We start from the raw sequence: 144,179 nt of genomic DNA, 5'->3' as shown, positions 1-144,179 counted from the left end.
AGTCAATGACTCTCCACAGACCTGGATTTAACAAGGCCTGACAATCATCCTGCTTCCTATACTCCCACATGCATATTCAGTCCTGGAATGCATTTCCAGAGTGGCTTGATGTGTTTGCACCTGCTTGGAAGGATCAGAGTTTCTAGAAGACTGCAACCAAAGAGCTAGGAAAAATTCCACCTTCATCTTGCATGACCCTACCTCTAAACCTAATTTATTCTCCACAGGATGATCTATCTTACCAACTGCAAATTTGATCACATTCTTTTGCTTTTTAGCAGCTTTCAAAGCTAAAATTTTAAACCTTAAAGTTCTTCAGGGCACCTGGGTGGCTCAGTTGGTTGGGAATCTGACTCTTGATTTCAGCTCAGGTCATGATCTCAGGGTTGTGCCCCTCATCAAACTCCATGCTCAGCGGGAAGTCTGCTTCAGATTCTCTCTCTCCCTCTGCCTCTGCCCTTCCCTCTATTCTCCCTTCCCCCTCCCTATCTCTCTCTCAAAATTAATTAATAAAATCTTTTTTTAGAAATGAAAAATTTGTCTCAGCCAACCTTTCCATCTTTTCCAGGTAGATGGACTAAGGTGCTCTGCATACACCCTATAAATATTAGTTACAATGTGTTTATAATTGTTAATATTGCTATTAGTATTATCATGATTAATACTATCTTCCTCTGTTAAACTATCAACTTTATAAAGATGCTACTTGTTCAGGGGTGCCTGGGTGGCTCAGTTAGTTAAGGGTCTAACTTGTGACTTCAGCTCAGGTCATGATCTCAGGGGCACGAGTTTGAGCCCCACGTCAGACTCTATGCTCAGTGGTAATCTGCTTGAGATTCTCTCTCTCTTTCTCTCTCTCAAATCAATAAATAACTCTAAAAAAAAAAAAAAAGATACTGCTTGTTCAATGCTACTTCCCTAGTATAGAATTTAGCATGTAGTAGCCACTCAAAAATAGTTGCATGAATGAAACATGCAGCCCTTGGCTACTCTTGCTCATTTCTGTACTGTAAAAATTGTATTTTAAGAGGAATATTTACCCTGGAAAATTCAGGAATAATACTTTAAAGACTATTTTCTTTCATATTTATACATAATACAGATAATAAGTTATATTACATATAAGTACATACATATACTTAGATCCAAGATTGCTGGGGCTTTTGCCATCTGTACATACGTAAGAAACCAGAGCCTTCCCCTTCTTGCCTTTGCGACTTCATGAACTTAGCACAGTAACATAACCTTGATATCACGTTAATTAGGCAAATGAAGCTGCTAGGATTGCTACAAATTACCCCTGGTGAGTGAATGTTCACATCAGTGAGGTCTTTATACCAACAAGAAATAAAGTGCATTAGAAGAACAGCATAAAAATACCCTTGTTTAGATCATTCTTCAAAAGACTGCAAGGTTCAAAACATCGACCTAGAGACAAATGCAAATTATTATTGGTATTTGCTAGCTTTGTATTTCTGCTTTCCCCTTTCTCATTATAGTTTCGAACTAAATTTGTTCATAATCTTTGGGTCTCTCCCTATACCACTCCCCTTTTTGTAGTACAAATCAGTTTCCATGTGGTACATGCAGCCAGGACAGGAAGACCTTCGGCTTCCCTCAGCTTTCTGTGTTCTCCTGATTGTTACAAACTACCCCAGTGAACTGGATTCCCTTGACCTTTAACTTCTCTCTTCCTGGTCTCCGAAACAGAATCACTTACAGATGAAGCGAGGCTGAAAAATTGCAAACATTTGGGTGCTAGGATGGCTGAGACTCCTTCCACAATAGTTCAGTATATTGTGTTTTCTTGTCATCCATTTGATTTCCAGCCCCTGATCTGGCCCAAAAATCACAAAAGGAAGCCAAGTAACTTAACAAGGAAAGCTGATTTCATTTTTAGGAAAGAAAAAGATGCTATTACATCACAGTGTTTTATTTTTGAAAATTAATTCACAAGCACTTTAGATCTCAGGTCTCAATAAAGCTTATTCTTACAAAAAGAACCTCAATAGGGCAGCCCCGGTGGCGCAGCGGTTTAGTGCCGCCTGCAGCCCGGGGCGTGATCCTGGAGACCCTGGATCAAGTCCCACGTCAGGCTCTCTGCATGGAGCCTGCTTCTCCCTCTGCCTGTGTCTCTGCCTGTGTCTCTGCCTCTCATTCTCTCTCTCTGTCACTATGAATAAATAAATAAAATCTTTAAAAAAATATTAAAAAAAAACAAAAACAAAAAGAACCTCAATAATTAAATGTAACAAACATTTAAAGGGTACCTAATTTGTGCAAATCACTACACTGAGTATTGTGGGAAGACTGTCAAATAAATAATACATAATTAATGCTATTTTCAAATTAGACTCCAGTGGTAGAGACAAATGCACACATGGAAAAAAATTCACATATTACGCTGAACAAATTCATCTTTTATAGAGTCCTGTGTGTTGTAAACACAAGTACATACACACATGCATACACACAGCTGCACATATATGTGTATGCACTAGTGCACGATTGAAATTTTCTGTAATTATCATAAATTCCTTGCAATACTCCATGTTATTATTAAACAAGAAGCTTAAGAATAATTTGCCCAAGGTCACACAATAAGTAAGCTAGTATGTGTCAGGGATAGACTTTGAAGTTCAACCTCCCTAATACCAAAGTCCATGCTCTTTCCACACAGCATCCAATCATAAGCAGTGTGCATTATAAAAGCCCAAGCAAAGTCAGATGAAATTGTAGGGGGAAAAAAAAATACAAAGCAGAAACAAACTACTATTACATAAAGATAAGGAAATAATTGATGTTTATGATGAATCAAAAACACACACAAAAATCCATTCATTCCCAAGTTCTTAACCTTTACCAAGCCAAGTAGAAAACTAAAGAAACAAGAAATTAGAAGACTAATTAATTTATTATTCTCACCTCACACATTTCAATTCACACTAAACATAAACTATCCCCTCAGAATTGTGGTGCTGGTCACTGGCTCATTCTTAATAAATTATTTGAAACTTTACCATAATTAAATATCCCTGACATAATATATAACCTGGAGCCAATATAAATTATAATGGATTCTTATGTGATATTATTTTGTGGACTAAAGTACTAATATTCCAACAAATATGATGTTACTCATCGTTCTCCTAGGTGAACTGAGGACTCCAAAGTTAAACAGCATCTTTTTTGACATTTTAAATAGGCCCACCCTAAATAAGAGGCCATAACTATCTCCTACCTCAAAAATCAGGTCTCCACTAACACAGAAAAATTAGGCATCGGAGCACTTACTGGAAAATTCAGGAGAGTCTGGAGAAGAATACATCCCAGAAACTAGGTTCAAGCCGATCTCAACCACGTATGTATGTGGGTCAGACATTCGATGCCTTCAGTGTTCACATGGATCCTCGAGAGAGAAATCTCCATGTGGCCATTTTCCTAGTCACCACCAATTATTCCAAATGAACAACTATCTATACCTACCTCTTTCCAAGTAACCACAACCACCTGATCAACTTAAGGACAGAACAAAAAGCCAGAACATTTAAGAAGTTTAAAAATAATCTTCTAAGACCAAAGACCATGGCTATTTGGATCCCTTATGGCTAAAGCTTTAAATGTTGATTCTCTCAAGATCAATAGGGTAGAAATATATACTTATCTCTATATATATATAGGAGCTTCAATGGCTCAGAACGCTATGGAGCCATTTGAAGAACACAATAGCTTCACGGAGCCTCAGTGGATGTTCCCAAAGTACTCATTTAGACACAAAGAATGACAAGGCAAAGGGAATGAAAAATTAGTTTGTCCAGTCCCAAAAATTCACTTTGAAAGCAAGGATTCCCTTCAGAGATGCACCAATAAACATAACAGCAAATCTGTGTTGTAACCTTAACCATATGGCATTGCCTCATGCTTAAGCTTCCCCAAAATATGAGTTTCATGTTAGTGCTGGTTTTCCCTCAATGCAAAGCCTCCTCAGAGGACATGCAGCAGGGCAGTCACCCAGTCTTACAGGAAGATCCCGTAGTGGAGAAACTCTATGAGATTGTTGCCTGACATGTCTTGTAGCAGAGGTTGGAGGGCAGGACATATTTCAGAAGGACCTGTTTTGTCACTCTCTGGGCTTCCACCAGGTTGAGTTGCCAATACATGCATCTACCGATAACAAGAAGGACCTACAGCTTTGGTGAAAGGGACAATTTTGTCCCTTTGAACTGAGCAGGGAAATGGAAAGTGCAAAGATAAACTTCCATGGAGACATCATAGCCTATTGCCAGAACCAGTGTTTCAGGAAAAGGAGAGGATTTATTTTGATAAAGGCTGAACAGTTACCTTCCCAATCCAAGGCATGTCCCCTTAGCCAAGTTACCAATCTGGTGTAGATCCTTTCAAAGTTTTTCCTATACATTTGCATACAAATATGAAATCACCAAGTATATATGCATTTTAATCAAATATCATATAATTTATTCTTACTTAAATATCCTCACTTGATCATATATCATGGATGGATTTACACGGCTAGAGTACATTATAGTTCCTTTATGTTTAGACACTCCCCTACTGATAAAATAGTTTCAGTCTTTCAATTAACTGCTCAGTGAACATCTTTGCAAATGTTTCCTTGTTCAAATCTCTCTGATGTCTACTGAGAAGTAAAACTGGTGGCTCAAAGGTTATGTGCAATTAAATGTTAATAAATGGAGCCACATTGCTCTCTCGGCTGTGAGTGTCCATTTCCCCACACTCTTCTTAAAATATGCTATTAGCAAATATTTAAAGACTGCCCATCTGGCAATTTAAAAGTAGCAGCTAGTTTCTGTTTTGTGTTTTCTTGACTATTAATGAAGTAAAAATATTTCTATGTCTTTATTACCTTTCTATACTTCCTTTTCTATACATTGACTGCTTATATATGTGTCCATTTTTCTACCAGCTAGTCTTCTAGTGAAATTTGGGCGTTCTTAAAATTTAAAATATAGACACCACAGCTCTTTGCTATGTGTTACATGTATTTATCCCATCTTTCACTTTTTTAACTTTATTTATTATTTATTTTTTAAATTGATTTTCAACTTCTTTATGAAAGCCTTCACTAGCCTGAGGCACTGATACTATTCTGTATCTTTTTCTTGAAATTTTTAATACATTGTATTTTTATTAAGTGTGGGAAATAGAAACACAGTTTCTATTTTCAAAGTAGAGTTATTCCATAATACTTGAAATGCCACATTTATCATATATCAAATCTGAATATACATATTATCGATTTTGGTGATTCTTTGTATCTCCCTGATTCATCTGTCTAGCCCCACACTGTTTTAGTTACTATTAACTCTTTGTATAGGTTTCAGTATATGGTAGAGCAAGTGTTTCTTTAGTCTTCTTTAAAAAAAAATGTCAATTCTTAGACATTTTCTTTTCTATATAAGACCTGGCTTGTGATTTCAATGAAAAAACAACTGTGAAATTGTAATATAAATAGTATTTATTTTAGAAATTAATTTAGGAAAAATTCACAACTGTTTCATGATTAAGACTCTATATCTATGATCATTATATGTCTCTGTATATTTAGATCTACCTCTCTAAGCCTTTATAACATTTAATTAATTAATTGAATCATTAATTTTCCATTATTAATATCTGATAGCACTGGGCTATTTCCTACTACTGCTCCATTGCTATTCTTCTTCAAAATTTTTCTACCGGTTCTTGTTCACCTATTTTACTAAATAATATTTAGCATACTTTCATTCTAAAATAAAAACTGTACTTTACCTTTCTCATTATGAAAAGGCACACATATTTCAAACAGAAGTGAGACATTGGGAGGAGTACATTCCAGTAAAGAGAAAAGCTTGTGCAGAAAGAATAGAATGTGACACATTGGTGATTAAGTGTGATGTTGGGAGCACAGGTTTGGGGAGTGGGAGATAACAACAGGAGGTCAGACTACAAATGTAAGAGTGTGTCAGCTCATGAACGACTTGCAAGTTCCACAGGATTTCACCAAACACTATTTCCTTAACTATGTGATGGCACAAATGTAAAGCTAGAATTCTATCACTAGCATAAAGTCACTATATGTTGAGATGTGATTTAGAGATTCCTAGCATAGATGTGGGTGGGATGCACACTCTCTGCAAATTAGGAGTGTGCTGGGTTAAAAGATCCATCTCAGGAAGGATGTGTAAAATTGGTAAATGACCATCATCAGAGAATGGAGAATGAATCAAGTCAGATGGATGGGCTTTTTTCTTTAATTATAGAAATTAGAGAAATAAATGCCCTAAAGATTAGCAAATAAGTTTATCCTGAACAGCAAAAGCAAATAAATTTTGAAGAAAGGCAAAGGTGAAGAACAGGAAGATCAGGGAATTGGGGTAAGACCAGAAGTTTCTGAGAACTACGGGGCAGTCAGAAAACTCAAGGGTGCACAGGTAGCCTCTTGCTTTTTCCACTTCCCTTGCCCTCCCGTAGGTGATTACTTCCACTTGTATCTAGGTTTTCTCTTGCCTCATGTTGCTGTTTGCCCTGACGCTGCTCAAGCAAAGTACCTTTCTTTACTTCACCCTTCTAGAGAAAAAACTCCTGGTCCTTTGTTATGGATTGTGTTCTCTGCTAGATGGCAATAAGTGGTAATCTATCCAGTAGATGAAGAGATCTTACTAGTGAATGATTTAGTTCTCTATGGCTGCTTCTTGAGACTTTTACAGTTTATATCAGATCAAATGTCCATGTTCAAGGACTCCAGAAGACAATTTTGGTCAGGGAGGCTTTTAGCATTGCTGTAATCAAAATAAGCCACTCAGCAGACTGGCCCTGATAGGAATGTTTGTACAGAAATATTGTCATGAGGAAAAAAAAAAAAAACCCTGAAATCTAAGACACTGTCTTGCCTAATGCAGGACATCTGGTTACCTTATACTAATGTAGTCAGTACATAAGAAGAATAAAAAATGCAGCATACTGGTGGCCCAGTTAACTTTGCCATATGAAGCTTAACCCTGGAATTTCCTGTATTTGTATTTCGATTATAATTCATTTTCTAGGTTTATCCTTCTCATTCTCTGAAAAGAGGTGATGGAGGGGCAGGGAGGGAGGACAGAAAGGAGTGGGGAAGAAAGAAACAGGAGAAAATCTTTAAAAGATTTGTGAAGCAGGGGGACTTAGGTGGCTCCTTTGGTCAAGCTTCTGAGTCTTGCTTTTGGCTCAGGTCATGACCTCATGGGTTGTGGGATAGAGCCCTGCCTCAGGCTCTTCACTCAGGGGACAGTCTGCTAGAAAGATTCTCTCCTTCTGCTCCTCCCCACATTCTCTCTCTCTCTCAACATAAATAAATAAATCTTTAAAAAAAATTCATGAAACTAACACTTAAGGCTCATTCCCTCTCACAAATGAGAAAAAAAAAAAAAAAACCCTTGGCCTGAAGAAGAGGTATTTTAAGCAGACACTTAAGGAATACCAGCAATCCAAACAGGTTTCTATGTGTTTTGATTATAGCAAACACCATAAAACACTGAAATGAAAACTCTCATAAATAAGACTACCAAGTCACCATTATCAGTTCTGTCTTCAGGGTGTTTCCTATCAAATGTCAGGATAGTGGTTTTAGCTCCTCTTTGGTTACACACATAGAAATAAGGCTTAATTGGACCAAGAGTAAGAGAGGGGATCAGACTATGTTAAAACATTACCTCAAAAGGCACCCAAGTCACCTTGCATGGCCCATAGGAGCAATGTCCTGGCTCCCAAATTTATTTTCTTCACAGTTATAAGAAGCTGAACTGGCTAAGATTTACAGAGTTGTGTTCATTCAGAGTTTGAACAACAGAACACTCATTATTCACTTGTGGTTTCTCCGGTTTGGTATGCCAAATAGCCTAGGAATACTCTAACTTCTTATAGGGAAGCCCCTTACACACATAATTTTGATCAAAAACACACAATTCTTTTTTTTTAACACACAATTCTTAAGAATCCGATTTATAAAAAAGTGGTAAAAAGCCTTTATCAAAAAAAAGAATTACATCTTGATCTTAATCTTCTTTTATAAAGAAAGTTTTTCTCAATTTTCTGAAGTACATACACAAGGATGTCTGTGAAATTCCTGCACTTCTCTGACTGAACCTGGGAAACATGCATTTTCTTCTCTGTTCATTAATCCGTGGCCCTAACTTTGCCCCTTGTTCTTCCTTGTTCCCCATTCATGTCACAGGCTTCATCAGTGTTGGGATAAAGCTTGCTTGTACTGGCTCGGGAGAGCTGACCTTGCCACAGCTCTTCCCAATTCCATATACGTAACCTTTGTAGTTTGACATCGGCCATGGTGGAAATATTTACACCACAGACATGGACAAACACTACAAAAATCAGAGTTTTTCTCTGGAGAGCCAGCTGTTAAATTTTTATCACACAACTGACAATGAAGTATGGTATCTGTATTCACTGTGTGCTGACAAGTTTCAAATATACTGTTGAAAATGTCTGACTTTGCTATTTCCTATATAGTTTGCAACCATTCTGACTTTGAAAGTGATCACCAAAGCAATCCACATGTTTATTTTATTTTGTTTATTATAAACCATTAAGACCATTATGGAAAACCACTAATGAAGAACTTGATTCCCCATTATTTTTTAAAACAATTTATTTTATTTTTTTAAAGAGTTTATTTGACAGAGAGAGCACAAGCAGGGGGAGTGGCAGGCAGAGGGAGAAGGAGGAGCAGGTTCCCCACTGAACAGGGAGCCCAATGCAGGGTTCAGTCCCTGGACCCTGGGATCATGACCTGAGCTGAAGGCAGACACTTAACCAACTGAGCCACCCAGGAGCCCCTAAAGCAATTAACTTTAAAATTGGGATTGATCTCAGACTAGGATTTAATGTGAAGTGACATGTGTACTTATTATCCATCTGGCCCACCATAAAACCCATTTACTTCTCAGTGTAATGGGGGATTTACTGATGGTGTCATTAAAGATCCTTAAAATGTATCTCACCCTATGCCTTTAAGGGTTAGTTAAACCTGGCAAAAGTCCCAGAAGGAGAAGCTAGGAAGTTTGTAGTATAGTTTTGAGTTTGGCTGGGTAATCTGCTTCTCTCTCTTTGGTCAGCAAGGATAACAGAATGGAACAGACCACTGTGGAATGACCCCACCTTTGTGCAGAGCTACAGGATATTCCTATGATCAGGACAAAAAGAGGGCCTCCTGAAAGGAATTGTGTACTTGCAAAACCACAAACCATGAACTTGAGTCTGTTTATATTAGAGAATTCTCTTCCAGACATTATGTCATTTTATTTTTCTTTTAATGTTGTTTATGAACAGGTCTGTAACTATAGTACAGGAAATGTGTTGATTATACTTATCACAATGAAACTGTTTTCCAAACACTTAACCATTTTCTTGCCAATAAAATAACTTAGAAGATCCTGGGTAGATAGACAATTTACTCATTAAACTGTTTATATATTATGTATAAGGTTATTTCCTATGTCAAATATTCAAATCTCATAATTAAACTATTCTCTCCCTTGGGATTAAAGCAGTCATTTTATCTAGTTTAGAAACACAAAAATGAAAATATATCAATTTTTCAAAGAAATGATCAAACTGTGTGAGGATACTTACAAATTACTTTTTCAAGCTGAAAAACTGAATCATGAAGTATTTCCTGAATATTAAAGGAATTTAAGTATATTTACATATGGTATAATAGCAATACAGAATCAATGGCTTCATCAATATAAAGAATGAAGCCTCAAAAAAAAAATCAAAGAACTACAGAATTCAGAAACTGGACCTTAGAAATCACGTCTGATTTCTTAATGTAACAGATGAAAGAGCCAAATGGTAAGATTCGTTGGGCACACACATCTGATTGGTGGCTGTACCCTTGGTACTAAATCAGGCATTCTCATTTTCAAGAGCATTTACCTTGGCACCACAGTCTTTCCAAGATATGCACTAAACACTTCAACGTAGCATTTGCAGTGTCACAGCTGCCCTCCATTTCTTCAAAGGAACTTTAGTAGATTTCAAATAAATCAGTTTACTTGGTCTCTTCATTCTTTTTTTTTTCTCAAGATTTTATTTATTCATTCATTCATTCATTCATTTATGAGAGAGAACTTTCAAGAGAGTGAGAGAGCAGAGGGCGGGGCAAAGGGAGAGGGAGGAGGATAATCAGACTTCACCCTGAGCGTGGGGCCCTTCTTGGGTCTGGATCCCATAGCCCTAAGATCACAATCTGAGCTGAAATCAAAAGTCCTATGTTTAACTGACTGAGCTACCCAGGTGCCCCTGGTGTCTTCGCTCTTGAAATTATACTTTACAATGAAGCATCTTTATATAATACATATGCTGAAATATGAAATTAACTCTTTTAATTTAGCCATGTTACATCCCATTTCCCAGGGGTAGGCATTATATTTCTGGAGATATGTTTTATTTTGTTCTGTTTTCCATGCTACCGTATTTATCTTCCACAGTTGCCCTGCAAGAGCTAATAACTCCATTCACTTCTGGCAAACCAAGAACAGAAACATTGGTTTTAAAAAGAATGAATGCATCTAGAGGGTGCTTATGTATCCTGAAGGCATGACAATAAAGCTCCTTATGGTTGGTCACAACCTCAGCCCAGAAGGTACTTCTACACCTTCAAATATCAACATTTCTGGAAAATTCTGAGGAAATTTCTCCTGATAGCAGTTCTTTACCCTATGCCTTCAAGGGCTAGTTAGATCTGGCATACGTTCCAGAAGGAAGGAAATAGGAAGTTTGCACCATTGTACACAAACCTTCGCCTTCCCAATCCTGGGCCTATCAAACAACTAGAAAGTAGCTTCTCTTCACTGAGCAGTGCAAAGGAACTTCCAAGCTCAAGTTGGAAAAGAGACAGGAAAGTGTGTGCTTATAGGTTAAATCCCAAGCATCACTTTCAGAGCCTCTGCTATTGGGGATACATTCTGAGTCAAGTATAGGACAATAAGTTTCAGTAAGAATTAGGATTCACAGTTAGAGAAATTATGCAAAAAAGGTAACTTAACATAGCCGAACCACAGTCATAGAATCAGATCATTGCTTTCTTTCAAATTAGATTGCTTTCCACTAAAGTGCACATCAATTTAATTTTTAGTAACACAGAGGAAAACCACAAGATCAACTCAGTGGCTTTAATTACACACAGCAAAGATGTACTTACAGATGCCTCTTCAAGGGCTCTAATATAGGCTTTATACGGGGGGAAGCCCCCAGTATAATGGAGATATCACATTCTGAATTCAGTCCTCATGTAGGAAAAAACCCTATTACTCTCTAAGATGGAGGTTACTCTTTGAAGAGCTGACCTTTTCCAGTCTTTGAACTCTGTCCAAATCCCATATTCATCTCTTATGTGTGATTATTTTACTTGTGATGTTCACTTATTAGTTTTAGACTTTTAGAGTTGGAAAATGTCTCAAAGATCCTGCCTAATGCAGGATTGTTTGAGCACTGCAAATAGTCATGTGGTATCTTCTTAAATATATATATTGAGAGAAAATAACATTGTCCAAAATCTTACAAAGGTCCCATTGCAATGGAATAAGAAGGGTGTGTGTGTCACCTCTGCGGTATACTTTTCCCAAATTCATAACACCAGTCTACTTATAAGAAAACATCAGATAAATCCAAAATGGGGGATATCCTACAAAATACCTGACCACTATTTTTTTTTAAATGGCAACATCATGAAAGACAAGGAAAGACTGAGAAACTACCACAGATTGGAAGAGACATGGTGACTAAATGCAATGTGGTATTGTGAGCTGGGTAATGGAACAAAAAGTACATTACTATGAGTGACATCATCAAGACGTCATAGGCTGTTTCTGACTTCACTCTTCCCTCACAAGAAGAACTAGTAACAACTATTCAAGAACAGGACACCAGTGAGGGAATCCCAGAACATGGCACTGAGGCTGAAGTACCTCCTGCACCATAAAGACCAAAACTAACTGCATTAAAAGTGTCAGAGAAGCAGCTACGTCTTGACTGCATTCTCCCTCCCCCAGAGCACCACACAGGGAGTCTCCCCTGGGCCTCCAATTTCTCCAATGGGAAAAAAAAAAACCTGCTTGGACAACCAACTCCCTCCCTGCAGCACGGTGGGCTGATTCATGAGAGCCCCATTCTGATCTCATACCACAGGAATGCAGGGGAATCTGAGGGACCCAACCACAGGGAATCTGACTACGATGGAGAAGAGGGTAAGAGTTTGCAACAATCAGCACATACATCTTGTAGACCAAATTCATACCTGCAGTGCTCAAGGGGTAATGCCAACTAGTGCCTTTGCTCATCTATAAAACTAATTGGGGGCACAATTCAACCAGGGAACTCAGTAAGGTGAAGATCTGCCTGATTTAGATCCTCAAATGAGGTTTTCTGACAGCACCAGAGCCTGATGCGCCAATACCAAGGCAAAAAAACTGAATCACAGGCCCACCTGCTGTGGAAAGTATCACTGGACTCCAATCTGACAAGAAGGACTGTGACAACTGGAAGCAAAGCAGCCCAGTGGCACTTAAGCTGAGATGGGGATCCCTGGGTGGCTCAGTGGTTGAGTGTCTGCTTTGGCTCAGGCATGATCCTGGAGTCCCGGGATCGAGTTCCACATTGGGCTCCCTACATGGAGCCTGCTTCTCCTTCTGCCTGTGTCTCTGCCTCTCTCTCTTTCTCTCTATCTCTCTCTGTGTATGTCATGAATAAATAAATAAAATCTTAAAAAAAAAAAAAAGCTGAGAGACAGGTGGGCAGAAGTGATTGCCCCCAGAGCAAAGCCTTGCTACACACAGGTGGGGGGATTAATTCATAACCAAGGCTGAGGGTAGCTCCCAGCCCTTTCTAACCTGAAAGCTTGTTTGGGAAATTGATAGTAAGTCTAGAATAACTCCTTCCTCTCCTGCCCTGGCAAAAAAAGCTAAGACACAGCTCCATCCCCTGTGGAGAGTGTCTTCCCACCCCATCTGACCAGAAGAGCTGGTGACAACTCCTGGAAGCTACACAGCCCAGTGGTACTTGAGCTAAGGGGTGGGTAGGCAGAGCTGATAGTTTGCAGAACAAAGCCAGTGGCCTTGTTCAGTCAGAACACTTGTGGTACAGGTCAGCTTGAGTTAACATGGCAGGGTTTTTTGTTTTGTTTTGTTTTGTTTTGTTTTTAAAGATTTTATTTATTTATTCATGAGAGACTCAGAGAGAGAGAGAGAGAGAGAGAGAGGCAGAAACACAGGCAGAGGGTGAAGCAGGCTCCATGCAGGGAGCCCAACATGGGACTCGATCCCAAGTTTCCAGGATCATGCCCTGGGCTGAAGGTGGCGCTAAACCACTGAACCACCGGGGCTGCCCAACACGGCAGTTTTACCAGCTATAGAGCTGGTTCTCCCACTGCACCTGGGCAAGGAATACAATTCATAGCCCCACTCATTGTTGAATAAAGCCTTCAGCCTTTCCAATTAGGGAACCTGACCAGAGTACATGGGAAGCTATGTAGCACATCCAAAAGCCCTACATACATACATACATACATACATACATACATATGTACATACATACATAATGGCACTTGAACAAAGAGTACAGCTCACAGGCTTCCTCCATCTTCAAAGCAAAACTAGTGGCCTCATCTGACCAAGGAATTCAGTGCACACTTTGGCCTGATTTGGATCCCCTAACAATGAGCTGTATAGACCCTGAGTACTGAACTGCTGACTTGCCAAGTCAAGGAAGCTAATTCATAGCCCCATGTACTACCGAATATAGTACCCAGTCCCATCTAGTGAGCCTGATCAGAGAATCCAGGCAACCTTAGAGCCTATCCTACAGATTCACTTGGGTTGGGAACAAAGCTACCAATCTTAACCAACTATTCTCAGCCAGTGGCACACCCTCCATCTCTATCCTCAACCTTGCACAGTTGCCTTGACCAAAAATAGACCACAATAGGAAGCCCAACCTGACCAAAGACATTACCAACAGACACAACCAGAAACCCAAACTGAGCAAACTGGTGAAGAACTGTCCCTGCCAAAGCAAACCTGCTAGGACTGGAAGAGGAGACCAATTATTCAAATGTATAGATGCCAATATAAGGATCATAAAAAGTCAGGTAAATATGACACCACCAAAGGAAACTAATAAAACTCCAAAAAGTGACCTTAAAGAAATGGAGACCTATGAACTGTCAAAGAATTCAGAATAATTCCCTTAAGGAAGTTTAGTGAACTACAAGAAAATACAGACAACCAAACAAAATTAAGAAAAAAAAAAACAAAAAAAAACATGTGAACAAAATGGAAGTTTGACAATGAAATAGCAACCAAAAAAACAAAAAACAAAACAAAACAAAAAAACTCAGAAATCCTAGACGTGAAAAATAAAATGAAGGATTCAATAGAATTTCAAAAGTAGACTCAACCATGCAGAAAAAAAATCAGCACCATGGAAGATAGGACACTACAAAGGAGCTAATTAGAGGAGCAAAAAGAATAGAAAAGAGTGTAGAAGACCTATGGGAGTTGTGGAGCACAGTAAAATAAAACAAAACAAAACAAAACAAAACAAAACAAACAAACAAAAAAAACCAATATTCATATCATGGGAATTTCAGATGGGGAAAAAAAGCAAGAGAAAGGGACAGAATGTATATTTAAAGCAATAATGACTGAACCTAGGGGGAGAACTGGACATCCGAATCCATGAGGTCCAAAGGATCCCAAAGAGGTTGAATCCAAATAGGGCTTACAATGGGACATAGTATAATTAAACAGTCAAAAGTCAAAGACAAAACATAGAATTTTAAAAGCAGCTAGAGAAAAGAGAGTAGGCATGCACAAGAGAAGCCTCATAAGATTATAGGCAGATTTCTCAACAGAAACTTTTTAGGCCAGGAGAGAATGGGATGACATAGTCAAAATATTGAAAGAAAAGAATTCTTAACTAAGAATTCTATATCCAGCAAAGCTGTCCTTCAGAAACAAAGGAGAGATAAAAACTTTCCTGAACAAACAAAAGCTGAAGGAGTTCATTACCACCAGACTTGCCTTACATAAATGCTACAGGGAGTTCTTTGAGTGGAAGTAAACAAATGCTAATTAGCATTATAAAAACATAAAAGATGGTGTAAACCTTACCAGTAATGGTAAATACATAATCATAGTTAGATTCTGTAATATGGTAATAGTGGTACATAATTAATTTACAAATCTAGTTTAAAATTAAGAGAAAAAATGTAGTATAAATAACCATAATATATTATTAGTTATATAACATAAAACATGTAAATTATAATAGCAATAACTTAAAATGTGAGAGGGAGAAGTAAAAATGTAAAGTTTGAAAATTATGTTGAAATTATTATCAGCTATTATCGGTTATTATCAGTTATTATTATAAGGTGTTATAAGTTTAAGGCATTTTTTGTAAGTCTCATGGGCACCACAAGGAAAAATCCTATAGCAATTATACAAAAAACCATGACAAAGAAGTCAAAACAAACAAACACCAAAACATCAAAATATTAAAAAAATAATAGGATAAGAAACCAGGATTGATGGTCCTACAATAATCAGTAAACAATTAGCAAAATGGCAATAGAAAGTCCTTACCTACCAAGAATTACTTTAAACATTAGGGGATTGAATTCTCTAATTAAAAGACATAGAATAACTGAATGAATTTAAAAAAAAAAAAAAACAAGATCCAACAATATGGTTGGAGCCTCGAAGACACACATTTTAGCATTTTAGCCTTGAAAACACACATAGACTGAGAGTGACGAGATGGAAAAAGACATTTCAAGCAAAAGGTAACCAAAAAGCAAGGACAGGTGTAGCTATACTTATACACAATAGACTACAAATGGTTAAAAAAAAAAAAGGCAAAGGTCATTATACAATGAAAAAGGGGCAATATATCAAGTTGTAACAAATGTAAATATTTATGCACCTAACATAAGAGCTCCTAAATATATAAAGCAACAACTAACAGAACTAAAAGGAGATATTAACAGTAACACAATAAAGATGGAAACTTTAATACCCTACTTTCAACAGTGGATAGATCATTCAAACAGAGAATCAATAAGGAAACTTTGGCTATGAACAACACTATACACCAAATGGATCCAATAGACATATATAGAACATTCTATGCAACAAAAGCAGAATAAAAATCTTTCTCTAGTATACATGGAATATTTTTTCAGATAGATCTTATGATAGACAACAAAACAAGTTTTAGCAAATTCAAGAAGATTTAAATCATACCAAGTATCTTCTCCCACTATAATGGCATGAAACTAGTAATCAATAATAAGAGGAAAACTGGAAAATTCACAAACACATAGTAATTAAACAATACTCTTCCAAACAACCAATGAATCAAAGAAGAAATTAAAGGAGAACTAAAAAGGTTTTTTGAGACAAACAAATATAAAAACATAACATACAAGAACTCCTGGGGTGTAGAAAAAGCAATTCTAAGAGAGAAGTTCATAGCAATAAACATCTACATGAAGAATCAAGAAAGATCACTAAAGAGTCATCACTAAAGATAACTACACCTAAGGAACTAGAACTAGAACTGGACAATCTAGAAGGAATGCAAAAATTCTTAGAAATATACAACTTATCAAGAATGGATTAGGAAGAAATAGAAAATCTGAATAGACCAATTACTAGTAAGGAGATTGAATCAGTAATCAAAAATCTCCCACCAAAGAAAAGTCCAGGACTAGACAGCTTCACTTGTGAGCTTTACCAAACATTTAAAGAATTAACACCAATTCCCCTCAAACTTTTCCAAACAATCAAAGAGAAGGGAATACTCCCAAATTCATTTTATGAAGCCAACATTATCCTGATACCAAGACCAGATAAGTACACTGTTAGGAAAGAAAACTATAGGCCAATATCTCTGATGAATACACAAAAATTCTCAATAAAACACTAGCAAACTAAATTCAGCAGCACATTAAAAGGACCATGAAATGCATCCCTGAAATCCAAGGATGATTCAATATAAGCAAATCAATCAATGTGATACATCACATTAATAAAACAAAAGAAAAGAATCCTAAGATCATATCAGTAGATGCAGGAAAATCACTTGATAAAATTCAAAATCCATTTAGGATAAAAAATCTTAACAAATTAGGCATGAAAAGAACATATCTCAACATAATAAAGGCCATATATGACAAACCCACAGCCAACAAAAGACTTGTTATAGTTGACAGTGAAAGGTTGAAAACTTTTCCTCTAAGATCAGGAACAAGACAAGGGGGCCCATTCTTACCACTTCTATTTAACACAGCAGTAGAAATCCTAGTTAACCCAACATGCGAGAAAGAAAAGGTATAAGGATTAGAAGAAAGAAATAAAATTGTCTCTATTTTCAGATAATATGGTTTTATATATAGAAAATCCTAAATAAAGACTTGGCCAAAAAAGGTGATCTAATCCATAAATTCAATAAAGTAGCAGGATAGAAAACTAACATACAAAAATCAGTAGCATTTCTATATACTCACAATGAATTTTCTGAAAAAGAAATAAATCAATTCTGTTTAAAATAGCATTGAAGACAATAAAAGACCTTGAATAACCAAAGAAATCCTAAGAAAAAAATAGGAGGTATCACATTTCCTGATTTTAAGCCATACTATACAGCTATGGTTATCAAAACAGTATGGTATTGGTAAAAAAAAAAAAAAAAAAAAAAAAAAAAAAAAAACGATAAATAGACCAATGGAATAGAATCTAGAGCCCAGGAATAAACCGAAGCATACACAGTCAACAAATATTAAACAAGGGAGCCAAGAATACTCAATGGAGAAAAGATAGTCTTTTTCAATAAATGGTACTTGAGATAATTGGATAATCACATGTAAAATAATGAAAATGAACCCTGACATGGGCCTTGGAAATGATTTTTTGAATATGACACCTAAAACACAAGCCACAGAATAAAAAATAAACAAGTGAGACTACTTCAAGCAAAAGCTTATGCACAGCCAAAGAAACCATCAACAAAGTGAAGGAAAAGACAACCTAAGGAATGGGAAAAAATACTTGCAAACCATATATCTCATAAGCAGTTAATATCCAAACTTTATAAGAACTCACACAACTCAAAAATAAACAAAAAAACCCAAATAACCCAATTTAAAAAATGGGCAAACGACCTGAATAGACATTTTTCCAAAGAAGATATACAAAAGATCAACAGGTACATGAAAAGATGCTCAATACTACTAGTCATTAGAGAAATATAAACTAAAATCATAATAACATATCACCTCACCCCTGTCAGAATGGACATCATAAAAAAGATAAGAGATAATAAATGCTGGTGTGGATGTGGAGAAAAGGTAACCCTTGTGCACATTTGGTGGGATTGTGAATTGGTAGAGCCACTGTGAAAACAGTATGGAGGATCTTCAAAAACACAGAACTGCCATGCGATCTAGAAATTTACTTCAGGGAATACATCCAAAGGAAATAAAAACACCCCAAAAGGTATCTGTATCCCTATGTTCAGAGTAGCATTATTTTCAATAGCCAAGATAGAGAAACAACCTACGCATCCATCAGTGGATAAAAAGATAGAGAAGTTGTGGCAATTATGAAATATTATTTAGCCGTAAAATATAACAAGGAAGTCATCATTTTAACAGTACTGCTGTACCTTGAAGGTAATATGCTAAGTGAAATAAGCCAGAGAGGCAAATACAATACGATCTTGCTTATATGCAGAATCTAAACAAAATGCATAAAACTCATAGAAAAAGAGATACAGGAAAATTTTTAAGAGTGTCGATCCTGTAAGATCTCATGACAAGGAGATTTTTTTTCCTTTTTTTTTTTCATTTTTTACTTTTAATTGTATCTATATGAGAAGATGGATGTCAGCTGAACCGACTGTGGTAATCATATCACAATATATGTAATTCAAGCCACCATGCTGTATGCCTTCAACTTATATAATGATATATTTTAATTATTTCCCAATAAAATTGAGAAAAAATACATTAATGGAAAACCTGGGGAAATCCAAATGGCAATTTCTTAGCTTTTGTGAATATACCAAGGTTATATACAATATTTCCACTAGGTATTATATTACATAAGCTGTTAACATCAGAGGAAGCTGGGTAAAGGGTATATAGGAGGACTGTCCTGGCTTTGGAAAACTTCTCAAAGTATTAAATTATGTTAGAATAAAGATAAGTAAGTAGTATCCTACAAAGATATTATTTCCATTTTATGGTGAAGACACTGATTGACTAAGATGAGAATTAAAGAGTGAATTTTTAACTTCAGCCTTCCCTTATCTTTTTGTGTCTTAGTCATCAAATTCTGTTGACAGGCTACATAAGAACGAGTGTGCAGAGGCTTGCTTCGACCTCTTTGACCAGTTTCTGCTACTTACGAACTTAGGCAGATTTCCTGGGATATAAAGTGTCAGGGTGATTGGCACAACATGTGAGCTCAATAACTTAGCCACCTACTGCATACCCACTGAAGGCCCAGAAGCTGACTTAGCTAATATCCAAGCAGCCACTTTAAACAGCAGTTCCCAAACCTGGCTAAGCATCAAAATCAGCTGGAGAACTTTTGAAAAATATAAATTCCCAGGCCCCACTGCATTTTTATAAATCTCCCCCAGGTGATTCAAATGTGTAGCCAAATTCAGGAGTCATTGCTCTTTAGTATTTAGTGACTCACCGAAGGGAGTTCTTTACACAGAGTTCCTTAAAAGTCAAGAATTTAAATAGAAAGCTTCTGAATAAAGAACCAATAGATCCTTCATAATAGGTAACATTATACATAGTTCTACCTTCCCTGAGGGAGCATTGGAAAAGGGGCATTTGTGTGTTATTTAAGGAAAGGTATAACTGCAGGAACTTAATCTCCTAGCCAGTCCTAAGTGCTATTACATATTGATGTATTCTCATTGTAATCATTTTGTATTTAATCCTCTCGCTTTCATTTTTTTTTTCAGTTTACCAGAGCCAGGAACATGTCCTTTCATTTAGCTTGAATTACTTAGCTGTCATCTTTCAGAAAATAGTCGTGACAAATTTGGGTCCAGGGGGGAAAACTTGCCTGGGACACAGGACAGTAAGAAAACACTGAATGAGGGAAGAGAGGGAATAAAGACAGGACACTGAGTAATGATTATATTTTCAGCTGGAGGTCAGGACTATTGGTTAATAAAGACAGCATATATTTAAATATCTGCAAATATGTATGTGTGTGCACATGTATGGTTTATATGTATAGACACACATCCATACACATGTGTACGTTTATATGTAAATGTATACAGGTATATAAAAACCTACATAGAACCAAATAAATGGCTTTCTAGCTTTTAGAGTCCAGGGAAGGATAGCCAGATAGAAAATATAAGAGAAGGCAAAGAAGAGAGCAGCATGGTGGTTTAGTAAGATTGGAGTCAGGGGGTGGGCCTGATAAAGCCAGGATGAACAACAGAAGTGAATCCCTGAGCAAGAATACAACAAGGAGCAGGTGAGTTACCAAAGGAAGCAGACCACATTTTGAGCTACTAAGTCACAACAACACAACATTAGACCTACTCACTTTAGTGGAACTGGCTTCTGCTGTGAAAATGCAGATGTTTGTAGAGAGCTCATTGTGCCTTTACTTCATAATGTATCTTCAAATTCCCTTATTCATACTAAACGCTACTTTAGAACAGAGTTCTATTTTTTGTTATTTTACTTTCATGTTACCAAGAGGTCTTTGTGAATTGTGATTAAAAACATTACATGTTGTGATTTTAAAGCATCTATATAGGTTTCGCAATCTCTGGCCTAATTTCTTTTCTTTCTGCTTGCCCCTAAAAAGCTGCTCTGAGAAGACAGCTTATTCAAAATCAATGGGCAATCCATGTGTGGATTAGCTCCAGGGGTTTCTTACAAAGATAAGGCAGTGGCTTAATAATGAGCAAAGGTCAGCCTGGAGTTAGAGAATGGCTTCCCATTGCTTGGACCCCTGCCTTCTCTCATCACATCATAAAAGCTTCTAAGATGTAGGTACTACCATTAATTAACTTTTAAAGAAGACTTGGAGTTTATTTGTAGATGTAATTTTTCTCCAAAATTGACTTGTACTCATTGTAATTTTAAAAAGTGTGACATTAAAATGTCTTTGTAGCAAGCTACTTCTGGAAATCTATCCTAAGAAAATGATAAGAAATCCTAGTATTTATGTAAATACTTAATATTTATGTAAGTAACTTAATCATAGCATTATTTTTAATATCAAAAAATCTGTAAATAACCTAAATGCTTCTCTTAAAAGGATATAGTCACATAACGATGCATTAGGTGACTAAATTATGTTTATGAAGAAATTGTTAACATGGGAAATCCTTGTGATTATACATTTGTGGAAAAAAACAGATGTTACATTGCTTCTACAGTATAATTTTAATTAAATATAAATGAACATATATATGAGATAGCAAAGGATAATGCTTAAATGTTCTGACTCTGGGGTAAGGCTGCTTAAATTTGAATTCAAATACTCCACCACTTGTACTCTGTATGCTCTTATGTGAGTTACTTAGCCTCTCTGTATTTTAGTTCTCTGTAATATGGGAACAGCAATATTACCTACCCTATAATATGCTTGTGAGGATCAAATAAAGAAATTTATACAAAGCACCTAGAATGTATAAAGCACTACTTTATGGGCTTATATTAATTTCTTCACTTGAAAAAGTCAATAAGCAAACTATGAATTTATTGGTTCATAATTCTCAATAAATGTTATTATAACTATTGGCATTGTATTATTATATTACGATGATGATTAACTTTTTTAAAAATCTAGGAGAAAAGAAGACCCAAATGGTTACAGTGGTTACTTCTCCACAGTAGGTTTAATATGGGACTATTAGTTTCTGTTAGTATTTTTCTGTTTTTTATAAATTTGGGACAAGATACATGCAAGTCTTTTGAAACCAAAGAATAAAAGCACCTGATATAAACATGAAAAAAATATCTCTGTGACAATTTTCAGGCCTTGAAATGCCAAAGTCCATGCACTATAGTGATACCCATTGCAAGTAAGGATCACATGTCAGAACTTCTAACACAATAGTGTTATTTCTAAGTGATGGACTTCAGCTTCTTAAAGTAAGAAGGGTTTTCCCAGCTGCTGCTGAGCTATAATTTAAGCCTGCTCCTGCCCACATAATTGTTAAAGTTAGACCAGCCCATTCCTAATTGATAAACTTTATATCTTCTCTTTGAAGGAATACCCTTAAATGTAACATAGGAATGAGTATTGATGGGTTTTACTTAGTTGTTGCTCTCCCTCTAGCATCAAAAAATATCATTAAAATGAAAGACAAAGGTCCAAGGAATAGAAAAGAACTTCCAATTCTGAAACAAAATGCCGTCAACCCAAACTAAGTAAGATTATTACCACAGGAAAGCGTCAAAAAACTATCCTGGGATTTAGATACCCATAGTGACATATCTTAATTTGTTTTACACGCTGCCACCCTCAGGAGTGTAAATAAGATGTGATAAGACCTATAAGCTTTCCAAGTCTGATTTATTTGTCCCTTCAGTCCAACCGCCTGGCAGTCTGTGAAAGGCTCAAATTTCCACTCTGGGAATCCCATGTCATGTTTAATTCAATTGACACATGCAGAACCTCCTCCTCTAAGAAAATCTTAAAGGCTCAATTTTCAAAAAGAATCTTTTCACATGTTTTATATTTAAACCTATAAAACTAGAACCAACCAAATTCTGGTGACAAATCATATCAATTCTAAGGTAGAATCTTTCTTTTCTTTTTTAAAGATTTTATTTTCTAAGTAATCTCTACACCCAATGTGGGGTTTGAACTTATAACTCTGAGATCAAGAGTCATATGCTCTACCAACTGAGTCAGCCAGGCACCCCTCATTTTAATTTATGTGTTACTCAGGATATAGCACATTGTACCATGCAAATGGTAAAGCTGAAGACGTCCTTCAAATCAATCCTCCCAGCAGAGAATTGGGATAACTACAAAATAAAGCACTCACAGCTGGCTTATGAGATCACCAGGAAGGCAGGCCGAAATGGTTTTTCATTTATTTGGCAGCCACATCCTGTCACACACACAGGTAACAGAACTTTCAAGCAGACCTAAATCAGATTACCCAGAGCCATAAGAGGACGTGCCGGGATCCCTGGGTGGCGCGGCGGTTTGGCGCCTGCCTTTGGCCCAGGGCGCGATCCTGGAGACCCGGGATCGAATCCCACGTCAGGCTCCCGGTGCAGGGAGCCTGCTTCTCCCTCTGCCTATGTCTCTCTGCCTCTCTCTCTCTCTGTGTGACTATCATAAGTAAGTAAGTAAGTAAGTAAATAAATAAATAAATAAATAAAGAGGACGTGCCTACTGTTGGCCACGATACAATAAAGTATGGATATACTCTTAGAGGAAAGGGTGAAAGAACAAAAAAAAGCATCCACATGTTTCATATAAAGTGCTGTGTGCCACAGGATAAAGCACTAGAATTCAGGGCAGGAAGCCTCATCCAGAGCTCCTGTTGCATCATTAACCAGCTCTAGGACCTCAAACAAGTTACCTCATGCCTCCAGATCTCTCAGATTTTTCTTCATTCTGAAAATGAAGGTTTGGGGCAATAGATGGAAAATATGCAATATATGCTTAAAATACACAGAAGTGAAATTGATTTTTTTTTTTCTCTATTGCTGCCTCGTGGATTTTCACTAAATTTGCAGGACACTTTGGGGTGATCTGACTTAAGATATAAGCTCCATGGAATATACATTGAAGGCCCAGTGACATCTCAAAAGGAAGGCAGTCTGCACTGCCAAAGGATTGAGCGGAAACAGACTGTGATTTCAAAGTCAAAAGGACAGACGATCTGAATATCAGGAGCTGATTATTAATAGAGCTACTTCTTACTTGGGTAATTCCAATCGCTAGCTCAAGGGTGAAGAGTGGTAGGAACTTATTAGTTTGAAGATTGCTAATTATTTTTCTGGAACAATGCCAGTCTAGTTGTAACACAGATTTAAGTTGGCACGGAGAGAGAGGGAGAGAACTATTGTTTTAACGTGTGTTTGCAAAGCACTTCAGGGTGGTCTCCTCAGAGCATCACGTATCACTATTCCCTCCATGGCAACTCCATCCCCAGTCCACACACCGTCTCTAGAACCTACTACTATTCTCCATATTGAAGTACTTTCAACCATTCTTTCTTCTCTGACTCCTTTTTAACATCCTAAAAACATGCCATTCATCTCTCCCTCCGTCTAAATGACTTAACACCTTACCTCTACCAACATTCTTAAGGGAGTAGTCTGTCTTTGCTTTTGCTACTCCCACACCCCCACTCACTACTCAACCTAACACAACTGACTTTTGATCTTCTACCCTGACCAAAGCACCAATGACTCTTCCCACAGTCAAATCAATGGTCACCTCTCAGCCCTTATCCTGGTCCTTTCGGCAGCATTTGATGCTGTTTGACCTATTCTTTCTGGGATATCGTACCCACTGCCATGATTTTCACCATCTCCACATTGGCCTTCATCGTCCGCCCTGACCTCACTCGTGTCAGATCTATCTGCTGACTGGCTAATTCCCCCTGGTTGGACCATAGACATTTAAGACTCAAAATCTAGATCCATGAATTTTTGCTAAATCTGCTCAGCCACTTTATTCCATTAATCATTTGGCAACACCAGCATTCATTCAGTTACTCAAACCAGTAGGTACTTTGAAGTTATCCTCATTTCCATTCTTCATCACCTAACACAATTCTACACCTAAATCATTTTTACTTTCTGTGTCAACCTCCATTCTCAATGTTCTCAGTAACTCACAGAAGAAATATAGGACCAGCCTCTGAAATGGACTCCATGCCCCCAGTCTTACCCGTTCAAATCCATTCCTTACACCTGAGTCTCTCAAGGTTCTGTTGTTGGCTCCTTTTTCTCCCTGAAACCTTTTTCCTAGAAGACTCCACTCTCAGAATTGCAGTCATTGTGTATCAGCAGGTAGCTCTCTCTTTTTTTTTTCAAAGATTTTATTTATTTATTCATGAGAGACACAGAAAGAGAGAGGCAGAGACACAGGCAGAGAGAGAAGCTGGCTCCACACAGGGAGCCTGACACAGGACTCGAACCCCGGTCTCCAGGATCACGCCCTGTGCCAAAGGCAGGAGCTAAACCGTCGAGCCACAGAGGGATCCCAAGCAGATAGCTCTCTTATGGTAATTGCACCCCTAACTTCTGTTCCAAACATTAGTATAAAATTCCAGTTGTCTGGTGGATATTCAGCATATAACAAATCAATGACAAAAACTTAACAGATTTTTCTACAGAAATCTCTTCCTCCTTCTCTTGCTAATCAATATTTGGGTTAATTGCAACACTCAACAATGTCCAAACTGAACTCAATTATCTTCCTCCCAAACCTGCTCTTCCTTTTATTTTGGAGAATGCATTTGACTCTTCAGAAAAACTAGGAATCAACTTCAGTTCCTCCTCTTTGACCATCAATCACAACTACAGGTCAAGAAACCTTGTGTATAACAGGCTTTAAATGTCTCTTTCAAATATATTCTTGCTTTTCTGGTTTGGTGTTCTATTTATTCATTCTTTTCTATTATAAAAGTAATTAAACTACATTATTTAAAATTCATAATTACAGGAAGAAAATATCTTCACAACTGGACAAAATCATTTGTTAGTTTTTGATGTATTTTTGTATTTTTAAAGGAGTGCCTTTAAAATATAGCATAATTATAAAATATATGCAACTTATAGTCTGTATATGCTAATTATTATTTTTGTCATTTTTCTTTATGATGCTACATAGACTTTATCATCTTAAATGGCTGCAATAATTAACTTAGTACCTAGTCTCACATTTATTTTACAGCTTCTCTAAAATGAATTCTTTTGGGGGTACCTGGGTGGCTCAGTGGTTGAGCATCTGCCTTTGGCTCAGGGCATGATCAGAGATCCTGGGATTGAGTCCCGCAGCAGGCTTCCCGCAGGGAGCCTGCTTCTCCCTCTGCCTGGGTCTCTGCCTCTCTCTCTGTGTCTCTCATGAATAAATTAAAAATCTTAAAAAAATAATAAAAAATAAAATTAATTCTTTTAGGACATCTTTATTCTTATAAATTTTATTCTGAACCTCCATAGGGAGTTGGAAATCTGACAAATATTCATTTTAAAAAAATCATTAGCCAACAGATAGAATATTTAAAGAATATTTTCTTCAGCTTATCTAAATTATAACAGGCAGTGTTTCTTATCATAGTTTTCTGGTCACCCAGAGGACATAGATATTCCACTACATCCTCAAATCAAACTGATCAAGGTTAGTATCAAATGAATACTTAATCCTGGTCTCACAGTAGGATCTCCTATGCTGGGAGTCATTTAGTCTTCTTTTTACTCCTGAACCACAGTGAGAGATTGAAAATATAGGCTACGGAATCAGAGACCTAAGTTCAAAACCTAGCTAATTCATTCACTTAGCTTTTGATTTCAATCCAATTTATTTAGCTTCCTTTGGCCTCAGTTTCCTCCTCATACTGTGGTGATAATAAAGTAATTACTATACAGTGTTATCAGGAGGGTCAAGAGATGGTATGAGAGATATAAAATTCCTAATCAAGTTCCTACTATATCATAAGCACTAAAATGTATTGGCCATTATAATCATTTCTCAATCTTGCAGAGTGAAGTTTGGACTCTGTCATTTATGTTCCTATGGCTGTGGAGTTAATAAGCCTGAGCCTCTCTCTCATTTTTCATCTCATTTTTCTTTATTTACTAAGACACTCTTGGGTTTTCCTGCCTGTCATATTCCTCCATCCTTCACTGAGGACAGTAAACGGTCTGAGTGAACAGGGATTCCAGTTCAGGCCACAGCTCACCATTTCTTCTGTGGCCCATCAGAGAGAGCTGTGGGCATTGTAACCATCTGATCCACTTTCATGAGGATGTGTATCCTACCAACCTGACACTAAGATTGGCTCCTGTCTATATAACTCTTAAAAAAGCAAAACATGCGCTCAGATCATTTGTTTTAATTCAAAAGAAGTTAACTGGATCTTGCCAAATGGATTTTTTTTAATTGCTCCGATTGAATGCATCCATGCTTCTCACCTATACAAACACTGAGTTGGTCATCACCTAGCTTCTCCTAGTTCTGAAGGAAGTTGTGAGATACTATTGTGAAATTTTTCTAATGAATGCATTCATTGGCAAAAATGTCTGTTATTCCATGTGTATCTATTTGATCTTTTCCTTTTCTCATTAATTACTTAGCTTGTCATGTGAAAACCTATGTAAGAAGACCAAGTGAATGAAAACAAATTATAATTAGAAGTGATCGACCTACCACTACCCTCCCTGCACCCTCCAAAATTGCAAAGTCAAGTTACATCTTCAAGAAAATCTTATGTAAAACATACCAAAGCTACCTGCAAATTAGGTACTATATAAATGTTAGTTGGCTGATTAGTAAGTTACTATTAAAATATTATAAATATGATAAATAATGGATTACCTATTGGATCAGTTTGAGAAAATTACTAGACAGATTTTCAAGTTTTTCATAAAGAAGCAAAGTTTCCATTTCCTTTGTCTTTATTTTCTTTTAAAATATTTCTGAAGTTAACTTCTTAGAGTAGCTGTGTATAGCCCCAAGCTTTAAATAATCGAATTCAAAAGTCAAGTGAGATTGAAATAGTATCTCCATAAAATATAATTAATAATTTAAAGGCAATATTTCAAGTTTCACCTTGAAGGTTGTATGTTTTTCTCCCAAGGCAATGCATATTTTAAAAAACCTAAAGTAATCCCCATTCATGTAGCTAAGACATGACTTTATTGTACCTACTATTAAGTGGGGTAAAAAGTTTTGAGCCATTAAAGACTTAATGTTTCCAATAAAAAATAAGGCAGGAAATTCAACGCTTATCAGCACAATTTGAGTTGTATAGGCAATTGATTTAAATTATTCACTCTAAACGGTGACAGTCTTCCTTCTTTTGCAAAGACTCTTACTTTCCTCCCTTCACACATTCTATTTTTTATTGTAACTGAGCTTCCCACAGGAAAGAGAAGTTTACAACTCAGAATTTAAATGCATGTAAGCCCAGCTTTTACCCATTTATCTCTTGCAGAAGACTAGAAGTGAGGTGTCTGTTCAATTTTTTTCTCTAAGGATACACCCCAAATCACAGAAGTGTGAGATATGTTCTGTGCATTCATAACTAGTCTTACTCAGTGAATTCGTCCTTTCCAAAGTCACTGAAAGAAAAGTAAATGTATCAAAGTATGAACTAAAATAAATCCAGTGGTATTATCCAATGTTTCTTTAAAGTGATGGAGGAAAAGAATAATACCAGCAAAGCAGCAAAGCCATGTGGCTGATAGTTCCACTTGTAAAAAATATTATAAACACATCCAGATAATGTTAGAGGAAAAAAGTTACCAGTTATTTCTTTAAAAAGACCTAGTTATGTTTTTAAAAATATCATCATATTTTTGTTACCTGTCATCTACCAAGTTTTTATTGTGTGCAATGCAATACGGTAAGCTCATAAGAGCATTACATTATGCCCCACAAGCATTATCTGAAACAGATATCATTATATTCATTTTACAGATTGGAAAATCAGCTTTATAAACATTAAAAATGCTGCCAAAGATCATTCAGAATTGGAAGCCATGCTCTTAACCAACATAGTAAGATGATCACATTTCTTCACATATTTCTGTGTTCTAAGCAGCTACTATTTGTATGGAGCCAGAGGTTTGTTATTCATTAAATAATATGAACATGTCCTATTCTTTCATTATTTTATATCAAAACAAATGCTGTTCAACTCTACTTGGGACTTTTTACAACAAATTTTTGTTTGTTTCTATTTTGTGTTTTTTCTAGTAAACATTTCATTTAGACTCTTCTGGGGGAAATTACTCGGTTTATTCAAAAATTCTTCAATAGTTTTTTCCTTGTTTTCTTAAGTATTTATAACAGGTGCTCAGAAAATATAGACGAGAACCCAATTGTCAACAACACAACATCAACAACAAAAATTCACTAGGCTTATCCATCCTTCCAGTCCCCTCCGCCCAAGATCTTTATGTCTGTTCCCTATGCATGCAGTACTCTTAACTAATCCATCTGATACTTCTTCCTCCTCTCTGGTTTGTCCTGAGTACCTCCACCAGAATAATCTTCCTGAAATATTACCTAACTTGACCACATGCTGTAGTTTTTGTTTGTTTTTTAAGTAGGTTCCATCTACTTGTAACTAATGGAGCCCATGCGAGGCTTGAACTCATGACGCTGAGATTAAGACTAAGCTGAAATCAAGAATCGGATGCTTAACCAACTGAGACACCCAGGTGCCCTGATCACACACTGTAGTTAAATTGATATTTTATTACAAACTACCACATAGACAACATACACATTTAGCACTTAATGAATAAAATGAAACCTATCCAAAAGATCTACCAACTGATTTAAGAAATAGAGCAGCCCTAGTGCCTTAGAAATCCTTGAATGGCCTTCCCAGATCATATCCTGTCCCTCCTGAAAGAGGTGAACACTATCCTGCATTTTGTATAATCATTCTATTGCTTCTCAATTTTGTCACCTCATGGGTGATTCTAAAAAAGATATGTGTTTAGTGTTGCCTCTTTTGAACTTTATTCAGATGCGGTCATACTGTATTCTTCGGTGACCTACTCCTTTTTTTCAACACTATGACTTTGAGATGCATCCATATTTTTTCCTCTAGCTGTGGTTTGTCCATGTTCTCTGCTATATAGTATTTCTTTGTAAGATTATTTTAAAATACTCTACATTACAGATGTAGTAATGGACTCTTCTGTTATAATTTTAAAAGGTTCATATCAACATATGCTCCCTTGTGATTTCCCTTTTCTCTATACCAGGGGTCAGCAAACTACAGCCCACAAGCCAAATCAAACCAGTTATCTGTTTTGTAAATAAAGATTTATTGGAACACAGTCACCAATTGGTTACTTACTGTCTGGGGTGGTTTTTGTGAATCAAGAGCAGAGCTGAGTTGTTATAAGAGACCTTATAAACTGCAAAGCCTAAGATATCTACTCTCTGGATCTTTACAGAAAAGTTTGCCAACCTCTACTCTATATCCTTGTAAACACTTGGAATTTTCTGACTTTTAAAATCCTTGCTAATTTGGTACATATGAAATGTTTCATTGTGGTTTAACATATAAATATACTAAATTGAATTTTATTTCATTACTAATGATGTTTATTATCTTTTCATATGCTTATGAGCTTTTCCTGTTTCCTCTTATGTGAAATGTTTATTCATGCTTTTTGCCAATTTTTCTATTAGGTTTTGACGGGTTTTCTTCCCAATTCTCTGAGCCAAAGGAACACATTAGCAATCATTTCTCAGTGATATATATTGGAAACATTTTGTCCCAGTCCCTGGCTTATTTTTTACTATTTTTATTTATGGTATCTTTTGCTAAACAAAAGTATTTAATTTAAATGCATATCAAATATCTTAAGAGATACGCCATATATCAGAATATAAAGATACCCTGTTATACTATCCTCTCAAAGTATTTGTTTCAAATATTGCCTTTCACATTTAAGTCTTTAACCCATCTAGAATTAATTTTTGTGTTTGGGAGGAGACAAGCTCCAATTTTATTTTTTCCACAAGGAATTATGACTATGCCCAGCATCATTTATAACATTGTTCCTTCCTTTCCCATTCATTTACAGTCCCTGTTCTTCCAAAGGTCACATTCCAATTTGGAAAGGATCTGTGTCTAGATCCTTTATTTGGTCCATTGGTCTAACAGTCTTTCTTCTGTGACAATATATATGGTTATAACATCTGGTTGTGCAAGTAACATCACATTGCTCATCTCTGCTCTTCCACAGATATTTTAGAATTAGTTTATTCAAGTCTATAAAAAATCAAGTTGGAATTACTTTGAATTTTAGATAAAATTCAAGAGAATCCACTTCTTTATAATATAGGACCTGAGAACATGGTGTGTGTGTTTCTATTTTGATCTTATTTAATATCTTACAATAAAATATTATAATCTTCTCCACAAAGGTATCATATTTTGATAGTTTTTTGTTGTTGTTGTGGGTAATGGTGGTTAGTTGTTGTTATCAATTTAGGGGTATTAGAAAGAACATGTTTTTCCATTTTATTTTAATTGCTTTCCTGATTTTTGTAGGTACATGGATACAGAATTGAGTTTTGTATTTTGATTTTCATACCAAATAAACTTGTAAAATTCTCTTACTGGCTTAACATTGGTTAGCATCAATGATAGTGGCCATCTTTGGCTTGTTCTGGATTATTTAAAAAATGCTTCTTACATTTCACGTTGAGTATTGACACTTGCTTACACTTTTGTATATGACATATTTCAGGTTAAGGAAGCTTCATTTTATTCCTAGCTTGCTAAGACCTATGATCATGAATGAATATTGAATTTTGCTAAACTTTTTTTTTACTATTTTTATTAATATAAACACTTTCTCTCATTTAATCTGTTAATGTAGTAAATCACACTGATTTTCTACTATTAAACCATCTTGTATTACTAGGATAAACAATCTAGCTCATTTATTTTGAGTTCACTTCTGATATAAGTATTTATGGCTATAAAACCCAAACCAAAAGTTACTTAAGTCTCTACACCAAATTTTTATTATATAGTATTTTTGTTACCAATTAGTTCTAAATATTTATAATTTCAATTATGATATTTTTAAATCTATTAGTCCTTTGAAAATGTGTTTTTAAGTGTTTTGTTTTTCTCCTAGATTCATACTTATTATCAATTTCTAACTTCATTGGATTTAGGAAATATGAGCTATATTATATCAATGTTTATTTTCCAATTGTAGAGTATAATGCTCCCTCAATGTTTAACAGATTAAACTTGTTAACTTTACTTTTCAATCTTCTATTGCTTTGCTGATGTTTTTGTCTGCTTTGATCTATCAGTTACTGAGAGATGTACTATAAGCTCTCCTAGTGTAATTTGAGACTATATTTTTAGGTGCATATAAAAATAGAGCTGTGAGGGGCACCTGTCTGGCTCAGTTGGTAGAACATGTAACTCTTGATCTCCAGGTCATGAGTTCAAGCCCCATGCTGGGTGTAGAAATTACTTTAAAAAAATAGAACTATTACATCTGAGAAGTGACTTGAACCCTCCATACTTAGGAATGCTTCTTGATTTTTAATTTACTTTTTCTTACAATAAAATAACTACACCAATTTTTTCTGTTTATCGCTAAATAGTAAATAAGATTTTTCTGTCCTTTGACTTTAAATCTCCATCCGAATGTTTTAAGTGTATATCTTATGAACTGAACGTGTCCAATTTTTATATTTGCTCTAAAATTCAACCTGAGATTTGTTTTTAACTGGAGAATTTAACTTATTTACATTGATTATGATATTATTACTACAATGTTTGGATTATTTCTATAATCTTATGCACTTTCTACTTTTTTTACTTTTCCTGTTTCTCTTCTTAAGGCAATCGACATTACTGAAACTTTTAAAAATAAAAAGAAATTTCAAAATTTTTTCCATAGGCAAGATATGCTCATCACAGAAAATAAGAAAACACAAATAAGAAATAAAAATTTTAAAATTCAATCACACTGGGTGTTATGCTATATGTTGGCAAACAGAACTCTGATAAAAAAATATACAAAAATATTTTTTAATTAAAAATAAATAAATAAAAAATAAAAAATAAAATGCAATCAAACTTTCCATATTCATTACTTTTGTGTATACCTGTTCAAAATTTTATTATTTTTCATATGTTCAATTAGATTGGGAATGATGATATCTGTACACATATATAGTGTTGAAGTTTTTAAGGTTGAAAATTAAACTATGAAATAATGTTTAAGATTTCCTTAGCAATATAAGATAGATTAGAGGAAAGAGATTAACATCATAAAATGCAAAATAAAAAGACTGCCGTAGCTTCTGAGTGTAAGATAAAAGCATGGTTAAAGGTACATTTGAGCACTCAGCATATACTTATCTTTGATAAATATGCCACTAAAATAAAAGCCAAAAAGTCATGCTAAGTTTAAAAGCAGATCTTCATATCCCCACCATTATTAATGTAAGACAGTGTTTTAAGTCATAATTCAAGCATAGTTTAAAGTCATTGAACCTTGGCTCTTTAATGATACCATAAATCTCAGTTGTGTGAAATAGAAATCAGTTCACTTTTGCAACATCTTGACAAGTGATTGGAAGGTGAATTAGTTAATCTGAGGTCTGTTCATCTACATGTCGCCAAATTAAATTGTGGCAATCGTTTCTGAATTAACCAGTTGTTTAAATGTTGCATAAATACAGCTCTCGTTTTAAAATTAAGACCTGGCAGCATTTCTTTTGAAGGTTGCCAAGTCTGGAGCTATTAAAGGCTGTCCCATCCCAAGAACTTTCCACTTGTAGCTGTCAAAGATCTTTTTTCTTAATTAAGTCCAAATAGCTTGATGTCTGAGTTACTTCCTGATTGCAAATTGTCTTTGGAAACTACTCTACATCTCCCAGGCCTAGAGGCCAATCCATGGTGTTCTTAAGATTTATGTGCACTCTAGTGGGGAAAGTAGGAGGGGATACCACAAGGAAAAAATGCACTGGGCAGTGAAGGCAGGTGGTACTAAGCAGGACTTAACCACAGGAGGATATGTGCCCATTGCTGGGTCTGTCCCTGTCACAGGCAGTTTCTGGAAACTGTCAGGCCAGCCCTGTTTCCACTGAGTGAGGAGCTTTTAGAAAGGCAGCCAAGATCCTTACCTTGCAGAGCTCACCATCTTAATCCTGAATACCCACCCTGATCTGTCCTCTGTTCACCAGCCCAGTTCTTCCAGTTCAGGGGTCCATGCAGTTCTCTGAAAATGGCCACATACCACATTTTTAGACCTGATGCACAGCATCCTTTTTATTTCCCCACTTCAAGTTTCTTCCTTTCCCCTGTATTCATTTCAACACACACACACATACATACAATCCTTTTCAGCATATATAATATGTTAGGTGCTAGACACATGGCCAAGTTCAGGAGATATCATGATAAACAATTTAGAAATAATGTATGCATTCTCAGAGCTCATGACTACATAAGCCCAGAGCATAGATAGCAAAGGCATTTTCCACATTCACTCTCAAGCCTTCAGCCTTCCTGGATAACCTTCGCATACAAACCAACCCAGGAAGCTTTATTTTTGCAATGAATTGAATAAATAGTCTTTCTGCAAAATGTGGGGAACCAGGATCCAGACAGACAGATGTCTTGGGCAAAGGCAGCAATCTGCTCAATCACATCACATCAGATGTGGGGGGTACAGGTGAAGGACTCTGAACATAAGGAGTGATTTCACTTTCTCTATGCCAAATACAGCTGCTTATATTCAGCGGCTGGGTGTTGTTTTTCTTTTCCCATTTTGGAAAGCTCTCTCTCTTCAATGAAAATTCAATGGTGAATCATCAAGACCCCACAAGGAGAGAATTGTGCTCCATGGAGGACACCTGGGGAGAGGGCCACCATGGCAGTTCCCCACAGAATGGGTCTGCTGGGCACACAGCCATCCCCCCCAGGCCGGCTCTGACCCAGGTTACAGTAATGCTAACGATTTGCTTTAATCCAACCAAAATAAGAGTAGGCAATCTTAAAGCTTTTAAAGAAAAAAAGTCTAGCTCTACCTTTGACCCAGGCTATTTTTCTTCAAATATTTAAAGTTCAAAGGCACCATGTGCTTATACTTTTATTTCAAACTAGAAAAATGACTCTTATTGTATTTGATCATCCTCTTAATTTGCAGACTTGCTTAATAATAAAGCATGTACTGCACCTTAGCCTAATATATCATGTATATAATAATATCAGAACCTTTTTTTTCACTTATTAACTAGGAAATACATAAAATACTGACCTTGTGGGTAAATGTCTTTAGCATCCATTTTTAATCATTATTATTTTATGAAAGAGTGGCAAGAGTGAGGTTTTAACATGGCTCCTGGGAGAATTATACCAGTCTTTATGGAACACATTGCTCACAGCTGTGGTGAAATAGCCATCACTAAGAATCACAGCACTTTTTATTCCATGTCAATGACATCATTGGTACAATTTAACTATAATTCACATGTGGGAAGCAGTTGTCTACCAATGTGAAATTATCCTCAAACTGAATTATAAGTGGGAGGGTGGGAGAGGACTGTAACATAAAGCAATTTCATTATTTCGCTTGCATTAAACATTAACATTATTTCCCAAACATTGTGGATAATATTATCAGAAGCCATACTTCCCCTCCTATAATAGCAGATGATATTTTTCAGATACTTCTTAAGGTATTAATAGGAAGACACCTTTCCATAAGACCACTGTACTGCTTGGGAGTCTTCAGCTTTTCAATAACACACATTCTAAAAGTATCTGTTCCATAAAGATAGACTTTCTGTTTAGAAATGTGACAATGAGGCAATTAGTGCCTAAATCTAAACTGGCGTCCTCAGAATCTGATAAGAAATCTGAAACATGTAATGGGAAGAATTGCAATAACAGGTGGATTATTATACAGAGTATTTAGATTCTCATTGGCATAAAGAGAGAAACAAGTGACAAAGGCCCATTATTAAGTCTCTGTTGTCTTATCTCTGATATTGCCTTGCTTCATGATAATTTGAATGTCACCATATATCCTTTCATTGGGCAAAATTAATTTTTAGATTATTTTATAGGATGAAATGAGCCCCAAATTGCTTTTTACTTAATAAGAACTAACTTCTCCTTAACTCTCTTTCATCTAAACAGGAGGAAACAGATCTGTTCTGATGGAAAAATATGATCAAGGAGGCAGAGGAGAGGACTAGATAAGGGCACTCATCTGCAAGGAGCACATTCTGCTTAAGGGGAATATTTGCAACTGGAAACACAAAGCTTCTAATAGTCATTCAGTAAGACACTCAGGTCCATATACAAACCTCTAATTATCTGATCTCTCTGGAGATACATTTAATGAAATTTCACTGATTACCATGTCATGCCAGACATTGTTCCAGGCATGGAGTTTTAGTGGTAAACAGGACCAAGTTCCCATTCTGCCAAGAGGCTTACCTTCTTTTTTTCTTTTTCTTTTTTCTAAATTGTGTTTATTTATTCATGAGAGAGAGGCAGAGACATAGGCAGAGAGAGATGCAGGCCCCACTCAGGGAGCCCGATGTGGGACTCGATCCCAGCACTCCAGGATCAAGCCCTGGGCCAAAGGCAGGAGCTCAACTGCTAAGCCCCATCCCCGGGCTTACCTTCTGGTGGAAAACATAAGAGGAAAGAAAGAAGGAAAGAAGGAAAGAAAAGAAAGAAAGAAAGAAAGAAAGAAAGAAAGAAAGAAAGAAAGAAAGAAAGAAAGAAAGAAAGAAAGAAAGAAAGAAAGAAAGAAAGAAAAGAAAGAAAGAAGAAAGAGCAGAGAGAGAGAAAGAAAGAAAGAAAGAAAGAAAGAAAGAAAGAAAGAAAGAAAGAAGAAAGAAAAAGAGAGGAAGGGAGAAAGACAAAGAAAAAAGTAGAGAAGAGATGAGAATGTAATTTCAGGTAGTGATAATACAAAGAAGTAAAATAACAAGGGCAAGAACTAGAGCTTATCAAGGGGCAGGGAGGGAGGGGAGGGAGGTGATTCTGAAGCTGTGGAAGGGAAGTCTCTCTGGGAGGTGAAATTTGAGCAGAGACCTTAATGAGGCGAGAATGAGCTAGGGGGTGATCAAGGAAGCACAGTCCAGGCCCTGCTGAATGAACAGTTGAAACTATCCTCAGGTAAGAATAACTTTGGTATGTTCCAGAAACAAGAAGGAGACCAAGTGTGGTGTTGCCAGAGGGAGAGCGATAAAACTCCAAGCAGGGGAGTGGGAGGTAAGGTTGGGGAAGGAAGGGGCTTTGCAAACCACACCACGGTGAAAACTTTGATTTAGTTTCAAGTGTGAGAGAATCTGCAGATAGATATTGAGCAGAAGAGTAAAGGAGTCTGGTTTATGTTCAAAAAGATTTGGGCTGCTTTGTGGAGAACTGATAATAGGAATTCAAGAGCGGCATCAGAGATTGGGTAAGAGGTTTGTCTCTTACGAAGAGAGAAAGACAAAGAGAGCTGGAATAGGGTCGTGGGAATGGAGGGGTGGCAACTGCTGAGAATCAGCATATATTTCAAAAATAGAACTGACAGGACTTGCTGACGTGGGAGGCGAGTTGCAAATTGTGCGAGAAAGAGAAGAGTGGAGGAGAACCCCTAGTGACCAGGTGAGAGGTGATGCCACCAGCTGAGATGGGTCCTGGAGACAGTTCCTGTCCTCAGGAGACTCAAGGAGCTCACACCACAGAGAAGAAACCAACACACACGCACCTGACAAGTGTTGTAACAGAAATATGCTCAGGAATTTCCCCATCTCTGGATTTTCCATAACTTTTATTTAAGTGCTTCTTCTTTTGCCTTTAGCATAAATAGGTCACTGAATAGTGTGACTTGTTGAGATATGTGGCATTTCAGTGCTGGCTGATTATACAACTTGATTTGTACAGCAGCATATTATTTATAGTTACATATCACATATCTATTGCTTGGCACCACGGAAATAGCCTTCTTGTCCACGTAAATATATGGGAAAGTATGCCTCTTTTTTTGCCAAATTTCCATACTGGTCCTAGGCAACCATGATAACTCAAGAGAGAATCATAGTATCCTTTTCTGTATACTCCAGAAGATTCATCTATATTTGGCAGAGCAGGGTAGGAAGAGAGAGGAGCTTTATGCACTCATGGCAAGGATTTCATCACCCGTGGAAAGAAACTATATGAAAGGCTACATGGTAGTAGGAGAATTAATCCCTCACAATTCCAGAGTAGCAACTTACAAATTCCCAAACTTTGGAGGGTGTGTTAAAATGCAGATCCTGGGAACCCATCTATAGAATTTCTGATTCAATATGTTGAGAAAGGGGCTAAATAGTCTTTTTGTTTGTTAAGCCTCCCCTGGGTCTGATGCTAAAGTTATACTGATCACCCTTGGAGAAACACTATCATCTATAAATACTCTTGTTTTATCCTGTGCCTTCTAAACAGTACACAGAGGAATCATATTCAATACAAAGTTTTAGAACTAAGGATGACAAAAGATGAGAGATGTCTTAAAGATTCTCTGACCTAAACCTTTTCTTTTTTTAAAATATCAGTCTTAAGAAACAGCTCTTAATTTCAGATCTAGTCACACATAAAACACATCTTAAAGAAGTAACTATAGTTAGCAAATATGGATTGCCTTAGGATATTTTAGTTATTTTTAATGGAGGCAAGCATGCTACATTTGAGTGATTTTATAAAAGCTGATTTATTTATTTTTTTTTTGCCTAGGGCAAAAATTTTAGAAACAGCTTTTGTGACTGCAATCAGTATGTTCAAATTATGCATAATTTTGTTTCCAACATTCTCGTCTTGGATCACAAGAAGTCAAGTATAATTACTAACAAGATGGAGAATTCCACTCTCACCTTGAGACATTTAGCATGTACTCTCATTAAAACTGTAGGAAAAGATCCAAAGTTACAAGGAAAAAATATAGTACATTTTATTGTTCCCTTTACAAGCATATCAATTTCAATGAATAATCACAAACTTCAGGAAAATGCTCATCAACTTCTAATGCTACAAAATCCTTTTGAGACAGACCCATCAGTATTTATTATAATTAATTATTCATGTTTTCATTAACTTCCTATGGTATATACTCTCATTAGGTGAAATAAAGATTGTGTCCAAATTCCTGTTCTTAAGATGGGACTTGGCTTTTAAAAATTTTACCACTGCATCAAATAATTTAATGTTCTAGGAAAAACTGTTCAAATAAACTTTATTTTTAATAACATATTTAAGAAATGCCTGAAAAAAATCAATATACTTTTATGTGAATTATTTTTGTGTAAAGACTCATAAAATCATAGATGAGAGCTCTTAATATTAGATAATAATAAGAATTCAAAAATGAACTCACAACTTTTAATACAGGGGACTTTGTGTCAATATTAGAAAATATAGATTTTTATCAGAACTCCAGTAAGTTCATTTTCACGATGTCTATTACATTACTCAGAATAGAAACCATTTGTCATGGTGATGGCTTAATAAGTGGAAATGAAGACCATGAAAGTCCCTCTCTCATAACTTGAGTTGGGTCTTTGAATGTGAGAAAGACTCTAGCTCAAGCATCACTGAGAGGACTTGCACACAGTCCCCCACAGACTTGCACACATTGCCCACACAATGCTGCTGGGGCAATGGACTTGAAGGGCACCCTTAAAAAAAACAAGCTGTTTGGGAAACCAGAATTCAAAACTAGCCAATTTGGGACACTTTAAGAAAAGTTCTCCTTACACCGTACAAGAGTTAGAAAGGCATAAAAATTAGTGGTATCTAATAAACCAAAAGCTAAAAGAAAATTCTGCTACCACATGTAAAGCATCTCAACAGCTGAAATATAATCTCTAGTGTTAATATTTCATTTCTCTGGGCTCCTCAGAAAAATGCATTGCATTCATGGTTCCTGTAATTAGGTGCAGCCCCAGACAAAATTATAAAGAAAGCCAAGCCTGTCTCTCCCTTTCTGTATTTTTACCCTCTTCTGATTAGCAATCACCTAGGTTCTCCTGCAAGCCATTTGTACTTTTATAGAATACTGACTCTAAAATGCCAATGACACCTTATGTGACACTCCTGGAGGTGAGGTATACAGACACTGCAGAAGAGAACTTTAGGAAGACAGTCATGCCTGAGGCACGTAGTTCATCTCTAATGGTTTGATTTCAAGGAGCACTTGGATCCCAGGCAGGGATATTAACCTTTATGAATCAGAATGTAAGGTGACTGATTTATACATCTGCATAAAGATGAATATTTTTTCCTAAACTTGGATCAATGAAGAAAGGAGGGGAGGAGGAGGAAAGGAAAGGAGGGGCAGTGACTGCAGTCAGCCACCTTCAAGAATTATCAGGCAAATTCCATGCATGCTGCCCCTGTTGATCCCAATCTACCACCTAGAAACCCCTCTCTGGAGCATTTGGGAAGGCTTTGGAAACTTGCTTCTTCTGACTCTAGTGGAAAGCAGTGTAGCATAGTGGTTAAGAGAGAGTACCGGGGAGTATGTTTGACTGCCTTACAAGCCCAACTCCAACAGGGGCAAATCCCATACCTCAGTTTCCTTGTCTGCAACATGGGGAAGATATCATCCAGGGTGATGGTAAGTAATAAATGAGTTAACACACAACAAATGTTTAGGGAATCTGAAGGATAGTGAAAGCTCAACAAAGGTTGAATATCCTCACTGTGGGGCCCCAGGAGTCTCTGCCTTCCACTTTGCCATACTCACCCATGCAAGGCAAATAACCAGAGAGGAGATGTGCTTGATCCTGAGAAAGTTAGAAAGAATTGCAATTATTTAATTTGCAGAAAAAAAAAAAAAAAGAAAGAAAGCTAAGGAATATTTCTGGGAACAGCTTCTATTCTGCCCAGAAGCAGCAGAAAACCTCAAATGACAGCAAGAGAACAGGAGAAATTTATTTATGTGGGCTGTAAAGACAAATGCTCCGACTGAAGAAAGGTGTTGGAGTCTGCAGGAATTGCCTTGGGAGTGGAGGAGGCTGCCTACCGCAGACACGGTGCGCCCGGGGCAAGAGGATACGCAAGGTGCCCTTGAAAGCTTCCTCAAGCACTAGGTCAGTATTTCCGAGGAAACCTTTGTGTATGGATGTATACACATGCTAGAAATGTGGAAAGCTGTGGGCTAAAACCTAAAGATTTTAGCAAGAAAGTATTGGTTCTGTCTTTACTGTGATGGGGGCACAGTGTCATGTTGAAACTCACCCCCTATAACCAAAATGCTTCTTCACACTCTATTTGAGAGTACCTGTGATGCGTAATGACATAGTGAACACTGTGGCTTGATAGAGATATACTTAGAGAAGCAGAGTTTTTAATGCAGGGGACTTGATTTTGAGAATATTCAGGACCAAATCACCTTAATAACTTGATAGACTTGGGTAAACATGAAAAGTGTAAGAGGAGGGCAGCCCGGGGGGCTCAGCGGTTTAGCACCGCCTTCCTCCCAGGGCCTGATCCTGAAGACCCAGGATCGAGTCCCACATCAGGCTCCCTGTGTGGAGCCTGCTTCTCCCTCTGCCTATGTCTCTGCCTCTCTCTCTGTGTGTCTCTCATGAATAAATAAATAAAAATCTTTAAAAAAAAAGCATAAGAGGATGAATCCATAAATAAAAGCAACAAATAACTCATTTATGAGTGCTCTCACAGTTTGGAAATGCAAATTAATTCTTAGAATACTGTATAGGCCAACTGTTGATCCAAGAAGTGGAAGAAAAATATTCTGTTGAAAACCTCCCGGGAGGCATATATGAGTCCTTTTAGTAAATATGCCTAATGATTCTTTTTGACCTCTTGGTATAAATCGTAACAAATTGAGTTCTGCAGTAACTTTTTGAGATGGCATAATAAAAGGCCCATTAAAAAATCTCAGGGTATGTGTAGTATGTTGTCATAACACAAAGATTAAGGATCTTATATTAAGGCTATAAAATGTTTTCTGTTTGTTTTCCATTTTAAAATTAAATATTATTTTCCTCAGGACAAATCGTTGAGGGTTTCCTTAATTCCAACATTCCATTGGTCAAACACCCAGCAGAGGAATGTTTCTCCAGTGAACTCCCTTTATCTCCCCGAAACATGAAAAGAAAACAGCAACTTGGGAGTTAAGTAACAGGAACTAGAACCAACACAGGACTTTGTAGTCACGCAATACTACTGGTCAGCAATATGTCAGTCTCCACCTGTTTTACAGGCCAACACCATGAGGTCATGTATGACCTCCCTGTCAGACGTGTGATTACCCCGCATCCTCCATAACAAACTCTCAATCACTTGGATTTCTGCATTTCTGACAGGGTGGGCTATTTTTTTTTTACGTGTTGAGATTCCCAGGAGAGTCTCACTTGGTCTTACTGCTGGCTACAGGAAAAGAAGGGAACAGACACTGAAAGTAAAGAATGTGCCCTGAAGTCCTTAAAGTAACCAAGAAACTGGAGACCGCTGGAAGGTTCTGTTGCTGGGGAAGGACACACACCACTGAGAAGAACCTGGGGAAGGCCACAGCCCTGAGTCTTCACCCATCCCGCACCCCCACTTCAGGGCTCCACCCCCCCCCACTGGCTCCTGGCTACACCTAGGTGATTTCCAGTGTATCCAGTTTTGTCCACCATATGAATTCTCCTCAGAGCACACATTATTGCCAGCGAGGGACTGGAGAAATGGGTAAAATAAAAGACAGCATATGTGTAATTTGTGGCTAAACGAATAGAATGTTCAGATAACATTGTTTGTTTTCAATTATAGTAATATCGCACAGTTGGCCAACTTGAGAGAAACAGATGGGTGGTTATCTTCATTTTTCTAACTGTTTTCTAAAGAGTTAAGACATGTTCGTAGCAGGGCTTTTATAAAGTAAGATTCTATTCTCCTGTTCTCTAAGTAATGCATTGCACTTTTTGTGAGAAAGAGAGGGTTATCTATTTCTTCTAAAATGCCTTAATGAATGGGAAAAGATATGGTTAGGTTACAGAGTACAGCAACATTTGCTTTTGGCATCATTATCTGGGGATTTTTGTGCTTTTCTTCCTCCTTTGCCTTATCTCTTTTCCCTTTTCACAGTTCACACTTACACAAACTGTGTCATTCATTGTAATGATAAAGCAAGTACTGAGTGTTTAGCTTTCATTCTTGCCCTGGGATGTTAAAACTGACAGCTTAGCACCTCTATTACTTTTTATCGGTGAGTCATTGCCCTTGCCAACACTCAAGATAAGAAAGTCTCACACTTGCCAGAGAGAGAGAGAAAAAAAAAAAAACAGGAAAACTGAAAAGAGAACTGGGGCTGGGTTATACTAACCACAAAATGGGTGATAGGAAGCTGTTATAAAATTGGATGGGAATTGCCATTCACCAGGACAAAGCTATTAATGAGAAACTGTCTGGTGTGATTTAGGTCATTTCCAATAGAGTCAATTTTCAACTCCCCAGTTTAACCAGTGTAAACCTCTGAAGCAGTACAGAAAGCCACCACTTGATCTCATTTTACTGCGAACGTTAGAAGACCTCCGTTCAAAATGAATCTGGCTACTTCACACTAAATCCTTATTTATAAGAGATTAGCCACAAGAACGGAGAAGCAACGTTTGATACTACTGTAGTAGTATGTGTGGCTGTGTGTGTGCGTGTGTGTGTGTGTGTGTGTACACACATATAAACTACCTCATGAGAAAATCAGAGAATTCAAGGACACATTAAAACTGTTGATAGATCACTGTTATTCATTGATAAATTTAAGGAGATTAAACAGAATTTTATGTTCCTTTTCCACCTCTATTACAGACCCTCTTTCTTGGCACTCTGCCCCCATCCCTATTGTCTACATACTTAGAAAAGAAGCTGCACAGGGATGTAAGGAACCTGCTCATTCAGTAGACACCCCATGGAAGTTCCATCTTGTGGTTCATAAAGGGTTTGAGAAGTCCGTGAAAATATTTATAGTGATTTAAAGTTCCCAGGAAGAACTAGTTCCTCTCTCTATTGACTGAATGGTTGAGGTCATATTGAGATGAAGAATAGCCATATTTAATGTGTACTAAAACCATTTCATGTCATCATAGTTTGCTCTCTCAATGACCATGTGAAGTTCTGAGCAAGCATAAGCCACATCCATAAAACATCCTCTGCTGATTGATTCCCAATTACAATTACTTTGAAGTGAAATAAGAACTTAAGGATGCTTGCAAAGCAATCTGTGTGAAGAAATCTCCTAATCTACAATTTCTCCCCAGTTATTCAATTGTCTTGCCCACAGCTAATCTGATAGCAGTGTTTTAGTGATTATCTTTGAAGAATCTTTCCCAAGCTAAAAATTCATCATTAGCTATCATTAAGCTATCAAATTCATTATTCATTATAAAGAATAAAGCTACTTTCTGGTTGTACTCAGATTTATTTAGTTAACATAATATTTAATTCACTTGTGTAATTATAGAGGTAAACAAACCTGTAACTACTATGCATCAATATCCTAATAGAAGGAGCAAACATGCAAAGGATGTACTAGGGAGGGGCCGGTAGCCTCTAGATTTCAGCTACTCGTAGGTATTAGTCAATAAATCTTACAGGGGGAATAAAGAGTGACAGCTAATTCAGTGAACTGACAGTGGAAATCTGACTTTAAAGATCTTTATTGTATCCCCAACTTAGAGATGGAGAAACTGAGGTACTAAAAATTTCAGTAACCTAATTAGCATCCCAAATCTGGTAAAAATCCTTAAAGGATACACAGGAAACATGACTATGTGGAAATTCTAAGCATTATGTAGAAAGTAGCAGAGTAAAAATGACCAATTACATTCCAGCGAATATCGGATGTGCTGGAAGTATGGAGGGATGGTTAAAATAGGACTCGAGGAAGCCTTCTCCAAAAGAGGAATGCCTAAGTTGAAGGGCAAACCAGCCAGACAGAAGAGAGACAGAGGCCCCAGGGTGTGAAGGTTCCTGGGTCAAAGGCAATGAGGGCAGCCTGAGAAGAGAACTGCCAGTAGTTTCTAGAATAAATGGAACATGATTAAATAAAATGAGTTAAAGAGGTGAGCAGAGGCCAAATACGAAGACTATGATATGCCAGAGAAATTAAACTTTACTCTGAGAACAGTGGGGATTAAGCATTTGAGTCGCAGGCTCAGATTTGAGCTTTTGGCTTATCACACGAGTGCACTGTGGAGAAAAGGACTGCAAGGCTGGACGGGAAGGAGGCTGTAGCAGTAATCCGAGCAAGAGCTGATGGTGGTCTGAGTTGGCGTTGCATCTATGGAGACGCAGAGGAGACACACATTTAGTTACTAGCTTCTTTAGGACTTGCTAATTGACTGAACGTAGAGGTGGTGGTGACAATGGGGCAATATTAAGGGCGAATGAGGTTTCTGGGGTAGATGTCATGTGGATAGAGGGAGGTATCATTCCTGGAGATGGTGAACTCACAATAAAAAGGATTAAGGCTCGGGGGTGATGACATCTAATTCTACACATGTTACATTTGAACATCCAGTTTGAGGTGACCTATTATGAGTGGTTGAGTAGGGAAGTCTAGAGCTTAGGAGAAAGATGTGGGCCAGAAATACGGATATGGTAAATATCAGCACATAGGTGTAAATACAATTCACGGAAAATGAAATAAGTGGAAAACGGGGAAAGAAAATGAGGGGATCCCTGGATGGCTCAGCGGTTAAGCATCTGCCTTTGGCCCAGGGCGTGATCCTGGAGTCCCGGGTTTGAGTCCCATGTCAGGCTCCCTGCATGGGGCCTGCTTCTCCCTCTGCCTATGTCTCTGCCTCTGTGTGTGTGTGTCTCTCATGAATAAATAAATAAAATCTTAAAAAAAAAAAAGGAAAGAAAGAAAGAAAATGAGCCACACTTTCCCCAAATGGTAGCCCATTTCTGACTATTTCTGTCAAATGGGTGATATGTCAATTAGCTAGTCACCATGCTTATCCACACAGGCATGTGTGTAATGGCATACTTTCTTTTAAAAACTCCTAGGTGCACTAAGCCTGACTTTCCTTACATGCAATAGATGGAGAAGACTAACGGGAAAACCCATAGCACAACTGTGGTGTTTCTGGACCCCTCCAAACAGGAAGAATATCATTCAAAACCAAGGTGCCATTATTATGAATATTTCCTAATGTACATCATCAAAAAAGTGGTGGAGTTGACACTAACAGTGGCTGGAAGGAAGAGGATGGGATATCATATCTAAAGTGTCCTTCACCTTCGAAGTGAGTCTTTCTCTCCCACAAGGATGGGAGTGCTTCTACAGGTGATTTGCGATAGTAGAAATCAAAAAGCACTGGGATTGGAGTTAGAGTCTCCACTCTACAAACTATCTCCACTCCTCAATAATGAACAGGAGTGCTTTGGCAGACAGCATAAGAAACAGTGACTGCAGAAGCCAAAGTTTAAAGCAAGCTTTCTTTTTTTTACCATAAACAGGTTAGTTCCTCTGGGTCTATGTGCTCACCTGGAGGAGCAGGGTGTTCACTGATGAACTCTGGGGTTTCCAATCTGCTGTGGCCCCGATCACCTGCAAGAGTTAAGTCAGAATACAGAGTTCACTGGGAAGTCCCATATCCCCAACTCCACCCCCATCTGCCCCCGGGCCACCCCTTCTCCCTCCACCCCCAAGCAGGTAAGCAGGTAGCATTTCTAGCCTGGTAGCATTTCTCAATCAGAATTTATCATTACTCAAAGCCCAGGGAGACCATGGTCCCTACATGAATCTTTTCCTTCAAGGCCCTGCTTTTCATTTTGCCTTGAAATAACTCTAACTGGGCAGCCCCAGTAGCTCAGTGGTTTAGCACCGCCTTCCGCCCAGGGCATGATCCTGGGGTCCCAAGATGGAGTCCCAAGATCGAGTCCCAAGATCGAGTCCCACGGCGGGCTCCCTGCCTGGGGCCTGCTTCTCCCTCTGCCTGTGTCTCTGCCTCTCTCTCTGTCTCTCTGTCTCTCTCTCTCTCTGTGCCTCTCACGAATAAATAAATAAAATCTTAAAAAAAGAAAGAACTCTAACTACTCTTCTTAGAGTACGGCATACACTTTATGATGGCCATCACGGTTTATTAGGTCATTGCACATACCCCCCTCCCCAGCTCTATCCAGCGCACTACAGCTGGCTGTTCGCAGCGCAATACACCATTTCCGTTTACCTTTAATTGTTTTTATTTCTTGAGCTGATATATATGGCCAAAAAAAAAAAAAAAGACCAGTAAGCATGTTAGAACTTTCACTGAAACCACTGTTTCATCTGTGGAGGGTAGGATCACGTCTGATTTTCTTTTTCTTTTTAATTTGGAATTCAAAGGCTCCCCGATAGCAGCGCTCACTGGACTTGCCTCCCGCGCGCCCCGCGCCTCCCACCCCGAAGGCCGCCCCAGGACGGGCCCGGCTGCGCGCACACCCGCCTCCTCGCTTAGCTGCGTCTGCTGTCGGCTTCCCAGGACGCGGCGGCGGCGGCGACGGCGGCCCGGGGGGCGGGGACGGGACCCTCGGGGCGGCCGCGCTCGGCTCCGCTCCCCCCTGCGCGGCCGCCGGGGCTCCGAGCCCGGCCTCCCCGGGGGCGGGGCGACCCCGGCCCCGCCCCTGCCCCGCCCCGGCCCCGCCCCCCGGCCCGCCCCGGCCCCGCCCCGCCCCCCGGCCCGCCGCGCCGGGGCTTCGCGCAGCGCCGAGGGGAGGAGGCGGAAAAGTTTGTTCGCGGGCGAGCGGGGCTTGTGCGCGTCGACGCTGCCTGCGGCCCTGCGCGCTCTCCGGCTCCGGCTCCGGCTGCGGCTCCGGCTGCGGCTCCCGCTCCCGGGCGTGCACCGAGGGCTCCCTGCGGGCGGCGGAGGGCGCAGGCGGCGTGTGCCGGGGCGCGGGAGGCCGCGGGCGCGCGATGGGCGGCCCGGCGGTGGCGGTGGCGGCGGCGGCGGCGGCGCTGGCCCTGCTGCTGGGCGCGGTGCTGGGGCGCCCCGACCCGCCCCCCGGGGCCGCCGCCGCCGCCGCCGCCGCGCGCCGCTGTGCCGCTCCGTGCCGCTGCCTCGGGGACCTGCTGGACTGCAGCCGCCGGCGGCTGGCGCGCCTGCCCGAGGCGCTGCCGCCCCGGGTCGCCCGCCTGTAAGTACCCCGCGGCCGAGGGGCGCCCCCCGGGGGCCGGAGCGGCGCTCGCTGCGCCCTCGGCCGCGCAGCCGCGTAGCCGCGTAGCCCCGTAGCCCCGTGCGCCCGCCGCACCTGCGCGCAGGTGGGCGGGGGAGCCCCGAGCGCCGGCCGCCCGCCGCCAGGTGCGGGGCCCGCCAGGTGCGGGGCGGCCGCCGACCCACGGAGCCCCTGCCACGCGGAACGCCGCGCCAGCGGGCCTGGGTCACGGGCCTCGCCGTCGTAGCCTCCCGTTGCTCGCTCGCCCCTGCGCCTGCTTTCGCCGCAGGAAATCCCGTAAATGCGCGTCCACCTCGCAGCACGTCCTGGTTCCGGGGACGGGGAGGCGAGGCTGGGCCGCAGGGAGCGGGGGACGCGGCCGCGGCTGCTGAGGCTGCTGAGGCTTCTGGGCGCACGGAACGGGACGGAGGGCTCGGGACGGAGGGCTCGGGACGCAGGGCTCGGGACAAGGGCTCGGGACGCAGGGCTCGGGACACAGGGCTCGGGACACAGGGCTCGGGACGCAGGGCTCGGCGGCCTCGGCAAGTTGTTGGACGGGAACGGCAGAGTCTGAAAACCCGGAGCCCCTGCCAACTGCACGGAGGAACGAGGAAGGGAGTGCAGTTGAGTTGGGGAGGCTGATTCTTTCCAAGTGTCATCCCCTGCTCCCCAGCCCTAGTTGTGTTAAAAGTGGCAGACTTGTGGAAAATGTAAACATCAAAACTAGTGTATCTTAAAAAAAAAAAAAAAGTTTTCTAAAACAAAGTGCAAATAAATAAATAAATAAATAAAAGGGTCCATCCTTAACCCTTAGATTTGGGCCTAGCAGGCTTGCAGTGGAAATTCGACATTCTTAAAGCAATTCTACTAGACTAGCCTAATAATAGGAGGAGGAGGAGGTGGCTTGGGTCCATAGTTGAAGAAATTGTGTTTTTTTTTTTTAAATCATCGTACTCTTTATTTGTGAATTGTGGGATTGTTGGCCTATTTGTGTTAATAAACCTTAGTTTAGTCCAAAAGTAGAATCAGAGGGTTTTTTTTGCAACCTCACTGAGGGATGTCTTATTTAATAGTTTTTGTTTTTGTTTTATAATTGAAGAGGGAGATAAGGGCTTTAACCTGAAGCAGGAAGACTTTCAATTAGTTGTGGCTAATTCTGTTCAATTGCTTCTTAGGGAGGTCATGCTGCCTTATTCATGAAATGTGAATGGCTCTATTGACAACATATGGAACTGAACATGTGAATGACTGGAGGTGAACATGTATGAATAATAGAGAGATGAGAAAAAGTAAATGAATAGCTCTTCCTGGGGTGTGTTAGAAAGGCTTGACTCATTCCCCAAATTTAGCTTATAGTCGTAGTTTTTCATTGTCAGGTAGCCCATCGGGTCACGCCAGTGTGAGATATATGTTGTTGGTGTGAATTTGGATGTCTTAAAAAAAAAAAAAAAAAAAACCTATTGGTCGTGATTAGAAGTTGAATTAAACCAGAAGGGTTTTGAATACCTATTGAAATGTTGTCTTAAAAGTAGCTGACCTAATTAGGATTTTGTTTTGCAGATAATTTGGTGGCACACTAAAAACAAATTACAGTTTATTTGGTTAGCACAATCTTTAATTACATTTCCGCCAGCAGTAAATTGTCTCAATACAAGTCCACATTCCTTAAATATATGTGAAAATAAGTTCCACTTGTATAAATAAGCACTAAGTCTGTTGTCAGAAGCCCCACTGTGATCACTCAGTGGACAGCTCTGTCATTCTTGTACTTGTGTGACTTTTAACCAACTTTGTAGTTGTCACCAGACCATGTGGTCTAAATTCTTTATTGTAAATGTTTCTTTTGTTTATGCCTAAAGCTCTAGAGGTCTCCTCTCTCCACCTTTGGAAGCAGAAAAACACATGGAATTGGGCTTTAACCTCTCTGTTACTTGGTGTTTGGAACAAGAGGCTGTTTCTCGAATTTTACGTAATTGTAAGAGTGTTGAAGTAGACAGTTTCAGAGTTCAGAAAGAAGTAGAAAATTACACATTGTTCTTTCCAGTATCTTAACTTTTTCTTGGGTAATTAAGATAGTGAACATTTGCCCTAGGACTAATTTATGAGAGCACCATTCAGGAGAACTTTATCTTTGGTGTCACTTTGTTGAATTTGCAAGTTAAGAAAAATCAATTAATATACGTCCTGTATGTATTTCTTCCCGCGCTTTCGTTGTAGTTTATGGCCTTAATCTCACATGTGAAAAATTGTAAAGTTTAAGCCGTAAAATAATAATAATATCGTTCTTTCAAAAAGTGACTTGTAATACTTTAATGAAAGTGGCTTTTAAAACAGTAACTAGTTGAAGCTCTGCTTAAGGCTGCCTTTAAAGGCAGACTTGCGTTTACATCTAGAATTTGTGCTTACAGAGTTCTGAACCCAGAGAGGAGTTGCTTGCTGGAATAGGTTACTTAGCCAAAAGAGGGAAAAGTTGCTCAATTGCCAGTGAGAGCTTAATGTATTAAAATCTCACTGGAATTTCAGAATTATTTATCTTATCACGTAGAAATGTTTGCATGAGCTGGGCTGAGGCGAAAGTCCGAAAGGTACTTTCTGCTGGTGTGGCTTCCTTAGTGTTCGCCTGTTATAAATTGTCTGGCCGGTACCAGAATTGGGGCTGGGGTGGGGGGTCATGGTCCTTATGGTTTTCACAGCTGTTTTTCTATATTTTCCAGACTAAAACTTGAACATAGCAAGCTGATTTATGAGTCACTTTGGATCAGTGTCTTAAAACAGCTACAGCCTGGCTTTTTGTTTTTCAGCTTTCCAGATTTCTGCTGAATTAGCAGCTCTGCAGGCCCCAGTGGGATTGATTAAGAAGCTGTGCTGGATTTGCATTTTAAAATTTGACTTGGAAGTTAGATTTCCAAATGCTAAAAGGAACAAAATGATGGCTGGAACCAAATGTTGTAAATTAATTTTTTTTCGTATATATTTATTCACTTGCTAATGTGCAGGAGGAAAGACTTTTTTTCCTGCCATGTACAGTTTGATTTGCAAGCATTTGGCCAGCTGAGTTCTAGGTAAATAGTTAACACCTCCCTGCCTTACCACTTTTCCCGTTTATTAACCTCACCACACAGAGTTTTTTTGAAAAGGTTTCCTGGGGAAGATGTTCGTTAATGGACCTCTGAAAGTGAAGAATCTGCTTCTCTAACTGAATGTTCTAGTGGGTTTAAGAAAATATCGACATTGTACAACTTGTATTTGTTTTTAATGTGGTCTAGCCATACAAACAATATAGGGAAGATTTAGGAAAATGTGACATCCTTTAACTGGAAAGTAATCATTTCTGAAACATAAACTGTATTAAATCTAAATTTAGACACATTAAAAGTTTCATGGCTCTAAGTATTTAGCAGTAAAAGTCACTTAAGAGGTGATTTTTTTTTCTCCTACATATAATGTGGTTTTAATAGTACACAAAACTCAGGAATGGAAGTGTGTTGCAATAACTAAAATATTTAGGGTTGCCAGCTCCTGCTTCTGGATCAGAAACAACTGGTCCCCAGCATGTGCACACTTCTCAGAAGGCAGTTTCTCATTTTAAAGGTCTTTTGTTGGAGATCTCGTCCCATTACTGGCTGGAAAAAAAGTTAAAACCCTCTCTTTTCTCATAGGATTGCCCTATGAAATAATCATTAAAATGAAGTGAAGTGTGGTTTTCGGTTTTTTTTTTTTTTTTTTTCTAATTAAAAAGAAAACCACCTGTATATAAATGTAAATGCCAGATTGGCTCCCCTTTTCCTTTTAAAAACTGAAACAATAGGGGATGCAGTTTTATGCTGGTTCAATGTTCTTTAGTTAAGTGGATCCAAATGAGACTTTCTGTTGATTCAGGCTACCTCCCAGGTGAAGGACTCTTTTCGCTGGTTGTTTTTGAAACCCTGTGGGAAATCTGCGACTGTCTGTGGTGCTAAAAGCACACAGGTTTTGTTTGAATCCTAACATGAGTTGTTGGGCTCACGGGTTCCTTGATGAACTCCAGACGGACCTGAGCTGGGCTGTGAGGGAAAGTGTCTGGCTCCAGCGTGGTGAGCATGCACAGCAGTGGTTGTAATTGCAGGATTTTTATAGTTTAAAGACTGTGCCAGATTTTTTTCATGTTATAACTCTACCAGAACAAATCTACTCATGTCTGTTACTGTCTGGTAGGTCTTTAGGCAAACATGTTTCAAATAAAACCTTTGCAGATTTATTTTATTTTATTTTTAGGTGCACTAGAGAAATCCAGGTTTAATTCTCAAAACAAAAATGCAGAGACTTGATTTCTAGTTGTTGACTTCGTAGCCGTGTGCAAAGTCACACTCGTTCTCTGGGTGTGATTTTTCTGCCTCTCATTTCTGGTTCATGCTTTGTGCCAATCCAGCTTGGTTAACTGAAACACTGGTTAGCTGAAACACTGGTTAGCTGAAAGTCTTCATTTTTGAGGGCTGAAAGAACTCATTTGGTAAGGGTTGGTAAACCCCTCTCTGGGGGAGAGCTTTTCAGCCGTGCTGTTTGTAAGTCTGGTTTTCAGTAGCTGTTCCAGCCATTTCACTTTCAGTCCACCCACCGCATGGTAGGCACACACTCAGTGTGTCAGCACGCAAAGGGACGTGAGCAAATATTTACCGGGCTCTCTTTAGTATTGTTGGGTCTTAAAAGCCAAGATGATGGCCTAGTCTAGAATGTTGCATGTGTAGGAGTTTTGTTTTGCTTTGTAAATAATAATCATCATCATCATCATCATGTCTATGGAAATTGTTACTAAGTTAGGCTGAGGTCTCTAAAGTCTCTAAGAAGCAGGTTTATGTAATGATTGAAAAGAAATCTGATCATGGGTTCCTATATAGCCTACTTTGTAGGTGGTTTATGTGGTTTAAATTATACATTATGTTATCAAATACTGAGATTTGGGGAATTCAGAAAAGCAGAATTCGGATGGTTTTTTCGACTCCCAACATATACACACAAGTGATACCTCAAATAATTTGGTGCCTAAACCCAGAGAAACAAATACGTATGAAAAGCCATTTCTGTTTTGTTCACTTGTAATACGAACACCGATGTTTAATTTTATGGTAATAATAAAAAGGTTTCTTTAGAGCTTTGAGTTTCAGCAGCATGCCTAATTAGCCACTTTTCATAGGCCATGACTTCACCATATCAGGTTGGAAGTGAGGAGATGGTAGGGGATTGGGAGGGTGAAGCAAAACAACCAGTTCACAAAAGATCTGTTCACCCTGTGCCAAAAACCATCTCCTAAAAATCTGTGGGCTTAAAGCACTTGAATCTGCCAGTCTCCTAAGCTAATTTTGTCCTCAGAATTTGTATTTTTTACTTTGGCAGTTTGGTTGCCGTCTAGTTTGGGGGTAGGATAAACCAATTATTTCCTACATTGTCACTAGTGTTGATAGAGGTATCTCATAAATCCATTCTGTCTTGCACATCATTAAGCACTAGTAGTGACCTTTTGAAACTTTACTTTTGTTTCCTCGTAGGGACTTGAGTCACAACAGATTGTCTTTCATCAAGGCAAATTCCATGAGCCACCTTCAAAACCTTCGAGAAGTGTGAGTCTTACTTCTATTTGAGATTTGAATAAGAAAAAATATGCTACTTAACTGTGAAGAATGTTTGGATTACAATAAGTTATTTAAGACTTTTAGGTATCTTTAACTTTATAAAGTTTTCACACCTCTGAATTACAGATGATCTAATCAGCCTTTTTTTTTTTTCTTTTTCTTTTGGCTCTTAAAGGAAACTGAACAACAATGAATTGGAGACCATTCCAAATCTAGGACCAGTCTCAGCAAATATTACGCTTCTCTCCTTGTAAGTGAATGTTAGGATTTTGCACATATGTTTGGGTAACAGGGACCGTGGGTAACAGTTCCATATGGGCTAGAATAAAGGTCTTAGAAGCAAAATATGAATATTTCCTCCTGTAGATAATGGAGAAGTGTTTTTTTAAATTGGTCGACTTGTTTTTCAGCCTCTTTCTTTCCTAGATCTTAAGTATCATTGTAACAACACACTCTCCATGTCGCTGTCATTGCTGAGCTGGTGTCCCAGATTCAGAGAAGCTGCCTTCATCTCCTAGAGACATGTGTTTGATTATGCCCTGCAGACTAGCACTAATTCTGGTGTTACTCAGTGGTTGGCCTGGGATCTGTGTGTTAGGTATTACATAGTTCCTAGAGGAGGGTGATTGGAGTTGTTAGAGGAAGTGGGAGTTGATAATAAGGCATTGGGAGTATTTTAAGTGTGGTACTTGTACACATCGAGGTTCAGAAACATCAGACCAAAATATCAACGTCATACAGTTAAATACGTGATTGAAGTTATAAATACCATTCCATGTTTTGCAAAGATGGGTTTTGAAATAAAATAGTGCTAAATTTTCTGTATTTTTAGGACAGATAACATGTTTATTTTCACACCTTGGAGATGTTTTGGAATAATTCTGACTTTCAGCACTTCAGGGTAGTGTTTGGAATGTGCAGTATTTGATTTCCTAAAATTTAAGTAGCTTACCACCTTGAATCTTGAACAATTTTAAAATGTATTTGAGGCACTGAGGTTAAAATGTTTTTCCTTCCCCAAACAAGTTAAGAAAAGCCCACCATTGTTGGTTGCTTCTGGGAAAGGTGTCGTGAGGGTTAAAATTATACAGTAAATTTCAGGAAAGCTGTTCAATTAATTAAAGTGATCACTACCCAATTGCTTACATCTGGTGATTTATAGAGGTTGATTTTTACTGAGGGTCCAGGTCACCTAAGTCACGGGTGCAGCCGCTGTGTCTGCTTTCCTCTGTTTGAATAAGAACTAAGTGACATTTGATACTGATGTGGTTTTTCCAAAGATCAGAAACAGAAAGGAATGAAAGAAAAAGGAGTTGGTATTTGACAAATAAACACTGAATTTAAAAAACATTTTTATACTAGCGTTAATACCTGTTTTATTTTATTTATTTATTTTTTTGTCGTTCACAATTGCTTAAGAATTTAGAGTCTAAGTGGAGTACTGATTTTGTATCTTAAACAACTGAAGCTATTCTCATTTGATCCATGGGATCTTTCTAGATCCCAGGGAGCTCTGCCTCCCCCTGCTGTTCCTGCCCCGTGTGTTGGCAGATTTCTGTCCACATGTTCAAGAGAGTCTTAAGTAGAGGGTCATGGCGTGCTTCATGGCTGAGAGGGTCCACAGTGGAGTTTTGGAATCTGGGTAGGGTGGAGAAAACAGGCTTCCTCTGGGCTTAGCACAGAGTTGAAATACCAGGAACTCATAAGGAAATTAGAAACTTCTATTGGAAATAAAAGACCGACTGATTTTACACTTCCAGGATTTCATTTATAATTAAAAAACTTAAATGCAGTCTGTAAAGATAGAAACCTTCAAAATTTGAATGTTTCACCCTGTTTTCATTTGTTTCACTTTAGTGAGTGCTGAATAATCTTTACTGACCTTGAATAATCTCACTTTTTTTCTCCTTAATTTGTTGCATTGCATCTGACCAGGGATTATTCTGTTCATTTTATATAATGATAGATCCTATTTGTACCTACATTACATAGCATCTGCAAAGGGTTATTTCAAGGGTGATGAGACTGCCAATTCAGTAGGGGTAGTGTAAAATTGTCTTCAGATCTATGAAATGTATTGAAAAATATATTTCTCTGATTGTTTTCTTCTACAAATGTAGTGTTTTCTCCCATAGACCTCTTTGGATATTGCAGTACACAATCATTATTTCTAAAGCACCATTAATTTCTGTCTTGTATAGGGGAGAGCATTTTCTTTTACGCAGAAGCACTTGAACATCAGAGCTAAAAGTCAGTACTGATATTTCTGAAATTTCAAAAGAAATTGTTAGAAACTTGCTCTGGCACCACACTTAAAACACCATATCTTTCCAAGTAGGTCTCGGGACTATTTGACTTTTATTTGATCAATATTTTTTTTTTGACATTTTGTGGAAGAAAACAGATTTGGCGGGGGGGGGGGTCATTTGCACAAATTAAATATTTGAAAATATGTTGAAAGGAAAATCAGCTGGAGTCTAGAGCAAAAGATTAAATGTTTGTGCTCCGTCCTGTCGCTGCTCTGCAGTGGTGACCATTCCCAGCTGGAGGGAGAGAAGACTACCTGGTGAGACCTTCTTTCATTTTCAGAAGCAAATGGCACCCCGTGTCCAAGATGAACATCTGGTAATGTCAGGGAAGCCTTGTAAAATACCAGAGTCTTGGGATGCTGATTGGATGAGCATTGAACTCCCCCATTAACAAAGCTCATCTCCAACCTCCTTAGGGGTCAGTCAGAATGCAAAAAAACCTGAATAGACTTGTTTTCCTTTGAATCCCACCCAACATGAGCTGAGGAGTCAACTGACATGCTAGGGGTAGGATGTAGTTTATAGGTTTTGCTTTTTTTTTTTTGTTTTTTTTTTTTGTTGTTGTTTGTTTGTTTGTTTTTTTCTCTATCTTGTAGCCTGGGCAGGATGCTATATTTTAAGGGAAGAAATGCAATAATATTTGGAATGAACATCTAATACTGTTGACATGTCATAAGTAAGTTGGTTTTACCATATGTGGTAGTTCCAGCTTCCATGAGGTGGAATGGAATGCTCAAGCATTGGACATTTTTGAAAACTGTGACTTGGGGCACCAGGGTGGCTCAGCAGTTGAATGTCTGTCTGCCTTTGACTCAGGGTGTGATCCCGGGGTCCTGGGATTGAGTCCCGCATCGGGCTCCTTGCACAGAGCCTGCTTCTCCCTCTGCCTGTGTCTGTGCCTCTCTCTCTGTGTCTCTCATGAATAAATTAATAAAACCTTAAAAAGAGAGAGAGAACTGTGACTTGAGTTAGGGCAAGTTTGAATCCACGAGTCATATAACATTATTTTTGAACGAAGGAGTTCTCATTGGTCATTAGATAGTGCTGACTCGGTCTTAGTCTTGATGGTTTCTATAATATTACCCAACATATAAGTACTTGCCTATATGTTAGCATTGAAAAGATGTGGGTCCCTGAATGTCAGAGGAGTACCCAGATTACTTGTTAAAAAACCTAGGTTTCCTGACCCTATCCCTAGAGATTCTGAATTAATGGGATTGGGTGGGGCCCAGGATATCCATTTTAACACATCTGCCTTACTGGTTCTTTTTAGTTATCACATAAATATTTCTGGAACTACTGATAGACTCCAGTTTGTTATAATCAAATAAACCTCTTATTATTTATCTCAAAGGTAGAACATTTCTCCCAAGTCCAGTTGTGTTCTTCATAGTCTTTAATTTTTTCTGGAAATGGCAATGTCATCCTTCCAGAGGAGTTATTATAAATGTTAACCACTTTGCCGATGGGTCCCCAAAATGTGTGCTCTGCCAATGGACAGCCAGTGAAGAGATTTAAAGCAGAGTGAGGTGATCAGTTTTGCTACTTGAAAGTGTTATTCTGGCTTCAGTGGAGGATGTCCTGGCGGTGGCCGGAGGGTGCTGTAGAGGGCAGATGACTGGGTGGGGGGGTGGGGGGCACTGCAGTAGCCCAGGAGTGACGACGGCACTGTGTCACGGCAGCAGAATGGTGACTAAAGCAAAGCTCAGGTTGGATGGCTTGGAGTTGCCTGCTGGCCCTTCCCTCTGCTGGATTGAGATCTTGGGCAAGTTTCCGTCCGTCTGTGTTTCCTCATTGACAAACTGAGAAGCATAACAGTACCTACCTCAGGGTGGTGTTGGGAGGATTTGGAAGGAGAATACAGATAAAACCATCTGGCGTGTTTGCTGGGTGTTCAGCAGACATGAGCTGTGACCATGATGAGGATGATCATGCACTCAAGGGAAACTCATCGAACAAAATAAGCGGTGCCAGGCTCTGTTTCCAGGGCTGAGGACACAGCAGTGAACAAAGCCGACAGACAACCAACTGCTACCAAGTCTCCAGTCTAGTGAGGAGTCAAGGAACAATAGGTGACTTTTTTTTTTTTCACAGAAAGATTATTTCACTTTCTTGGTAAATTCTCTCAAGGAAACAAGGAGGAAAGAAGAGCTCTGGTGGTTGCCCTTTACCGTGGTCCGAGACAGCATCTTTCTGAGTATTTACCAAATCCTACTCTGTGCTGGCTGCTGATTGAAGGTGGAGATTCAGCAGCGAACAGACAGACGAAATCCCTGCCCTCACAGAGCTGCCTTCTTGTGGGACGAAAAAGACCAAAAGCAAAATAAATAAGAGATGTGGTCAGAAGGTGGTGAGTGCTAGGGAGGAAAAAGCAGAGGGGGAGGCATAGGAGTGTGTATGGATGAAAAGAGGGTTTAGGGTTCTAAGTGGGGTTGCAGGGAGGGGCTTGCTAGGAAAGTGACACCGGAATTAGGAAAGGGGCAGGGAAGGGTCGCGTGCAACGTCCTGGGGGTGGAGGTGGTCTCCTTCAGCCTCCCCTACCCTGTCCAGGCCCATCTGGGACCATATACATCCAGCTCTTCACATGGTAATGAAATGGTTTATATTTTTCTCCCCTGCTATACTGGGGGGCTTGTGGCTGACTCTTGTTTTCCCCAGTGCTTCATGCAGGTGGATGGCATATAGTGGGTGCTAGGAATAACAAGGCATATATATGGAAAGCCACGTGCACTTAGCATTATTCAGGCAAATCTCCTATTAAGTTAGTCTATGCTAGTGGCTAAAAATTTACAGTGGGGACAAAGCATGCCTGTGTTTTACTTAACTCGTGTTCAACTATGCATGCTTGGTAAATAATAGTAATGGATTATAACAACGGCAACGATAATAGGTAAAAGAAAGAAGCGGTGTAAGTAGGGAAAGGGTCCAGCTCCCCCCTCTCACCAGTGGGCACGTGGCCTGCAGTGTGTGGGGAACTAAAAGTCCCCTTTTGTATTCGCCTGTTTCATTTTGCGTGTCTCAGCCCACTGGGGATGACTTCGGTCTTCAGAGATCCGGGGTTTTGGTAGACCCAGTGCCCAGCACACATGCGAACTACTCCATCGGGCCCTGAGCTACACATTCAAGATAAAAAGCTTCAGTAACAAAAGACAAAATTGATCTGCTCCAACACTGAAGGCCAGACTGGCCCTACGGGACTCAGAGAGGGAGAGAGGAGGAGGAGGGGTTTGCAGAAGAACTCTCTGCTGGTGTTTTAAGGGATCTTCAAGGGTTTCCCCTGGTGCACCAGCTTCAGCGCCTGATGCGGTGTGACATGTGGTCCAGCACACCACGTGTCCGCCTGTGTGAGGGATGCTCCGGGAGGCCGGGAAGCATGGGAGTTATGTCCTTTCCTATGCTACAGAGAGCAGTCCTGGGCAGCAGGGGGTGTTGGCAGCTCGGGTGGCCTGGACAATATTGTAGAGTTCTGAGAAGAGTGGGGTGACCTTTTCCCTGCAGTTTTGAAAGTCCCGCAGGTCCTCCAATGGCTTCTGTCCCATGCCTTAGTCCAGGGTAGAACTCAGGTCTTACTGAGCTGTCAGTCCCCTCAGAGGCCTAGTCCAGAAGTTGGTACATAGGAGGTTCTCATCGAACATCCAAGTGGACGAGAGAGAGACCCAGGCATCCACATGCTTGTGTCGTCTCACCCTAGTGACTTGTCTGACCTCAGGCAGACTCAGTGACCTCCCCTTTGTTTATCTGTAAAAATAGTGTGAGATGTCTGCCCCTCTGTCTCAGGTAGTCCTGGTACAGGATCGAAGGGCATAATGAACAGGAAAGGGCTCTGACCAGTGTGAGCAGCAGCCGTCGGGTTACAGGTCAGTAAGGCAGGGTTAGCATCCTTATCCTGGCCACAGTAGATGGGGGAGGGAGAAAGAACTTTGCATTCGGAGTGGAAAATGCTGGTCTGGAAAACTTTTGCTCTCTTCAAATAGTTCAAAGAATTGGCAAACGCTCAGTTAGAATTATAACTGAACAACATTTTTAGGCCAAGGGCTTGTGTATCTATAAGGTGGATTTTGAGCCCAGCAATGTCACCTACTATGTGCTAAGTGCTAGGGAATAGGGAAGAATAGAACTTGGCCTCTGCCCTCCGGGGGAGGGAGATTTGAATAATGAATAATGGGATGATAGACAATAAAGACACGCTCCAAATAGGGTGATGCCCTGGATGATGGGGAGACGCCTGGGGCTGTGCCGGTGCACCAGAGGGCTGCAGCTTCAGTGTGTGTCAAGTAGGAGGGTACGTGAGGTCCAGAGAAGGAAAGGATACAGAGGGGGATGTTGGTAGTCATGCACTCAGGTGTTTTAAAGTTTTGGGGGGAGTAATTGACGTTTTTGTTAAGCAGGGGAATGAAATGACTACATTTCACAGAAGCACAGAATCTTCTCTCCTTGTTTTTAAGTAGCCATGAAACCATGTTCATCTTCAAAATCAAATGCCATGAAGACAAGTAAATAATGTGCTTTTAAGATCATTAACAATTGCCAAATACCTGCTATCCATCCATCCTTAGAACAATCCTGCACTCTGAGCCTTGCTATATGTTAGGGCCACATCCCCTCCCCACCGCCCCAAAAGGAAATTGACCATAGAGTAGGCATCCTATTGACTTGTCTATGATGAAAAGGGTTGAACAAATGATTAGAAATCAGGCCTGCAGTATTCTGTTATCTACATATTAAACCCAGTACCATATTAAATGGCAATTTCATCTCCAAGCACCCATTTTTCATTGAACATTTCAAAAATCAGCCTAATAAAAACAAAATTGTCTTGGGAGACAGTGATTTAAGAGACTGTTACTTAGTTGCATGGCACAGCGTTTATTTAAATAATTCATCAAACTCAATTTCTGATTTTTAAAGCATATTGCTATTTTATTAGTTCACAGCTCAGAGATGAAGCTGCATATAGGGAAGGCAAGCGTTCCATAAGTAAGTTTTCAAATGATGCTGTAGCTAAGTAATTTTGTAACTGTGGTGGATTTGAAATAGTTGTTTGCTTTTAAACCAAACCTATATAAGTCAGCATTTGAAAGGAAGTTACCAGTGTGTCCTATTAATTAGGGAAGTGGGGAGAAGCTTTAGCCAAAATTAGAATTTAAGTTTCTAGGGAATCAGGGAGCTTTGTTCTAACTAAGTGGACATGAACTGTACCCCGTCTTTACCCATTTGTGGGTAGAATTTGACCCCCCCCAACTGAAAAAAATCCATCCCCCAGTGTATGCTCTACTAATGTGGATGAATGGACTAGTGTCTTTGTATTTAAAGGACATTGCATCAGAGGGCTGCAGCCTTCACCAGTATAAACAAACCAGACATTATTGTGTTTAATGGAAATGAGCTCATAAAGCTCAAGCCTTACAAAGTAAACACATAAACATCGTAATATGATAAGTTGTATTCTTTTATTGGATTTTAAAGTGTTTATATGTGATTTGTACATAAAAGAGTTTACTGTACACAGAGATGTATTCTTTACCCTCTGTGTGTATCTCCACAATTAATTATAGACCAGTCCCCACAATGCAAGTTTGCTAGGTGTTCGAGTTCTCCATTTAGATTCGAAACATGAATTTGTGATCCTGTCATGGCTCTTCCAACCCTTGGAGAATTTCCCACTGCTCTTAGGTCAAGAGCAGAATCCTTCACGAGACATGTAGAGCTCTGTGTGACCTGAATCCTATTTTCCCCCTGAGCCTCCTCTAGACCCCTTTCTCCCCTCTAGCCCCCTTGTGCTGCGTCAGGCCCCTCTGCATACTTCTCCTTCTGCCTACAGTACTCCCCCTTGCCCAGCGCTGGCGAGCCAGGCTTTGGTTCACCTGGCACATTTTTCTGTCGCCCTCTGTCCATGCACTATGGTACAAGCAGTGACCTTCGCCAGCTTTATATCTGTGGTTCTTTAATGTCCCTTTCCCCCACCAGAGGGAAACTTCCTAAAAGCTGAGAGCATGTTTTCACCCCCATCGTAACCCTAGCATGAAGCTCAGTGTCTGGCACTTGGTAGACCGTGCACGGTTGTTGAGTGAATGACTGAATGGATAGCCCGGTCCCATTAAATCCTGTAGAGAGTTAATTGTAGGAAAAAACTGTTCAGTTAACTGTTCTCTTCATGCCTCTCTATGTATACACTTAAAATTGTTTTCATTATGAAAACTTGCTTTTTACAAAGTAATAAGATTCTTAGATAGGACATAGGACGTGGCAAACCAGCAGACAACTTCCTTCATTGGTGGTTCTGGAGCCCCTAAAATTGACCCCTTGAACTTGACCTTCCAGCATAGCTTGCCACAGAATCTCCTGCGTTGCCAAGGTCTGTCCTTCACCTCTCCCCTCGACGTCACGCTAGCCATTTTGATCGCTGCTTTGAAGAATCAAGTGCAACTTCTGCCAGAGATGATTCTGTGCTGAGCAAGGCTTGTGCTGCCAAGACAGACAAAACAATAAAGTTACAGCCAGTTGCTTTTCATGATAGGGGTGGCAAGAGTCAACACGTCTCTCTCCTGGCCTAGTTACTTTTCCTTCTCATCCTTGTTTTAGTATCTCTGCCATCTTCCATAGATGAGAGGCTCAGGGCTCTAGGTGGGTAGAGAGACCAAAACAAACAGGGTGCTAACCAGTACCACCGCTTCTTTCCTTGGCTGAAAGGTGCCTAAGTACTAAATTCAAAACATGAAAGGAAAGGCAATTATAAGTATAAGCGCTTCCTTTTTAAAATCACCTGCCTGACAGTCTCCCTTCCTCCCTGTGAAGCTTTAGCCAGCAGATAGAGCAGTTTCTAGAATGGGGTTGAAGGCAAAATGAAATATCAACGTACTCTTCATGCTGCAAGTACCCTACAGCACAGGATAAGCATGGTGCACATTCCTGGACCATCAATTTTACTGTGCATGAGCAATTTTAAATGTTTTTATTCCCAAACAAATAATTGGAATAGAATCAAAATGAGCATTTCTTTTCTAGAAAAAAAAAAGAAAAAGATGCCTTTTGAAGTTAATCACTAATTGCCATGAGATATCCTGCACAAGGCACTGGCCTAGGAATAGAGGCAGTATTCTTTAAAGATGAATGGGATGTTTACAGAATCAGGAAATGTAGTCAATTGTACAAATCCCTCTTTCTCTTATTCTCTTCCTCCTCTCTCTTTTTTGCTTTTACTTCGTCACCATCATCCCCATTTAAGTATCAACTAAAGGATGAGGGGAATTAGAAATGGTTTGGTAGATTGTATAACTGGTCAAAACCCATTTTTTTTGGTTGGTGTTGAGTGTCCGCATGTAATCCTGGTAACTTAGAATGGAAAGAGACATTCTCCCTATGGAGAGATGTCTGGAAAAAGAGGTTATCTAGCCTCCCTCTGAGCACTTTCAGGGACAAAAGCTTACTTCTTGGTGACAAACCATTCCATTGTGAGTAGTCCTAATTACTAGGACTTTTTGTTAAGCTGAACTCTTCCCTTAACTCTCAGTTCTGTGTGTTGGGGAGAACAACTTTGTTCTATTTTCTGAGTAATACTCCCTATAAGTCATAAAATACAAGATTTTCTTCAAGCCTTCTCTTTTTCCTGGCTCAAATTCCAATTACCCTTACCTATATGATACGCAGTCTAGACCAGTGCTCCACAGTGTCACTTTCTGCAATGATGAAAATGTTTTATATCTATGCTGGTCACTGTGGTAGCTACTAGACATGTGGATATTGAACACTTGAAATGTGGTTAGTGTCCTGAAGAACTCCATTTGTATTTCATTTAAGTGTAAGTAGTTACACATGGCCAGTGGCTATTGTCCTGAAAAATGCAGGTCTAGACTTTTAAAGTCCTCCCATACACACTTTATCTGGCATGAGAATGTATGATACGGTGCCCAAACACGATACGCTAAGCAAAGGAAGTTGGTCAGAGAAGTACAGATACCATATGATTTCACTCTTATGTGGAATTTGAGAAACAAAACAGCTAAAGCATGGGGGAAGGGCGGGAAAAATAAAATAAAACAAAATAAAATAAAATAATAAAATTAATAAAAAAATAAAATAAAATAAAATAAAATAAAATAAAATAAAATAAAACAAAACAAGAGGGAGGCAAACCATACGAGACTCAAACTGAGGGTCCCTGGAGGGGAGGTGGGTGCGGGGCTGGGGTACCTGGGTGATGCTCATTAAGGTGGGCACTCGGTGTTACAGGCACCTGATGAATCCCTGAATTCTGCCCCTGAAGCTAATAATACACTGTATGTTAACTAAATTGAATTTAAATTAAAAAAACATATGGTGAGAACATGCTAGTCACCAGAGCACTGGACATCAGTGAAGCTTAAAATCATGTTAGCCTTCAAGGCCCGTGTCGTGTTATTGGTGCTTACTGAGCTGTGGCCCGCCAAGCTCCCCAGATCTACTGTCATTTTCATAAGAAGTGCTTTCACATAAACCTTTTTAAAATTGACTAAAGATTCAAAACACTGCCTTATCCCAACTTAATTTCTCTGATTGCTTCTAGTCCATCATTTTTGTACATTGAAATGTTTGAGATCGCGATTCGTCTCATAGATGAGCCATACGTATGGCACTTGATTATTCCCACCTCTGCGCATGCTCATAGAGGGGTCGATAGCACAAGGACTATACGCAGACCCAACAGCAGCCACTGGCAACTTCCTTGTCTTTTTTTTTTTTATTTTAATTCTACTATAGTTAACATAGAGTGTTATATTAGTTTCAGGTGTATAATTCAGTGATTCAGTTCCATATTATCCAGTGTGCATGAAGATTAAGTATACTCTTAATCCCCATCACCTATCACCCGTCCCCCAACCCCCCAACACCCACCCCCCCCGCCCCCGCCCCAGTAACCATCAGTTCTCTAAAGTTAAGTGTCTGTTTCTTGGTTTGTCACTCTTTTTTCCCTTTGCTCATTTGTTTAGTTTCTTAAATGCCACATATGAGTGAAATTATATGGTATTTGTCTTTCTCTGACTTATTTTCCTTAGCATTATACTCTCTGGCTCCATCCATGTCATTGCAAATGACAAAATTTCATTCTATTTTATGGCTGAGTAATCTTCCACTCTGTGTACACACACACACACACATCCCTCATCTCTTCTTTATCCATTTGTCTGTCGAAGGACCTATGGGCTGCTTCCATAATTAGGCTGTTGTAAATAATGCTGCAATAAACATAGGGGTGTGTATATCCCTTTCAGTTAGTGTTTTCATATTTTTTGGGCAAATATCCAATAGTATGATTAATTACTGGATTGTAGGATAGTTCTGTTTTTAACTTTTTGAGGAACCTCTGTGCCACTTTCCAGGGTGGCTGCATTCCCACCAACAGTGCACAAGGGTTCTTTTTTCTCCACATCCTCACCAACAGTCGTTGTTTCTTGTGTTTTTTATTTTAGTCATTCTGACAGGTGTGAGATGTTATCTTGTTGTGGTTTTGATTTGCATTCCCCTGATGATTAGTGATGTTGAGCTTCTTTTCATGTGTTTGATGGCCATCTGGATGTCTTCTTTTGAGAAATGTCTGTTCATGTCTTCTGCCCATTTTTTAATTGGATCATTTGGTGTTTTGGGTGTTGAGTTGTATAAGTTGTTAATATATTTTGGATACTAATCCTTTATTGGATATGTTGTTTGCAAATATCTCCTCCCATTTGGTAGGTTGTCTTTTAGTTGTGTTGTTTCTTTCCATGCAGAAGCTTTTTATTTTTGATGGAGCTCTAATAGTTTATTTTTACTGTTGCTTTCCTTGCCTCAGGAGGCATATCTAGAAGATGATGCTATAGCCAGTGTCAGAGAAATTACTGCCTGTGTTCTCTTCTAGGATTTGTATGGTTTCAGGTCTCACATTTAGATCTTTAATCCATTTTGAATTTATTTTTGTGTATGGTGTAAGAAAGTGGTCCAGTTTCATTCTTTTGCATGTAGCTGTCCAGTTTTCCCAATACCATTTGCTGAAGAGATTGTCATCTTTCCACTGCTTATACTTACCTCCTTTGTTGAAGATTAATTGACCTTATAATAGGGGTTTATTTCTGGGCTCTTTTCTGTTCCAGTGATCTTTGTGTCTGTTTTTGAGCCAGTACCAAACTGTTTGGATGATTATAGCTTTGTAGTATATCTTGAACTCTGGGATTGTGATACTTCCAGTTTTGATTTCTCTTTTAAGATTGCTTTGGCTATTCAGGGTCTTTGTGGTTCCATATAAACTTTAGGATTGTAAGCTCTAGTTATGCAAAAACTGCTGTTGATATTTTGATAGGGATAATATTAAACCTTGTAGATTGCTTTCAGTAGTATAGATATTTTAACAATATTTGTTTTTCCAGTCCATGAGCACGAAAAATGTCTTTCCATTTCTTTGTGCTGTCTTCAGTTTCTTTTATTAGTGTTTTGTAGTTCTCAGAGAATAGTTCTTTCACCTCTGTGGTTAAGTTTATTCCTAGATATTTCATTATTTCTGATGCAATTGTAAATAGATTTATTTTCTTAATTCTTTTTGCTGCTTCATTAGTAGTGTTTAGTAATGCATCATATGTCTGTACATTGATTTTGTATTATAGCAGCTTCCTTTAAAGGTTCGTGTCTGTGGATAAAGATAAGGGATGTAAGCATACCTGCTTGTATGATCATCACCACATTATCTGTGTCTTATTCACAAGAACAATTTAAATACGTGGTTAAATCAAGAAATTTTGTATCTGTGATGTTCCTAGTCAGTTGGTCTGTGGACCATATCAGAAAATAAAGTATCAATTTAACCTGATGTGTTCATACAGAATTAATCTTCTGTATGAGAACAATTTATTAATTTGAGGCTCAGAATAATGATGCCATGTTTTCTGGTTTGTGCAATCATCTAAAATGAAAATCCCTTATATGGGCTAATTTTTAATTAAAATACACAAATCTAAGTTGGGTGACTTTTTTTCAGTAAAAAAAAATTACAGTAGCTCTTTTGAGGGAAGGTTTTGTGGTTTATGTTGGTTTTTAGAGAAAAGCCATTTTTATTCATTGATTGGCTTTCTATTGAAAACTTCGGATTAAGGATGGTGGACTGAATATAATGTATTCATCTCATTCTGTTCTTTCTTAAAACTCCCTTAAAATGGAAGCAAGGGCTAAAAAAAATGCACACAGACAGAAACAAAGTTGAAATAGGAAAGAAGATAGTCCAAATAAGAGATGTCGTAAAAATTTTGCAAGCAAACAAATTGTAACCGACTTAAAAGAGAGAAAATGGAGTGGATCCCAAAAGCAGCAGATTTTTTTTTTTTTTTCCCCTGCAGTTCCATTCTGAGTTCAGAAATTCAGAGCCTATAAGGGCAGGCTTTTTTTGTGGCGAGGGGTGGGGGAGTCCAATCTCTTTATTGTCTGAGTACCCTCCCTGGGACCCTCCCCACTACAAACCTACTGAAAAACTCCAAGCCTGGGAGTGTTCTGGGAGGGGAGGTAGAGTGTGGGGAAACCTGTGTGCTCTGCCCTCTGGCCAGGGCAGTACCAACAGGGAGGGCGCGTGGGGACGGGAGGCGGATCACTCCACCTGCAGAGGTTGTGGCACTGGCGGGATGTGTGGGGGAGGAGGTGCCTGCTGGTGCCAGCTCTCCTGGGACCTGCGGTGCACAGGAGGACTCCAAATGGGGGATAGGTTAAAACTCTTTTATAAGAAGCGATGAGACCTCCTGCTTTCTCCTCCATATTCATCTTCTAAAACTCAAAGCCTAGTGCCTGACATAGGCAGAAGACTAGAAGTTACCCTCTGCAGAGCTGAGGCAGTAAGTGTCTAGAATTTGAGACATAAGCCCAGCTGGGCAAGGAAGAGGTGGGGCTTGAGGGTAGCATATTCTGCAATCAGGGAAATTAAATCTCATCTGAACACTAAGGATGACACTCCCTTGTTCCAGCTGCTTTGCTTGTTAGCCCTCCCGGATATCAGCGATCATGCTGAGACCCACCAGGCTAGAGATTGGAAGATTGGAGCAATAAGACATATGGAGATCCCATCATGTGGTGGGACTCACCAGTCAACAAATCTATTCCCCACACAGCCCTCAGTAAGCTTGTGATTGTTTTTTATTAAACATGAATAGTTAGCCCAGTGATCACCAGACTTTTGTAGAAGTTTCTAGTAAGATCACTGTCTGCCGGGTGCTTGGATGGCTCAGTCGGTTAAGTATCCAACTCTTGGTTTCAGCTCATCTCATGATCTCAGAGTGGTGAAATCAGGCTCCACATTGTGCTCCACACTGGGTGTGAAGCCTGCTTAAGATTCTCTCCATCTCCCCCCTCCTGCCCTTCTCTCCCCATCTCAATGAATGAATGAATGTCTGAAATGAATGGGAAAAGAGAACCAGTGACAGTGGAAGAAAAAGGGAACCTCAGAACAACCTAATATGTGCAGAAAGCAAAGAGATGTGATATCCACAAAACAAATGAAGAATGGTAAATAATAATAATAAGGGATATTGAGAAAATAAGGATGAACTCTTAAAAGTTAAAAATATAACAGATGCTTTAAAAGGCAATAAAAGTGTTGGAAGAAAGCTGAAAACTTGCTCCAAAAGAAGAACCGAAAGACAAAGGGATGGAAAATGGGAGAGGAAATAATGAGAAAAAAGGAATACCAGGCTAAAGTCTAACACTTACCTAACTGGAATTCCACAGAGACGTCTGCGGGAGTAGAAGGAAGGAAATCATCAGAGATACAAAAAAAATATCCCAGAACTAAGAAACACAGGTTTCTATGTTGAAAGGCCCTACTGAGTGCCAGCAATTGAAAGACCTACTCTGTAGACATTTCCTGGGCAGTTTCAGAATACCAGGAGTAAAAAGAAGCTCTGAGAGGAGGAAAAAGATAAAACACAAAACAGGCCACCTGTAAGGGTTGACAGTGATTCTTCTTGTGTGCTGCCAGCAGCATCAGCATCACCTGGGAACTTGGTAGAAATGCAGGTTCTCAGGTTCCACCTAACCTGCTGGAAGAGAAGCCCTGCCCCCCGGTTCTGATGCCTGTCCAAGTTTGAGAAACACAAGGATCGAGAATCAGAATAGCCTCTGGCTCCCCAGTGAGTACCTCCATCAGTGCTGTGGGTTAGAGTAAAACAATGTCTTCAAAATCCCAAAGGGAGAATGACTGCTAAGCTCTGCCTACACTCAAACCATCAGTCTTATAAAGACGTTTCCAAACCTGGGGGCTGAGGGAAGCACCTCTGTGCGTGGGAAGCTAGTGGAGGATATGCCCCAGGAAAATGAGGGAGTAAACCAAGGATGAAGGCGGGCAGTCAGGCAGTGGGACTCCCAATGGAGCTGAAATCCCCCCAGAGTGAGGCCAGGTTCTGCAGGAGGCTTCATTTTCTGTGTAACGATGGCATGAAGCCTTTTTTTAAAGCAAATCTGGCCTTCTGCAGGGCTTGTCCTCCAAATCCAGAATCACAGCTCCTAGACATGCATGAGATCATCCCATTCAATGCCTTCCTGCTTGACAGGTGAGAAAATCAAGGTCCGCAGAGTCAAGTAAATCAAAACACAACCAAGAAGAGAACCAAAATCCCCTTGGTAGGAACTATGATTTGAATTGCTTCATTAACAAGATCCTACTTTTAACAGATTGGCTAATGTATGGGAGGCAGTTTTACTTTTTGGGGGCCAGTAGCTGTGATGGTCATACCATTTTCTGATGTACATATGCATCTCGAACCACACTTCAAATAAATCCTTACCAGCCAGCTTGATCTAGAATTTCTGGATGAAGCACTGGTCATTTATGGCCTCAAACCCAATCATGGAATCCCGAGTTTCGGGGAACCAAAGATGAATTAGTCTTTCTACTCACAAGTAAACCACAAGGAAGGGGGGAAACACAAACTCACAGCTGAACTGTAACAATGGTCTGGCATATGAAAATCTGTATAGAAAGCCTCTGCCCCACAAAAAAAAAAAAAAAAAAAGAATGAAAGCCTCTGCCCCAAAAGAGAGGCAGGGAAAAAATTTAAAGTCTACTAAATGAGAGTTCATTTGTATTGTACATAATTAAATTATTTCAGATTAAAATAATTATTCAGTAAGTATCTTTGGCATCTTAAGTTTTAAGGGGTTCACCCTTAAATTTCTGTTTACAGAAAGAACTAACCTTGAATTGACACACTTGGTGATCCAAAAGGGTTGTTTTCTAATGTGATGTAATGGATTTTTGACCCTTATTTGTTTTACGTTTATAACACGTATTATAATTAGCACGTATATAGGGCCCTGATTGTCGTAGAACCTTTTTATTAAAATATTACGACCATCTTCATTCATGTTCTTGATCCAAAAGACAATTCTATTTTATGGTGACATGGCTTTTTTTTATCTGAAAGAATGGGCTTTTTGCTCCTTACAGTGGCCCATTTGCTGCTTAGTATCATTAGTTCTTAATCAAGAATCTTTCTCCTTGCAGAAGTTTCCTAGCTGGCGTTATTCTTTGATGCCACGGTACCACTGGACCAGTCTGAGCATGTGTTCTTTTAATGAAACTTCTTAATTATCTTTTTAGAAAAAAGATGAGCAGAGACAGTTTATTTTTATCTGCATGGGAGAGGTTCTTTGCTTGCCAAGTCTCTCTGTTAAAAGAAGCCTAATATTATGGGGTGTTAGTTATTCTGGCCAAGGGAGTCTTCAAGGAAGCATTTTGTTGGGGGAAGAAAGCTCTTGTTGGAAATGCAAGTGACCTTTATTTGCAAAATGTAGTGTTTTCTTTAACAACTTGTAATTCTTTTATACATGGGTGCTAACGTGGTTGCTTGCAAGTTTGAATGTAGAAATCAAGTTAAAGGTAGAAATCAGTATTTCCTTGGGGCTAGGCCGACTGTCCCAAGTCAATACGGTTACTGTGCTTTATCTGTGGTTGTAGAGGATGACCACAGAGTCAGCCGATGTGAGCTGACTAACTGAACCAGACTCCAGGGCTGTGGTTGGAGTGATGCATTCTAAGAAGAGAGGGCGTTGCAACATATAAAAAAAAAATGGTTTCAACATAAACTTCACTGCACACCCCTCCTCTAAAAGGTAAATGCCACAGGCACGCAACCTTCTCTTAAATAGCCCAGATTGCACGTCTCTCTTTACACATCACAGTGGTGAAGCCTTAAGCTGCCTGTTACCTTGTGAAATAGGTAGGAGACAGTTGAACCTATGGACAGATATTTCTTATTCATCAGGAAGCTACAGTTTAATTGGCTCAGGAATTCCAGAGTGAAAAAACCTGATATTCTTGTTCCTCACAAAGAATATTTCACTCTCCTTTCAAGGCTTTGGAAATAAACTGACACCATTCATATCCACTTAAGAGTCCATGAAATTCTTCTGCGACTCTTATGCATTGTGGAGATCGCAGTGAGTCAGACGTAAAACCAGTCTTCATCTTACCCAGCGCTCGTGTCACTAACCTCATGACTTACGTTTTACTGTTATAACTTAGTTTACGGTCGGTGCAGGCGTTCAGAGGATCCGAACAAATGAACACGGTCTTGTGTATGAGAACAACAAGTTTGTCCATTTTCCCAGTCATTACATTAAAATGGTCAGTAGCATCTCACACCTGAGCCAGCTGGGATCCTCGTGTGCACCCCACGCTTTAGAGGCCTTCCTGGCAGCAACACACTCATAAGTGGTAACGGAGAGTGGATGGGGACTCTCGCAAACTGAACTGGGTTCTGGTGTCCAGAGGCTATAGACCTGGAAGCCTGAACCTCTGTGTCAGGGGAGGAGAAGAGCACAGCCTGTGCTCTAGGAAACCAGATGAAGAGTTGGGGCCTCACCCCCCAAGTGGATGGCTAGGCAAAAAGTCATCATTACCCCGACACACTGTCATCAGTCCTCTGCACCTCCTCCTGGCACCTGGACACGCCTGGCCCCCACCCGTGTTCCTTCCCACTACTGCCAGAGCAAGCTTTCTCAAATGCATGTCTGATATCATCACCCCATATTGAAAATCCTTTGCCCTCCTCCTGCAGCTGATCTTGAGATAAAGTCCCAATGCCTGTGTGGTTTACCGGGCTCCACTTGACCTCCCCTCCTCCCCTCCCGGCTACCTCACTCTTGGACTTCATCTCTCCCCATTCTTGACTCATGAACCCTCGACTCCAGCCATCAAGGCCTGTTTTCATTTCCTCAAAGGGAAGCCTTGCCTTACTCGCACTCGCTTCTGCTTGGAGCACTGGCCCGTCTCCTTGCCGTGGGAAGTTTTGCTGACCCCTCCCACCACTTTTTGGGAAGCTGTTCTTCCTTCTTCCACTGCCCTCTTACCACAGCGGATATCTGGTGACCCTTTCTGCCTGCCTGCCTCTTGGCCCCACTAGAATGTAAGCTCTATGAGGTCAGGGACCATATGAAGGTTGTTCCTCGTTAGATCTTCAGCACTCTCTGAGCAAATACCACCCTGAGAAAATAGTAAGCTGCATTTGCCTCTGCATTTTAAAGGTATTTGGGAAAGTGGGTTGAAAGGGGAAGTTAGCAGCAAAGTGAAACCATTATGGTTGGGCCCAAGAAGCCCAGGCTGGACTACCTGGGACTCCTCTGTTTTTCCTGTGGCCTCTTGGAAGCCTGAGGGACCATCTGTGCTCCAACAGACCAAGCCCCCAGGCCTGTGTATGTCCACAAGGGACTAATTATACTTGACCTCGGCAGTGGTTTGACCATGGAACACCTTGTACTGTCAACAAACGCAGATGACCAGCATGTCCACGGTCTTTTTGAGATGGATTTGCACAAGGTTGAAATGCCTTCCGATACTCACACTGCTTACACATTGTGACTTTTGAACAATGGAGAGATGATATTTCTGCATTAAGTCATGGAAAGAGGTATTCACGCAGTTTGTTTTGTTAAAGCATTGCACATCCTGCCAGAAATAAATATTAATCAACCGCAGCGCTTTCAGTGTGTTCATCAATTTTGGCATTTGTCCACATGTGGAGAAAAATTAAGCTGGGGTTGAATTGAATCTTTGTCTTTTAGAAGTGGCTATTTGTGACCAGCTCTATTAGAATTGTGTTTATTTTGAAGGTTTTAGGTGATTAAAAGGATTTTTCAATCTAGTTTTTAGTGGAGTTGTCTCCTGTTTTTAAAAACTCTTGCCTGATATAAAGCAAGTTTGTTTTGTTCAATCCGGTACATATCAGGTGGTTATTTGTCAGTTAGTCTGAGCGCTCATATGAAACTGGTATTTGGATTTAATTCAGTTCCATTAGAACAGAGTTAAAATTCTGTGATACAGGGCCTATTATCCTGGCAGTTGTAAGGGATTTTTGTGCAAGGAGGCAGGGCTGACAAAGAGGGCACTGTACACGCTCCGTCTGTAACTGAGCACTTTCACACTGCAATTTAGGAAGTGTGCAGTTCAGGAAATTGCTGGCTTTGGCTGGAGCATACTTTAACTGCAAGGAAAATTTTATTCGTCACTCAAGTAATTGGCAGTTTTAATACCTTGTTCATAATTACTTAATAAACAAATGAACGTATAAACCAAAGATTGTATGCCCTGTTATCCAAACCGTAGCCTTATTTGACCAATGTGATAGACACCTGTGGGTCTCCTTCTCCTTCCCACAAAAAACCAGTTTGTTCCATTTATTAAAAAAATCTATAGCCGAGCATTTTCTTTGTGTTGTTAAATGTTACGTGTGGCTGTACTAGCCTCAGACAGCCTGGGGGCCAAAGCCAGATGCAGAGTTCGATGGGAGGTAGTGACTGGGGACCGGGGAGGGCGATGGGGGAGGGGGGCGCATTTCAGGGTTCCTCTGCTGTTTGTGGGAGGACATCCTGGTAATGCAAACATTTGGGTTATGTGTTTAAGAGCGCATTGCTGTCCCCTAAAGTGTGGTTTTGTTGTACCCACACACCCTGACCCTAAGGCCCTGTGGCTTGTCTCTTGGACTAACTCCATCTCCGGGATCTAGAGATTGACTAATTGTCTCGCTTGCATTACCCTGTACCTCACAACTAGATCAAGGAGTTTATACACTGGCAAATCCAGATGTGGGAAATGGTCAAAATCAGAGGTCATGGCTGACTTGACTCTAAACAAAGTCTGTAAGACTTTATGGGAGACTGAGGGCCTTGATATTTGTTACTTGTACATAGGAGTGTAAAACCTTTTTTTTTAAAAAAAAAAAAAAAACCTTACTATTATCACAGATAAGTTCAGCTCCTAAGATAGACATCACCTATGCCCGTTACCTTGTATAGGGCTGCTTCAGAATGTAGAGATTCCCTACAGTCCTTAAAAGTAAGATATGGAGAATTCTAACAATATTTTGAGAGAAGTTTTGTTTGTTGTTGTTTAAATAGAAAAGGTCCAACCTGTTTTCTGCCCTTATTATTCTTGCTGGTGAATCAGCACCTGACCTTGGCACATATTCAGGAAGTTGGTCTTCTGCTCTGGTGGATGGCAAACACGTACAGACCCCTGCGTTGTCTTCCTGGGGTGCAAGCAAGACTGGGGAGACCCTGTTTCCAAGGCATCCTTAGTGTTGGCATAGGGATGGCTCCAAGAGCCAGTGTTGATCCCACATTCGTATGAAACCAGAGGTTCAGCATTTTTGAAAGGGTGGGAAGTAGTGGCCCTTTCTGGGGGCGCATCTCCACATAAGAACTTAATTGACAAAATATAATTGACGCTGTATTCTGTGAAACAAGCCTTCGGCGACTGCTTTGGGACCCGTGTGGCCTCATTAGGTTAAAAGCTCTAGTTATCCTAATTTTACAATTACCTATAATACATATACTAGAGAAACGTTATTCTGATTAAGTGGTGTAATCTATGAACAATGCTTAGCCTCGGCTTGACGTTTGAGGTGTTCTCAGCATCATTGGGCTTCGTATATAGTCCAGGACAGAGGGGTAAAGACCTATCCCCCTACATAGAGGAGCTCCTAGTATGGCAGAGAAGACCAGCAGGGTGAGAGTGCCGTGTAGGAACTCAGCATGGGATTTTGTGAAAATATGGATGAGGTGCGTAACTCAGGGACCTTCTGAGACGGTGAGAGGCGAGGCCTGTGTGTTATGATAATGCAGAAGAGCTTAATAACCTCAAAGCGCTATAGAAATAAGTCATTGGTAGAAAGATACACCTATGAGATCTATTTCCCAAGTTTTCTCATTAAATGAGGCTTAACTGTAGACTATGTAGAAAAACAGCAGCATGTGACGTATCACGTATAGAGGTCTCCCCAGAGCCTTCGGATTGTGTCATTGTTCCGTCGGTTATAAGGAGACCTTCTTTGTAAGAGGACTCTGTTTCCGTCCTGGCCTTCCTACCTGGGCATGTTGTTTTCCCCTGCCAAATGATGGTTTAAGAAGTCCAAGCTACTTGATCTAATATGACAAATAAGATGGCTTGCACATCAACTTGATTCCTGTTTTCTGGCAAGATTGTCATTTAATGCTGAATATCCCCCCTTGAAAGCTGTTGTATTGATGACCTTTTAAGAGATGTGACTTGGCCTCTTTTTTTTGTTTCTCATTTGTGGTCTAGTATAGGGCTCACCAGTGGAACTTTCACTGATGAAATGTTCTGTATGTGCACTGACCCATATGACAGCCACCAAGCACATGTGGGTATTGAGGACCTGAAATGTGGCCACTGTGATTAAGGAACTGAAATTTGAACATTTAATTTTAATTTAAAATGCTACGTGTGGCTACCATATTGGTCATCATGGTCTGGTGTTTAAGACTGTTAATGTTCAACTTTATTAATGTAATTAACTAGAGATTATTTAGACTGGTGTGATTTTATGTGATATTTTTATAATACTCAAAGCCCTGGAGCGTATCTACTGGTTTAGAAGACTGTGGCAATACATTGAAACTTGCTCTTTCTTAAAGAAAAAGAGAGCTCTCTAGCATGGCTTTAAAAAAAAAAAATCTGCTAAGTATTTTAAGTTCATTGTAGTATGGGTAGTCTCTCCAGGAGAAGAATTAGAAATAGATTAGGAATCAGGAAAAAGAATAGGGCACTCACACACCGGTGCCTGGAATGCCAACTCAGTGCTAGTCATTTTACATACCATTTAGTAAAAATGATAAGGAAGGACTGGTAACAAAATAACATAAAGAAAAATCAGACGGTTTAAGCGCATAGCACTTGGATAATCACAGCTGTTAAACACACCCGGAGTTATACAGGAATGTTTTTCATGCGTTCTAATATCATAATTTACTGCTTAAGATGAAATTAAAGTGACATAAGAATTGCTGTTTAACTTTTAAAAGTAGAATTCAGAGCAAACAGTTTTCCATATTTCTGAAGAACAAATTAGGAATGGAAAATATTTATCTTTCAGATTGTTGTACTATTAACCCTGTCATCTGTGCTATCTTTAAATTCCAGGGCTGGAAACAGGATTGTTGAGATATTACCTGAGCATCTGAAACAATTTCAGTCCCTCGAAACTTTGGACCTGAGCAGCAATAATATTTCAGAGCTTAAAACTCCCCTTCCTCCCCTACAACTCAAATATCTGTAAGTCAAGTCTTTATAACAGAAATATTCACCTATAATGAAAATAGCAAGTCATAATAAAAAATCAACTTTAAGATATAACAAACTCTGCTTTTTTTTTTTTTTTTTACCTGTTGGTGGTGAATCAGCAGTGTAACTTTCTTATTGGTGTGTAATTTACTGTAAACCCAAATAATCAGTCCTTATTGTTGCACTTTTGGATTACAAAAAATTAGATATCCTTTGTTAGAAAAAGTATATGGAGTGAAAAATGCTTCTTTAAAAAATTAAATCATTGCTCGTTCCATTAATAAATGAGTTTTTTCAAAGTTGGATAAGTATCTCTACCAAGTTTTTATACCCTTCAAATATTCCAGTCCCTCTTAGCAGTATGTGTGGATCATAGTCAGCCTTGACCTGCAGGGACCTAAAGATTCCATTTTTAAGTGTCCACTGATATAAACGATGCTTAGGTTCTCTGGAGATGATAGTGGAGACAATGTATGTGCCTTAACTTTCCAACAAGCCAGAAGGAGAAGCTCATCTTCACACTTTTAACAGGTATATCAACAGCAACCGAGTCACTTCAATGGAACCCGGGTATTTTGACAATCTGGCCAATACACTCCTGGTGTTGAAGCTGAACCGGAACCGGATCTCCGCTATCCCACCCAAGATGTTTAAACTGCCCCAGCTGCAACACCTGTAAGTAAAATGTTCTCTTAGGTGGTGTTTCCTCACCTCCTCTAAACCCATGGTGTCTGTTGCCTAAAACCCACAGTGTGACCAGAGGAGTTTAGAGGCAAGGATGTGGCTGTCATCCCGCTGGGAACTGGAATGGTTAGAGTTTCTGAATTGGACGGAACCTTCACAGTCACCTAGCGCAAACTCCTGCCTGACGGGGCAGGTTCAGGTCTTACCGAAGGAATGAACAGTGTCATCATCGAACAACCTCCATACAAAGGCATCATTGTGGCACTGGCCAAATATGGGGACTCCCAACAGCTGTGGTTTATGAAAATAATACCAACAACTCCAGGAGGCTCTGATAGCTTAAGTGGCTGCAGAGAGCTGTCTCGTTAATAGTGGTGGAATGATCTGTGAACAGGCTCCTACAATTTGGTGGTTTTCAACCTCGGCTGCACATTATAGACACTGGGGAGCTTTTAAAAATCCCAATGTCCAGGCCACACCCCAGACCAATTATATTAGAACCTCTGGGGGTAAGATCCAGGCTATGGTAATTTTTAACCTCCCCCCCCGCCCCAGGTGACTCCAGTGTGCAACCAAGGTTGCAAATGACTGCCTTAAAGAGAAAGCGTTAAACGTAAAAAAGAATCGTCAGAGAGGGCAACTTTTGTAAGCAGGGTAAGCTTGACGGCCCTGCCCCTGAACAGACCTCATGTTTTAACATAATATTTAATATTCTCACTCTGGACAATTTAAAAACAAATATACTGAGTAGATAAGTGTTTTAGACATTAAAGTGTAGTCTGATTTCAATATTTCATTATTCTGAAAACCCGTCACACGTCTCAGAAGGAAATTCACTCCCTGCTAATAAATCAAAATTCTCCTCAATAAAAATGTTTAGAAACTAAAAACATTCTGTGTAATTTAACACCGGCTGGTTTCACTATATTGTAGTAATGTCACATTTTATTACTACCTCCAGAATTTGTCATTTAAGCTGGTTTAACTGTTCTGTCCAATGCAGTGAACTGAACCGAAACAAGATTAAAAACGTAGATGGGCTCACATTCCAAGGGCTTGGTGCTCTGAAGTCTCTGAAAATGCAAAGAAATGGAGTAACAAAACTTATGGATGGCGCTTTTTGGGGGCTGAGCAACATGGAAGTCTTGTAAGTGTAGCTTACCACAACTCCTGCTTTGGTGATGCGATCATGGTGTGCTCGGTGAGCATGCAGCAGCTTTATTTGAAATCCTATGTGAAAATGTCATAAGTTACAATCTTATAATGTAATACTCAGTTTTGTCTCCAGTAACATGCCTGAGACCCTACAGCCACATGGTAATTTTGCTGATGTCTTTATATAACAAAAGCCAAACATCTTGTAACAATAGGAGTATGTACTAGCTTGTAATCATACGTCTCCTTTGAAGAGACTAGATAATGAACTTTCAATCCTGCTTTTGAATCTTACTGTGAATGTAGGCAGCTGGACCATAACAACCTAACAGAGATCACCAAAGGCTGGCTTTACGGCTTGCTGATGCTGCAGGAGCTTCATCTCAGCCAAAACGCCATCAACAGGATCAGCCCTGATGCCTGGGAGTTTTGCCAGAAACTCAGCGAGCTGTGAGTTGCCTTTCATTCTCCTCAGGTTCGAGAGCAGGGATCATGCCAGCGCATGAGCTGCTTACCACTGATCTGTGAAATGCTCATAACAAAGTTTCCAAGGTGACAGCTTTTTTCACATGCAACCCGGTCCTATTTTTGTTGGGATAAGTTGAAGCCGGCTCTGCCGTTTGAGTTCTAGGCCACATGGGCTAGATCCGTGGTGGTTATTTTCAAATAAAGAGAATTTTTTTTAATTGCCAGGATTAGCAATAATGTTTACCCGAGCATTATTAAACTGATAAGAACAGATACTACACTTGATCTTAGCCAAAAGGCCGAGAAGCGATTACCCGAGCATTATTAAGAAGGCAGAGTGTTAAAGTAAGGATTATCGTGGTTACGTATGTTACCCGTTGTTTGGAAACACATCCTTGTTTTGAATTGGAAAATAAAAGCTGTTATTTGGTTTTTGTTCTTTTTGTTGTTTTTTTTGTGTGTGTGTTGTTTTTTTTTGTTTTTGTTTTTGTTTTTGTTTTTGTTTTAAACAGGGACCTAACTTTCAATCACTTATCGAGGCTGGATGATTCAAGCTTCCTGGGCCTAAGCTTACTAAATACCCTGCACATTGGGAATAACAAAGTTAGCTACATTGCTGATTGTGCCTTCCGGGGGCTTTCCAGTTTAAAGACTCTGTAAGTTACACATTTTGCTCTCTGTACACGAACCTAATTGGTTCCTAAATGTGCCCACTTTTCTCCAAGCAGATTTCCTTTGTTGTGAAGGAAATGTGTACAGCCTCAGAAATAGTTTCTTAATCTTTCCCAGATCAGTTTGATTAAAATCAGTCCATTTTATCCATATGTGTTTCTTAGGGGGATTAAAAAGGACAATGATCAGATTGGTTTGGTGATTACACTTAGCCTTCTCGGGATCTCCAGGAAGTTGGCAACTGCTCGAAAGGGAAGCGATTTTAAATCCACTGATTTTTTTCTTTATAAAAATGCAGATTAGAAATTACCCGGAGCAAAAAGATAGATACCAAGGGCAGGGAAGGAAGATGCCTGTTAGTCAGACCAGGTGTATCCAGACCTGATCTCTGTCCCAAGAGAAAGAAGAGAGAGTTGGATGAATTGACCCTTGAAAAATCTCTGAAATGTTTGTTTTAACATTGTGCAATGGGCTTTTGGTTTTTGCCTGTCAGAAACTTTTGCTCTGTTCACTATTTGAAGCATTACATAATTGAAAGACATGCTGTGTGCTTCGGCCAACTCCGACTGGTGTGGTTGGAGCAGGCGTGTTAGAGTTTTGTTTTTTTCCTAAGATTTGATTTATTTATTCACGAGAGACACAGAGAGAGAGAGAGAGAGAGAGAGAGAGAGAGAGGGGCAGAGACACAGGCAGAGGGAGAAGCAGGCTCCCTGCAGGGAGCCCGACATGGGACTCGATCCCGGGACCCCAGGATCACACCCTGGGCCAAAGGCAGGCAACAAACCACTGAGCCACCCAGGCGTCCCGGGGTATTAGAGTTTAGTGTATGTTTCAGACTGTTCATGCCTTTCAGAATTTAGTCCTGTTGATAGAGGAATTAATAGAACACAATCAACTGTCCTGATTTTGGGCAAAAACTTAAAGTGTTGTTGAGGGAGGAGGCCAGGCTGTAAGGGATGCATGGGGGAGGGAAAGAATTTTCTATTGTTTTGAAAGGGGTGGAGATGATGTGGGGGATTATGAGGAATTTATTACGAATTACATGCCACCTGGGTGGTGATCTTATTAGCTTTCTGAGCATATCTCTGAAGAGAACGCTTCTGTCTTTTGTTAAGTACTTGGTACCAGTTTCGGTAACATTTCTTTTTTTTTATAATCAGGGATCTGAAGAACAATGAAATTTCCTGGACTATTGAAGACATGAACGGTGCTTTCTCTGGGCTGGACAAACTGAGACGGCTGTGAGTAGGATCTGCTCCATGGTTGCCTCACTCTCTGACCTCTACTCCGTGAAGTCCACTCTGACATTTGAGAGAATTTAGGACTAGAGGCTCAATCTGGTTGCTTCCCTTGGTCATTTCCCCAAATGAATGTTGTTCTACAAGATGGGTATTAATTAGCTTTTCTTCCTTGGTATGGTGGTTTTATTCAACACTTTGGTGAGTGTTTTATTCAACATTTGGTGAGTCGTATGTACTTATGTTAATATCTAGACAAAAATTTTTAAATTGTTCTGAGTGCTTAGAATCTTGGGATTACCATTGTAAAAGTACATTTCCTAATTTCACCATTTTGAAACTTTCAGTGTTGCATCCTGCTCACAGGGATTTTTAAGTGACATGATCCAGAGTCTGCTGGTGACACTGCAGTAGGTTCCAAGCAGTACAGGAGAAAAAAAAAAAAAAAAACTTGCTTCTGTTCAGCCTTAAAGTGGCCTTGTAGATGCCCAAAGTCTGTGTTTTAAATTTTCAAGCTGAGTTCCATATAACCCTAAACTTTCAAGGATGATGAAAGTGTCCATGGGGAGGAAGGGAAAGGAGAAGATCTGAACTATTGTTGCACTAATTACAGTTCTAAGACCATTTACTTGGAAGTTTCTACCTCTTCCTAAGAGGACTTTGAAAAGCACAGCTTCAGTAACCACCAGAGTAGCTTATTGAATACCTGTATTGGCTGGGTTTCTGTTGAATGCTTTGAGACCATGCTGACCTGTATCACTGAACGAGATGGCATGAATACATTTTTACATATTGTTTAATTGAAGAAAATAGAATCATCCACAGTGACTTTAAAAGCAATTCTTTTCATGAGAATTCCACCTCCAAATGACTTTAACTGTTCCAATGTAACTTTTTCCTTCCCCCCCAGAATACTCCAGGGAAACCGGATCCGATCTATTACCAAAAAGGCCTTTACTGGTTTGGACGCATTAGAACATCTGTGAGTGACTGGAATTTAATTACCCTAAAAGAGTCTGGGATGGTTATCTACTTATGTGCCATGAGAGATAAACTAGAATGTAGATTTGTTGGCATCCTCTCCATACCATGAAGTATATTTTCATACCCGCTTATCCTCTACCTACCTGTTTATCTACCTGCCTGTATCTGTATGGAAGTAAATAGGTAAACATTTTCCTTTGCATTTGAGGACATCACTACACATTATTGGGTTTTCTTTGCGTTATTTTTCTCAAGTAGTGACACATTTAATTTTTTAAAAAACCTACCATTTATTGTGCACTTACTATACATCAGGAATTATGGCAGGTATTTATGTACAGCCTCATTTAATCCTTGTAAGAAAACTAGTCAATAGCTTCTGTTACCTTTATTTTTAAGTAAAGAAGTGAAGGTGCTGGGTGTCCATTGATTCCATTGACTTGCATTTTATTTTTTAATTTTATTTATTTATTTTTAAAATATTTTATTTATTTATTAATGAGAGACACACACAGAGAGAGGCAGAGACACAGGCAGAGGGAGAAGCAGGCTCCATGCAGGGAGCCCGATGCAGGACTCAATCCCAAGATCCCGGGATCACACCCCTGGGCCGAAGGCAGATGCTCAACCACTGAGCCACCCAGGCGCCCCTGACTTGCATTTTAAAGATTAAAAAAGACAATTCTCCGTGGTCCTCAGGAGTGACATTAGGAGAGTAGTAGCACTGCTTTGAGACTGATTAGTTTGTCATTGCTGCCATTGCGTTATAAATCACACACCTGTTTTTCCATCTTTGTTCTTTCTCTTATTCAGTTTTGCTACCAACCCATCGGGTCGCAATTGACAGAGGCAAGACTCAAGCCACGGCTGCCTCTGCCACAAGTATCCTTGTGCCACACTAGCTCCGGTCCCCACAGTCTCTGTGCCATCCCCTCTTAGTAACTCCTGGCACATATTTTTCAAATGACATTTAGGGATGCCGATCTTTCCAGCCACTAGAAGTGCAAGCTAGACAGTCCTGATAGGAGGCAAAACCTGCAAAACCTGCACTGAGGCAACCAGCTTCTTACAATCATGCGTACATGTCTTACACATGTGTGTGGCAAGAGTACAAAGTCAGAGAAAATATCTCCACCCTGACTATTAGAGAATGTTTATAGCCAAAAGCTTTAATATCCATTAACTTGGACAAAAGAAGTTCAAGGCTTGAATGCACATTGAGTACCAGGAGAGAAGATTTCGCCGTTGTGTGCGACCACCTTGCTGTCTTCTGACTCACTTATTAGTTTGAGGGAGGCCTGGATTGCCAGCCACGCTGACAGAGCAGTTCAGGCCGGAGTCGGATGATTCTGCAAAGCAGAATTTGGAAGGGCGGACCAGTGTTGCTGGACTTCTTGAAACAAATTATTTTCAAAGGGAAACTAGCCAAAGGGTTTGTCATCTGACCCATTCCATTTCTGGGAAAGTGGAATTAGTGGATCAGTGGAGTATTAACCTCTGCTTAGTTTCCTAAGCCTTCTTGACTCTCCCAGCCTCTTTCTCTGCCCACATTCGGTACCTTCACTCTGTCCTCTGTTGCCCCCATCTCATTCAGAATCCTTTTTTGTATACCCTGACCCTGGAAAGGAAAACAGAGTAGTAATCATTGTGGAGAGTGCTTTAACTCAAACCGCTCACAAGTACTAATTAAAAATAAAGTCAGCCTAGAATATTCTCCGGTTTTTTAAATGCCCTGCCTGAAGTGTGTTTTAGCAAGTACATCTTGTCTGAACATCTTATTGTCTCCACTGGTGAGTTGTGTGGAGCAGAATGAGCTACTGACCAAGAGCATAGGTTTTGAAACTGAAAATAATGGAGTCCACCTTTTATCTGCCCCTTTCCTGGTAAACAGAGTAAAACCATCTTCTTTTGGGTTGCTGTGAGGAATAAATGTAATACTATGTCAATGTAAATCCTTTAACCCAGTGCATGTCCTAGAAAGTATTTTATACACGAGAGTTTTTTTTTAAAGCATAACTATGAGAAATTTTACTTGTGTATTTAAAAGTTACTATTGCAAATTGAACACCAATAAAAAATACATTTATAAAAAAAATTTAAAAAAATTAAAGTTACTATTGGTTACTAATTTGAATATTGAAAACACAGTAAAACAGTACAGCAGAACAAACCATAAAACTACAAAAAAAAAAGAAAGAATACAGCAAAACAGCTTAAATCCTCATGAGTCAAATAACCTGTACGTGATGATATAAAACAGGTCTTTTTTTACTATGACAGAACCGGCCTCTGATACAAATACTATTGTTCTTTGGTCCAGACTTCCCTAATGGGTTCTTTTTGGAGTTGCCAGGTTGGTGCATTTCAGCACATGGAGTAGTTTGGTGAATGGGGGGTTGGGGGGACACATACGGGTTCAGCTTCTGCAGGAGGCCTACGGTGACCATGATTTGCTCTAATGTGTTCAATTTGGTTGTTTTCAGAGATCTGAGTGACAACGCAATCATGTCATTACAAGGCAATGCATTTTCACAAATGAAGAAGCTTCAGCAACTGTAAGCTTTCCTTTCCTTTCCAAGAGTTTCAAATAAAACACGGTGTCAGAGGAGCTGTCCTGGGGCATGTCCCACGTAGATCACGTGTCTATAAAAAGCATCTAGCATGTTCTCAGCATACTTTTTATACTAGGAAGCAAAGGGACTTGGTGATTTGTTCCCTTTGTTGAGAAGAGGAGTATCTTTTGGTTTCTGTTACTAATTTGCAGTTTAAATCTGTGGGACCTAATGCAGTGCAAGGCCCAGCATAGTAGCGGGTCTTGAGGAGTGAGGTGTTTTCAGGACATCAGCGGCTCTCCCTCAGGAGGTCAGCAGGAACAACACCACGGTGCTAGCACATCTCTTACATTTTAAGATGAACTAGAGAATACTTATTGCATGGGGTGTGTATATTTTGTTTCTGCATTCATTGCTTTGTTAATATTTACTTGAGTTAGTTTACTCGTAGAATCTGCATTTCATATAAAACAAATTGAACATAATTACTCTCCTCAGGCATTTAAATACATCAAGCCTTTTGTGCGATTGCCAACTAAAATGGCTCCCACAGTGGGTGGCGGAAAACAACTTTCAGAGCTTTGTAAATGCCAGTTGCGCCCATCCTCAGCTGCTAAAAGGAAGAAGTATTTTTGCTGTTAGCCCAGATGGCTTTGTGTGTGGTGAGTGTAACTGTTGCCTCTGCCTTCATTTTTCTTTTTTCCCCTCCAATGAGTGGTCTTGCATAAGCTTCTGTTCTCTTAATGAAGCTTTTATTTCTGCTGAGGTAGATGAAAATGGATCTCTAGCATGCTGATGATTTTAATGTCACAGAGGAGAAGGAGTTTCCTAAAATGTCTGTGTTTTGACACCAGGGTGGTTTGGTGGAACAAGAAGGACGTTGGATCTTGGGAGAACTGATGGGCATTCGCGGCCCTCCCAACTTCCCTAAATCTCAGTGTCTGCGTCTATGGGAAGGGAAGTCTGCAGACCGCCCTCCCCAATTTCAGGCTTGTTGAGAGGCTGAACTACCCCTGTGTAAATGCTGTGTGTTGGGGTAGAAAGAGAAAATTATGAGCTAAAAATTGTGCTCCTGCTGGGTAAAGCATTACAAGTACTGGAAAGTTTGAATTGATTGCAAATCAATGTAAGGTCCATTGTTTTAGCGTCTAAGAATCTCAGCGCTAGAAATCCCAAACCTCACATACCGAGTCAGCAGATCCAGGTCAAAACCCCAGGTTTTCTTCTCCCTGGTGCAGGCTACTGTCTGCCGCACTACCCTGCTGTTTACTACGCACTGCCATGGAGACCTGGGTAAAGATAAATGTGCAGATAGAACACGAAATCAAAGTTTGCTTTAACTTCAGCATATGTTTTAAGATATTACAGAACCCGATTTTACACTGGCCTTTAAAAATTTATTTGAAACTGCTTTGCCTGTGATTGTTTAGTCAAGTACAAGAAAAATATATTTTTTTAGGTTGCAGCATTAAACGGTGCCAACGGTTTCTGGAAATAAAACGTCTGATGTAGCTTTTGGATCTAAATAAGCTTTTGGCATTCACTTAGAAGGGCCCGAGCCATGCCTTTCCCATGGTGCTTATTTCGCAGTTCTCTAGTCCCAAGATAAGAACTCCGTTATTTTGAGACGTGTGTATGGTATCCGTAGATTTTTCTTTCAGTCCCTCCGTTGTGAATCTTAAACATTGATTTACCAGATGAGAACTTTAGAACAGTCGTACGGAAGAAGAAACCGTCTTGATGACAATGTGATATTGGAAGTGAGCAGCGTCGGGGTCACCAGAGCATTCCCAAGCCCCATTCACCCACACACGTGCATGCTCACACCAAACACATGCATGTATGCACTCGGACGATTTTTTTCCAGAGCACCCAGAAACTATCTTTTGGTAGATCTGAGCTGTTTCCTTTCTGGGTTTAGAGCATCTCCAAGAAACTGCAGTTCAAAAAAGGTGACTTTTCCAAAAAGTAACAGAGAACTAAAAATAACCATTTGGAATGAAAGAGTTGTCCAGCTCTAATTACCATGTAGCGCTGACAGTGTAGCATAGCGGCCTGATTGATTGTCTACCCTCAACCCCAGGCGGAAGCCAGGGTCTCACAGGGACTTTGAGAGATGGTTTTTCTTTTGCTACAGGATTATTTGTTTCAGCTCTATCTAAAAATTACTGCTCTTTAAGACAGGTTCTGTTTTTGGTAAATGAGGTGTTAATTGCTGTCTTTAGTGATATTGATTTCTTAATTTTGCTGCTGCTTATTCGTGGATAATGTGGGAAAAATTGCAGTTCCTACTAGTAGCTTTTAACGATGATCCATGAGCCTAGAAACCTCTTAAGTGATTTCTTTTATATATATATTTATATATATAGATATATATATATATCTATATATATATATATATCTTAAAGCCTAAGGAGCCTAGGATAAACTATATTCCAAAGAAAGAGTCTCCTCTCAGTTAATGACCGATAAATAGGTCTCAGTGTCTATTTGAAGTGAAGAAATTCGTGTATAAACGCTCTCCTGGGCTGTCCTTTCCACATGAGGACCATTAGTCCCATCTGGGAAGCCTACACAAAGGGTCACACGCAAGCCGTCGTCTGTTTGGAGTTTCTTGGTATGAAAACCTGAGTGGCGTTTGGACTCTCAAGCCTTAAAATGGTTTTGTTTCCTCCTCTCCTTCTTAAACAGATGATTTTCCTAAACCCCAGATCACCGTTCAGCCAGAAACACAGTCGGCAATAAAAGGTTCCAATTTGAGTTTTATCTGCTCAGCCGCCAGCAGCAGTGACTCCCCAATGACTTTTGCTTGGAAAAAAGACAATGAACTACTGCACGATGCCGAAATGGAAAATTACGCACACCTGCGGGCGCAGGGCGGCGAGGTGATGGAGTACACCACCATTCTCCGGCTCCGCAACGTGGAATTTGCCAGCGAAGGGAAATATCAGTGTGTCATCTCCAATCACTTCGGTTCATCCTACTCTGTCAAAGCCAAGCTTACAGTAAATAGTATGTGACCTGACTTTTCCATTTGCATGTACAGACGCCTTTTAGATTTGGTTTTCTCTCTTTCTCTTCCTTCCACCGCTGTCTCCTGCTCATGGTTCCCCACCTAACCCTGCCTCTCTCTGCCTCTCAGTCCACAACGTTAAGATCCTTGGTACCTACGTGAGCACTTCCCGGGTGCAGGACCCCGTCTTGGTGGGTAGCACGGAGAGGAACCACACGTCATTTGTGTGGTCCACTCTTTGGGAGTTTGCAACGTGTTAGTCTGATGTGGGAGGCCATGAAGGGTGGCTTTGCAGCACCCCACCTTTAATTCAGAGATCTGGCTTTGGAGCCTGCCACTCCTGCTTACAGCTGAGTGACTCTTAGCAAGATGCTTAACCTCCCTGTGCCTCCATTTCCACATCTTTCAATTAGGAACAGCAGTACCTACCTCACGGAGGTATGATAATAATTGGTGTAAAGGACTTAGCCTGGAATACAGTGAATGCTGACTAAATGCACCAAGTATTAGCTGCCGTTAATAAAAATACATAATTGTTTGCTTTGTGTGACCCGAATACGTTTTTTTTTTTTGTTTTTTGTTTTTTTTAATGACAGGAACCTTACCACTTTATGATTTAATTATTTGTACCTTCCAGGGTAAAAGATTTTGGTGTATGATTCATTAATGCATTCATTCCACAAATGGCTGCGGAGGCCTGATGCATAGAACGATTTTGAGTTTAAAATTGTAGGACACAAAGAAAAAATAAATAAATAAATAATAAAATAAAATTGTAGGACACAACACGTATCTGAAGTCACAGAATGTTAGAGCCAGGAGGGACTTAAAAAAAAAAAGATGATGATGATGATGATGATGATGATGATGATGATGAAATGAGTGGTCTGGGTACAAAGAGGTGAATTGATCTGCCCAAGATCTCCCAGATAATTACTGAGGAAACTAAAAAGTAAGTGGGAGAAAGTAGAAAGCTGTATAGTCTGTCCATCAGGTGACCCGTGTGTCAGCCTGACCTCATCCTTTCTGTACCTGTGTGTAATCTTGAGGGGATCTCTTCATCTCAACTTTAGATTCTTTGTCTTGCAGTCAGAAATAACCTCTGCCTGACCTATGGCAGGGGCATTTGTGAGTATACGTTAAAAAAAAAAACAGAATGAAAATCTTTAAAACTCTGTAGCACTAATACACACTCTTTATCTGATTTCAGTGCTCCCTTCCTTCACCAAGACCCCCATGGACCTCACCATCCGTGCCGGGGCCATGGCGCGCTTGGAGTGCGCTGCCCTGGGACATCCAGCCCCACAGATAGCCTGGCAGAAGGATGGGGGTACAGACTTCCCAGCCGCGAGGGAGAGACGCATGCATGTTATGCCTGAGGATGATGTGTTCTTTATTGTGGATGTGAAGATAGAGGACATTGGGGTTTACAGCTGCACAGCCCAGAACAGTGCGGGAAGCATTTCTGCTAATGCAACTCTGACTGTCCTGGGTAAGTGGCTATTGTCAGATTCCGTGATAAAAATTAAACACGCTAGCTCGGCCAAAGGCCTTAAGTGTCAGAAGTTGCGAGGGTGAGAGGTAATGCATAGGACACTGCCCTTCCCTGGAAAGAACAGACGGCTTCCCAGGAGCGCCTTACATCTGTGTGTGTGGCCGATGGGACAAGTCTATTCCTCTCTTTCAAGGGTCAGGGAAGAGTAAATGCTGTGTCGCTTCCCCGTTTTTGCAGGAATCACCTTCCTCTCCCCTACTCTCCCCATCGCATAGGCTCTACCCGCAGTCTCCACCCTATGAAACACGTATAAGAAGATAAGTCATGTGAGCACTTTGGGAAGGACCTATCCTCTCTTGTCTTGGTCTACTGTACCGTTCTGGAAACCAGAGTGTGTCTTTTACCTTTTGCCTAAACAGGAGCTTTTGAAAAAGGTGCACGTGTTCATCGTATACGTATCTTTGAGGGAGTTGAGCAAAGTAGCCTATGAACACCAAAGAATAGATGTACCTTCAGACTTTAGCATATAGGTTTGGACATCCAGCCCCAGAAAGTTCCCCCTTAAAAATTTAAACATTCTGACTTTTTTTCATTCATCGACCTACCCCCCTGCTTAAAATTATTTTTAGGCACTTTTTCCATTTCTAAGAGATACCTAGAATGTTTTGCATTGCCCCTCTCATTCCATCCCAAGGGTGGGAGAGACTTGGCAGCCCAGGTGGCTCAGCGGTTTAGCACTGCCTTCGGCCCAGGGTGTGATCCTGGGGTCCCGGGATCGAGTCCCACATCAGGCTCCCTGCATGGAGCCTGCTTCTCCCTCTGCCTGTGTCTCTGCCTCTCTCTGTCTCTCATGAATAAATAAAATGAATTAAAAAAAAAAAAAAAGACTGGGAGAGACTGAGATTGAAAAAAAATAGTAAACATTATCCTTAACAGGTGTTACAAGTGACAGCCAGGTAACAGAATGCAATCCCGATCGTGGTGTGTGTGTGTAGGCTCTCAAAGGAGCATACGCGTGAGGCCGTGGAAGGGTACGATGGGTACGAAGGGTTCCATTGGTGTGCACTCGGGGGGTGGGTCTTCGGACCTACCTGCCAAACCCAATCTCATGGAGGGGCTTAAAAGCACACCCCTTGTTATTTCAGAAACACCATCGTTTTTGCGGCCCCTGCTAGACCGAACCGTGACCAAGGGAGAAACTGCTGTCCTGCAGTGCATCGCTGGAGGCAGCCCCCCTCCCAGGTTGAACTGGACCAAGGACGACAGCCCCTTGGTGGTCACCGAAAGGCACTTCTTTGCAGCAGGCAATCAGCTGCTGATCATCGTGGACTCTGATGTCAGTGATGCCGGGAAATACACATGTGAAATGTCGAACACCCTGGGCACCGAGAGGGGCAACGTGCGCCTCAGCGTGATCCCCACCCCCACCTGCGACTCCCCTCAGATGACCGCCTCGTCACTGGACGATGACGGGTGGGCCACCGTGGGCGTCGTGATCATAGCGGTGGTGTGCTGCGTGGTGGGCACGTCGCTCGTGTGGGTGGTCATCATATACCACACAAGGCGGAGGAACGAAGATTGCAGCATCACCAACACAGGTGTGTAAACAGAAGCTTGGCCCCGGGGGGCCGTAGTCATGTGTGTCTGTGGTCCTGTGGTCATTTTCTTCCAGAATGTGTGTGTCTCTCACAGCCTGAGGCCGTGTCAGAAGGGTGACTCATTTGTTTCAAACGGCAGGAATATGGTCAGCTAAAAATAACACCCCGGCCCCTAATAAAGCTGGTGGTGTTTAAAGATTAATCCTTTTTGTTAAGCCCCCCGCAGAATGCCCTGCTGGCTGTGCGATCCGGTCCAAACACAGAGTCAAGCAGTCCCACTGCTTCACACGGGGGTGACCTACGAGGCCTCCCCCCCGTGTAGCTCTTGTCTCGTCATGGGTGTGCCCGTGTGCGTGTGCAGGCGTGCAGGGAGGATCCCGTTACTGTTGGGAGGGGCCGTGACTTGAGGAACATGTGTGAACTCCCACACCCATGCATCCTGAGTCCGAAACACGGCAGAAATCAAGCTTAATTGGGGAGCTTAGCTACTACCCCACTGAGACTCCCAGGCCTTTATGTTTTGGAACATCACTTTCAGAAATTCGGGAGGGGCATCCAGATAAAAGTAGAAAATTGGCCTGTGCTGCCCCCAGCAGCAGAGCCCCAGTCTTCCTCACCTGAGGACTGGACAACCGAGATGGGTTTTCAGGAGTAGACTTCTTTGGTCTGGACACAAACGGAGACCGTGTATGTACTGTCCATCGGGGAAGGTTGTAGGGCCGTGTCCAGTCATTCCTGGTTAACACTGCTGTCGGGTTACAGATGAGACCAACTTGCCGGCAGATATCCCGAGTTACTTGTCATCTCAGGGAACCTTAGCCGACAGGCAGGATGGCTACATCTCCTCAGAAAGCGGAAGCCACCACCAGTTTGTCACTTCTTCAGGAGGTGGATTTTTCTTACCGCAACATGACAGCAATGGTAAGTGTTTAAAATGAACCCTGGACCCCATGGTTGTCTTGAAACAATCTGATGGAAAGGCTCGGATACAGTATTAATTTTCACCAGAAATAGATACACTCCTAGATCTAGGGACTGACCCAAGATCACTGGCAAAGCTGAAATTAAATGTGGTTATGCCTTTCTCTTAAATACTAGAAAAATCTTTGTTTCTGATAATAAGAGAAGACAAGTAGGAAAATTAGAGCTTAATTTCTCAAAAAAAAAAAAAAAAAAAAAAGCCTAATTTCTCCATGCAGCATGATACTTTCTTTATGCTCGAAGTATTCCTTGGCACTAAAAGTCCTCCTTTCTTAAATGGCATTAACTGGTTTCACATATGGTCGTAAAACGTCAAAATGATTTAAGATTCTATTAGAGAAATCAGATTTTTGATTCTTGCTTTAAGAACTGCACGGTTTTAAGAATGCTCGTGGAGGAGCCATAATGCAGGCACACGGGCTTGGTCCAAGACCCCCTTCCGACACTTGCTCCCTGTGCATCCTGGGCAGTCATACACTATTTCCTTATTAGGTGGTTATGAAATTCAGTCAAATGATATCGGAAACCTGTATGGTGCTTGGCACACATCAAGGGCTCCCAAAGTAGAAACTGTTGACATTCTTTTCAAACATTTTACCGTCTTTTCCCACAAGCACTTATTGACTATCTGCTCTGCGGTGGATCCCGGAGTCAACGTGTTTTCGGACTCCTAGTGTAGGCAGTGGTGAGACCAGGAAAAGGCAACAAATGGTCACAAAGTGTTTGGCAAGGCAGGTGATAGAGGGTATACAGATGGAAGATTTGCACACACACACACACACGGGGGGGTGTTCTGGTTGCAGCCTCCTTCAAATGTAGCAGGGTCTACTGAAGAGACATTTATGAAAGCTTAAAGCGACAGACCCGGAACATAATAATGCCGTGTCACTTGGATGCTGGGGCTGGCGATTGATCCTCTGGGAGCAGCTCTAGAGGCCACCAGCCCTGACTGAATCACGTCTTGCGCCTTCTTTTCTGAGACTGCCCAGTTCCCGCTTCCCAGGCACATGGCCCATCGAGGCCTCTCTCACCTGTGCTACATCTCTTGTCCTCGTGGCCACGACTAACCGGCACATCATTTCTGGGTTGTTTGGCTCAGATACTCACAATAGAGTGGGCGGGGCGGGGGGGGTTGTTGTTTGGGCTGAGCTCAGCTTTGAGCTGAGCATTCAGAGATCATTTGTTGAATGCCACTTCCTGGTCCTGCTCATCTGTGACTTTCGGGAGGGAGGGGGCAGCGCTGATGGCCTCGTGTGTTTCAGGCCACGGCTGCTTTGGCTGCAGTGTGCACGTGCAGGTCAGTTCCTCTTGGATGCTCCTGGGCGCCAGCACCCAGGTGAACACATGTCGTAGAATGGTTAATCGCGTCCTCTTCTTGGAAGATGGCACAGATTTAGTCACTAATCTGTAGGCCTCAGTAAATGTTTTAAAACCCTAACATAAATTTCTCTAGTTTTTTTCTTTTGTATGCCATTCTATCCAAAATTTTTATCTATAAATATGGAAAATGCCCAAAGTGGAGAGAATGTTGACAGGTACTTGAATCAAATTCATTCAGTGACTACAATGTCTGTTTTGAAGGGACCTGCCACATTGACAATAGTAGTGAAGCCGATGTGGAAGTTGCCACGGATCCGTTCCTTTGTCCCTTTCTGGGGTCCTCAGGCCCTGTGTATTTGAAGGGGAATGTGTACAGCTCAGATCCATTTGAAGCCTATCATACAGGTATGTGATTCTCTTACCTGAGTTCTCTTCTGTTTCCTGGAGACTTCCAGAAGCACTAACTCCATCTCTGATACTGTCCTCAATTTTCAAAGGTTGTGGTCCTGACCTGAGAACAGCCTTGATGGACCACTGTGAGCCCAGTTACATAAAGAAAAAGGAGTGCTACCCATGTCCTTATCCTTCAGAGGACTCCTGCGAACAGAGTGTCAGTGATATAGGATGGCCTTCACATGTGAGGAAGTTACTCAACTCTACTTACTCTCAAAATGAAGGACCTGGAGTGAAAAGTTTGTGTCTAAACAAGTCCTCTTTAGATTTTAGTCCAAGTCCAGAGCCAGCATCAGTTACTTCAAATAATTCTTTCATGGGTAAGTTTATTAAATTATTAGACACCTTGACTCAGGCAGGACTCCTGTTCCAAGTTGCATGTGGGAGAGCAATGAGCCTCAAATGCCAAACTTGTTGAAAAATGTTTTTTTCTTTTTTTTTAAATCATGTTGTCATGACATCCTATGAGTTAGTATACGTGTTTCTAAAGGCAAAGTCAGACATGGAGGATTTTACTTGATTATGTATTTAATCCGTAACTAAGCCTTAGGAGCTTTCTGGTTAACTCTGTGTGTGGCATCATCTAGAGGACAAGTTTTGGGAGTGACTTAGGAGCTCCATTTGTCAGCCATGTGGAAAAAGTGGTTTTGGGCTACAGCAGCTTTTGGGGTGGAGTTGTATGCACTGCATGATTGTGGTTTGGGATGTCTGGTGGGTCACCCTTTGACTCTGGTCAAAGGGTGGACAGCGTCCCACCTGGCAACAACCGCCTGTCAGCCAGGCCGGACTGCTTTGGCAGAGGAGACCATCAGAGCCTCAAAGCCCAAGTCGATGGTGGTAGACTCTGGCTAGCGCCAAGACTCGTTTGTGGATTTCTTTTTGTCTAGTGCATGGGGACAAAGGGTGGAAGAACTGAGATCATCTTTTCACTAAATGGAGATATGGGAAAATGAACCACAAATTGTCTTGTTTTAATAATAAAAAAAAAGAATCTTAAAATATTTTACCCAATTTTGAGAAATTGTATGTTTTGTCACAGTATAATTGCTTACTCCTTTTTCAAAAAATGAAAATGACTTTTTTATGACTGTGACAAGAATTTGAGGCAGTTAAATAATATTTTGCCAGTAAAGAAGAAAGGGCAAGGCATCAGGATTATTTTGGAAGAAACTTTCTATACCCAGGTGCAGTTGATACCTGCTAACCCACAATCCAGATCTCCTTCATGGAGAATTGTAGACTGTCAAGTACTAAAGCCAGGGTTTGGAAGAACTTACACTGGGGAACCTCATTGCTCAATGATTACTATTACTGTAGAGGATGAAATGTGATAAAGAATGGGCATACGGTATTCATTACCCAGCTCCATATTGTAAGTTCTCTCTCCATAACTGGATGCACACACGCCCGATACCATAAATGACTTGTAGAAAACATTTACTCGTGTTCACGGGCTAAGATGCTCCTTCATTGGAAATGTGTTTTGATTTACATGCTAGCCAGTGGACCCATTCGCTCAAGGGCTTGCTTGCTTGCTTTCAGGAACATTTGGAAAGCCTCTGAAGAGAGCTCATCTGGATGCCTTTTCAAGCTTTGGACAGCCAGTGGATTGTCAGCCAAGAGCCTTTCACCTGAAAACTCGTTCTTCCCCAGACTTGGACTCTGAGTCAGAGGAATATGGGAAAGAAAGGACAGATTTTCAGCAAGAAAATCACACATGTACCTATAAACAGACCGTAGAAAACCACAGGACTCCAAATTTTCAGTCTTATGACTTGGACACATAGACAGAATGAGAGCAAAGAAGAGCTCTAACATACTACCTCAAGTGGACTTTTATTTAAAAGAGAGAATCCTATGTTTTTAAATGGAGTTATGAATTTTAAAAGGATAAAATGTCTTATTTATACAGATGGACCAAAATTACAAAAAGTTATAAAAATTTTATACTGGGAGTAACTTTCATATAAGAATACCTTTTTAAAACTATTTTAACTTTGTTTTATGCAAAAAAAAAAATCTTATGTAAGTTAATGGTGTGAATCCATGACCTTTTTATGTATTTTTATAATGCCAGATTTCTTTTTATTGAAAATGAGTACTAAAGCATTTTAAATAATACCTGTCTTGTACCCTTTTTGAATAGAGTTCACTTAATTTTATTTTGCACATTGCATTTAATAAAATGTGTCATTGGGATCCCATGCCCCATCTATACAACTACAGTTTTTATTGTTTTTGACACATTTTAGGCTTAATAATTTCATATTATCATGTCTCAAATTGATGGAAATTAGGCTCAGCACATTAAAATATAAGCAAAAAGATGACCACTCTGCCTATCACACAAGGTTGAGGTAATACGGACTCTAATTGGATTAGTGTATGTGAAAGCACATTATAAATGTAAAAGAACTACAAAGATTTGAGGTACATTAATTTATTCCTAACTTTACAAATAAAAAAAAAAGATTTGTTGGTATAGTCTGCTCTAATGCAGTACAGCCACCATTGCTTAAATCACTGTTCAAGCCATGTTTCTTTAATTATAATAATGCCTTATGTGGTCTAATGCCCTGTGCTTTTCCAAATAGTTTCACATTCACCATCCCTTTAATTATAACAAGAGCGTGGTTTATTGCACATTTCTATAGTTAAAATGGCTATAACCAAGGTGGATTTTCATCCAGTGTTCCAGCTGAGAATGGGATGTTGATGGAATTCTTGGTTATTCTTACTGATTTTCTGCTGGATGAGCAGTTCTAATAGAAAAGCTACTTTTAAACTATTCTGCAACATTCCTTAAGAATTAAAATACTTTTCTAATTTGGTCAAACTGAGTATCAAATCTGTTACTTGAACGATTTAAAATACTTGTTTTAAACAGTACTTAGATAAAAACGGCATTACATGACTGGCGTGTACACACACAAAATGAATATAGTCATTTTAAAAATTAAGCGACATTGTCTTAAGTAATTGAAATAAACTTAAGCTTAACAATTCACATGATGAAACGGGATTGTTTTAAAACAAATTCTTGTTTTCATATGTAGTGTAAAGACAAATCCTCTTGCCCAGAAGTTAGATATGCGTGGGAAGAGTTAACATCACACATTAAGCTTCAAAATCTAACTTGATGAAGGTGTTAATTTATGCCATTGTCAGTTCTTTGAACTAAAGTGAAAGCAGATATTAGAAAAGCAAATTCTTCTCAGAGGATCTGTTGGGGGTGACTTTTCCTGCTTAATCAGTGTATAGCTTTGTTGTTTGTGAGCCAGAAACCTGGAACTCAGATTCAGTAAGATTTTCCTCCTTTAGTTTGGACACCAGAGGCCAGGAAGTGGATCCTTCCCTGGACCACCAGTAACTAACTGCAGAGAAGTGATTTTATATGCTTTGGCTTTATCCTATTGCCAGATTCTCAAAATCGTATTGTTAATCTGTCTTCATTATTGCCAGATGCCATGCAAGCATTGATAGAGATCTATTCAATGATTATCAACCTCTTATAAGGATTTAGTTTTTCCAGAGTTAGCCCCAAAGGGTTAAATCATTAACACTTGAAATTCAAAAAGTAGATTTACTCTACATTAATACGGTCTTTCCCTTTCACTCTGTGCTGAAACCTATGAATTACATATAATTTTGGCTGTAGGGAGAAGCAAGCAATTTCTCATTGACATTTGCAGGAAAAGAATATATAATATTGAGTCTCCATATTAAAATGAATCTAGTAGGTATTAAGATATCCTAAAATAATAGACTACAGAAAAAAATAGATGTAAATATTAAATCATTTGGCTTATTTGAAAAGAAATGCTTAAAATTTTCAGTTTAATCTTTCTATACTTTCCAATAAAGACCAATTCATGTACAACATATCTTAATGTCGTAGATGTGATGTTCACCCAACTTCGACACTGTTTTTTCTTCATTACTAACGCTAATGATAACATCGTTACTATGTATAATCTTGGCTGATTTTTAAGATATTGGGAGATAAATATTCCTTACTTGTGGCCAACAACATTTTATGAAATACAATCCGTGGGACGTTAACAAACTTATTTTCCCAGTCTCTTACAGAAAGAAACCAAAAATTATTTCTTAAAATATAGCCAATGGTACTATTATTTTTAAAAAAGGAAAGTGATTTGGTATTTGTACACACCTGAGGGGTTTTAGTCTTTTTGATTTAATGTGATAGGAAGTAATTCATAACCAATATTACAATAGATGTGCTTTGGTGGTATTTTTGAAAGAGAATGAGAACCAAATGTTACCGCAGAGTGCCTGTTCTGTGCCTCCCACTCTTGGAATCTGCAGTGGTTGGACTTGTGTAATAGGATAATTTAGAACTCACTATTTTTAAGACAGTATTCTATTAACACATTGAATAACTCAGTGTCCTGCCAAAAAAACTATTAGAGTCTTCAAAGAGGGGTACAGTTTCTTCACGAATTGAATAATTTCAATATTCTAGAAATATCCAGTTACCAGAACTTATCTTTTTCATGAGGCATTGCTTAAACAAATGTATAAAAAGTCTTGAAACAGTCTCAAGAGGTTTTAGATTTGTCCAAAAATGGCACAGAGGTACTTTAGTTGGGATTTTCTTTTAAGAGAGAAGAGGGTTCGCCAACATATATTTACTGAGTTATCCCAATATTTGGGGTCTTTGGTTCTATTTTTTTAATTTAAATTCAATCAATTAAAGTGTTATTGGTTTCACAGATAGAGGTCAGTGATTCTCCGATTTCGTCTTGCTTTATATCTTCTTCTTTTGCCCTACGATCCCGTTTTGTTTCTTAAATTCCACAGATGAGTGAGATCATATAATTGTCTTTCTCTGATTGATGTATTTTGCCTAGCATAGTACCCTCTAGTTGCATCCACATTGCAAATGGTAAGATTGCTCTTTTTGATGGCTGAGTAGTATTCCACTGTGTACATATGTATCACATCTTTATCTGTTCATCTGTTGATGCACATCTGGGCTCTTTCCACAATTTGGCTATTGTAGACATTGCTGCTATAAACAATGGGGTGCAGGTGCCCCTTCGGATCACCACATTTGTACCTTTGCAGTGAATCCCTAGTAGTGCAATTGCTGGGTCATAGAGGGTAGCTCTATTTTCAGCTTTTTGAGGAAGCTCCATACCATTTCCCAGAGTGACTGCACCAGCTTGCATCCCCACCAACAGTGCAAGAGGGTTCCCCCTTCCTGCATCCTTACCAACATCTGTTGTTTCCTGACTTGGTAATTGTAACCATTCTGATTGGTGTGGGGTGGTATCTCATTGGGGTTTTGATTTGTATTTCCCTGATGCCGAGTGACATTGAGCATTTTCTCTTGTGTCTGCTGGCCATTTGTATGTCTTCTTTGGAGAAATGTCTGTTCACATCTTCAGGCCATTTTTTTTTTTTTTTTTTGAGAAACCTGGTAGTGATGAGTGTCTTTTAATATAGATGTTTGATTTTACTTGAGATATATTATCAAGATAAAACTCCCTTGAAAATCTATATTATAGGTTGAAATGTATACAACTCAAATTCTCACTAGTATAAGAATTGTAATTTCTTATTCCTACTGTATTTAGTGTCAAGAGTCTGAATTCTATATCCTCCCATGTGGTTACTGATATTCATGAATACAGAAATTATAACCAGCATTCACATGTAGCTTTTTATTAGAATTATATTTTTTAATTAAAGAATTTTTGAGATACATTTTAAGGAATAAGGCAAAGCAATTCATAACTATTACAATTTCACTCTTGGATGTAATTTTCTCATATCTTTATTGAGTTTCATGGTTGATTTTGGCTTTTAACAAGTTTAACTTTTTTTTAAATCCTGTTTGAACATAACACCTAATGCTTTCATGAGATTATTGCCATTGTTTGGGTAGTTACTTTGATGTCTCTGCATATGGCTTTATTTTGATCTACAGCTCAGAGTTGAAATTTGATAACACACTAGCAGTTATCACACATTTCATATATGCTTAGTTGTATATTTTGAATAGGTGATATAGAAAGGAGTAAAATGATCTTTGTCCTAATCATCAGTGGGACAGGAAGCAGGTTCATAAATATTTATAATACACTGTGTTAAATGCTATAACTTAGTAGGGTCCCTGTAACTGACACTAATTTTGTCTCTAATTCTAATTGAACTCCCTAAAAGTGTTACATGCAGTTCACATATCCTAGAAGAAGTTGATTATCTGGGTTTTTCCACCTGTATCCCAGAACAATTGTGCTTCCGATACTCCCGTCCATGTTTAAGTATCAATAATCACCACTCCTGTAAATTTGGCACCTGAAATGTCCTCAAGATTATTTATGCCTTCCTTCTTAGCCCATTGCTACTGCCAGGTTCAGACCCTGACCTGTCTCTTAAATCAGTGTCTTGTCCTTTGTCTCTCTCTTAGCCAATTCATTGTTTCAGAGAATTATTTTTCTAAAATAGATCTGAATTGGCCACTTTCCTGTTTAAAAACCATTGATGGCTACACTTTAAGTCCCAGTTATGATGTATAAGACCTTTCACTCATTGATCCAGCCTACACTTCAAACCATACCCTCCATGTAACTGCCATTCCCCACTTTTCACAGTATGGTACAGTACCCCTCACCAGATCCTATGCACCTCTGTGGCTTTATGTTGATCTGTGTACAGCTCAATGTTGAAATTTGGCAACAACACACTTGTCCTTGTGTATATTATTTCATTTTTGTTTCAACGAGCATTTTTTTTTTTTTTTTTTTGGTATCTACTGTGCTAGGTCCTACCATAGACTCTTGGGCTATTAACAAATACTAAAATAAATATTCTTCAATATTCTTCCCCAAGGAAACTCCTAAACACATGACAAAATTATTACCCTGAAATGTTCGTTTTTCTTCTTTTGAATCCAGAACTTTTTTCAAAAGCAAACCTTTCCTTTTTGCCCCCCACATAGCAGAACTTTATATGAACCACCATGAGAATATCAGAGGGAAGCTGTTGGTTACAAAGCCAGCTGTGATGTCATTGTATGAAAAATACTAAGAACAGTTAACCTATATGTCAATGGGACATCTTCTAGGAAGAAATAAAGGAAGTCAAAAGATCTGTATTTTTTTTTTTAACACTCACCAGATGATGTGGTCTAGCAGTCAGTAGGAAAATCAATTCCTGTTCAGTTTATGAAAAGTAAACAGATGGCCAGGTGTGTCAACAGATTTTTTTTTTATTGGAGCTGTGCACACAGCTGCACATATTTCTCAGTCAGCTTGCATTTAGGTGTGTCTGTAGCCAGGTGACTTTTGCCCCACTGGAATGTGTGTAGAGGTGTAAAGTGCCGCTTTCAAGCCTGGAATATGGCTTGAAACCATACCTTTACACACACCCTTCCATGTCCTTCTCCTGCAGCGACCTGGTTGATTAGAAAGCTATTGCCTAGAGCTGCTCTTGCCTTGACCTCGCTTGTAGAAGACACTGGGTCTCTGAATGGCTCTATGGAATATGGGCTTGCTACCAACCGAGAGTATTTGCTTTGAAGCCCAACTTAATATAAGTGAGGAAAAAAGTGTTGATTGCACTTGAACATTGTCTTTTGAGTGTACTTACAACAGCTTGTCCTGCCCTATCTTGAAATAGTAATTTTAATGTGAAGAACTGCCCAAGATTCTGATTGACATTGTTCTTCATTGATTTATAAAGCTCCCTTTTAAAAATAAACAGCTTGGCCTCAATGACCGGCCCTAACACAGATGCCAGAACCTGGGCTCCACTGTTGTGGCCGGCCTTAGGCCTTTGACCCCCACTAGCATTTACTGAATACCTTCTTGTACTAGTACATCCTGCAGCCGTTACAATTTCGTATTTCCATTTCACCTGTAGACACAGTTTTAAAGGAGACTTATTAGTCATCCAGATTTTTGCAACTGTGTTTCAAGATCAATTAATTCAAGATTAATTCCTAACAACACATGAGTACCTGCAATGTGATAGGCTCTTGGGATATCAAAAATGAGTAAGACATGGCCTGGATCACTGAAGAATTCTTCTCTTGAGGAAGTTTTACCCTGATAAAACGATGGTTTTCTTATGGCAAAATTCACAACTAAAGTATATGTTAATATAATCAATTAGTAGATGCGATTTGCCTTTCTCAGGACACCACGGGTTATAAGCTGATCACTACCAGGAAAAAAAAGTGCTGTGGCCCACACAGCATTGCTCCTTTGAGTGGCCTTATAATTTACATATTACGTGGATGCTAATAATAATAACAGGTGTATAGGAAAAGAGAAGCTATTGAAAGTATGCAAAATCTCATGATTAAAAGTTGAATTTAATGAGTAATGTTTAAGTTTATAGCTATGCATTTATAACTTTAAAAACTTTACTATTGACATTTTTTTTCATCTGAAACCTACCAGCTCTTCAGCTTTCCCATTCTTTTCCTCATTGAAACTTAAGTGATTGTTGAAATAATCATTTTCAGATGTTAGACATTGGGAATCACAAAGGCAACAATCCCTAAGAAAATAAAAATTAATGAGGTGAACCCTATAATAGCAGGCTATGGCTCAGGAAGAGGGGGCCAAATGGAGCCCAGCCATCTATCTGAGTCAGGGAGACAGAGCTGGAAGGCTAGGATATTACATAAGAGAGGACTACACAGAGAATGCCAGAGATCTGCAGAGGGTCCCCCTTGAGCCATTAGTTTGAACACCCATTAGCATGTGCAAGTGAGGCAACTACCCAAGGCCAGGAAAAGAAGAACCCGACTAAAGGGTTAGAAGAAACAGTTCCCGAAGTTCCCACAGGGCCAGTAGGTGGTCCAACTAACCAGAGTGGAAAACCTCATAATTCAGTGGGCATCACGTAGATCCTCGGGACATAGCCTCAGTAATGCGGCAAAACTAGCCCTAAGGACAGCTCTGGCCCCACCTAAAAGTATCAAGGCTCAAAAAGGATCAAGCTACTTCTAAGTAACTTATCTGTCTTTGAGAATAAAACTCAAGAATATCTACAGAAATACCAAAATGTCTTGCACTCAACAAGTCCAAATGCATAATATTTGATGTAGAATAAAAAAAAAAATCACCACGCATGTAAAGCAGCAGGAAAATGTGACTTGTATGATGGAGAGAGATATCCACAGCTAAAATCATACCTAAAAATGACACAGATAATAGAACTAGAAGACAGAATGTTTAAAAATTTATTATAACTATATCCCATATATAAATAACATATTTTTCTTGTTACAAAAGAACAGACTGTATTTACAAACTCAACGAATGCAATGGAATGAGGGTTTGGTTCTCCTAGGAGGGTCAGAGAAGATTTAATAAAGGAGGGAATATTTGAGCTAAGTCTTAGGAGATGAGTAAGAAGTGGAGAAAGAGGGAAAGGAAATTTCAGGCTCTGGAAACAGTAACCGTTACCAAAGAGAGGTAAAGGTATGGGAATCTGTTAAAGAAAATGCGATTTATGCGGGGCTAACCAGATACAGCTGGAGAGAGAAGGCGCCACCTTTCCATCTTAATCTCTTTGCCCCCAATTTATAAATATGGTTATATGAGTCCTATAAAGCAACATTCCTCTTCCCTCAGCCTCACCTCTAGATTATCATCTCTCCTATTTATCTCAAACTTCTCAAAAGCACAATTCCTCTTCAATCTGAGAGATGGGAATTTGCTCAAATTCAGTTGAAATAGCTTTTCCCAAGATCACCGACAGAGATCACCAATACTCCAGACTTCCAAATTCCCTCATGGGCTTAGGTCCCCATTTGACTGAACCAACACATTGTTTCATAATCATTACTTTCCGAATCTCTGCATTCTTCTCATTCTGCTCCTGTCCTGCCAATCTTTTTTTTTTTTTTTTCTTGGTCTCCTCAATGAATATGTCTTCCATGCCCCACTCCTTACAAAGCAGTGTTGCTCAGCAGTAAGCTGATGGGAGTGTCTAAGGTGAATCTATTCTGCACCAGCTAATTTGCTACTTGCTTTGTGTATCTCCTCCAGTCCTGTCATTTTTTCCATTTTTCTGTGTGATTTTAAAAGTATGATTTCACTGATCTGAGGTATCTAAAGCAATCAAATTCATAGAAACAAAGTAGAATGATGGTTGCCAGGTTGCTAGGAGGAAGGGGAGCTGACAAGATGAAAAGGTTCTGGAGATCTGTTCCATAACAATGTGAATACACTTAACACTATTGAACTTACACTTAAAAGCGGTTAAAAGGCTAAATTGTGTTCTTTTTCCCACAATAAAAAGATGCATCTTTTATCATCAGAATGTGCCTCAAAGTTTTCCCCAACCTGATATATATATTTATTTGAGAGAAAGAGAGAGAATGAGAAGGAGCATGAGCAGAGGGAGAAGCAGGCCCCTTGCTCAACGTGGGGCTTGATCCCCAGACCTCAGGATCATGACCTGAGCTACCGACTAAGCTAACCGACTGAGTTACCCATGTGCCCCTGGTTTTGGTTTTTAATAGAGAAGTTCAACCATTATTATTTGAGGTTGCTAATATATTTGGAATTATTTTTACCATTTTATTTTATTCTGTTTCCTATTCTTTTTCTATGCTCTCTTCAGTTTTTTCCTCTCCTGACTTCAGGTAGATTGCTGACATTATTCTTGTTCACTTTTCTTTTCCCTTGCTAATTTGAAACGTATTGTTTGTATTTTTATTCTTTGGGAATTTACTACTAAAATTTTAACATTCATTTCTCTCTCTCTTTCTCTCTTATTTTTCTTACACGAGGTAAAGCTTCTCTCTCCTCTTAATGACTTTTACACATTTTTCCTACACACTGAGTTCCTACTACTTCCTACCACTCCCTCTATCTACAGTGATGCTTCCAGAATTCTCTTCCACATGGTTTATAGATTGCCCAACATATTTTACCATTCCTTCAATCATTTTTGTTTTGATGTTTGATTTCATTAATTTTGGTTCATTTTTCTCATCAATGAAATATATCCATTAAGAGTTCTGTAACTTTTTTAAAGATTTATTTATTTATTCATGAGAGACACAAAGAGAGAGAGACACAGGCAGAGGGAGAAGAAGGCTCCATGCAGGGAGCCCGACGTGGGACTCCATCCCAGGACTCCGGGATCACGACCTGAGCCAAAGGCAGAAGCTCAACTGCTGAGCCACCCAGTTGCCCCTTCTTTAACTTCTTGAATGGTACATTTTCATGGCCTCTATGAGTCTAAAAACACCTTCATCTTGTCCTCACTCTTAAATTATGGTTTATCTTGGTATAAAGTGTCAAATTGATGGTAGTTTTCTCTTGGCATTTCAGAGATAGTATTCCATTGTCTCCCAGAATCATTTGTTGAAATCAATTCTAATTGTCATTCTTTTGCTGCCAATCCATCTTTTCTCTCACAGCTTTTGAGACTTTTTACTTTATCTTTTATGCTTTTCAATTTCACCGTGATGGGTGTAGATGTGGGTTTCTTTTTATTTACCATACCTGAAACTAAGGATGTACTTTTAATATGAAAACTCATGTCCTCAAGGCTGGAAATTTATTTTCTAGAAAACTGCTTATATGTCTTCTAGTTTGTTTTTGAATTCTCAAATCCTTTAAGATGTAATTTGGAACCTCAAATTATCTTTTACATTTTTCATTTACTCTCCTGTGTTTGTTCTAGGCAAATGCTCAGTAGTGTCTGAATTCTCTAATTCTTTGCATTCTAGAAGGTCCTCTTTGTTTAAAATCAAGGATTCTCTCTATATATACATGATTGCTAGTTGTATCTCTTTTTAACCACTTCTTCTTGATTTATATCTGCTGTTTGGCATTTCACAATTTTTTCCCCTGGGTCTTACTTTTTGTGTCTCCAAGAATCTTAAACAAAAGGATTTCAAAATCACATATAGATTGTTCCATTATTTTTATTTCTTTAAGCCTGACACAGTCTCCTACTCATCGATATTATTGACTGTCTCTTTTAGTGTTAGTTTTAGTTATATGCTTTGGAATTTTTGTTTGCAGGCTTATAATTTTTCTTTGCTCCCTTTAGGACCACTTTTTTCTCTATAGTGTTTTTTTATGATTGCTTTGGGGGCGCTGCTGGACCCTACTCCAGACACTGGGTTTATAGTAGAAGCTATGGATGATATGCGGCCCTCAGCAAATTCAGTTATGGGAGTTGGCTGGCGGCTTGGTTCAAGCCCAGTCTATCTCCTTGAAGCACCGCAAGTGTATAGATTGACAAACACCTTTGCCCCGGTCAGTAGCCACTGCTTTTTCCTTTGTACTCCACAGGTGGAGAGCCTTGCCTCAGTGTCCAGTTTCATGCAGTGAGCCTGGCTTCATTCCCCTGTGACACCTGAGAAACTTTTGGCTCTTGGTCAAACTTCCGGTTCTATCTGCCAGTTTTCTGACTTAGAGCTTAATAGAACTGTGGCTTTAGCCTCTGTAATTGTTGTGTGCTGTGTGTGTGTGTGTGTGTGTGTGTGTGTGTGTATCTCACGCACATACAACCATACATACATACATAGATGTTATATTTGCTAGGTAAAGATTGAAACAAGAAATCCAAATGTCATCCCGACCAAAAAGAGGTCTTCTGATTGATGTTAGAAGTAACTATCCTAGAGAAACTGAGGAAGACACCAGAGTTCCAACTTTTGTGATTAGATAGATTGTAGTACCATTAACTGAGCTGCAGAACGTGACAAGTTTGGAAGAATGCAATGAATTTTATTTTTTACAATTTGAAGACCTTATTAGAAAACCCCATGGAGTTTGCAATGGGCAGTTAGAAAGAGAGTAGAAAGGTCCAGAGAGTGAACAGTGCTCCTCCTGAAGAGACGTGAACACTCCGCATGCATGTTAGAGTCCTGAGAGGTAGGAGATGAAGAGTTTATAGTGAGATTAAATCAAAGAGCCAAAAGTGTAGGGGAAAAATAGGTAACGTGGGATTAGCAATGAAGCCTCAAAAGAGTTTTCAGAAGATAAAACAAAAACAAAGAGCAGAAATGAAATTTACAATGCAGAATTTGCCTAATATTCATTCATTCGGCAAACAGTCATTGAGGACTTTTCAGACGTCAAGCATTGTTCCACTTGCAGGCACTACAAGGACACACCAAATAAAAATAAAAGCGGCTGCCCTCATTGAACTTACTGTCAGGGACAGACAATAAGCAAAGAAAAAAAAATGAGTACAATACATGGTGTGTTGCATAGGGGCAAATGCTAAAAAGGAAAACAAAGCAAGGAAATGTGCTTAGCAGCAAGACAAAATAAAGGATCATTTGAGCTAAGTGCTGAAAAAAAAAAGTGAGGGATTCAGCATTGTTGCTCTCTGGGAGCACTCCACAGGGAGAGGGAAAGTGCAAGTGCAAAGGTGTCAAAGCAGGAGCATGTAGCAGGAGGGAGGTGGCCACAGGAGGAAAGGGCCCAGATAACACCAGAGCGTTAATACAGCTCAGACTGGGGGCCTTAGGAGTCATTGCAAAGACTTTGCCCTTTTCCCAAAGGAGGAGGCACAGACTTTGAAGGGTTTTTATCAGAGGAAAGACTTACATGTTAACAGGTCTATCTGGTATCTACGTTGATAATAAAGAGGGCAAGAGATTAATTATGTGACTATTTTAAAAATCCAGGCGAGATGACCTTTGGACTAGAGTTGCAGCTATGAAGGAAGAGAGGGTTATTATGTACTTTGAATTTAGAGTCAACAGGATTTGCTGATGTGTTGCATGTGGGGTACAAGAAAAAGCAAAGTCAAGAATGACCATACGTTTTAGTGTGAGCAACCTGAAGAATGGAGGTGTCTAACCTCAGGGAAGACCCGAGGAAGGTCAGCTTAGAAGAGACTGTCAGCTCAGTTTGGGACAGTTGCATAAATACTGAGTGACATAACAGTGGGAACGTCAAGCTGGCAGATAAATATATGAGTCTGGGAAGAATTTATAAAATCAGGAGTCATTAGCATAGAGATGGTTTTTAAAGAGTCCACGTCAACGTTCTGGGACACAGATTCTGTTACTGTGTGTATCAACCTGACTCTGGGTCCTAGCATACTGGCTAGCTGATGCCTCTCTTACTTGGCTTCTGGAATCCCACCCGTCTCTCCACCTCCCACGAGTACCCTACATGCCAAGAGATTATTTCTAATCATCATTACTTTGTAAATAGAAGTCACATTATAACCACATCAGTGCTGTGACCCAGATGAGGCATGACTCAGGCACCCAGTTACCCAGCTGCAAATGGCCATCAGTATACAGTGGCTAAGGCATGCTAGGCACTCTGAGACCCGAGAACACAGAGACAGAGGCCCACACTCACCAAGGATGGCCATGACCCATCCGTGTAGACATAGGCACAAGAACACAAGCACACTGTGGCCAGGATATACTATGACCAAAGCATATGGTGCCACGACAAAGGCATAGCACGTTGGAGGGGTTCTGTGGCCAATATGCTGGCACCGAGACATGTGGGGATCAAGAAGCACTGTGGCACAGGCCTGGTGTGACCAAGGTACATTCTGACCAAGGCGTGTCAAGTCTATGGAGTGTAACTGAAGCAAGTTGTGATCAAGGTACGTGGTGCCCAAGGAGCACTGTGACACAGGCACGCTCGGAACTAAGGATACCATAGCCCAGGCACATGGAGATCAAGGAACACCATGAGCTGCCCCAGCCCTACCACCAGTAGAGGCACCACCTCTGCTGACCAGCCAGGAGTTCTCTGAGGACAGTCGGAAGAGGCCCTTCCTACAGTTACTCTCAGCTGTGGTTGCCCCATAACCAAGCGCCTAGACCAACCTAAGGAACTGCTGCCTTTCATGATATAGCTTTACGGTCTCCTATCTCCTATCATCCTCGATCCCCGCCCTATGCCTCTTGCAAAAGCTGCATAATGGCAGTTTGTGAATCATTGCAAACTCGTATGCCCACAGAGGCCAGGCACATAATGTCATGTGTGCAGTGAACCAGATAGGATAGACTAGGAAGTGGCAGGGGTGTCGTGTCCATCAAGGATGCAAACATCTAAAATGAAATTGTCCAAGGTGCCCTGGGAGCCCCACCATTTGGGAACTCTTATGTAAACCGTTTGTACCCAGGAACCAATGCTGTAGTGAGTGAGTGTCTTGGGCATTCTCTCCATGATCCCTTTTGCTGATCCCTCCAGGATCCCTCAACTTGGACTTAACTTCAGTCCAGGTGTTTCTAAATGAGTCATATAGATTTATGTTTCTAATCCAGGAGGAGGGGGATCTAAGTGTAAAAAAGAGCTATTAGAGCTAACTACTTTATTTATAAATGAAGGCTGACAGGGGAAAACAGTTGGAAGGTGTTTCTAGGTTTCTTGATCCACCCCCCACCCCACCTCCCACCTCGTGCCTCGAGGGGAAAATGCAGCTCACCTTTTAGGGCCAGGTGTTCTTTACCGTTATGTGATGGGGCCTGGCAGGGAGAAGTTAAGCTCGATGAACTTTTTCACAAAGTAGTAAAAGTTTACACTGGTTTTTGCTCACATCTGTAATCTTAAACATGTTGCCTAAAAACAAAACAAAAGGAAAACACCGTATCTGTGTTCAGTTCTGTTTGCAAATCTCTCATGTCCACAGGACACTCAAGCAATTGGGTAGGTGGGGTGGGTCCAGGCTCACCCCCACCCTCATAGCACCTCGATCCTACAGATGCTAATATAAATCAATTAGGGGCTGACACAGCAATTGGCTGCCTGACAAATGTTCCATAATAATGCAGCTCAGGAGAATGTGGAATTTCTGAGGTGCTGGTTATAACGCTTTCAATACAGCTGTAAATTCCACGCCATGTCAGCACAGGTGGAAAGCGGAGTCGTAAATAAAATGTTTCCCCAATTCCTAAAGAGCTCCCTAGATCATTGGCCAAAGCGAGTTGTGATTTAATTTAGCCACTTAAACTTTCGGGGAGTAAAAACCAGACTTTCATCAAATTCAGACCAAAAACAGGGGTGGGTGGGGGTGGGTGGTAGGGAAGGGAGAGAATGTGTATGTAGAGAATAGAGGTAGAGGGAAGGAAGAAAGAGAAAGAACACTGGCAGCCAACCATTAACATGAGCAAGGGCCGCTCCGACTGAGGCAATTAGAGCTCTCATTATTTGGAAAATAGCAAAAGAAAAGACCATGGCTAGACATGTGCTCAGTTCCATGGGACTAATTAAAGGAGGCCTCCCCAAGCCCCCCACCCCCAGGACCACAGCATGTCATGCATGCAGTGACTTAAATTTTCCACTGTATTTTAATGGCTAATGATGGAAGCACTCATGATTCATGTGGCCTACCAGATGCTTCTTTCACCCGGAGAAGCCTCGTGGACCTCAGCCAATGACCTTATTGAGTGGGGGATGACAGGAGACCTGGAGTCTTCCTGAGCTCCCTCTGGGGATCTTCCCAAGGGTGGGGACTTCTCTTGGGATCCTCCACAGCTCTCAGCACGACTCTGAGAACACTGCAGGCGCATCCAGGCCACAGTGAAGGAGGAACCAAGTCAGAGGGGTGTTGTCCTCAGGGCTGCGTGATTCCAGGACCCACAGGATGGGTGGGACCCTGCTAGCAAGTTTAGTCGAAGAGCGGCAATTTGAGTACCCCCCAAGTGCGACTTTTAAAAAAATGGAGTCTCATCACTTTGTCCTATTTGCTCTTAATTCTCTGCAGTTTAAGATGTCATTATGTCCAAGTATCTTTCGATTATTTGTGGGAGGGATAAAACCTTCCCAGAGATAGAAGTATTGGGACGTGTTACTATCTGAATGGATGCTAATGATACTCTTATTTTTCAGAGATGCTAAGCAGAGTGAAAGACCTCTTATTGCCAAGATAGTAATTGGTTTTATTTTTTGCTCCTCCCTTTCACATTTTATCTAGCTTCCCCGCCAAAGTCATGAATATCTGTGTTTGTGCACAGATGGGTGTTTGTGTAAATCTGAGCACCCTCTTCCTAAAGATCCTGAGCATCATAAGGCGAGCATTAAATTCCTCTCCGATGTAAGAGCCATAGAGACATTACAGAGGAGCGGAAGATCATGCGGTCTATTATTTCCAAAATGATTCACACTTTTCATATCTGTGAGTTGCAGATACGCTCACTTTTCTGTTCACGGGTCTAATTGTGGGGACATCGGGAATTCCCAGTGTTTCCGATTTCACAAGTATCTATAAATCTCTTAACCCTTGGACTGCACTTCAATAATCCTAACTCACCAAGTAGTCTTATCATCAATGTTAAGACAATGTTTGACAAGACCAAACCCCTATGAAGTATAAGGCCTGGAAAGTCCGTCTTTCGCCCACCTACCTCTACCAAATCAATGCCTATGTGTGGCCCATCTCACACTCTAGCCAGGAATATTTATATGTGTTGTTTTTCCTGGTCCCTAGGTCTTATCACATACTATATTCCTTTTTCCAGGAGATAGGTCCCCTGCCCATTTGATTAATTCCAGCTCATTCTTAATGTCTCAGTTTCCAGATCCCTTTCTCCAGGAAGCTTCCGGAGGCTCCCCAGACAAGATGAGTGCTCCCAGCTCCCCAGTCTTTTTATGCCTCCCACTCTCCTGGATGATAATTGCAACCTCCTCGTTTACACAGCCAGAGAACTAGGTTCGTGCTGCCACCACCTCTGCCGTTACAGCCCAGGAGGCCCACTCTGGGCACCGCTCCCAGCTTCCAGGGTCATAGTGGGCACAACCCAATGGCAACTTCCTTACTCCTTTGCGATGTGTGCACAGCTCTGGCCTCCTACCCTGGGCTTTCCGATGGGAGGTGTGAACTGTTGAACAAACTCTGTACCGTTTGGGGACTTTACTAACTTCTCTGACATGGCATCTCTGAGGCTGTCCTGCAAGACTCAGCAATCAGTTTGTCACAAAGCTGTCATCAGATCGGTGATACCCTCTCACACTTGTTTTCTTTCTTTCCCCACCACACACCCTTTAGCCTCATCTCTGCCTCCTTGTGATTTTACCCTCCCAATAAAATGTGCACATGTGAAGCTTTGTTTTTCTAGAGAACCCCACTAAGACATTAGATCTTCCCTTGCCTTCTCAAGGCCCGTGATCCAGTAAATTCTCCTCTCCTGCATCATCAATTTTTCTCTCTATTATGGATTTTTAAAATGACCACTGCTATTTCGCTTATATTAAAAACAAAAATCTGAAAAAATAAAAATAAAAAAAATAAAAATCTGGATGCCATCTGAACACCATTTCTTTCTCCATATGCTTCAATCCCCCCCCCGCCGTTTTTTTCCTTTTTCTATTTTTTTAAACCCCAGAACACTTGGAATAGTTGTATCTAACTCCTCACTTCCTGATCTTTCAGGGACCCACCCCCTTCATCTTTTTATACCTACCTCTTCTATACAATTGCCTTTGTTAGGGTTTATGGTCACATAGGACTTCCATGTTTCCAAATCTAGTGGCTATTCTCAGTCCTACCAGTGCCCAACCTACCAACAATATTTGAGAGTTGATCAATCTCGCTTCCTTAAAGCATTTTCTTCTCTTGTTTTCTGGGATGTTGTCCTTCTACCCCAAGGACTGCTCCTTCTCACTCTTCTTTGGTGACTCTACCTCATATTCCTTGTCTTTTCACATTGGAGTCTGAACCTCTTCTCTTCTCTGTCTACACCCAGTCTTTCTGAGTATTGTCCTATCTCATCCCTTTGAATACCATCTAAATGCTGAAGATGCTCATGTCTGCACCCCAGCCCTACTCTCTTCCCTGAACTCCTATTCTTATGCCTCTCTGACATCTCCTTTCAGATGGCTTTCAGGCATCTCAGCCTTTACATGTCAAACACTAAACTTATCTCCTACTCTCAAAAGTTGCTCCTCCTATTGTCTTCTGCATTTTATTTAATGGCAACTCCATTCTTTCCTTGCTCATGTTAAAAAAAAAAATAGTCACTCTTAACTTCTTTCTTCCTGTGATGCCCTATTTCCAATCCATCCACAAATTCTGTGGACTCAAGAACATATCCAGAATCCAGCAACTTCTCACTTTATCCCTTGCCTCCAACCTGTTTCAAGCTATGTCCATCCTCACCTAAATCATTGCAATATAATCATAATGGGTATCCTTGCTTTTGAATTTGCAAGAAAATAACAGAGTGATCTTACTATAATATACAGGTCATGCCCCTCCTATGCTCAAAACACTGCAGTGACTTCACAATAAAAGGCAAAGACTTTTACATTTGGCTATAAGGCCAATATAGGATCTGGACTATTGCTGTTACCTCTCTGACACCATCACCTGCTATATGCTCTCCTCTCTCACTATCTCCAATCACACAGACCACTTACAGCTCTTGGAAAGTACCAGCATGTTCTCACTTCAAAGCCTTTGCTGTTACTGGGCCCTCTGCTTCTACTTTGACTCTTTTTTTTCCCTCCTCTTCTTTTCCCTCTTCCAAAATGATCCCACCCTAAATATTCACATGACTCACACCTTTCACTCCTCTGGATCTTCAGTCAAATATTATTTTCTCTGGAAGGCTCCCTTTATCTTTTATCTAATTACAATTGCTCCCTCACCCTTTTTCCCGCTTTATGTTTTATTTACAACTTCCCACCATCTTACCTACATTGTATTATCTTTCTTTTTTTTTTTTTTTTTTAATTTTCTCTCTTCCTTCACTAGAATGTAAGCCCCACAAAGGCAGGTAAGCCCTACAAAGGCAGGGATCAGTAGGTTCATGGCTACATCCTCAGTGTGTTTGGCAGCACGTTGCACATAGCGGACAATTTGTAAATATCTGGTGAATAGCAGCAGGGGGCCCTTCCCTCATAACATCTGCCATACTCTACAGCCAATGTTTGTTAAGTGTCTCTCTACTTCACCTGAGGGAGAGTTTGCTAGAGCAGGTCAGAGCCCTGACTCTTTCCTGTAGTATCCCCAAAGCCCAGCAAAGCGCTGGCAGGGAATAGGATGTTCAGTCAATGTTAATTCAGAAAACCAAATGCAATTTTTCTATTATCCGCATGAGTTACTAATTCATATCCATTTGGGTGGGTGATTTGCTGAAGTTTAAGTGATGTCAATGGTAAAGCCAAGAAGTTGGCTTTTGTCTTAGCTCAGGACATTCACAGCCTCTGCCTCGGTTTTAAAAGCCATTCAATCTAGTTAGTAATAAACCCATGAGCAAGAGCTGAGTTGGCACCCATTACTTGGGTGAGGTGCAGCCCTAGGGATAATGCTCCCATTTACCATGTTAGAATTTGAACCACAAGGAAATCTAAAACCTTCTTCCCCTACCTGCCTCTCGCATTCCCCATGTCTTCTTTATCTTTTTAAGGAAAAACAACGACAATGCAGTTATTATTGTTTTTCTTATAAAAGTAATCATTGTAAAGTTTTAGAGACAATAGCTAAGAAAGAAAATTCAAATAATTTCTCTGCCCCTTGTTCAGTGGATAAACCCATGTGTACATCGTATTCACGTATGATCTATATGTAATCTGATCTACTTCTATGTCTTATTTTCCACATAGAACATCACATATACAAATTATATATATAGAATCGAATATAATCTAAACATATATATACATATATACATTACATGCATATATTTAATACAGGCATACTTTTAAAGAATATAATTAGATTTACTGTGGTGAGCATTTACCAATATATTCAAATAACAAGTCATTATATTGTATACCTGAAACTAATATAATGATACCTCAATAAAAAAGAATATGTGTATCATAATTTAACTATTTTATATTGCTGTTACTTAATTTTTTCCTAATGAAAATAACACGTTAACAAACAGTACTCATTTGCTCAGAAGAAATATCTAGAAGAGAAAATATTAGAGCAAAGGATTTATAAATTTTAAAGCTTGATATATTTTGTCCTTTTGAAAGAGTTCATCAATTTACACTCAACTAGCAGTGTATGTGAGACTAATATCCCAGTCCTTACCAGAAGCATTATGATGTCTATAAATTTTTGACAATCTGAGAAGTAAAAAATGAATCCTCATTGCTATTTTAATTTACATAAAAAATCTGCAGTGTTTGCTGTAAAAAAAAAACACTTTTTAGAGCACTTAAAATGAATTATACTATTTGATCCTCACATTAATCCTATGAAGTAGATACTATGAAGAATGCTCTATTCATACTATCATAATACAGGCAAGGCACATGAGGCACAAAAATGATAAGTCCACTTCATAGGTTAAAATGTTAAACTAAAAAAAAAACGTTAAACTAAATAATTTATCCTAGGCCAAAAAAAGTTTAGCTTTGTAGCCACCCATGGGTTTGAACAACACAGTCCAACTCTGAATTTAGTTAAATCTCTAGGATAGTGAAATTGCATTTTTTAATGTTTATTGGTTCTTTCTTTTACTTTTATGGATTTGCTATTAAAGACATTTCCCCATAGTTCTTGTAGGGTGTCCATCTTTTATTGGGATGTAAGAAATATTTATATATCAACCATAAAAATATTTTGTGATATAGTTTGCAATGTTTCTCTAGTGAATCGTTCAGCTTAATTCTGTATATGGTTATTTGGCTTAAAGAAGTCTTATGTTTTATGTAATCAAATATATCACTTGCCTTTTTAAAAAATACATATCTCTCTACTATCACCACTTGCTTCTTTCATGGCTTTTGCTCTGCTGTTATATTTAGTGAGTGATCTTCACACCAGACGTACAGAAATAGCCACCTCTTTTCTTCTAGTTCTTTCAGGGGTTCGCCTTTTACATTGAAATTGTCAGTCCATCTGGAATTCATGTTGATACGAGGAGGGGACCTACCTTTTTTTTTTTTTTTCAGATGATTTAACAGTGTTCCAAGCCCATTCATAAACTACCACTCCTTTTCTACTGCTTCCTTTATCATATACTAAATTCTTATGTCCACTCGTATCAGTTTCTGAATATTTAACCTCCCTTCATTTTGGAAAGGCATATTCCAAAGTGTCATTTTATGAGTTCACTTAGTGCTATGATTTGGAAAGAATATGGGTTTTGGACTGACTAGACTATAATTCTAGCCAAGCAACTTCTTGGTTTTCTTTCTTTCGTTTTGGTTTTTATTATTATTATTTACCATACAACAGAATTATAAGATTGTTGATTATATACCCTACACTGTACTTTTCATGCTCTTTCTTTTGTAAAACAAGAAGGTAGCATAATATTTGCCCAACCTACGGCTAAGATGATTTGTGCAACCGAAACAATTTTTTTGTGAAAAATGTTTGATTAACCAATAACCACTAAGCAAATGTTTTCACTTGCCATAGTATGTGACAGGCATTGAATCATCATTTTAAAACACTGATGGTGGGAAACCATTTCTTTACTTCAATTAATTGAATAAAAGAGAAATTATTTTTGTCGATTCACATTTAATTTGTAGTGCTACCTCCAAAAAAATCAATATTTTCATTCTTTGAAGGAATTAAGACTTTTTTTGACACATGGGAGCAAATCTGCCCCACATCGTTCAGTAGCCGGTTCTCCCTATGCCCCCCTCTTCAATAACAAACGTGTTCTTTGAAAAGTCAGCGGAGTATTTTTCTTCTGAATATGAAAGCTGATGTAAACATTTTTCCCAAACAGGTAGGCACTGATGCCAGATCACTAGCAGCCCTGAGAGGGGCTTGTGAGCTACAGAGCCCATGGTCTTACCCACGTGCATGGCTCAGACGCACACAGGTTTGCTCAGATGTGCATTCCACTATTGACAGGGAGCGGAAGTAAGGATTCCTAGTGCTCCAATGAGTCTGGCCAGACACAGTGGCAGTCACCCGAGGAGAAAGCTGTCACATATCTTGGCGATTGTCCTCATCTTCAGTATTTCCTCAGGTTTTGGCCATAGAGCTTGAAATTCACCACTTCTTGAGTTTCGATGGCTCTTTTTTGCAAAGAACCTTTAAAAGAATTCTCAGCCTCAGGTGGTGGTGCCATCTCAGGCACTAAGACAAAACAAGTGTAGGATATATATGTATGCTGATGCCTAAGACACAAAGTCTTCCTTATCTGAAGAATAAGGTGGGTCTCACCTGAAATCTCTCTTACACAGGTAAATGCATGCTGCCCTAGATTAGAATCCTTTGTGTTCCAGGTATCTGTTTTCTCAGAGGAAGGCCTGGAACATAGTTTCGTTACCTGCCCAAGGCCTTTCAGGGTAGCTCCCCAAGATACGTGAGTTAGTTGAAATACAAATCAATATTTCTGGAAGTTATAAAAGACAATAGGAAAACCAACTTTCCAAAGCACAAAAAGGAAAATAAAAAATATTTTGTCATCCTTTTGTTTTTGTCTTGCAGAACCCAGTAAAGCAAAATGTACTTATTATTACTCCGAGTTCTCCGTAGTCATGCCCAAAACGGGCTTCTGGTGGCTGCCCCCCATTATCCCAGAATGACTTCTACATCCCCTCTGGCACAGTAGAGGTGGGAATCTATCACTGACTCTCATTACAGCCTTCCTCTCTCTCCTCCATGCATCAAATGCTGCCCATTCTAAAAGCTCCACCTTACAGCCAATTTCTCCTAAATCATATATTTCCCTCACTCAGCTGCCCACATCTGTTGCCTTTATGCTCTTCATTACTCATTTAATCTAATTTACTGAATGGTCTTGTCAGTTCCTTTTTACATGCTTATGTTCTGTCTGTATAGCTGGACATTCATTCTTTGAGGGAGCATGCTATGTCTGGGCCTTTTAAAATCACCTTTTAGAACTATCCCAGTGCTTCAGTTAATAGTACATAAATATTTGCTAAATTAAATTGCCTTTCTAGCACACACAGTATGTCTAAGAGTCTTGATAGGCAGCTTAAACACTCTCTCTGGAACCTGCCCTTCACTTTCTCATTCATTTCTCCTTTCTCTTCTTCCTGTTACAGCCCATTGTACCCAGGGGCTGCTCAACAAATGTTAATGACCATGATCTTTTCAATCAGCAATTTGTAAAGTGGGTGATTATTGTCTATAAGTGACAAGGGAAACACTATTTTCTATTCATGCTAATAAAAGACTTGACTTATGAAGACAGTATCTACAAACAGCGAATGATAAAACTAAACTCCTTAGCTCTCCCAAAACAAATAGGGGCCAGATTCAGGAGGAAGAGTGACACCTATTGTTCAAGAGATGCTCGTGGGTGTCTCCTGTTGTTACCACCTGCATTGATTTGTGCGTGTGTCAACAATATGAGCTATAAATAATACCATGTCTAATGCAAAGTGTACTTGCTGGCTCTTTGTAGCATGGGACATGCTTTGGTTTGTCAGGTTTATTGGCAATTCACACATCCAGCAGCAGTTGTATTTTAATCCGTGCCCATTTGAATAGAAAGTCAGTAAGGATTGAAGAAGGCCTACATGAAATTACAACTAAGACATGTTTTTAAAATACTAAGGTAAACTGTGAATTATGATTACATAATTCCATGAAGGGCTGCCTGATGAAATATGACTGTTTTTGGATTAAATCATAGCCCTCTAATTCTAAAGAAAAAAAATGAAAGTTTTATGTTACATATGACCTATATAAAAAATAACTTCTCCTAAAAGGTCATTGTCAACAGTCAAGAGGACACTGACTTTTATGTGATCAATCTGTATCTTTTTGAAGATGGAGAATGGCCCAGTGGGGGTGGTCTGTCATCCACCCTCACCTTCAATACCTCCAGTGGCAGGAATTTTACTCTATCTTGAGGCAGATACAACAATGTAACATGGCAACACGTGCCTTAGCTTTGCTATAGTGCAGCTGAACACATCTAATGGTAAAGTATGTATGAAAGCAATTTGAAATGTGTGTAGTTCTCCTACAAGGCATAAGGAAGACGATGAAACCCATGTCTATCTAGAATTCTAGATGGATTAATCTGTATGATGTTATCATGTAACCTCAGAATCTGACAATTGCTTTACATATTACACAGTGCACAGTCCCAACTGAGATTGGTATTTCTAAAGTATATAACTCATTTTGGGGTTATTTTTAAAAATTTGCCCCAAAGGTAATTTAATTTAATTTCTATAAATGGCTCACCATTAGCATTTTATTTTTTCCCACCCTCAGCCCTTTATATGAAGACTCTCATTTATATATGTTTTATACATTACAAAATATTATTTACATTTCACACAAAACATTTGCTATGTCCTAGATGTAGCAGATGTAGTGACACAAATTCCATACCCTAAGGACAGCCTCAAAAATAAGCTGATTTTAAAGGAATAAGGAATAAGCACTTTGGAGAACAGAAGACGGAACATTTAGACCCAAAGTTGCAGAAGGTATAGGGGAAAGATTCCAGAGGAACTGCTAATATTGACTGCTTTAGGAGTCGATCAGGTGAAAATGGAGGGTGAAGGATGAAGGGACAAGGAAAGGAATTGTAGGCAAGGAAATCGCATAAGCCAAGACACAGAGAATAACCTATTTTACAAAGATTGGTTGAAGAGGGAGGAGAGAAACACAGCTGAAACTATGGCTGATGTATGTTTCTGTTTTGTTTTATCATGTTTAAAGGTTAAGAGGAGGAGCCAGGGAAGATCCCTGGGTGTAGAAAATGAACAGAGACAGTAGACTAGAGGAGATAGAGGGAATCAATGTAATAGAAGGAATGAAATCAAGTCAAGATAGAGTTCGGCCTTAAATATGAGAAGGGACACCTTATGGTCTGAGGAATGAAGAAGGAGAACAGATAAAGGTATATTTGTGAGAAAAACAAAATTCAAGGAAGTTCATATCTGTTCAACTCTAAGAATATTTGCCATTTCTTCTTTTATTTGGTCAGCTTTAGTGAAGTATAATTCACATATAATAAAATTCACCAACTTGTGTGTATAATTTGAAGATTTTTTACCAATGCACACAGTAGCATAATCATCACCACAATCATGTCATAGAACATATTCATCACCCCCCAAAATTCCATCGTGTGTCTTTGTAGCCAATCCTTTCCCTCTATAACCTAGCCCCCAAAGACCACTACTCTGATTTCTGTTGCTGTAATTTTGCTTTTTCTAGAATTTCTCTCTTTTTTTGAAATATTTTATTTATTTATGAGATAGAGAGAGAACAGATGCGCACACATGAGTGGGGGGAGGGGCAGAGGCAGAAGCCGACTCCCCGTTGAGCAGGGAGCCCAACATGGGGCCCAGTCCCAGTGGTTGAGACCATGACCTGAGCCAAAGGCAGATGCCTAACTGACTGAGGCACCCCGGAACCACTTTTTCTAAAATTTCTTATACATGGAATCATACAATCTTTTGTATCTGGCTTCTTTCAACTGTGTTGTGTGTTAGTAGTTAATTATTGCTAAGTAGTAGCCTTTGCATGAACACAGCACGATTTGTTTATCAGTTCACCTCTTGGTTGACATTTAGGTTCGTTCAGATTTTACGTTCTTATAAATAAGGTTTCAATAAATAATCAAATACAAATTTTTGTATTTTTATGTTTCTTGCATAAATACCTAGTAGATTTGGTGGAGCGTATCAAGTTTCTTTCTTTCTTTCTTTCTTTCTTTCTTTCTTTCTTTCTTTCTTTCTTTCTTTCTCTCTCTCTCTCTCTCTCTTCTTTCTTCTTTCTTTCTTTTTTTGAGGAATCTCCACAATGTTTTACAAAGTAGCTGTACCAATTTACATTCCCACAAATAGTGCACAAGGGTTCTATCTTTTCCAAATCCTCACCAACTCTTGTTCTCTTTTGTCTTTTTGATGATTGCCATCCCAACAGGCATGAGGGGATACCTCATTGTAGTTTTGATTTGCATTTCCCCGATGAGTGATGTTGAGTACCTTTTCACGTACCTGTTGGTAATCTGTATGTCTTCTTTAGAAAAATGTCTATTCAGGGGATCCCTGGGTGGCGCAGCGGTTTGGCGCCTGCCTTTGGCCCAGGACGCGATCCTGGAGACCCGGGATCGAATCCCACCCACGTCGGGCTCCCGGTGCATGGAGCCTGCTTCTCCCTCTGCCTGTGTCTCTGCCTCTCTCTCTGTGTGACTATCGTAAATAAAAAATAAAAAAAAAAAAAAAAAAAAAACTTAAAAAAAATAAATTAAAAAAAAGAAAAATGTCTATTCAGGTCCTTTGCCCATTTTGTAATCAGATTATTTGTTTCTGTTTTTATTTATTTTTTAATTTTTATTGTTTTGCTACCGAGTTGTAACTGTTCCTATTTTATTTATTTTGGAAAAGTTGAGTTAGATGGAGGTGAAAGATCTCTGTTTACTTTGAAGTTCTGAGAAAATTGGTGCTGTTATTTCACCATTATTATTTTTACCAGAAAAACAAGAGGATTGAGTGGAAACTCTCTTAACTAGTAACTAAATCCTCTCTTCCAACACTGATTGATTTAGACATCTAACAGACATGTTTTGTTTATTACAACAATCTTTATAAGCCTAAATTCACATCAATATTTTATTTCTTTTTGTTGATCTTGAATGTCTCTGAATATTGTGGGTGGACAGCACAGACTTGATAAAGTGACTGCTACCTATGAGCTGTGTGGCCTTGGCCACCTTATTTTAAAAACTTTGGTTTCTTTTTCTGCAGGATAATGGTAGTAATGTAATACAATATACCAGTAGTAGGGCTGTTATCAAGCTTAAATGAATTTATGTATTTTATCAAAAGTAGAGATTAAGGATGCAATATTGCAACTGCTGTTCTTTTCCTGACAAAATCAGGAATAGATAAGTGGAATAATAGGGGGGAAAGGAATTTGTCATGTAAGAATATAACATATTCCTTTAACTTTCATTTACTATGTACTTCAAAATCCCCTCTCAAAAGTGTGTGTCTATTTGTCATCTTAAAATAAAAAGAGACTTTATAAAAGATTAAACAGACAAAATAGAGCAATATAAATAATGAGATCTAAAATTTTCTGCATGTATCAGGAATTTCACCTTTATTTTATGATTTTTGCACCTAGTAGCATGAACAATTTGCACCTAACAAAATTAAAAGTGCCTTCAGGACTATCACAATTACATGCTGGAAGAGAATTTACCAGCAAGAATTTTTATTATGAAATGGGGTTGCACTGCAAAAATACTTGTTTCAACTATAAATGGGAAAATAGCTTCAATTAGTTCTCTGAGGAACCTTGATTTATGTAGATTAGGTGGTGAATCAAAGGAGTTTAAGTTACTGGATTTACTAAATTCAATTTAAGATACTACTTTGGGACAACACATAAAATGCTTCACTCAGTATTTATTAGTAAGACAAAATGAAATAATCACTTTATGCTTCTAGAAACTATCATGATTTTATACTATTACCTGGAGAAAAAAATAAAATATTTAAACCCTCTATATACATAATATGAATTGAAATCCATAACTGTGTTAAAAATTTATAGAAACCAGAAAACCTGATACATTTGATGTTTGCATTTAAATGCTATCTTTTTTTTAATCCTCAATAAAGCAGCTTAAGAGTTCAGACAGATATATTTCCATACTTGTAAAGCAAGAGTTTCTCTCTGCAGTGCTAATGTTCTAGAAGCTTCCAACAGACAAAAGGACCCAAATGTTGCTGGCACAGACATGATGCTGCAGCTCTGAGAAGCATTTCATTCACAGAAATGGCCTCCTTTCCTTAAAAGGTAGGTATGTAACTAGGGCAGCACAGTCCTCAGGACAGGGTGGAAAAGAAAATAGAAACAGAGGCCTGGTTTTTCTTACCTCTCCTCCCGCCAGTCTTCATGTTGGAAGCAAGGCGGTGTTACAGTGAGAAGACTTTGAGCTGCATGTAAGAGAAACTCAATTCAAGATGATTTAAACAACAAGGACTATTTACTATCTTACAAAACAAGGAGTTCATGGGATGCCTGGGTGGCCCAGTGGTTGAGCGTCTGCCTTTGCCTTGGGTTGTGATCCCAGGGTCCTGGGATCGAGTCCTGCATCCGGCTCCCTGCAGGGAGCCTCCTTCTCCCTCTGCCTGTGTCTCTGCCTCTCTCTCTCTCTCTCTGTCTCTCATGAATAAATAAATAAATAAATAAATAAATAAATAAATAAATAAATAAATAAAATCTTTAAAAAAACAAAAAAACAAGGAGTCCTGAGAGAGGGCAGCTCCTAAATTGATCAGTTTAGTGGGTTAAACACACTATCCAGGAGCCAGGCCATTTTCACACTTGTAGACACAACATAGCAGGAGATAAAAGAGTGTTCCTTTCAAAGGGTGGAAATCTGCCCTCAAAGCCGCACGGCTGTCTTCTCCACAATTTTCTCACTGACAATTTATTGGTCATACGTCCTTTCCTAAACCAGTTACTAGCAAGAGGAATGGGATTGTCCTCTTTGCCTTAGACCAGGGGCAAGTCATCCTTCTCTGGAAAGGGCTAGATGGTAAATAGTTAGGCTTTGTGGGTTATATGGCCTCCGCTGGCTACTCACGTTGCAGCTGTCTGCAAAAGTTGCCCCACATGACCCTGAGGATGTGGCTGTCTTCCAACAAAACTTTATTGATAAGAACAGCTGGAAGTACACATTTGGCCGATGGGCCACAGTTTGTGGACCCCTGTCTTACAGCCATGGGAATTTACTTCTGACAGCACCTGGAACACAGGAGAAATCTGGACCCAAACAAGTCACTTATGTTCTTCTCCTCCAGAGGCACACCCAAGAGTCTAGAGATCTGTGAGTTCTGAGCTTCATGTTCAACCTTTTCTTTCTTTTCTTTCTTTATTTTTTAAAAGATTTTGCTTATTTATTCATGAGAGAGAGGCAGAGACATAGGCAGAGGGAGAAGGAGGCACTGGAGAATCTCAATACTCATTTTCCCATTTTTCTTTCCCAAGACTTGTGTAAAAAAAAATTATACTTGAGAGTTATTTTAAGGAAAGGCTCTTGGCTCAAAAAAATTCTTTTACTTAGTTTCTAATTCCATCAGTTAGTTTAATTTAGATTAACAATAAAACATCTCTAATAGTAGCATCACCTACTTAAAGCTTAATATTTATCAATTTAGTTTGGCTATTTTTCTCTCTAAACTCTGATAAAAGGTCTGTGGTGTCACAGCCATAAAGGTAGGAAAAAGCAGTAAGAATTAGTTAGGGAGTGGGTTCCAAGTTCAAGATTGTGACCGGAGCATATTGTCTCCTCCCTTCCTCTCCCACTCTTGATACTATATTCAAATGAAAATAATGGAATGAAGATGTTATAAATCCTCCACAATGAAGAGAATGGAGAGAACCTTCGGCAGATAAAGACATGAACAAATTTCTGGAAAATCCCTTTTTAAAAAAACTGATGCAGCAGAGCAGAGGAATCTAGAATCACCTCAACATGTGAAGAAAAGGAGCTAGAGGCAAGGAAGGTGTCTATCTGCCCAGCTCAACCTTGAAGAGGCTTCCCAGTCAGCATGGGGAGAGAGTTGGTAACATGAAGACCAGAGGCAATAAGGGGGTGGTGACAGCAAGGGGACAGAATAAATATGTATGCTCAACCTTGACTCTTTCTGATTCCCCTTTAATCATTTCTGCGTTCATAATGACTCTGCACTTACCCCAGGCAAAATTTGGGAGGCTTCATCTCTGAAAGGAACCTTCTTCTAGTGTGTCCACATGGAGTAGAGCCCTGTCATCAGTGTTCTTCCCTTGCACACAAAGTTCTATCACCTCGTTCCTTCATTCATTGACTCACTCAATTAATTTGAGAATTATTTATCAAGAATTTCATCAGCAGTGGAAAAAGAACAGTCTCTGTTCTCCTGTAACATACCATTTTAAAGGATTGCCAGACATGTGAGAAAACCATGAAAGACCAAAAATTTTCATAATCTCATATAAGATGCATTTTGGGTTCTCTACTCTATCACTAGGCTTGGGATCAAAGTGTCCACCAACTTGAGTCCTCATCTGGATGTTCTTGGGAAAAGTCTGCTTCCAAGCTCATTCTCGTTGACAGGATTCAGTTCCTTGTAGTTGTAGGACTGAGATCCCCATTTCCTTACTGACTGAGCTGGGGCCACTCCCACATCTAGAGGCCGCCTGAATTCCTTACCAGTGACCTTCTCCATCTTCAAGCCAGCAACGGAGTATTGAACCATTTTTGTGCTTCGATCTCTGGCTTCCTCTTCTGTAACCAGCAAAAATGCTCTTTGTTTCCAAAGGGCTCATGTAATTAATTCGAGTGCCCCAAAGTCTCCCTATCTTAAGGTCAACCGTGCCATAAATATAACCCCATTAATGGGAGTAAAACTCATCACATTCATAGACCCTGGAATTATGTAGGGCATTGAGATCACAGAGGTAGAAAATCTTGGGAGACATCTTATAATCCTGCCTACATTAGACCTTTCATACAAAATTTCAAAACACCAAAACAATTAAAAGATTCCAGAATAGAAAAAGCATATCACATACCATGGGATGAGAAACAGACCATTATCAGACTTATCATCAGCAACAACAGCTTTAGGAAGGCTTACAACAATGCTTTAGAATTTCTAAAGGAATTCTTCTCTCAAGCCAAAATTATATTTCTAGCCAAAACATCACTCCAGTAAATAAGCAGAATAGAGATGTTTTTAGATATGGAAAGAGTCATAGAATTTTCACTTCCCATGTGCCCTTTCTTAAAAAAAAAATAAAGGAGATGGAAAAATCAAGAAAGAGGATGACACCAGATAAAGCAGACAGTAGGTCCCACCCAGACGGGCAGCGAAGGGAGCTCCCCAGATGGAAGGTGTTTGGCAGGTTCAGAGAATCATAGTCTAGACTGCAACAAGAAAAGTATTTTTAAAAAGCTCCAAATGAAGTCTTAATTCCTTCCACCCTAAAATGACCACAATAGCAATACCTATTTCATGAAGTGATTGCAAAGACTAGGTACATTGGCACTGGCCAAATGCTTAGAAAGGTGTCTTACATTTATAAACAATTCAGAAGTCTTTGTGAAATAGATTTGGGGGAAACTGTAAGAAAATCTAAAAGGAGAAGTGGGGGCAGCCCCGGTGGCTCAGTGGTTTAGCGCCGCCTTCCGCCCAGGGCCTGATCCTGGAGACCCGGGATCGAGTCCCACGTCGGGCTCCCTGCATGGGGTCTGCTTCTCCCTCTGTGTCTCTGCCCCTCTCTGTGTGTGTGTGTGTCATGAATAAATAAATAAAATCTTTTAAAAAATAAAAAAATAAAATAAAAGAGGAAGTGGTTCCCAGGAGACCAATCAGAGGCTTTGCTTTTTCCTTGAGCTCTTTCTATTCCAGGCAGTTTTGAAAAGTGGTTCTGATTAAAAAAAAAAAAAAAAAAAAAATCAAATATTTCAGGAATAGTAAGAAAGGGAAGGTCTGAGATGTATCCACTGTATTTTGTAGTAAAGAGGTAGTTGATAATTTTAGTTATGGCAGTTTTAGGAAAATGAAACAGTGAAAACTAGAAAATGTATTTGGTTTAAGAGTAATAGGAGGTGGTAAGTAGTCCAAGTACTTCTTCCAAACGTTTGACTTTGAGGAGGAGAAACAAAATGGGACGGCAGCAAGAGAAGGAAATACAGCTCAAGGACATGTTTCTTAAAAAGCTGAAGAAGAGACAGAAGAGAAACAATGCCATTCAAAGGGTGGACGGTGGGCCAGTGTGGGCCGAGCAACCATTCGTTTCCCGTCTGTGAGGTAATCGAAGGTGGCCATTTGACAGAGTGACTTTATACCTTTGACCCTAATCCCAAAACGGTTGAATCTGTGTGCTGCACCTTCTTTTTTGTTTTTTTTAATTTCATTTTCCTAGTAATTTTTCTTTTTACGAATGCTTCATCACAAAAGTAACAAATTGGAAGTTTGGAAGGTCTTCCACAATGGATAACTGCAGAAGCCCTGCTTCAGAGCACCTTCTCCAGGCCTGGAGAGGACTTGGGTCCTAGCTCCCTACCTGCTGCCCAGGGACCCCTGGTCCCTGGCTTCTCTGAACACTTCACGACCTCATCTTTCACACAAGGGCAGTACTTAATGCCTCAGAGAGCTGCTTTGGGAGGGAAGTGAAACAGAGCATTAGGCATTGATTGGTGCTGATAAAAGGGGAACCATCCCAGGGGGACCAGAGTGTCATAGCTTCCCTGTACATGACTCAAGAAAGCATCTCTGCAATTTCCATGGGAAATAGCCCTTCCTAAAAATGTTCTGTGTCTTCACTCATTTGAGGGTTCTTTGACAAAGAATCTCAGTGCCACATGGTTTGCGTTGACCTGTGTAGTGACAGATTTCTTTTTATTTTATTTTATTTTATTTTATTTTATTTTATTTTATTTTATTTTATTTTATTTTTTTATTATTTTACAGATTTCTTTTTTAGAGTGATTAGTGAACGGCTAGCACTGCTCACGTTTTTATCTCCTTTGCATTGTCTTGCTGCTTGTTAGCAGCACCTTGCCTCGCTAATTTAGTGGATAATGAATGAAACACGGTTGGCAAACCCTATAATGTTGGATTATAGTGTCGTTAATCTCTCATATCCCTTCCATAGACTCCTCGGAACCTATGCAAAATGAGTGGACCCAGCTTACCTTCAGAGACACCAAACGACCTCGGGGAATGCAATTGCTTTAAGATCTCTTTTCTATTTTTATATAATCTTGCATTTCGGCAACTGACCGAATTGGATCCGTGCATGAGAGGTTTACAGAATTTGTGCCCAATTAGCAAGGGCTACTTTATCCTCTGTTTGATAGATGCATTTTTTGAAACTGTCAACTGTAAGTTTGCATGAATTCATTCTTTCTTAACTCTTTTCGGACTTTGTGTTCAGGCTAGAAATTGCCCTTTTCGAGAAGTTTTACCTGTCTGAGTGTAAATCTGTACCATCTTGGCAGTAAAATAGCCCCAGAGGAATAATTTTGTACAACCATTTCAATCTTTGTACCAATTAAATTGGTATGATCCATGTCACCGACGTCACACAACACAGGTTTCTAGGCCATCCACCCACCTCTTACTCAGAAAAAGCCATCAAGTTTATTTGGTCCTACTCAGATTTAAGATCATATATCTTTTTTTTTTTTTTTTCTGGGGTTTTATGGCTTCTACTAACAACAAAAAGGCCTGACACAAGCCTATTTTCGTGGCTGCCTTTCAATCACTATGGAACACACTTCCCGTTTTGTCTTTACTAGAAATAAATTGGACTTTAAATCCCTGCTCTCCTTAAATATGTCAAATATGTGGGATATGATATCATCTCTAAAGTAGAAACTTCTTGAGGCAGCATTGTTAAGAAGGCTTCGAAAAAGTATTTTGCAAGCCCATAACATTATTCTAGAACAGGTTTTATTGCCTTGGAAGATACTGGCATCCTCCTGAGATTAAGAAATTGCTCTAATTGCTGTGTGAAAGACCAGGCAGAGAGATGGTTTTTGCTGATAAACTTTAAGATGCTTTAGTGAAGAAAGATAGAGGAGCTTTAAATAAATAACCCCTTTCTTCATTCTTAATTGCTCAAATCCTAGTCCTCCACACCCTTGCCCCTCATCTCCCCCCCCCCCCCCACTAATGGCTACAGCTCATGTCAGCGACTTGTGACATAACTTTCATAATATTCATGCAGTGGAATCACGTGGAGAGACACCTGCTGCATCCCCAAGGAAAGAGGCTACCATAAACAGGGCTGAATTTATTGATTTGGAAAGCCACGGGGTTTTATATGTCAAGGTCTAGGGACAAAGAAGCATGAAGTGTGGCTATAATTTATGCCATGCCATACAGTCCCTACTCTACACTTAATGCTTAATTAATTGCTTTTATCAGTTATACTCACCAGCAGCCTTTCACCTTTTTTTTTTTTTAATAGCTGCCCATTGTCCCTACCCTTCCCCTCGGTTTCTTTAGCACTCTTGAAAGGAGGCTGTTCTTCTTATGTGACAGATGGACATAGCCTTTAAGAAGGTGAGTTAGTCGTTAACATCCACATACACAGACTTCTCTTGCTGAGAAAACACCTTAGGGAAGGACACAAGAGCAGTCTGGCTTTCGAGAGCAACCGTATCTCATAAGTTGAAATGGAAAACTGGTTTTCATGAGGATCCTTTGTGAGGGGCAAAGATGCATAAGCAGAAGGTAGGTCGTGGAACAAAAATTTTCCATTATGACCTTTCAGAGTCTAGAAGTGGTGGTTGGCAGTGGCGAATGGGGCAGAGGAGTCAGGGATGTGAAGTGTGTGTGGAGGGGGGAGCAGTGGCTATGGATTCTGGAAACCCTGGGCCACTACCAACAGGGCCTCATTTATCTCTCCACTAGGTATGGCTGCTTCTGAGGGAGAACTGACCAATGTCAACTTACCCTATTGACCAGGCACGTCCTATGTTCATTCTTCCCTCCTGCTCCGGGTCAAACCTTACCCTCTCTCTCTCTTTGAAAGGAAGCAGATGGTCCTCAGTGTCATGAAGGACATCATTAAATTTTTTCATGCAAACTATAAAAGTCTCTTCTGTGCACCTACTCCTGTATTTCCATCAATCCATTCTGGGTCGTTAAGTGTGGATTCATCCCTTTATTGTAGAAATGTCTATTGAGTGGCTCCTTTGTGCCACAGACCGGGTTGGGTGCAGGGGGAAGCTCCATGCCTGACTGCAGAAAGTGTACAACCTCTTGTGCTTCTGTGAGAAATGTAGGCAGTAGACAAGAAATGAATTGAAACTTAGGGGCGCCTGGGTGGCTCAGCCAGTTAAGCGTCCGACTCTTGCTTTCTGCTCAGGTCATGATCTCCTGGGTCCTGCCATCCAGCCACCTCTGCGCTCAGCAGGAGTCTGCTGGAAGGTTTTATCCCTCTGCCATCCTCACTCTTTCTCTATAAATAAATAAATCTTAATATAAATAAATAAATCTTAAAAAAAAAAAAAACCTTAAAGTGTGAACTACAATCACAGAAATCAGTGAATGTACCTTATAGTAAGTCCCTGCTGTGGGGCAGTGTGTTGTCCTTTGAAGCACTTCTCTTTCATAATGTCGCTTTTTTCTCTCAACACAAAAGTGCGGTTTTCAGTCTTGCAGGTAATGGTACTAAGGCACAAAAGATTAGGTGGTGTCCCCAAGGCTCACTGTACATCCGTATTGTTCTCTGTCGTTAAGGCACATATGTTTCTTGATTATCACTTTACATAGTAATTTGGTGAGGTTAAATCAAATACTTTCTACTTTGTAATTCAGAGTGGAATTCCATTTCTTATCATTCAGATAGTGGTAACGCTATGTGGATATGATGTTTTAAAACATTCTTTGATGTAAGTTTTTAGCAGAACATTTCAAAAATATAAAATTATGGGAAGTTGTGAGTAGCACAACATAGAATTTGGAAAACAATTCAGAGATGAATGGTTCTGAAATCGCATAAGTGACCCTTTAAAATGCCTGCAAATCATACCAAGTTTCTAACTGTATAACAGCTGCCTTGAAAATTCCCTAAACAATTTGAAGGCAATAGGTTAACAGTAGGTTCCAACTTGAAAGTGCTGGCTCGAGCACACCTCTGCGTGGCTGGGGTGTATATTTTGTTAGCGAAACCTTTCCATAGCTTTTAGTTTTCCTCTTTTTATCTCATAAAGGGAAAAATAATTGAAACCTTAATTAATGACAAATGTTAGAGTGATACGGGTAAGCTTATCTCATTGTTAATGAAGGTGTATTATCACTTGTGATGATATTGATATTCACAGTTTGACAGTCATTTTTCTTAACCAAATATCAGGTCCCCCCTCTCTCTGTGTTTGAAGATCTAAGGAATCTAGGACAGTCATTGAAATATGTATCATCTTTGGAGGTTATTTGAGTTTATAAGTTGAAAGTTCGTTCTCAGGGCCAAGTGCAGTAGGATAAGGGACCGAGGTGGATTGTGATGCGGGCTCCACCAATGAACAGAGTGCTACATTTGCACTACTTCAACTTCTCTGAGGCTCAGTTTCCTCCTCTGCAGAGCAGAACCCAGGCTGTTTATTTCTCAGGATTGAGGCTGTCCTATAAGATTTACAGAACCTTTTGGTGGTGGGACACCACCTGATGACGTGTCCCACCACCAAATTCCTTCCAACCCCACAAGACAGCACAGGGGGTTGTTCCCCTAGACGAGGGGAAGAGAGAGCAGCTTTCATAAGGGAAGACAGGAGGGTGAGGTTTCACTGACTGTCTGCAGATGGACTAATTTGAATAATTTTTCTTGGGCTTCAAGGTCCTAGGGTGGTGTCTGGCGCAGGGGCATGGAGTGTAGGGCATGGATGCGTGGTGACCTGGAGTGTAGGAGGTTACGGCAGGGGCTGGGGTGTGGGTTGAATCAGCTGTGCAGGCCCGACTGAACCTTTAGCCCCGTTCACAACTGAATCGTGTCAACCTTGAGTACGTGCACACGGAAAGAGGGAGACAGAGGGAGGATGACAGTGATAATGCGTGTCAGGTGCTGGCAGGGCACGTGGCCCAAAGCTCACTTCTGCTCCTCCTGCACCCTCTTTTAAAAGACTCCCATAAATAAATAAATAAATAAATAAATAAATAAATAAATAAATAAATAAATAAATTTTAAAAATAAAAAAAAATAAAAGACTCCCACAGAACAGTTCATCTGTGAGTTGAATGTTGGGTTAACAGTGGTTCCTAACACTCTGGCATCAAGGGATCATTGAGAATCCTTTGAAAGCTATTGACAGGTGCCTCCGAAATGTGTAAAACTCATGCACAGAGATTCTTGCTACAATTTCTTTTGTTGCTTTAGAACCTGCACTCTACAGAAGGATTTATTTTGATATGAGACAGCTCAGAGCACCCTGCCTCTACTTTTTCTATTGGAACATCTTGGTCAAAAGAGATTACAGGCCCTCGGCAAAAGCACTCCAGTCACTGCAAGGCGGCAAAACAGAATATTACCAGATTCCCATGGCTACAATGATCCACCAAATAATCCAGGTCAGTAATGAGCCCTTGCCTGTCAACCTGCTTAGAACAGACTTTCTTTAATCCTCAACGAAAGTGTAACTTCTTTGTCAGGGTCAATGAAGGCATTTGAGATTTGTCTTTCAGAAAATCGTAGATTTTTGCACATGATGAAAAAGAAATTTATATTATTTCCATTTCTTAGAAAATGCTTGAAGAAATTCTATTTTTCATGAAGGTGACAACATCACAGCAGTAGACAAGGCTTATTTCAAGATTATTTTTAAAAATCTTTGATGTCCATACATTCTGATATATTCATAATAATTAATTTAGTGAATATTTATTAAGTACCCACTACATAGCAGAGCTTCTCTTAGACCTTGGGATATGGCAGAGAATAGTTAAGATAATTATTGCAATGAACTATGATGATGTGTAGAGCTTCTATCTTCAGCCAACAAAAAACCCCAGATGTGCTGCCAAACATTTCAAATGTTCTACTTAACCATAATGTCCCAACATTTTTCTTTCAGTCAAAGACACTGTATTTTTCTTTTTTAACAATTCAGAGACATCAACTTCCTTGAAGTTTCCAGAACAGAACATTTAATAGGAATGCATTTTTGGTGGCATCACAACTTACGTATTCAACATATATGCTGAGTACCTACTATATGCTATTCATTGTGGACGTAGCAGTATAGACCCGATCCCATTCCCTCTGGTAAACTGGGAAGGAAGAAAGTTAGGAATTATCTGCACTTGGAGACATCAGTCATTCCATCCAGTTTATGCTGAAGGAAAATGGTACATCTGCCAATTCGTCTAAGACCTCCTTCAAAATATTAAATGAAATATCTACATTTCTGGAGTAGATGATGTAGACAGAGGCATAAACCACAGACCAAGGCACAGACCACTTTCTCATATTTCTAAAGCATGGATTCCTTGAAGCCTTTCCAATTTATGTCACATCTCTACTTGGCAGTATAATAATAATAATAATAATAATAATAATAATAATAAACAACCAGAGAACTTTAGTTTTTATATTGGGACTAAGAATGAGCATATTTATAGGTTTGTCTGCCTACCACACCTTTCTCAAAATTCTTCTTTCCTGTAAACATATGGTTGAACAGGACCTACCATGATTCTATAAAATGATCCTACTCAATGGCTACAACCATTGAACTAAGGGGTAGACACCTGATCCAGACTGGACAAATAAATCTTTTCCATAGAAACATACAAATTTAAGAAAGAAATATCAGAATTACCTAATCAGAGTCTATTGTCTTTGATTTAAAAATATAGGGGCGCCTGAGTAGCTCAGTGGATGAGCATCTGCCTTCTGCTCAGGGCATGATCCCAGAGTCCTGGGATCGAGTCCTGCATCGGGCTCCCCACAGGGAGCCTGCTTCTCCCTCTGCCTGTGTCTCTGCCTCTCTCTCTGTGTCTCTCATGAATAATTAAATACAATCTTTAAAAAAATAAATTAAATATAAAAATATAAACGTAAATCAGAACCTATTTTTCCAATGATTAAAATCCCACCATGATTTGCCATTGCTATTAAAATACAACCAATACAAACCCATGTCTTTATGGCTCTCCAGGACAGCACCTGCCTACCTTCTTGACTATATTTTTTATCATTCTCCTCCTCATCCAACTCCACTGGTCCTTCTATCTCTGAAATATGGCATGCATTATTCTTTTCCTTTTCTGTAGTATCCTTACTACTACCTAATATTATATTATTTTGGCGTTTTTTGTTGTTGTTGTTGTTTGTTTTGTTTTGTTTTTTTACTTCTTATCTCCTTTCCCCTCAGTTAGAAGGCACTCTTCCAGTTGATTTGTCTGGCCAGTTCACTGCAATAGCTCCAAGGCTTAAATGGGTACCTGACACACTATGACAATCAATAATCAAGATCAGTAACTATTTGCTGAACAATTGATGGATTGAATTATCCTGTAAGATGTGACACTGGGGGACTGCTGTCATCTGTATTTTCTGTCAGCTGGACCTGAGAAGTAGGGGAAGGTACAGAAGGGAAATGAGGCAGATGTGCTGAGATTAGCTTTAGTGGGGAACTAAGTCCTGAGAGCACTGGAATCTCTGGTTCCAGTTCATTCCTTATGCTCATACACATTCCTCTTGTCTTCCCCCCAATTCTCACAAATTCCTATAATCAATTCCTTTTTTTTCCCCTGTAGCTACGTTGAGTAGGATTTGTTATATCTACTGAAAAAAAATATTTTTTCTTACACTGAAGTGTGATTTATGTATAATAAGATGCACAGATCTTAAGGATTCAGTTTGATAAGTTTTTACATTTGTAAGCATCAATGCAGTAACTACCGAAAACAGGATTGCCGGTTTGCAGCTTTAAGGTTCCCCAAGTAAACTGTCCGCTGTATGCAGAGGGCAAAGGGAGACCAAAGAAAAAGTCAGGTCATATCAGACAGGTAGGTGGCAGGTTAAATAAGTGAGAGGAATGAACTTACATATGAGGCTCATGTTGGGTGGTCACAGGATGAGTAGCTTCTTCACCTACCCTCCAGAATTTTAGAAGTTCACATTAAGGCTTTAACTGGGTTCAATCACATAAGCCCTCCAGGCGATCTCCACAATACGTCACTCTCTCAAGACTGTGTCCTTGGAATAATTCATTACGTGGGAATAGTTGCCAGAACATACAGTCCAAGGGCCAGAGGAGGGCGTGAGGAGCCTCTGATTGCTTTAGTCCAGGCCTTGGGTCAACAGACAGTCAGATCCTCTTTTTTTTTTTTAAAAAAATATATATATTTTATTTATTCATTTGCCAGTGAGAGAGCACAAGCAGGTGGAACAAGCAGAAGGAGAGGGAGAAGCAGGATCCCCACAGAGCAGGGAGCCTGGTGTGGGGCTGGATTCCAGGACTCTGGGATCATGACCTGAGCTGAAAGCAGATGCTTACCCAACTAAGCCACCCAGGCGCCCCTAGTCACATCCTCTCGATGACCTCCTCCAACAAAGACATATTAACTTGTGTCCCTTTTGGGCAAGTTCTCCATTTCCCACTCCGAGACAATCACCTTTGACTTCTTCTACCATAGATAAGGTTTTTCTGATCCTCTAATCAATATAAATGAAGTCATGCAGCATGTGTGACCATGTCTTGCATGGCCCATTCAGCATGATGCTTTTGACGTCCATATTTTTGCGCCACTGAGTTAAGTCTTCATTACGGTGCTTCCTTTTTATTGCCGAACAGTATTCCATGGTATGAATCAACATGACTTGCTTTTCCAAGAAAGAATTTTAAGTGCAGACATTGCCCACTGACTGAATGAAGGGAGGGTGGAAGGGTGATGATCCCTTGGCTGAGACCAGGAGAAGAACTGATATCCTGGTGGTGGCAGAGCAGTTGGTTATCCATCTTGTATCCAGGATTTTTAGGGGGCTTGGTGACAAATGTCAGAATATTGTAATATGTTGGCTACTTCATTCAGCCTTCATTAGAGGTTTTTCACAAAAGGGATGATGTGCAGTTTGAGGCGGCTCACATGAAGGCAGCTCAAGGACTGTAGTAGATATTGCTAACCTCTGCCTTTGACCAGCTGGGGATCAGATAATATTTTACCTTGCTTGAACTGCAAAAATCAGATCCTCCATTGCACTCTATTCTGAAATTAAAATAAAGAAACTCTGTTCTAGAAATCGGAATAAAATATCTGAGAGGTCCCAGAGAGCTTAAGATGCCCCTCCATAGCGCCAATACTACAGGGGTGGACACACTGATGACATTCTCTTGGTAAAGTATATTTAGCTAGAGTTGGAATTCAGTTAGGGGTTGAGGGCTCATTGCAGAACAAAGGCACAAACTTCCCTTTTCCAACCTATTGTTTTTCATTCATGAGAAATGACTGAGAAAGAAAGGGAGGGGAAGAGTCCTAAACACTGGTGTTTTAAGTAGAATTCAAGAACATAAGACCCCGTTCTGGCTACAGGTTACATTCAACACATTTCTTTCATTGGTTATTTAAAAATAGAATTCTCACAGATGAAATTGACAGATAATTGAACATTTTATGGAAGTTGTGTTCACAGAAAACCCAATAAAGCAAGCGAATATAGACACTGATGGAAAGTGAATTACAAAGGTGATTTAGGAGAGATCTTCCCAAATTCCAACCTCAACTGCAGCTCCCGAAGAACACTTATCACAGGAAACCCTCCCAGTCAGTGGATGGAATAATCAGGGAGTACACTTCACTTCCAAAGAACACAGTTAACAAATGCATGTCCAAGGTGTTTGCTCATCTTATAATTTACCTCATATCCCTTTCCATCAGGATATGTGAAGAATTAGCCGCCAATATACATTGCAACTTTTTCATTCTTTTAACTAGATATAAGTTTTATTATAATTAAATTGTTTTTCTTGGATATATCACATATTATAAAGAAGCAGGTAAATAAGTGATTGAGACTGAATAAAACAGGACAGGGCTGCACTCATAAAGCTTGGCCACAGAGAATTACCGCCTCAGCCATTCTATCAGAATTCAGGGCAAGTATGATTTTGGGCCAAAACCAGAGTTCACCTGGGAAAGCTGGGGAACTTTAAGCATGACACACTTGCAGTTGTGTGTAGAGAAGAACACTGAACATGTGCACTGGGACGCCCAGGGTGCACAGTACATTTCTATGTGTTAATACCAAGTAATACCAATTCCTTTTAAGAGCTTACATTGTACCTTTCATCCACTGGTGACAGTACGAATAGCTGTGTTCCTACGACGTTAACTTTGGCCATGGTTGATCAGCCTATGGATATACACCTGCCCCAAATTAGGTCAGTTGGATCCCTGCCTGGGATTTTTCAGACTGGTACTTTAGGGAAAAAAAAAAAAAAGAGATCCTAAAAAAAAAAAAAAGATCCTTTCTGGGTTGCTGAATTTATTCATGTTATGAAAAAATATAGGTGTGTAGGTGTGTTGGGGGCCATATTTTCCTATCATGTAAACCCATAGACCAGAAAAATGGTGGAAGCTGATCTTCAGAGAGAGAGAAATAAAGCAAATGGACAGAAATGAACATAGTAAGAAAAAGAAAGTGTCCAAATAGTCTCTCTTGTTCTAGTTGTTTTCTGGGGTCCAAGTAGTTCTTGATTGAAGTTCTGTGAAATAACCTAATATAAGGATTATATTGGGGCACCTGGGTGGCTCAGTGGTTGAGAGTCTGCCTTTGGCTCAGGTCGAGATCTCGGGGTCCTGAGATCAAGTCCCATGTCGGGCTCCTCGTAGGAAGCCTGCTTCTCCCTCTGCCTGTGTCTCTGCCTCTCTCTCATGAATAAATAAATAAAATCTTTAAAAAAATAAGGATTATATTGGGTGATGCTTGTAAATGAAAGTGTAAAGTTCCAAATTTTCAAATTGAGCTTTCTTCTCTTGAACCCCACATTGTTTAATATACATTAGAAACATGCTTAGTTGACTTTATGCTTCTTTTGGCAAGAATATAACTACTCAAGAAGCACTGTTTATGTCCCAAAACTTTTGGCAAAGGAAGTAAAAGCAAAACATCTGTAAGTTTCATCGTACCATTTTTTTCTTTGACATTTTCTAACTTGAGCTGTGCCTTCTGTGAGAAGTCTGTGAAGAGATATTTATAGTCATCATGATAGGATACATTATTTCTTAATGTTTATCAAAGAAAAATTACTCTGGACATCATAACATGGCAACAATGACAAGTACTGTCTACGGTAGCATCTCAAGCTACTGCACAGTTGCTGTAATAAATACTTTAATAAGTGGGCCTGAATCACTTGACAATAGTTTGTCCAAAAGATGGTTTTCAATGCAATAAAGACAAAATGAAAGAAAATTTGTTTAGAACCTGAATCCTATCCTTGGACCTCTTCGGAGACCCACGTTCCAGGCCCTTAGAGGATGTATTTTCCTTTCATTCCCCAAGCATTCATTTTAGATCCTTACTCCTTCCCAGCCCAGAAAGTGCCTTGGCTCTCCAGGCAGACAGAGTGGTCTCCCACTGATCTGGAATATTAGTAAGAACAGCGGTCTGTGGGATGAAGGAAAGCATTTGCCTTGTGAGTCATACTCTCCCTCCCTGTGCGCCGGATACACTGGAACCATGGGTTACCTCTGCCACCCCCAAGGCTGTGGCTTGGTTCCTTCTCGAGCTTTACTATGTTCCAAAGTTTCAGTTTTAAATGCATGGTTGCTCATTCCAGTCTAGGGTGTGGGGCAAAAAACAACTCCAGTTTTTCTGGTGTGACTCCACATACATCCAAGAGCAGTAATGATGGTCCCCTTCATTTCTGCCTTTCTTTTTCTCAGTTCATTTGCATTTAATCTAACACATAATGCATTATCACAGAGCATTAAAGCCAGCAAGCTCTTCCTGATTATCAGAGCCCTCTGTCATCTTTTTTAGACCACACGGCTGAGTTTCAGAGAGGTCAATGAATTTGTCCAAGGATACACAGTGAGCTAGCAGTGGAAGCGAGGTCTTGTGGCCCGGACTCCTGATTCTAAAATTGTTGCTTTCTTTTGACACCAGGTCTATTGCAGATAATGAAGGCAGAAGGATTTCCAAGTTTCTTTGTAATGTCAGAAATCAGCTGTGTAATATTTTTCTAGGCAGCAAGCTCTTACTCATTACTTTTTTTCCTGAAATGTTAAAGTAATTCTCATGAATTATTCTAAGCACATGGAAATCAGGCATCAAAGGAGAAAAGCAGGAATAATAGAACACAAAGCTGCAAGCAGGTGCCTGTCCTTTATACCAGAAATATTTATTTAATTTCCAGTTACTGGTCTGCAAGAAGACATCCAAAATGTCTCAACTTGTTACTATCCAATACGAAAACCTCCCTGCTGCTTCTGCTAGTCAACATTTCATTTCTTCTTGTAACCACCTCTGCATTTATTTAAAAAAAAAATCCTGGAGATAATCCTTGCCTTGATACTCACTTCTATGTGTTGTTACATCAAGCAAAAAGGTGTAGCCTGTCCCTGGAACATTATTTTCTTGCTTGTACACTTTTTATCATTTCTTTGGCTTGAGTTGAGGTATTGGGAATTTCAATCACTGTAACATGGGAGGTGAACACTACTGTCATGTTAAAAAAAAGATAGAAACACGAAGCCGATCCCTGAGGCTAGATTAGAAAGCCCCAAATGAGCAGAGTATTATACTGTCACCATGTTTTCAGGACCACACCATTTCTCCATCTTTCAAAAGTTAGACTTGGATACTTCCTATGTGCTCCAAAGGACCCTCATATTAATAAATAACACTGTCCTGATAAATTCCTGGTGTGAATCTGCTACATATTTCAATGCAAGATGCAAAATGACAAGCGAAGTTAAATACTTATGGAAGTGGAGCTGTTAGGTTTATCAAGTATAATTGGCTTTATCACCAACCTTAAGGATGGGAAGAGTTTGGAGTCAGCGAGGGCAGCTCCAGGACCTCTCTACAAATGTCCCCTGCTGGTGTCATCAGACAGTGAGGACTAGGCTAAAGGAATCTTAAGACCTGTCAACATGGCATTCTCATGTATATATGGTCATTTTCCATTTTAATGAAGTATTATTATTTCACAGGGTAACAACAAGTTATCACACTTCTTGCTAATAGGAATTGGTATAGCCTTTCCAAATTATTTTGGCATTTGCACGATCAATCTCAGCTTACCTCAAAACCGGGGAAATGCAAGCCTTCTTTGTATCAATTAATCTTTATGTTAATCTCTGAAAATAATCAATAGAAAGAAGGAGCAACCAGCAGCTATGATAGGGCAGACAAAAAGAGATGTGACTGAAGCAGCAGAAAAACTCTTTAAAAAAATAGGCTTATTTCTGACTTAAACGTTGCCAGAGAAGCAGATTCCTAGATGTATCTTGGGGCCTGCAGCTGCCAGGAATGTTTTCTGGGTGGTCACAGAGCTCATTAATCACTTCTCTGTGTGCACCAGCCTGGTGGCACATTGATGTGCAGAAGCCTGGAGGAGTGGGTAAACCTGGCAAATCTCATCATTTCATTGGATTGCCTAAATCCCTTCAAAGCCCAAACTCGTCTGCATGGCACATGAGGCATTTCCTGATGTAACTCTAAACTTCTCTTCCATTCCGTCTCCGACTATTCCCTTTGTCCTATCCTAAACTTTCTGTTATGCTTCTGTGCCTTTGTTCTAACATCCCACCTCCCCTTGCCAACCTGGGGAATGACACTCAGCTCAAGCTTCACTGGCCACAAGCAGTTGATTATTCCCTTGTTCTAGCCTGATTGTGGGAGTTTTGTAACTTGTTTACTATTATTAGGATCCTTTGCTATTGCAACCACTGTTTACTGGTGTGACGATTCCGTAAGCACAGGAACCAACTCATTCATGGTTTTATTTCAGCACATAGCAAGAAGCCGGTGCTTAATGAATGTCTGGTGAATAAAGGAGTAAATGATCCAGCCAAAGGATTGTCTGTCTACACTGTAACCAACAATGCCAAAGTTAATCATATTTCTGTTGTAGAATCAAACTGTCCACCAAATTTGGTGTTCTCAGTTCTAAGTTTCTAGAATTTAGGTTTGGAAATAAGATCAAGTCAGACCCAAAACTCCAGCTAAGCATGGAATTGGAAGAAAGGTTCCAAGCCAGAGACTGGCCTTTCCAGAGAGAGAGAGGAAAAAGAGAGAGAGAGAGAGAGAGGCAAGAAACAAATCTAAGTCACAACTGAAAATGGAGTAGCACACAGAGAATGGAAAGAAGATAGTCATGGACAACAAACGGTCCAAATTATGTTCAGGTCCCAAGTGCCTGACTATGCAGAGCCTGGTTACAGAAGACACTTTGAGCTAAGGAATAGAAAATTCAGTCATGGAGGGCAAAATAAGAATCCAGTCTATAAGTATCTCAGGACCAAGGAAGAAAATCCAAGAAGATCTAAGGAATAGGTCCACAAGAACGTCTCGTGCCAAGTCATTTCCTTGCTTGTCTCTACTTATATTTTTTTCTGCTGTGAACGAGCCCCAATCACAGAATTTCTAGGACTACCCATACCTACCGAGTGGGAGAGCGGGGTTGGATATTAAGCTGTGGAGTCAGACTGCCTGGGCTAAAAGCCTGAGTCCTTCAAGTTCTAGCTGGGAGGCATTAGTCAATTATTTCACCTCTATGAGCTGTACGATGGGGCTGAAATAACACCTCCTTCAAAGAACTCTTGGGAGGATTGAATGAGTGAGATCTCACGAAGAACTTAACTCAGAGACTGGAAGATTCAGAGTGGGGAACCAGGCAGTTAATTCCATGTTTAAGGAGGCTCAGGGCAAGAAACTCATATTTTACTTCTTTACGTAGAACTATAATGAGTTCTCTATTTGCTTTTATCAAATAATTATCACAATGTCCTTTAGAAGAAAAACAATCTTCCATCTAAAAATGATAGTCTTTTGAGTGGAAATAAAAACACAGAAATGTATAACCAATCTGAAACTTTACAAAAGCAGAATTTTAGTTCCTAGTTGATATGTTAATTTTAATGAAGGATTGGTTACACTTATTTTTTTAAGTCAGTTACTTAAAAAACATAACAATGTACAATATCACATAATTTTGTGTACATAGGCAATTAAGAGCTGGCCCCATCACTTTGCAGTCTCTTGGACCCCAGGCTGCTTGGAGCTTTTGTTCCTCCATCCCTAAAGTGAGCCATCATGGTCCTTAGAATTCAAGATAGAGGTCTGGTCATCACATATGCATTCCAAGGAGCAAAACAAGAAGGAGAAGGAGATACACTTCTCTAAGAATACATCCCAGAGGGATGCCTGGGTGGCTCAGGGGTTGAGCATCTGCCTTTGGCTCAGGTCATGATCCTGGAGTCCCAGGATCGAGTCCTGTATCAGGCTCCCCACAGGGAGCCTGCTTCCCTCTCTGCCTGTGTCTCTGCCTCTCTCTGTGTGTCTCTCATGAATGAAGGAATGAATAAATAAGTAAAAAAATAAAATCTTAAAAAACCATAATTACAACATTAATACTAATAACCACAATGATAATTGTAGTCCTGGTACTAATGGTAAGTACTACTATTTTTCTTGAGTGTAACAGTAGTGATTGAATCAACATTACTAATCATCAGGAAAATACAAATTAAAACCACAATGGGATATCACCTTACACCAGTCAGAATGACTAATATCAAAAAGACAAGAAATTATAAGTGTTGGCGAGGATGTGGAGAAAAGGGAACCCTCGTACACTGATGGTAGGAATGCAAATTGGCACTGCCACTGTGGAAACAGTATGGAGTTTCCTCAAATATTAAAAATGGAACCACCCTGTGATCCAGTAATTCTACTACTATTTACCCAAATAAGCAAAAAATGTGTATTTGAAAAGCTATGTGGACCGCCATGTTTACTGCAGTATTATGTACAATAGCCAAGATATAGAAGCAAACTAAGTGTCCCTGGAGAGATGAATGGATAAAAAGGATACGGTGCTTATATACACAATGGAATATTATGCAGCCATAACAAAGAATGAGATCTTGCCTTGTGTGCCAACATGGAGGGACCTACATGGTATAATGCTAAGTGAAGTAACAAGTCACCAAGGATAAATACCATATGATTCGACTTAAGTGTGGAATCTTAAAAAACAAAACAAACAAAATGGAAACAGACTCATACATACAGGGATTAAACTGGCAGTTCCCAAAGAAGAGGGGCATGGGGGGTGGGTGAAATAGATAAAGGGGATTCAGAGGAACACATTTCAGTTATAAAACAAGGAAGTCACAGGCATGAAAAGTACAGCATAGGGAACATAGTTACTACCTGTAATAACCTTGTGTGGTGACTCATGGTGGCTACACCTACCACGGTGAGCATTGAGTAAGGTAGAGAATTGCTGAGTCACCATGTCGTATACCTGCACGAACACAACACTGAATGTCAACTAGACCTCAGTAATAAGAAGGAGAAAAATAAGAGTGGCTGAGTGTCAGGAACTTGGTATACATCATGTTGTACCTCTACAAAACCTTTTAAATTAACTACTATCCACATTCTACAGCTGAGAAAGTTGAGGCCCAGATAAATTGTATCGCGTGCAAGTGGTAGAGCTGTTTACTCCAAAATCTGCTTCAAATTCTGTTGCTTTATTAGCACTTCACTCTCCTGGTTTAAACCGAGAGCACTACCCTCTTTGGACTTTTCTCTTTTTTTAAGATTTTATTTATTTATTTGACAAAGAAACACAGCATAAGCAGGGGGAGAGAGTGAGGGAGAAGCAGACTCCCCACTGCGCAGGGAGCCCGGTGCAGGACACACGCCCAGAACCCTGGGATCATGACCTGAGCTGAAGGTAGATGCTTAACCCACTGAGCCACCCGGGCGCCCCAGGCATCTTCATCTTCTTTTAAATGCAAACCCTCCCGAGAGATACTATCACTCAAGTCCCTCGCATACAGGTGAGCTTCATTTTTTACACCCCATTCATTCTGATCAGAGGAGCAAGAGAGGCATAAAAGCACTGACGAAGGAGAAAGGGTTGGAAGGGAGAGCGGAATGGCCTACGTTCCAGTTTCACAGTCTGGCCTGGAATTAACTTTCTCCAAATGATCTGGCTACACCTATAAAAAATATTGTTCTTTCCTCCTGTGCCAGCTTACTCGAAGTCCCACCAACTACTGCCTGACTTGTGTGTTCTCTTCATTGTCAGTCTACGCACACGCCACGTTCAGGCACGCATACACCTGACCTCTTTCCCACATTCACGGCGAAATAAAACCAACAGGCCAAGAAAGACTTTGCTTCTCTGCTATCGAATCTTCACTCCTTTCTGCAGCCTCACTTTTCCTCTCCTCTGCTTCCCTTCAGTTCGGGACATGAACCCTCCATTTGTGTCATACCTCCCCCATCTCACACATTTTTTCTAGAACCTCAGGCTATTTCTTGTGTTTTGACTTCTTGGTCTTTTCATTTCTTTCTATTACACCCTTCCCACCATCATTTAAACATATTCACTTTCATCTTGAAAAGAAATCACCATCTTTGGACTCTCCTTCCCTTTTGATCATTGTATTTTTCCCTTCCTTTACAAAGCCTTAAAAAATTGCCGGTGTCACTGATCACTTACCTGCCTTTCCTCATCTCACCTCAATCTGTGCTTCTCTCCCTCTCCTTCATCATGAAGCCAATGGGCATTTTTCTGTTTTCCTGTTATTCGACCCCTTCCTGGGCTTCTGTATCACCAGACCTCCTCCATTCTCTTTACCTCTGGAACTAATTCCCCTGAATGTCCTTTGCTATATCACTGCCTATTATTTGGCTTTTAATCTCGGCATTCAAGGCTTTGAATTTGTTCCTTTCCTCATTTTACTTTATATTTTCTCCCTCATGACTTCATCCGTGCCCATATCTTTAAATGCTCTCAAGTGAGCATCTCCATTCGAAACTTCCCTCTGAGCTCCATCACACGTAAGAAACTGCCAACTCAGCATCTCCAGCTGGAAGTCTCAAGTTAACCACAAGTTTAACCAACGTAACCATATCCATCACTGAACTCACGGTCTCTTTCCTCAGACCCAGTCTTCACCAGTGTTCTCTTGCTTCATAAATGACATTATAATCTAACCAGTTGTGCAAAGTAGAAACTCAGAAGTTATTTTCCTTCAAGAAAAGAGAACAACGGGTCTGTGTGGCCTGACTTCCTATCAACATCAGGTGACTTTGGCACATTGTGGAGGCAGCGCCTAAGATGGCCATCAACGATCCTGCCCATGGTAGCCATTCTCTTGTGAACCCCTGCCTCTTGAGACTGGGTTGGACTTACTGATTCACTTCCAATCAATAGATTGGGGCAGAAGTAATGAGATGTCCTTCCAAGATTAAGTTACGAAAACACTGGCTTACATCTTAGATCTCTCTCTCTCTCAACACTTGTACTGAGAAAAGCAAGCAGCCCTATCAGGAGGTTATTCAGAGAGCCCTGTAGAGAGGCTCACACATGGAGGAACTGAAAGCTTCAGTTGCAAATGGAATGTGAGCAACGAACAACAACATCCCAGGATTGTTTTAATCTGTGTTTCCCTGTTGACATACAAACTGGAGCATCTTTTCATATGCTTATTCATGTGCTCTGTATCTTTTTGTTGAGGTGTCTATTTGGGTCTTTTGGTCCATTTTTAACTCTTGAATATATTATAGAGTTATATTAACTCTTGAGTAT

At 39.8% G+C, this 144,179-nt stretch overlaps 1 protein-coding gene, 1 long non-coding RNA gene and 1 pseudogene across 3 annotated transcripts; 1 reads left to right on the top strand and 2 right to left on the bottom strand.

The window, feature by feature from the left end:
- The first annotated feature begins 47,832 nt into the window (after window positions 1–47,832).
- On the top strand, window positions 47,833–96,927 carry LRIG3 (leucine rich repeats and immunoglobulin like domains 3). Of its 2 annotated transcripts, none has more exons than XM_072843024.1 (19): window positions 47,833–47,937; window positions 53,478–53,549; window positions 53,737–53,811; window positions 76,290–76,421; window positions 76,962–77,105; window positions 78,118–78,261; window positions 78,576–78,719; window positions 79,250–79,393; window positions 80,570–80,650; window positions 81,558–81,629; window positions 84,115–84,186; window positions 84,682–84,845; window positions 86,875–87,195; window positions 88,407–88,688; window positions 89,837–90,289; window positions 91,052–91,210; window positions 92,852–92,995; window positions 93,088–93,363; window positions 94,586–96,927. In XM_072843024.1, the coding sequence occupies exons 2-19, from the start codon at window positions 53,521–53,523 to the stop codon at window positions 94,828–94,830; spliced, it is 3,081 nt and encodes a 1,026-aa protein (XP_072699125.1). In that variant the 5' UTR covers window positions 47,833–47,937; window positions 53,478–53,520; the 3' UTR covers window positions 94,831–96,927. The 2 variants fall into 2 exon arrangements, with proteins under 2 accessions (XP_072699125.1, XP_072699123.1); XM_072843022.1 differs by lacking the exon at window positions 47,833–47,937 and adding an exon at window positions 50,929–51,017.
- LOC140600551 (U2 spliceosomal RNA) lies at window positions 78,921–79,048 on the bottom strand (annotated as a pseudogene).
- On the bottom strand, window positions 82,542–143,965 carry LOC140642440 (uncharacterized). Its single transcript, XR_012038862.1, has 4 exons — window positions 143,784–143,965; window positions 108,461–108,594; window positions 85,371–85,472; window positions 82,542–83,249 (listed from the first exon to the last, which is right to left on the bottom strand). It is a non-coding gene; the product is annotated as an uncharacterized lncRNA (long non-coding RNA).
- Window positions 143,966–144,179: the final 214 nt, after the last annotated feature.

This window comes from Canis lupus, chromosome 11, assembly GCF_048164855.1.
Source record: "Canis lupus baileyi chromosome 11, mCanLup2.hap1, whole genome shotgun sequence".
NCBI lineage: Eukaryota > Metazoa > Chordata > Mammalia > Carnivora > Canidae > Canis > Canis lupus.
Note: the sequence above shows the minus strand (reverse complement) of the source record. Positions and strands in the feature narration are given on the sequence as shown.

Excerpts from the sequence above, each read along its gene's own strand:
- LRIG3 (XM_072843022.1), top strand. The coding sequence starts at position 50,944 with ATGTGCAGGAGGAAAGACTTTTTTTCCTGCCATGTACAGTTTGATTTG. Across the intron at positions 76,422-76,961 it reads CCCCTACAACTCAAATATCT|GTATATCAACAGCAACCGAG; the intron begins GTAAGTCAAGTC and ends CACTTTTAACAG. Across the intron at positions 91,211-92,851 it reads ACCGCAACATGACAGCAATG|GGACCTGCCACATTGACAAT; the intron begins GTAAGTGTTTAA and ends TCTGTTTTGAAG.